Below are 144,179 nucleotides of genomic sequence, written 5' to 3'. Positions count from 1 at the left end.
CGCCCGCGGGCACGGGCCAATCGGGCGGCGGGGCGGGGCCGCGGGCGCAGGCGCGCGCCCGGCCGTTGGGGCGGCAGGCGGGGCGGGGCCGGGAGCGGCGGCGGCGGCGCCCGGGGCAGCGGCGCGATGCGGTGGTTCGGCGGCTCCATCCCGGCTGCCATCGCCGCCGCCAAGCAGCACAGCTCGGTCTTCGTCGTCTTCGTCTCAGGTACGGCCCGGCCGGGCCGGGGCGGGGCGGGGCGGGGGGAGCGGTGCTGGGCGCCAGGCATCGCCCGCCCTGGCACAGCGCAGGGGGCCGGAGGCAGCCGCCGCCGCTCCGACGGGCCGCTGGGCTGGCTGCGAGGCCGGCCGGGACGGCTCCGGGCTGCGGCGGCCCCCCCAGCCGAGGGCGGTTGCGGCTGTGCCGGGGAGTGCCGCTGCCTGCCCCGCCGGCCGGGCCCAGCCTGCCCGCGGCCTGTCAGCCGGCGCGGCCGCTGCCCCGCTCGGCCCCGGGCGGCGCTGGCCGGAGGCTCCGCAGCGCCGTCGCCAGCTGTTGCTTCCCCGCCTCCCCCTCCCGCCGGGTCGGGATTTCTGCTGTGTCAGGACGAGTCCCGGCGGTGCCGGGCACGCTGCGGCGGCGTCCCAGCCCCGGCTCGCCCTTGCTGCGGTGTAGCGTGGCGCTGCGGCCTGCTCTGAGCACGGAATGAGTTGCTAGGTTGTTTTGCTTTTCCCTTCGCTACATCCTCGCACGACCCTGCGTTTACTTCTTACTGCAGTTATTTGCTTAACTCCTTGTCTACAGTGTCCTTTTCCTTTCGAGTTCCCTATACTGTTGGTTCTGTAACTGAATGGTAATTGAAGAAACCTGTAGAAACTCACTTTGTCTTTTTTTTTTATATGTTTCCTTTCTGTCTGGAAAAACAGAACGGGTAAAGGGAGAGGAGGACATTAGACAGGCTCTTCAGCTTTCTTCTTGTGTTCTGATGGATGTGTATAAGGTGCTTCTTTTGTTTATACTGTTGCCTTAAGTGCTTGTGGCTTGAAGTATTTTAGACATCTCATGAAAAAAACAACCACACTGAATGTGTGGCCAGTGTTGTTCCCTTAAGACTTATTGAACCATGGGATTTGCTTAGCTCCAAGAAGTTCACTCCCAAAGGATGTGAACAGAGAAGTAAAGTGTGGTTAAGTTCCTTTGTCGACACAACTCTTCTTATACACGGAAAATAGCATTTTCTACTGGATAGTAGGCATACTGCTAGAAGTCAAGATCTCAGCCCACAGCATGTTGCTGCTGGAGGAAAGGATGGGGTAGAGTATGCAGACTTTAAGGCAGCATTTTAAAGCTCAGGAATCACGATGGCAGGTGGGTGCCACGATGTGAAAGCCTTTTACGATTGGATTTTTATCCTTTTTTTTCATAAACATGCTTTAGTGTGTTTACCTACAGTGCCTACCTGGTAGCTCTCTGCCCTCATAGTCAATAATCAGATGATCATAGCATGTTGTATAAAAGCAAATGGAAAGCCAGGTGGTAGACAGCAAGATACTTCTGACACAGGCAAGTGTTTAGCAACACTTCACATCTTCACCTGTGAAACCTAACATTGCTGTGACTTGGTTAAGGGCTGATCTTTCCCTCAAATCCTTACTCAGGGTTAAAAGTTGTCTACTAAATTTCTTGGGTGTTTCAGATTATTTGTATTGGGTTTGCGTGGCAAGGTTTTTGTAGCGAGGGGGTTGACAGGGGCAGCCTCTGTGAGATGCCAGAGGCCTCCCCTGTGTCCAACAGAGCCAATGCCAGCCAGCTCCAAGACAGATCTGCCACTGGCCAAAGCTGAGCACATCAGTGATGGTGGTAGCACCTCTGTGATAATACATTTAAGAGGGATGGAAAAAAACCTGCAGTGCAGCAGCAGCTGGGACAGAGGTGTGAGAATGTGTGAGAAAAACAGCCCTTGAAGAACAAGAGATGGCTACAGGTGCTGAAGGAGAGTGAAGACCATGGTGAAGCAGGCTGTCCCCCTGCAACCCACGGAGGTTAGTGGTGGAGCAAATATCCACCTGCAGCCCATGGAAGACCCCATGCTGGAGCAGGTGGATGCCTGTGCCCATGGAGAGCCCATGCTGGAACAGGCTTCTGTCAGGACCCTTGAAGAAGTTTTGCTGGTGGGACTTGTAACCCCACAGGTGACCCATATTGGAGCAGTCTCTTTCAGAAGGATTCACTGGAGGGGACCCACATTGAAGCAGTTTGTTACTAATCTCCAGTATTTTTTATTAAACTAAAATTGTATGCAAAGCTGGACATTTTTTTTAGATGTCAATATTGTCAAGTTGGATGTAGGAATGTGTAGATGTACAGAGTGGAGATAAACTTATGATTGCAGGGATGGAACTGAGTTTTGACATTGTAGCATACTGGAGGAGTGTTACTTAGGGTAGCCACATTGTAAAAATGAAAGTTTTGGAGAGTTCTGCCAATTTCTGGTCTACCCCAGTAGCAGTGGAATCAGGGCTGCTGACCTGTGATGGAGCTGGTTGCGAAGCAGTTCTGTTATGCCTGCTGGGAAGCCCAAGAAAACACTTTCTCATGATGTGTGGAAGCAGGTTGTGTTTGAACAATGCTGAGTGCTGAAATAATAGTCTGGTTTTATGGGGTTTGTATTTTGGGTAGATCCATGTTTAAAACTGCATAGCTGGTGGTGATGGTAGCTTTGAGTCTTAGCACTACATGCTTTGCCCATGGACACTAGAGACAAGCATTTGAAAGCAGCTTTCTGAGCAGGAAAACAATACTTTCAGAAGTGGTCAGTGTTTCTGGTTTGTTTTGTACACTTTGTCCAATAATGTATATGGGGCCAAAAAAATCAATAAAGGAAAAATTAGTGAAACTGAAAATATAAATTAACTGTAATTTTAAGATGGCCACTGTGGAGGACAGCTATTAGATGCAGCCTTGGCAAAAAATTAGTGAATTCTAGTAGGTCCATCTCTCTTTGGTTTCTGCTACCATCTGTCTGTCCCTCTCTCCCTCTTCATGCACTCCTCTAAACAGGCGATAGAAAATGAACAGGATTATTCTTTCTGATTCTAGAATATTTTCCAGTCAAGTAAGGAATAATGTGGCTATTTATCTTAACAGTGAGGTGGTGTTTATGACTGCAATTTCATGTTGTTCAACCAGTTTTTTTCTTTAACATTCTTGTTTGCAGCCATAATCCTAACATTTCTTAGCTCAGTTTCAAAACCTTCATGGCATGTTCTGGTGCTGCAGTTGTGTAAGCATATTAAAGATCCTGGTGAAATCACAGGAAGTTCCAATGAAGGGGATTGCTCCATAGTCTCCAGGGAGCATGAGAGATGAAGTGTGTGTGCCTTGCAAACTGATTTAAAATATTAAAGTGAGATGTTACATTACAGGCTTCTCTAGGCGTTGAGCAAGGAAGTTCTGTTTAGGAAGCAGACAAGTTACTTTGTGGCATCAAACGATGGCAAGTAGGTTCTGCTGCTGCCAAGGGAGAAGTTATTTGTGATACTGAAACAAGTCTGGTGAATATCTGTGGTATCTCGTTGGTATCTCTTCTGTCGGTAATTTTCTAGCCTGCAGAGTTAAAAAAACTCCTTTCATTAATCTAATGTTAATTGTTCATTTGATATGAAACCCTGTCAGATAACTCCGCTGTTCTGACTGAGGTATTTAAGATTATTCTTTCCAAAAGTTAAACATGTTCTGATCATGAAAATACCAGGCTACTCATAAAAAGTCCTTCTCCAAAGTGAAAAAATGGAGGGAACTTCCATCTGGTGTCTTTGTGTCTCTTTTCAGTAATATTTGTAGAAAGACTCCTTACTTTATTAATAACTTTGGTTTTAGATTATTTTTTTGCAAAGCACTGGTTTGCAGTCAACAAACTGTTTGTTAGTGTTTTGTAGCCAAGCTGTATCAAAACACTTTTGAAGCTGAATATGTGAAAGTATACAAAGGAGGAGGAGGTGAAGAAGCTAATGTCCTGGTTTTCTTTATTTCCAGAATGGACAATCCTTACTCTTACTGAGAAGTTACGAAATGTTGGACATTGAGAAGTCAGCTAGGCTTATCTTTCTTCTGAAGAAGAAGTGTGCTGACTGTGTGCTGAGGAATAGGGGAATTAGTCCTTTGGCAACCTGTGATGGTTTTGAGTAAGTTCCTCATACAGGAACTAAATTGTTGTGGAAGAAGAGTCTCTTTCTGTTACCTGAATCACTTGAGGAATTATGGTTAAGTTTTTCCTATATAGATATGTAAATTTACCTGACCAAATTTAAGAGACGAGCAAGTGTGACTTTGAATTATGTACAGGTCTTTCCAGTAAGTGAAATGAAGCTGTGCTTTTGTTTGAGGAACATAAGAAATCTGAGCGTCTTAGGAACTAGGATTCTGAGGCAGTTGTGATAGCTCAGTGTTTAGCAGAATGATGAATTATGTCGAGGTCTGTTCAGCTTGACCTCCTGCCTTTTCTGATGCTTTTCCTGTGACCTGGAAGGTTTGAGGATGTAATTACTACTACAGTATTATAATAAATGAACCTTAATCCCCAAGTGAGAAAGGGTCATCAAAACAAAAAAATGTAGGAGAATAAGCAACTATTCTGTGGGTAGTCACAATATTAAACTTGTGTTTCATGGCATCGATCTGTATAAAATGTGAGTGACCAGCATTTTCATTCATGGGTCACATGTCTCGGAGACTGTACTGTGGACACCTTCTGAGCTGTTTGTGTCTTTCAGCATTCTTTTTCTACAGCAGTTGTTTGTATGGAAAAGTTGGTGTTAGGCAAGTATTTAGATATTTTTAGTAGTATAATCGGATGAGCACATGTCCTTTTGAGAAAGTGTGTGTGAGGCAGCTGTCTGTCTCTGAGCATTTGGAAATGGGGGAGGAGGCCAAACCACTCTTGGCAGAACAGCTGCTTCCATTGGTCGCAGCTGGAAGCACTGCACTTCAAGGAAGAGGAGAGGTTCCCCCATAAAATATCCTAAATATTTATTAGCTTATGTAGAATAATAGTAATAGAGATTAATACTTTCATACTTGGCTCAGTACTTGCAGGGAGAGATCAATACATACGGTTGGAAAACGCTTTTACAAAATTGGTGTATTTTTGTTAGATGTGTCTCAGACAAACATTGTGGCCAGCGAGTTCTGGCCTTAAGGCAGCCAGTGCTTCCCCAGGGACTACATGTATAACTCCTGATCTTTATCAAGTGAAAAATAGTGCATGAAATGGCAACTGGGATGAAACAAACAAATGGTTTGTTGTTGTCATTGAATAATGGACTACTGTACTTCTATACTTGTGACTCAAATTCTTCAAGAGTACAGTTGATTCCAAGCTGCTAGGAATTAATGCAGATTGAAGATAAACAAATTGCAGGCCAATTTACTTGTTGAAGGATGGTTAGGATTCATTAGAAAGTTACTAACACACATCCTCACTAAACCGGTGCTTTGGAAGACAAAAGTGTTTCTTCTGATTAAAATAACACTTTTGAATCTGTGGCCCTAAAACAACTTTTCAGTTTCTCTTACTTAAGTAGCTCCTGTTCTGCTGTTACTCTGGTTCCTCTGTGCTCCTCACTCCTTTTCCTACTGTCTTGCTGTTACTGTTCATGTTAGGAACTGGAATACAAAACTAAGTTACAAACAATCCTGCAAATGAGTGTTTCTGGGTTTGTGGGGTTTTTTAACACCATCAGACTGTGAAATCTTGTCTGCTGAATTATGTATTTACAAGGGCTGAAAAATGTAGTTTTACCTGTTAGCAGCTGGTGTACCGATATGTAATTAAATTTATAATGAGGAGTAAGCAGTGGATAGTTTTAGCATGTTGGCAGGTCACACAAAGTCAGGGAGAAGCAGTGGTATCCTCTCTGGGATCTTCTTGTGTATTTTGAGAGTAGGAGCACAACACTGAAGTGTAAGCATGCTCCTTGTGACATGAAAATGAGGCCCTTCGGTGGTTGTGTAATTAGATGATGCAATCGAGCCAGGCTGCAGACTCACCATCACCTCCAGTTCCTCTATCACTGTTCCATCTGCGTGGTTCAGACCCTTCTGCTCCCACGGACCGGCTCACTGTGCAGTTCAGTGACTGTGAAAACTACAAGTTTGTTGCCTTGGGAGGGTGTTTTGGTATGTTAGGGAGCCTAATCAGCTGGAGTGAATTGTCTCCAGATTATTAAAAAAATAAATAATAAACTGACTTGAAAGTAATCACAAGAGTGTCTTCCAAAGGTGATTTCAAGCAACTGAAGCAAAGCTAAAATTCCACCAGAAACAGCAATTTGTGGTTGGTTTAGCTTCACACGTGTGCTGTATCTTGCAGGTGAGGATGAACAATCTGCTGAGATGGCTGCAAGGTGGGAAGATGAGAAAGTGACTGAAGCTGCCTCAGATGGTTTTGTTGCTATTAAAATCGACACAAAAAGGTTTGATCCTATTCTAATTCTGTCTCTTATACAATCTTCCATTGATGATGACGAGAGTAAGAGGCTTTTGAAGTCCTTGCAGCTAGTTTAAATTCAAGGTTCCAGAGCATAAGTGAATTCAGTACTCCTGAAGCCACTAGAGCCTGAGAAAATTCAGAATTTAAAAATTTACTGTTGTGTTCTTCAGAATATTCATTGTGTATTTCAGTGCTAGTAAAAGAATGCTGAAGGCTGTCCCCAGGGCAACAGGAAGAGACACAAAAGTTATGTAAAAAAGCTGGAAACAAAATGCAAACAATCTTGAGGCAGTTCTTAATTTGCCAAGTTACATCATGAATTGAAAAACTCTCGTGAATTCACAAAGATAAAAATCTGTAAAGCCCTAGAGAAAATATGTTTGTCTCTATTGTAACACATGGAATAGAGAAGCATTGAAGTTCCTGGGGAAATTACTCTGCTATTTTTGTTATGTTTAAGTGTTCTAATCCATGTGCAGAAAGTACATTGAGATTTCCCAAAATGGTGGTATTTTAAATCTTTTACAGATGTTTTATTTTACTTACTGTATTATTTGCACTCAATAGACTAGATGTCTTTTTCCTGATTTGCTTCTTAGCTCTGTTTCCTTAAATCCTATGTAGTCAACTGTGATAACCAGGGCTTATCACCATGTTGACACTTATGCAAAATGTTAATGAGAAGATGCAGTGCAAATTTGCTTGAAGTGTTCTTTCAGGTATTTAAATAGTTTTCTGTGTGGGACAGTTATTTATGATGAAAGAGAATCTGAAGTTGTTCCAAAGTGATTGCTCCTCCTAAAAGAATCTTTTCTTTCAAACAGTGAAGCATGCCTCCAGTTTTCTCAAATTTGTATCCTTTGAGATCAGTTCAGATGCTACATTATGAATACAGGTAATTGCTCTTTACAAGTTAACACTGTTCTTAAGACAAATATTTCCAAGCAATATTATTAGAAATACATCTGGCACAAAAATATGCAATAAACTGTGTAGTTAAGAAGATACTGTCTGTGTATTCAACTTACTGTCAGTTCTTAGAGAAAGTAAACAAGTTGGGTTATTTTTAATGTTAATTCTAGGTAATTCTCCAAATAGAAAATTATGCAAAGCTTTATGTAAGCAAAATAATCAGTATTAGAAAACAAAGAAGCAATGCTTTAAATTACTCACTGGAGTTCAGGGGAGAAAGAACAAGTAGCGGACTGGATTCTGTTATACACAGGTATGAAGTTAAGTAAATATCTGCCTACCTTAAGTAGGTCACTGCACATAGGTCAGGAATTCCGTGTGATGCTGTGAAATTCAGTACCTTAGAGGTACTGAAAGGGAATCCAGAACCTTAATTTGGATTTTTTTAACGCTGTAAAGACTTCATTATTGTCTACATAAGATGTTGTCTCACACTAAAACAAAAGCTTCCAAGTCAAAGCATAATCAGTTCTCAGATATGTGTGTAGGAGAAAAATATTTTGGCATAAACTATTTCAAAGAAAAGAAGAAATACTATCAGTTGTAGATAATGTTTTCCAGTATTATTGTGAATGTCTTTTTTTTCTTCCTCCCTTGACACTGACTATGGGCAACTAGGTGGAGATAGAATATTGCTCCATAAACTTCTGTAGGAAGGACTTCTGCTTTTCCTTTTAAAATTACTTCATAAACTTCTGTCATTTATTGCCCTTAACTGTTGCTGTGCAGATCCTGTAGTGTGCGTTCCATCCAGTTTTTTTATAGGAGACAATGGGATCCCTTTGGAAGTAGTTGCTGGCAGTGTTTCTGTTGAAGAGCTTGTTACCAGAATCCATAAAGTTAAACAGGTAACACTTTTGCCAAGAGACTGCATCGTTTCAATCATGTGCTCAGGACAGGAGATGTCCCTGGCCCTTAGCATGTGCCTTGGGGAAGGATGAATTACTGGTTCTCTGAGAGCACAGCCTGCTAACTGAAATTGAGGACACAAAACGAACATGATGGAAAGCACTATGTAGAAATACTATGTTATTTTTTGTTTCATAGATTGTTTTAGATCATCTGTATGACACCTACAGTATTAAAGAAATATGTCACAAACTCTAAACTGGAATGACATACCAATTACTCTTTCAGTTCATACGTGTTTTTTTAATATTGTTTGTTTAATGTGGATTTAGAAAATTATGCTATGGAACATAACATACATGTAGGTAGTTTTATCACTTTGATTTCAAGTGTAAGATTAAGATTAGGAAAAAATTGCATCATACTCAGCCATGTGTGATAATTAGTTTTGTCTTTTAAATAGTGCTGATTCTCCAAAAATATTTGTCTTGACCTTTGAACCTGTGGAAAATACCAGCAGTTTCATAGTCTTGGTTTTATTCCCCCATTTCCTAGATGCACACAGTAAAAGGGCAGCCTTTGGAAAATGGCAGTCAGTCATCTGCTCCCTGTCCCTCCTCTCAGTCTGATGGTGCTCCAGAAAATACACAATCCAGAGCAGAAGAGTTTTGTGACTCTCCAAGGGCTGTTACATCTGAGACAATAAGAGCTCCTGCTGGTAATGTTTGGTATTTTTACACAAACACTAGCTGATTAGCTTTTGAAATAGTTTTCATTTGCTGAAGTTGCTGTATGATGGTACATAAAAGGCAATATATTGAGTGGACTTGTTGAGGAAAAACTTGGGTACCCCAGAATGCTTCTTGCAAGTCTAGAGGGAAGGATAATTTGTCATTCTGCTTAGTTTTAATGAGTGAGAAACTGAAAGTTCACAATACAATAAACATTGTGTATAGTTTCTTGAAACAGGATTACATTTTAAGTTTCTTTGGGTTAGTAACCTGAAACCAAACTGGGGGGGCAGGAGGAAGTCTAAATAGCAGACCCTCATATCTCATATCTCCTTGGGACCTAGTAGGTGCAAATTATGGCTGTCAGTGAGCTTAGTAATTTTTTTAATTAGAAGAAACACACCTTTTATTTTTCTCCTATGCATTGCTTTCTTGTAAATTACTCAAAGATGGAGCAAATTCAGGTCAAGCAAGCCAGGAAGCTACTAATTCTTCAGATGAACAAGTGAGTGATGCTCAGCCTGTGAATGATCTTACACTCAAAGTAGAAAGGTAGGTCTTTTGCTAAGTTGCTAATGTATTGTAATTGTTTCTCAGGAGGCAGTTTTGTTGTTTGGGGAGGTTTTGAACAAACAGGCTTAATTAAAGGATTTTTGGTGCTGTTATCATTTGGCAAACATTTATGTGGTCTTCTTTTTCTTTAGATGTCTGTGACAATACTAGGGTTAATGTAAAAACTGCTTTTAAATTACTTTTAAATTTAAATTAGTCTGGAAAACTAAAGATGTTCTCCTTTGATATAACTTGAATACAATGTGCTTGCAAAAATTTTGAAGAACTTAAAACATTGAACTGAAAGCACTTGAAACTGGGGTGATAAAGTGCTAACCTAGATTTTTTACGTCCCTTTTCATGTCTTCCCTTCTTCTGTTTGCAAATGCTTCATTAACATTTTAAAATTTTAATAACAGATACTACCATTTTAAGACTTAATTTTATTCTTAAATCTAGAATAACAAAAAAACTTGAAGAAAGACGAGAAGAGAAAAGGAAAGAGGAAGAACAGGTAACACAAAAATGTAAAACCACTTGCAAAGTTTTATACTGTTATTTGGTTAAATGTTTAATTCCTTTTTAAGCAAGTGGACTTCAGTCTTGTCTTACTCTTATCCAAGGCAATTTCATGGTTCCAGTGTTTGTCTCTCTTGTTATTCAGAGAGAAATTAAGAAAGAAATTGAACGGAGAAAAACTGGTAAAGAAATGTTGGAGTACAAAAGGCGGCAGGAGGAAGAACTGACAAAACGCATGTTAGAGGAGAGGAACAGGGAAAAGGCAGAAGAGAAGGCTGCTAGAGAGCGGATCAGACAACAGATTGCAATGGTAAGGTAGCTTGCTGCCTCTCTCTCACAAGGGCCATTGTAAGAATTAATGTGTTTGGAGTTTATGTAGCCTTTTCTGTGTATAAAATGAAGCTTCTGCATTTGTATTAATGATGATCTTTTCTATCTGAATGAATATACCCACTTTTCTGTCGTGCTGCTTGAATCAAGTGGAGAATTACCATAGAAAGAATTGCAATTTAAGCATAGTTCTGGAACAGAAGCAAGGGGATGATTAATTGTGGAACATGCAGGAGAACACTGATCTCTAAGTGATGGCGAGGATTTTTTTCTAAGTTTGTATTTATCTGTGTACATATATATATACAATTTGTAACAACTGAAATGCCTCCTTACTAGATTTTGGCCTAGAACACTTAGAACTGTAATGGTGTAACTTGTCATAACAGTTTTCCCTTTCTCTTCATTGGAGTGTAAAACATGCATGGGAAGATCAGCTATGAACAACTATGAAAGTGACTCACTGAAAAGTGTCACCATGGCTAATGACACCAGATGGTGCAGTCTGGCACCACAGAATTCTTTGCAGCACTACTGTCTTTTCCCCCTTGCTGGGTACTGAGTGTAGGTCGCAACTCTGAATGAACTGAATATTAAGCTCCAATTAATGATAAAAACTAAGGTTTCTGCTTGGTCCTTTCACAGGATCGTGCTGAGAGAGCAGCTCGCTTTGCAAAATCAAAGGAAGAAGCAGAAGCTGCAAAAGCTGCAGCTCTCCAGGCTAAACAGGCTGAAATAGAGGCCAGAAAAGAAGCAGCTCAACGGGAGCGAAGGTGAGTTCCTGTAGAGAAAGAAGTGTATATTTTTGGGGACAGAGGTAAATAAAGCTTTGTCAATTTTGAAGAGATTTAATACACATCCTAATCTAGTAATTGATGCCTTTTTTAACTGCTTAAAGTGACATAAAAAAGTTGACTTTCTTTATTATTTATTTGTAGTTATTTACATTAATATTATGTTCTCTGATAACTTTCATCCTTTTGTCATTCCTGATTATGAAACACTAACAACCTTTCTTTGTGTGGTATTTTAGTTAGAGAAGAGCTTTTTCTGTCTTTAAATACCACATATAACGGGGCTAGGTGGGGAACTAGATAAGGTGAGAATGTGATAGATAATGACTAGACAAAATGATGAGATGAAGTCAGAACTGAGCTGGGAGCACAGTGCCAACCCAGTTGTTTGGCTGGGTGCACAGTTGGCTTGGATTCTGGAGTATTGTGTCCAGTTCTGGGCTCCTCAGTTCAAGAGGGACAGGGATTTATTTGAGAGTGTCCAATGGAGACTACAAGGATGATTAAGGGATGGGAACACCTGTCCTATGAGGAAAGGCTGAGTGACCTGGCACTGTTTAGCCTAGAGAAGAGAAGACCGAGAGGGGATCTTACTGATACATATATATACATATATACATATCTGAGAAGTGAAGGAAGAGCCAGTCTCTTTTCAGTTGTGTCCTGCTTGTAACTGTGCATACACTGACTGACCCTGCTCCATGTCCTGCAGTGCAATAGCCAGGATTCAATTCCGCCTCCCAGATGGATCTTCCTTTACTAACCAGTTCCCCTCTGAAGCACGGCTGGAAGAGGCGAGGCAGTTTGCTGCACAGGTAAACTGGTGCTTCGTTTTCTCAGTTACATGCTGATTACAACTTGGTGTATCATCAGCTAGTTGTTGATCATGGTGGAAATGTCATAAGCTGCTTTTTTTGTTTGTTTGAAGGGGGTGTTGGTAGCAGCCTTTTCCAGTGCCACCAACTGCCTTTGTCATTAGCTAGACATAGTAGGATATGAAAAACCCTTCCTTTCTTTATATGAAGATGATCGATTGTATTAGAACTCTCAGGTCACTATGGCAAGGTACACTCAGTTGGCAAACCTGCAGTTGTTTGAAAATGAACAGGTGCCAATGTTTTTCTTTTCACAGACAGTTGGTAATGCTTATGGCAATTTTTCACTGGCGACAATGTTTCCCAGAAGGGAGTTTACCAAAGAAGATTATGGAAAGAAATTACTGGAACTAGAGTTAGCACCAAGTGCTTCAGTCGTGTTGCTGCCGGTAGGTGTTGGGCTTTGAGTTGTCTGGGTTTTGCTTCCTTGCAAACAGCTGTACTGTAGCTGTATATCTGCTATTAGTCAGCCATGATAATTGGCTTGAATTTTGGTCTTTTCTGTGTCTAGGAGAGATTGAAAAATAAGTTTCACTTTTGTCAGGACTGATTTGGAGGACTTTTTCTGAAGCCGATAAATGGTGGTATAGATATTTTAATATGTAACCAAAGGAGTTCTCTTGTGTCTATTGAGCTGCTTCTAAATTATGTACAAAATACTCTGTCTACAGGAGCATGACTTCAATACCTGACAACTTTGCTTTGTGTTTCTCACCAGGCAGGAAGACCTGCTACTTCTGTTGTTCAGGCTTCAGGCGGTGATCTGTGGAAGTTCTTGGGCACCATACTGTATCCTCTCTTAGCCGTTTGGAGATTTATTAGCAACTTCCTGTTTTCAAGTCCACCCCCCTCACAGTCTGCTGTGAGATCAGCTCATCAGCAAGACCATTCACATCCTTCGACATCTGGCAGCATTGAGCAGAGCAGGTAACCACAACTGTTCATGGCAGCTGTTTCTCAGAGTAGTTGCAGGAGTTGTTTCCATCACGTAGTGGGGAACTGAACTGTATCTGTCTTTAACTGCTGCCCTCTCCTTGCAGTTTCTGGCCACCACCCTTCCCTCTGTGTAAAAGGGATAACCTGGTGGCTGGTAAACTAAGTGGCAGCTCTGACTGGATGCTTGTTTTTTATATGTGTGATTAGGTAACTCCTTATTGTTTGCTTCAGCTTCCTGTTACAGAGCAGAAAAAGCATTGCCTTGCAGTCCCATAGGAATAGAGAATTCAGCTGTAACTATAAATGTGGGTTTCCCCTGAGCTGATACCATTTGGAAGATGAAAATTTTAAAAATTAGATGTCAGATTGTTATGGTACTGTGGTACAAGAAACCCAAGCAACTGAGATCTGATTTTGACAAGGTTTAGTAATGGTTTGAGAATGAGAGAGCTCCCTTGTACCTGGAGAGCCACTGTAACCCTTTTCAAGGTCAGGTGTTTTCCAGGGCAAATGAGATTGTCAGTTTGTCCATTTGCTAAATGACATTTTCAGTTGGTTATTGCTTCCCAAGGAAACAAAGGGCTAAAGATTACTATTACTGGGGATAAGAGTTAAGGAAGGATGCATGATTTACACAAGAAGTGAATGCAGTAAGTAATTATTACCAGGGGAAACTTTCAAACCTCACTGTCTTTTGTACCCTAGGCAAGCAGTCAGGAAACGAGTAGTGGAAAAGCGGGGGGAAGACTTCAAAAAAGAAGGAAAAATATATAGACTGAGGACTCAAGATGATGGAGAAGATGAAAACAATACTTGGAATGGAAATTCTACACAACAAATGTAGTTTTGAGTAACTGCAATAATCACTGTCTCTGGCTTTTTCTTTCTTTTTTTTTTTTTCCTTATTTGATTTAAGTCAACTAAAGATTATGGACAAGTGGGGCTTATTCTACAGTGACTGACTTACTTAAAATTCTTATTTCTCCAGTGAAGTATGGAATAAAGTCTCTTTAAGTCAGAAAAAGCAAGTGGGGTGTAGCTGAGGCCTAGAAGCAAAGACTGAAAATTTCCATCAGCTTTCGTAATCATTACCCTACTGCCAGAGAAAGGCACTTTTTAATCTATAAATATTCTGCTACATAAATTTAAGGGCCAGATATTAATATAAAGGTCATGGTAGGAAATGACTGATTAAAATGAGGGTTTCAGAAGCACTATAAGTAGCAAATCAGGTAACTAATTTATGTTTAACTTTTTTCTTGCTTCTGCAACTGCAAGCAAAACCTTGTAGTTTTTAATTTCCCAAGCACTCAATAAACTATTTTCCAGAAAACATAACTGCCTTCTCTGTGAAGTTCCTCTGAAGTAGTTTAGTCACAAGGAAGCAAGCAGTTAGGATCACACACTGAAATAGAAAATATAGCAGACAAACTTTTTGTTTCAGTTTAAATTTCCTTACTGGGGAGTTGTTCATATTAAAATCTGGTAAAACACATCTGAAATAGCATTTTGGGACCAGCCTATGATATAGGAAGAAAAAAGAAGACTGTTCATGACATAAAAATGGAAGGTTTTCTTTTGGAGGAAAGTTATCAACACATCTCATTGTTAGAGACCTAAATATTATGGGTGTTCTGCACTGCTTCAGATTCCTATTTAAAGGAAATTTAATTAAGTATTATTGTACTCTGCTCAAATGTGAAGGCATAGTACTACTTCCATTATTTTTTAAATAATTTATAAGGAAAGGAGGGAAAAAAACATTGCAGTAGTTGCACTAGAATAGTACATCATCTGAGATGAGTTTAAACCAGTATGGACACTAACTTGCCGTAAAACACAAAGAAGCTTCTTAAGGATGCTCTCAGATCCTTTGAAGGGGCTGTATCAACCAAGGGGAGATGATGAAGCAATAACAAGGTCAGAATCCTTATGCAGATAGGAACAAGTAATTTTACCTTTTTCTTTGAGAAATGAACCCACTCATGCCTGGGCAGAAGAGAAGGCAGTTCACAGAGACAAAAATTTTCCTTTACTGGGGAGCTGTCTCTAAGGCAAGACATGGTTGCAGTAGTACCCATACTTGGTTTCCCATATCATAGAATGCCAGGTTGGAAGGAACCTCAGTGAGCATCTGGTCCAGCCTTTCTAGGTAGGAACACTGTTTAGATGAGAAACAGTTTCTTTTCCTAGTGCTTTTTTCTAGGCTTTTTTCTTTTTTCTTTTTTTTTAATTCTTATAAAAACAAAACCAAACACACACTTTATCAAATGGAATCTTTACATTTTACTAAGCTGCATGTGTGATAACTTACAGGATCTTTTGGATAATTCTCCATACCTATATGCAAAAAGAGCCAAGCCCAACGCTCCAACTCCAGAAAGAGCAAAGAGCACATACAGTGCTATTTCTGCACTTTGTGATGATAAATCTAATCCCAGAAAGTGAACACTGTCAGCCAGTCCTGGGGTGGCCTCTGTGGGTGTCACTGTCCCTGAGAAAACAATAAGAAAGTGTTAGTCCAGAGCCTGGGGTGAGCATTGCCCTGTGCTGGTGTGTGTGGCCCTTCCTGCCTTGCAAGGCTTTCACTGTTGCTGGGCAGTACTTCGGCAGGAGCTGTAATTCTGTAGATCAGCAATTCACACAATTCTAGCTCAGGGTAAAGGCACAACCAAGGCTAAAAGTGCTACTCTTGAGACTCCAGGAGTTGTCCGACAGCCATGGTCAATCCCCAAAGCCCCAGACTTAACAGTAGTTGCTGTTAAACCCACTCCTCCAGTTCAGCAAACATCTGTGACAAAAGAATATTTCCAAAGGCTTCACCAAAACACCAATTTGTATAAAGTATTAAAAACTGGTCAGAAAAAATGATGTGGGAATAGTGAATGTGTGTGGCTTGGAAAACATCTAAGGAAGCCCTGGTACTCAGAGAAAAGTAGAAGGGAATTGGGTTTCTTTTGGAGACAAGCATGCCCCAAGGTGCTATTGCACAAGCCTACTATTCTGGTTTTACATACAGAAGTGACATAATGCCACAGCAGTACCTTCAGTTATAAGGAAGCTTGATGATTAGTCAGTGCACTACTGGAGCCCTTAAAAAACTAGTGCAGAAAATGGGAGTCTTTAAAGATCATACGGAAACCTTTGGAGATTAGAATCGGGTGCAGATGAACATGATTTCTGCTGCATTGCTTACCTTCAGGCTCCAGTTCCAGACAGGGATGTGGGCCCGTTGCTGGGTCTGGAAACCCATTGCAGTTTATGATCTGAGAGTAATACCTGGCTGAGGCCTTGGGGCGCCGTGGCAAGTCGGGAGCTGTGAAATTCACATGATAGAACCCAAACCTTTCATCAAATCCCACTGCCCACTCAAAGTTGTCCATCAGTGTCCAGGCGGTGTAGCCTCGTAAGTCAACGCCATCAAGCACAACGGCTGTTACCAGGACGAGACAGAACAGGTCAGTTGTGCAGCTGGGTGACAAGAGGTGCTCAAAAAAACAAAATCAAAGCTTTTGTCCAGTAAACACAGGAACCATCAACTCACAACCCTGGTATAAACAAATGCTTGTGGGGCCTCACTGCTAAAAGGCAGTAAATGAGCATGGTCAGAACGTCTGGCCAGCAGCTAGCTCCCAGTAGGTCAGAGAAGCAAACTGAAAAAGCCCTTCCCTGATGTTGCTTGGTCACTGCTGTAACTGAAACCAGTTTCAGGTTTGTTTTCTGTTCTTTAAAAGACACATTTATTTTAAAGACAACTAGAAGTCAAAATAGGTATTTATCAAATAGTAGTTCCTGCTCCTGCCAGATGCAGCTGTACAAGGAAGATGTACTAAACCCAGAGTTGGATAATTTAGATCTGCCTTTATCTCTTCCTTTAGAAATCCTTTCCCTGCAAAGCTGTGGCTATCCTTGGGCAGCTCTGCCAAACCCAAAGGCTCTCAGAAATGAATACAGAGTGAATCTCGTGTGTGTAACTTGTACCGTGATGGCAGGGGTCTTTCAGCTCCTCACAACTTGCTTTATAGCCATCGGTCTTGTGTCAAAACATTGCGGCTCTCTGGAGATTGGGATGATCAGATGTAAATAATCACGCTTACCTTTCAGTGCCTCGTTAATGTAGCTCCGATAGTAATGCGTGCGCCAAGTGTCATTGAAGTCCACGGCTCCCCTTTCCGAGACCCCGTTTTCAGTCACATAAATGGGAGGGTTGTTGTACTCTTCCTTTATCCACCTCAGGATCTTTCGGAAACCAAAGGGCGTCACCTTTAGCCAGAAGGAACCAGAGTTCAGCCAGCTGCGGTCAGTTACTGACGCTACACCCCTGCGGAGGAGGACACACTGGTCAAGGGGTGCAGCAGCAAAGGGGAGTCGTAATAATTTCATATCTGATCTCTGGAAACGTTTCAGAAAACAGCCTGTGTTCACCCCCGTCTGTGGTCCCACCATTACCTTCATTCTCATCCAAAAAACTAGTAAGCTCCTATTGTTTACCTTTTGAAGCTGGGGAAAGAAACTGGTACCTACATAAAAATCTTGACTTAAACCATGAAGTGATGTAACTATTCAGGCTTTGAACTCTGACATCTAGTCAATGTGGTGAGGGAACTAACAACTGTTTAACAGCAAATGGAGCAGTATCCATAAACCAGGATTATCTGGCAGTTCAGACTGCAGGCTGTAGATGAGGAATTACAATAAATACTGTTTACAGCTGATCCTAAACCACTGGGAGTGCAGATTCCTTCCTTTAGTAGATCCTCTTAAGTTTTTTGTTCTGTTTTTACCATTCATATTTATTATCAGGCCTGTAAAAAAAGGGCTGCTTGGTACTGTTTGGGAGTATTTTCCCCAGTGTTGGTTATAACAGCTTAAAATACCTATGTCATGGCTTTGTTTGCTAGCAGTTTACACTGCTCACTCGGCCCAGGCTCCAGGTGTGCATATTTTACTTGGCCAATAATTTAGATTCATCTCTCACCTGTCAGAGTCATATGACAGAATGCCAGCAGGATAGTTTATGTTGTATGTTAAAACTGTAGTATAATGATTTAGACCAAAGTAGTCATATGTGCCTTTAATTCTTTGCTTTTCACTTTCAGTAAATTCTGGAAGCCTGCAACAGAAAACAGAAAAAAAGCATAAACTCCTCAAAACGTAAGTCTTCTCCATATTTTCTCTTCTTCTACCCCCCTACTACCCCTAGTCCTGTTGCATAAATTAAGCTTTTGCTAGAATATGCAATTCATGCTGCCTGCTCTAACGTTCTCCAAGAGATGAAAAGAACTGACCAGAAAAAAAGACGCCTGATGGCTAGAGGTCCTGCTCATGGTCAAACAAGAAGTTTGACTATCATCCTGCTTTGTAAGACAAGAAACAGTGTTTGCCCAGTCAGGAGTGCACTGGGAGGAACTGTCAACATTTTGGTTGCCACGTGCTCACCACACCCCTGTGGAAACCTAGAGCCGCAGTATTCATGAGTGACCTGTCTCAGCCCACCATCCTGCAAGAACATGATTAGCTCTGACAGAAGAGAGTATGAAACGGTGCCTCTCAGCAGCCAGTGACATCCAGGGGTTCCTGTCCCCACCCAGAGAAGCAGATTAAATGACTTTACCATTTAATCCCAAAGTGCTTGGTTCCCTTCCAAAGGGAAGAACATCCACCTTTGGGATCTGCAGCCGTACACTCTCTACACAGAGTAAGAAACAGAGTCAGGAACACCCAGGGTAAACTCTCCTGGGAGTTATGTCCCTAGGCAACCCCTGCTGAAAAGGCATTTTCAGCAAATTGCTCCCGGCAATTTGATGATGCTTGAGAGTTCGAAGTCTTACATTGAGAACAAGACTTCTCCCCAGCTTGAGATGCTTAGGCACGTTCTCTCGTAAAGCAATGCACGTGACTTTGCTCTTATTATTGGCAGCAACTGCCAGAGAAGAAATAATGTGTCAAATAAAGTGCCTAAGAATGCAGCTTTAGCCACATACAAAAGCAATAACACAAATCTTGAGGACACCTGCCTCTGCTGCAGAGCACACACTATCCCCTCGTTTCAAAACAAGGTCTTTTGCATTTTCAGAGAGGAACGATGAGGAATAGCCCCAGATCAAATATACCCCATTGAATTTGTATTAAGGTGAAGAGGGGAAAAAAGTGTTTTCCCTGTATGTGCCTAAAAAGCAAGAGAAAAGGAAAACCATTCAAAACTGTTACCACAATAATGCTAAGAATAATGGGAATGGAAAATAAGAAACATAATTCAGAGAGACCAATGAATTCTCAGTGCTTGAGTTCAGTACATAGTTTTAAGAAAAGTTAAAACACATTTACCATGGTCATGAGGTGTCTAAAGCAGAGCATTTACTGTATCACTCTGAGCTGCCAACTTAGTACCCCAAAGATAGGTTACATTAAGAAATTCAGTTTGTAAGAGAGGTAAAGACAGGGAACAGGCAAAATGCACACCAGAGTTCCCCTGTGAGGATTCAGTAAGATTTTTACAGTGGCTTTGCAACAGAATCACTGAAATTTAGCACTTCTAGCAGAAAAGCAGGTTTCAGCACAGCAAGTACAACAGGAGCAGGTGTGTGCCTGGGCTCTTACCGGGACTGGCTCAGACCCTGTGCCAGACTGCGTTCCCGAATCCTCTTTTTCATCACTTCATTATAATCACCATTTTTGAAGATGGGGTGAGCAAACCAACCTAGAAGAAACTAAGCCAGGAAATAATTAGGGAGAAGGATAAACTACGTATCAAAGCAACAGATTTACCCATTTCTCCTCTGCTTTATAGGTAGTACCTGAATGTGTAACGAACAGGCACATGAAGACACCCAGGGGTGCCCATACAATGGCAGTAATTTCATAAGCTTTTGTCACTGCAACCACATTTGTCTTGTTTCTGTTGCACACTTGATTAGCCACCAGAAAAGGGTGATATGTTCCCTTGCAGTGATGCCTCTGGCTCATCCTTTTCTTTTAGCAAGATGCCAGCCCGGGTTCTGTGCACCTCCAGCTCCCAGAGAGGGGGTGCCACGATGAACAAACTTAGGAGCAGCAGGGAGGGCTGTGACTGGTGTTTCTGTACCTGCAAGTATTGTCTGGCAGCGTTGATGTCCTCCTGGCTGTGTGGGTTCCTTGGTTCTGCCCAGTCAGAGTTGATGGTGATGGAGATAATTCCTCCCTGTTTTGCCCGGTAGGTCTCGTTGTAGAGGTGCCAGGCCTCGGCGTGGGCCTTTATCAAGTTGTGCCCCACCACGTAGGGGGCTCGCCCAGGCCGAACAGAGACACCTGCAGGGACAGGGACAGCACAGCCCATGGAGCAGCAGTTCCCAGCTTTCTTTCTCATCAGCTGCTTCCCAGCAGGAGGCTAGGAACACACATCCAAGGACACCCAGAACTGCTTGTTAGTAAATTAACAAACATGCAGCGCCTGGTGCCTGAAATTGTGCTTCAGCAGAGACAGATGGAGGTGCAGCTGTAGTGGGCAGGCTGTGCAGGACCCAGCATCCGTCCTTCCTCCCCCTTCAGTGGGACACACACTGGCTCAGGAGCTGCCTGTGTGGCACTGCCAGCCCTGGCAACAGGCTGCTGCTGCCAGGGTGCAAAGCAGAAAGCTGTGTGTTGAGGCCAGCTCCCATCACTCCTTTCCCTGAGCCAGCTGAGCTTGACTCTCCTCCAGCCCTAACCCTTCTCCATGGTCCCTGGAACTGGTCTGGGGTCTGCTCCAGACAGCAAGTGCAACTGGAGGTTGCAGGGGAGGGGATTAGAGGAGTGGAAGGAAGATGGGTCTTGGTGAGGACAGGGAGAGTGAGAGAAGGGCCATTCACCACACCACAGCAGTCCAAGCCCCATCCATCCCCACCACAACTTCTGTTTCCTTGCTCTACCTTTGCGTGCCCCTGGCATCCAGTCTGCAGCAGCTTAACACAGAGTTGTGCCTACACTGCCATGAAGTCTCTGAGGTCATGCCCAGGAGTCCTACCTGGAGCAGCTGTGCCAACACCATAGCCAAGATATGCAGTGTTGTAGGGTTCATTGAGGGTTATCCAAAATTTCACCTTATCTCCCAATCTCTGGAAAAGGAGCTCAGCATATTCCTTAAACCTCTGAACTATAGTATCATTCTCCCACCCACCAACATTCTGCAGTGCCTGTGGGAGGTCCCAATGGTAGAGAGTTACCTGTGGGGAAAGACAGCAAGAGAAAGGACTCAACCAGTGACTCTTACTTTAGGAAATAAGGATGGTAACCCAGCCTCATTTATGAACATAAATAAACCATGCTTGGATCTGCAGCTGCCTGTTCCTAATGGTGTTTGAGTTTGTAGTGATCACTCATGCACTCAAATGAAATACCAGTGTTTCAGTTTCTTTAGGATATGGGGAAATGACTCAAACTCTAGGGACTGCCTGATGGTGAAAATGAAGCTTTTACCAACCATCATCACCTTGTGGTATCAAGAACACATCAGAGAAGAACTGCTGTGCACTGACTCTCAGATGAAATACAGGACACCCATTTGGGCTGCTACATCTGTTGGACCAGTCTAGAGGAATGCCATGAAGGCACAAGTTTGCTCAAGCTACATGCCTATGGGAACAATTCAGATTAACTCAACAGTTCTGAAAGAGTGATTGATGCTGTGGTGAGGTCACTGTCCATCATTTCTGACAAACCATGCTGATCAGTGGAGTTTCTGGACTCCTGGGAAAAGAATATTACACCAATCTCCAAGAAAGGCAAGAAGGAGAATCCTGGGAACTGTAGGTTGGTCAGCCCCACCTCAGTCTCTGGAAAGAAGACTGTGTAGGTGCTTGTGGAATCCACTTCCAAGCACATAAAGGATGAGCAGGTAATTGGAAACAGCCAACAATAAGGTTACTGTGATCTTCCCAGGTAGTCATGTCTAACACAGCACTATATTCCCAGTTCATTTGCTTGTGCAAAAAACATATTTCCTTGCACAACACAATGAAGAACAATTTCTCTGTGAAGGAGTGGGTGGATGGCAACACACACTGAGCATCATACTTGGGTTCTGCTGTTTTTTAGTTACCTGAAAGCTACTGCTTTTAGTTACCTGAGGCTTTATGTTAGCTGCCAGAAGAGCATCGATAAGCCTTTCATAGTAGTTCAGTCCCATTTCATTGATGTATTTGGTGGTTCCATCTGGGAGAACACGGGACCAGGAGATTGAAAAGCGATAGTGAGACACCCTGAGGTTTTTCAGCATTTCCACATCCTCCTCAATCTTGTGGTAGCTGTCACAAGCTACATCTCCAGTGTCATCATTGCTGATTTTCAAGGGAGTGTGAGCATATTTGTCCCAAATGCTAAGTCCTTTCCCATCTGCTCTCCATCCTCCCTCAATCTGTAATTGAAGACGGGGGGAAACTTAGTAAAGCCCAAATTCATGTCTTGGCCTAGCAAAGAAGTCTTTGTGGCACCACACAATATTTTGACTTATCATCTTAAGACTAGAAATAGCAGTGGTTTTGCTGTTCCAATCTAGTAAGACCTCTTGGGTGCCTAGGCAAGATGTATTAGCAAAGCACAGTGTCACAGAACAGGCATTGTTTCAGTTCACCTGCTGCTCCATGTTGGCTGGCTCTTGTGAAGCCCATGCTGCTGTCTCAATTCCTGTGGCATAACCACCCCCTTAAATATTTCCAAGTTCCTCACTTTCACAGTGACTGTTACACTAACCCTCAATGACAGTAAAACCTAATGTTACAATATCTGTAGGTGTCTCATCCAAAATGAATTAATTGTCCCCAGATACTTTAAGAGTCCACCTTGGTTTCCTCACCTGATATGCTGCAGTTGCTACACTCCACCAGAAGTTCTCTGGAAACTCTCCATATAGAAATTCATCTTCCTTTGGCAATGGGATCCCATTATTGCGGATGACTCCTGCATAGTACACGGCAGAGCGCTTTGGGGTTCTTGGCCTGTTGGGATTGTCAAAATCAACCTGGTGCAATCCAAATCTTGGATCATAACCATTCAACCATTCAAAGTTATCCATAAGAGACCAAGCGTTGTATCCTCTCAGATTAACACCATCCAACTTGTAAGCTGAAAGACCAGAAACAAATGGAAGAGCATCAGTGGTATAATTCACACACTAAACGAACCACAGGGAATTCCCATGCAAGTATAAAGACACTTCTGGATCATAAAGCTGGCACTGGTTAATGAAGATCTTTAAGAGATTCTTCATAGTTGGAGGATACAAAGTACAAACAGCCAGGAAAGGAGATCATAAAAAGAAACACTATGTTTATATTGTATTCAGAATATTTAAAAGCCTGATAACAAGCACTTTAAAAAGTACTCTTCAGAGGAGTAAAGTAAACAGAAATCTAGGAAGGAGACCCACAACACCAACAGAACAAAAGAAAACACTGGTACCTTTTAAAGCTTCATCAATATATGTTTTATAATAAAATATCCTGGCATTGTCATCAACATCAGATTTGGTCTTTCTCCCCACCCCATTCTTCATTATGTATATTGGGGGATTTCCATATTCTTCTTTGATCCAGTTCAGTAGCCTTCTCAGCCCCCAGGCCACGGCGCGGTGCTCAGGAATAGCTGAGGAAGGCCAGGAGCTGTCAACCTTTGTTAAAACTTCTCGGTCATGCTCATAAGAGAAGGGCTTCAAGCGGGTTGTTGCATGGGTTACAATTTTGGAAGTGTAGGTGTTGAAGCAGAAAACATCTGCTGTGCCCCTGATGTATTCACGCTCTTCTGCTGTGAAAACCGGTAGGCGAGACGACGGCAGGTTCTGGAGCTCACTCCTGTTCCCAACTTTCCACTTCATGACCTCTGGGTAGTCCCCATTTTTGAAAATGGGGTGTGTAAACCACCCCACCAAAAACTGCAGGTATCTGTCTGCAGCTTCGATGTCCCTGGGGTCACTTGGTGTCTTTGGCTCAACCCAGTCGATGTTGGGACACAGGGCAATGACCCCTCCCTGACTCGCTCTGTATTTGTCATCATATGTGTGGTAGACCCTGGCATGAGCTTTCAATAAGATGTGGGCAACCCTGTAGGGAGCACTGCCAGGGTCTTTGACACTGGGTGGAAAAGCCCCAGAGCCATAGCCACCCCAGGCAATGACTTGGGGCTCGTTGAATGTAATCCAGAACTTCACTCTGTCCCCAAAGGTCTGGAAACAGAAGTCCGCAAAACTATCAAACAGGTCAATCAGTGTGTTGCTCTCCCAGCCACCAATGCCCTGGAGAGCTTGTGGCAGGTCCCAGTGGTAGAGAGTGACAATCGGAGTGATGTTGTTTGCAACCAGTCCATCAATGAGACGGTTGTAATAGTCAACTCCATGGCTGTTTATTGAGTTGTTCCTTCCACTGGGGAAAATTCGAGACCAGGAGAGGGAGAAATGATAGTTCTTCACCCCTAAGGCTCTCAGCAGGTAAATATCTTGCTCCACCTTGTTGTAGCTATCACAAGCTATATCTCCATTCTCATTATTCTTTATATTTCCTGGGACATGGGTGAAGTTATCCCAAATGCTGGGCCCTTTGCCATCAGCATCCCAACCTCCCTCTATCTGGTAGGCAGAGGAAGACACACCCCATGTAAAGTCCTCTGGGAATGTTCCATAAAAGTACATGTCCCTTTCAAAGGCTTTTTGAGATGAAAACTTCTGCCAGACAACCTTTGCCTTGGAGGGAACTTCTGATGCTGGCAAATCTGGCAACTTTGATGGTACAGGCAGGTCAAACACCACTGGTGGAGAAAATCCGTCCAAGACTTTGGATGGGAAACCATTTTTTTCAATAACACTAGAATAGAAATAAGCAGATGACTTGGGAGTCCTCGGTCGGTTGCTATCTTCAAAATTCACATGATGCAGCCCAAATTTTAGGCTGTACCCCATTGGGCCTTCAAAGCCATCAACCAGGGATCGGGCAATATACGACCGAACATCAACTGCGTCTAGTTTTACCGCTGTCACAGAAACAGTACAAGACACTGTTACTTGTGTGAGCATCTTCATAACAAAGCACAGCACAACTAAGCACCACAAGAGAAGGTAACATTGTGAGAAGCCAAACATCTACCAATGGTCTTTAGGCAAAAAAAAAACCCATGCAAAATTAAGAGTGTCTGGCAAGAAAAGCAGCCAGCGCTGTAATAGGAGCTGGTCAAATAAAATGCATGAGAAAAGAAATATTTAATCAAGACAAATCTGAGTGCAGGACACTTGTGCCACTGGTATCCTTTTCCTTGTGTTCTTGTTTTTCAAGCACAATTCATCCGTTTAGGCATACGGTGCATTTTCAAATTTAACACTATGCTTAAACTGAAATATTACATGTATTTAGTGCTTGCCTATATTCCCCGACCACAGCATATCCAATATGAGCAGAGTCAAGTCCAGCATCCTTCCCCACATTGCCTACAAAAAAGAACTACATCTCCCTCCTTCCAGAGAAGTTCACTTCCCAAATTCAGTCCATCTTCTCTACTTCTGCTGAGCCATAACAGCAATGCTAAACTGTGCTTTCTGTAGCTCTTTTAACACTCCAGTCAGTATGCTGAGAACTAGGTCAAGAAGATCAAATGCTGTACACTCATCACCAGCCCATTTAATACAGCATAAAATAAAATTTTCCTGACAATCCTGGCTTATGTATCTCAAGAGAGTATCAGTCAGCTCTTTATTTGAAATCTCAAATCTCTCTACCTGTCCAGAACTTCAGTCTCTAATATTATTTTTATGTCAGCTGATAACAGTTTGCAAAGATATAAGCATATCCTGAACCTTGCTCAAAACGACTGAGATATAAATATCTCCCTAAAAATTATCACCAGAAGGATGCTGCTAGTTAGAGCTGCTTAGCCAGTTCAGTCCTGATCTACAAGATCTCCACAGGCAAGAGTCTAGTTGCAGACAGATCTTCTGAGGAGCTCCAGTATATAAACACTGGTCTCACAGGGACTGACATTAGGGTCCAGGCTACAATAATTGTACAAGTAAAAAATCTAGTCCCATATGTAAGCAGAATGGAGAGTTCCACATCTGGACACCAGACAGGCTGAAGTATATGAGGTCACACTACATACAGAGCAAGCAGCTGACCTCGTATCACTATGCAAGTGGTGATGTTTTAAAGTTAACCACCATGGAAGAGATAGAATAACTAGCTGCCATTATCTAAAATAAATAAATAAATACATACATACATACATACATACATACATACAAATTTCTCCATACCTTTTAGAGCCTCATTGATGTACTGGTGGAAATAATCCACTCGCAGAGTGTCGTTAATTAGATCCCCTGTGTCTTCTGTGGGCACACCATTTCCTGCTATGTAAATTGGGATCTTTGTCCCTGTATATTCCTGGGACACAAACTTCAGCAGCCGTCTCAATCCCCAAGGAACCACATGGACCCAAGAAGAGGCAGTCTGTGGCCAAGAAGGGTCTACGTGCAAGGAGAAGTTCCCGATGCTCTCATAACCTGGTGTGCAGGTCCTGTTGGTCACAGCACTGACCAAGTGAGAAGTGTAATGGGAAAGACCAAAAAAATCTGCAGTCCCTTTCACCCAGGATTTCTCCTCCTCTGTAAACAGGGGCAGCTGTGCAACTGTTGTGGAGCACTGCTGGTTTACTTCCTGGATCCGAGCCTTCAAGATATCAGGGTAATCACCATTAACAAATATAGGGTGAGCAAACCAGCCAAGCATGAACTGCAGGTACCTCTCAGATGCCCTCACGTCCTCAGAGTTGGTTGGAGTCTTGGGTTCAGCCCAATCTGAGTTCAGCACCAGCCCCACCTTTCCCAGTTGCCGAGAACGGTATTTGTCATTGTACAGGTGCCAGACCTTGGCATGAGCCTTGAGAATTGTGTGAGCCACCTGGGGGCAGAAAGCAGAGGAATGTGTGTGCCACACTGCTTTGCACAAGAACTCTTAAGCATTGAGAATGTCATCTCCATCCAAAAGAAGAAACCTTGGCAGAACAAATAATGATACCCAGAGACTGCAAGTAGGTTTTGGAATAAGCAGAAGAACCTGGCTACCCATCAACACCAGCTTTCAGAACAGAAAAATAAAAGCATCTAGCACCCCTTAAGTAACCCTTTTTTTGCAAGTATCATAAATCCGAAAAGCAAATACTTGTCTCAGAGGCCACATCGGGCTTGAACATAGTTAAAGTACACAACCATCACAGGAAAACAGAACAATAGCAGCTGAAGAATTCTAGTTATACCTTGTAAGATGCTACTCCTGGGTCAGTGATTCCTGGAGGATGCTTTCCAGTGCCATACCCAGCGTAGCTGATAACCCAAGGCTCATGGAAAGTAATCCAGAACTTGACACGATCCCCAAAAGTGGAAAAGCAAAAGTCTGCATAGTTGACAAAAGCATCTATGATACTGTCATTCTGCCAGCCACCAAGAACCTGAAGAGCTTGCGGGAGGTCCCAGTGGAACAGAGTCACCATGGGCTCAATGTTAAGGTCTAGCAATTGGTTAATTAATTGTTTGTAATAAGCAACACCATTGAAGTTGATGGTCTTGTTGGTGCCAGTAGGAAAAATTCTAGGCCAGGATAATGAAAATTTGTACAGTTGGGGATTAAGACCCCTAAGTAGGTAAATGTCATAGCTGGTTTTATAGTAGCTGTCACATGCCACATCTGCTGTTTGGTTCATGTGGACATGACCTGCATGCCCAAAGTGATCCCAGATGCTCTCTCCTTTCCCATCCTCTGCCCAAGCTCCTTCAATGTTAAAGGCACCTGTGGATATGCCCCAGAGGAAACCACTTGGGAAAACATCTTGCAGGAAATAATCCCTCTCCAGTTCAGATTGTTTAGCAAACATTTCCCAAACTGTTTGATAGGAGGAGCGAGGGGCAGGAACAGCATCTGAGTTCTCCTGTAGAATATTTGTTTTGCTGGAAATAGAATAAAAAGTAGTTAAAATATCTGAGGTGGGTACCAGTGCCAAAGAACTTGCCAACCTGGGGAATAAAAGAACTGTTTGCTTCTCATTCCACTCACATAAGCCACTTAGGGTATAGTTCCTTTGTCACCTTAATGATCCAGCCTGCTGCCATCCACCTAGCAGATGAAGGTGGAGTGCACAGAGCTAACTGCACATGGAACTGAAAGTGGAATTTGGGCTACAAAGGATGTGAGACTGGAAGAGATTACATCGCCTGTAATAGTAGGACAGAAGACGGCCCATAACAGCAAGTGACTGGGCTCAGCAGAAGGGAACTCCTTTCCAGTCCTTTCAGTAACTAACAGCAGACTTCACCACTAAAACCACCTTGTGTCTGCCCCCACAGAGGTTTCGAGAGGACACAATTTTGTTATAGTAACTGATTTAAGGGGCAAAAGCTGTACCTTAAAACATGAGGTGCTGAGAAGTCCAAGAACTCATTAACATCATATCCAATCATACGTGTCTCTTCTTTATTAATAGCTGAAAACAAACAAATGGGAAGTGATGGACTTAGTCACAATTTAGATGATATGACACTACTTGTACATATAACTACACCTTTAGAAACAAGGTGCTTCTCATATTTTTCTCAGCTCACATATGTTGGTTTTCATTAGATATTTACAACTGCATGTTACGAAATTATACAGAATCATAGAATCATTTAGGTCAGAAAAGACCATTAAGATCATCAAGTCCAACAGTAAAACTCACACTGCCAAGTCAACCGCTAAACCATGTCCTTAAGTGCCACATCTACAGATCTCTGAAATTCCTCCAGGGATGATGACTCCAGCATCTCCCTACACAGCCTGTTCCAATGCCTGACATTCCTTTTTGGTAAATACATTTTTCCTAACATCCAATCTGAACCTCCCCTGGTGCAACTTGATGCTGACAAAAATGACTGAAAGTTTTGGGAAAGATTTCCTGCTTCCCCTCCCTCAACACTCACCATCTACCCTTAACTTTCCAAGGCAGCTATGAAAGAAACCATAAAGTTATTTCATCTAATAGTAGCAGCCTGGACTGGACTATTTTGAATTTCCTCTATAATTTGCCATGCAGAGCTTAGCTAAAAAAACCTCTCCTTTTTGAAACATGTGACTCACCAGTGACAATGGCAGCTACCGGTGTGACAAGATTCTCTTCCTTGGAACCACAATCAATTAACTTTAAACTGAAAATCAAGATCTCTGTGTTCTTCCAGACATTCTGCAAAAACAGAAGTCAGAGACTTGCATGAAAAGAAGCATCAGCTAGCTAGGAAAACCATGCTCTTGGCATCTGTTGCTTTTAACACAGAATAAGAAATGCTTAGAACATTGACAATTGGTGATAAAGTTATTCAAAGTTAAAGTAATAAATCAACAGAGTAAGCATTAAATACCACCCACTATTTTTCTCTGATCCAAAAAAAGCACAGTGCAAATTAAAGCATAAAACTTCAAAACCTTCAGTGTTCAACTCATCATTGAAAAGGCACAAGGAAAGCTTTTTCGAAAGCTTGTTTGGTAAGAATCTGTTGCCATAAATGGCCCATTCCAGATTCTTTGAGTAACTGCAGCATGTTGGGACCCTAAAGAGAATAAGCCACAAAGATAGCTCCTCACTCTGCTACCTAGTTGCTAGATAACTCTCATCTTCAGGATTTTAAGAAAGAAGTTCACTACCAGTTGCAGTCGCAGAACCCACCCTGGAATAAAATAGTATCTTAGTGTACAGATATTAACCTAACAGCTTATCAAGCACTTAAGATGCAAGAGATTTTTCAGTACTGGACAAAAGAAAGCATTATGCCATTCCAGTCGTTAATGAATCCATCAGTCATGAGCACTGACCAAGATGATCCTTTCCAGCACTTTCAAACACCTGTTTCAAAGTCAGAATAACAACAGAGAAATAAGTGAGCACTATGCAGCTGTTTCCTAGTGTAGGGGTTGTCCGAGCTCTCAAAGCAAATCAGAACTATTTAGACATGCATCAAGAAACGTGGAATTCCCCTTTTTACTTATGGTCTGTTGCCTGATACTGTAATTTCAACACTGTGCATCATGTTACCTGGAATTCATTCCATTTCTTGTAGAAATCTGTTTCATTTCCACAAGAGTACTGAAGGCTGAGAGACAGAAAGTCTACTGAATCCTGGAAGAAAAAGGGGAAAAGAATAATCCTAGAGTAAAATGTATTTTTTGCAGGTATTACATTAAAAATTATTAAAAATAATTAAATGCTTGATAAGGATACATTGCTGGAGTTAGAAGCCATATGACTACATGGATGCCCTGGACAATATCACAGAATGTTGAGATACATAAATATATATATCAAATTAGTACAAATTGGATACTGTATGGGAAGATGCAGTTTCAATCTCTCCTTCTAAACAAAGTAAAACTTAAACAGGTAAAATAAATTCTAGGTGCATTTTATGCATTTAATATTAATGATTTACAGTTGACTTTTTTATTAGTAAGAGTGTCTATGATTAATCAGACAGAGGAACCTTTGCAACCATATGGCTTAGGCAGGCATTATCAATAATCCTTTGGGGAAAGTCCACTTCAAAAATCTTTGATGAATCTGAACTACAAGTATTACCCCACCAGAAGTCAAGGGAATAGACCATATGCTTTTATTAAACCAGCTGATAAAGCTGGAAAAAAACTGATAAGCGTTCAGTTTATTTTTCAGTCCAAGGTTTTCTTCTAGTTTAGTCAGCTCATCTAATACCACATATTTCCTCTCCCTACAAACCACACCTTGCTTATATCATTGAAATGTCATGACTACAACACTGCTTACTCCATTATTAAAGTTTGAAGGATTTTGAATACAAGAAAAAACCTGCATTTGTTCACTGTATCCTACATCAACATCCTCTATGTGAAGACAGCTACCAACAGAGAGCTTGGTCTTTACAGAAAGGGTGTCATCATCTTTGTAGAAATTATGTTTTCTCAAGTTGTGCCATCCCTGTGCAACTAGATCACTTTAAGCACAGCTCAGTCTGTGTTTTAACATAATAAGCAGATTTTTAAAATACCAGTTACTTAAGGTATCTGTTTCTTTGGTGGTGCATTAAGTAGACTTGCAAAGGAAGTGACAATGGGTGCACTTTTTGCAGACACCTTATAATCTAAACATGTGTATTGCTAAAATTGCCAATTATGAGAGCAAATATATTGCCATATCTCTTGGCCAGTGCTTACTAGCCAAGGAAGGATGCTGAAGTAATTTTTTAAATCAGCAAGCTTCACATAATCAGACCAAACAAAAGAGTAAAATTTATCTAATTGGTCAGTTGGTTAACTTGCTAAAATGTTATTTAACTTGTAACAAGTCACTTGATCCCATACATAAAAATCAAAGTAAATTGAATAAAATTAATATGATTTTGGAAATAATTTCTATTAAGGTGTTACCTGAAGAAAAACTGAAAGCAATTCTGATGACTCACTTTCCAAGACCTGACCCATTCCTAAAGCAATGGACAGCTTTCCACCTTGAAAAGAGAAGAGGCAGCCTCTTGGTAGCACGTTAAGGACAAATTAGAAGTGATTTTATGTTAAAGGCAAATCAAAAAGTTCCATTATTTTAAAATCAGTTGGAAATTTTTGAAGATGAGGAACATTAGACAGTGTCCTGGGTAGCTGAATTCAGAATACCCACTATGATTTCATTGGAGAGATGAAGAAGGTAGAAACTCAAAGGAAGGATTCAAGGAGTCTTTGTCAATACATCTTGTCATCATGACTGCTCATACACAGCACCATTCCTAGCAGGAAGGTGGATCAGAATGTCCAGTGGCATAAATGTAAGTAATAGCTCTAATTTTCGTGCCTTTGTAGTGGTTCTACAGTGGTTAACTTTTAAATTCATTCTGTGCTGGATGCTGCTGAGATCCTGGGATGCTGAGAACTTTTGGGGATGGGCAAGGTGACAAGGAAGCCAGGCAACTTCTAGGGGCTATCACCAGATAGTGTGAACTGCACTGCTAAGTATTCCTGACAAAAGCAAGAGTTCAAAATAAGTAAGTTAATTTAAAATTTGAAATAAAAAAGTTACTCAGAAAGCTCTACTGGTTGTCTGCCTGGGACGGAAAAACTCCAAGCCCAAAGAAGACAGACCCAAGAGGGCAGCTGCTTAGAAAATCTCAGGTACCCATCATAGAAGTGAAACTCTCTTGCTCTGGGTAATACAGGTAGAGTTAAGATTTAATTACTTTAAAATCCCAGTGTCTGCAATGAGGAAAGTCAAACCAAGGACACTGCAGATAGAAAAAAACCAGAACATGACTGGATCAGAGTCATTTTAATTTGTACCCGATAGAGATAATTAAATTTCATTTTACACTAAGAAATAAATACCTTGTTTCATGTTGCTTTAACTATTTCAATTAACTTTTTTAAGTAAAATAATTTCCTTTTGATTAAATGGGAAATGTCATTTTAAACCATGATCAGCTTTGTTTAAGTAGATTTTTTCAATACATTTACGAAGATTTCCACCTTTTGGCTGGAGACCTGAGAGTTGAATTTGACCCGATTCTTCAGCTAGGTCTGGACCTCTAAAGCTGTATTTCTTGGGAACACAGGATGCCTTAATGAAAAAGCCCTCACCCATCACACGTAAGAGATCACAGCACAGCCCCTGACTGATGGCACAGTCTTCCTCTCCTCACTGAAGCAGTGGCAATTGCAATCCCAGTTTTCAGTGATGTTGAAATAAGTATTAAGGCTTTAAAAAAGAGATAACTGGGCAGGAATCAAAGAGTCTTCCTATGTCTCAGTCCCACTTCTATTATACAAATTTAAGGTTTGGTATATGAACAGTATGAAGCTACAGTTCATCGGGGGCACCTGCTGGTCTTTAGATTAAGAGTACGTGGAAAACACCCCTTTGAGAAAAAGCATATAAAACTATCATAATGCTGGAAGAACTGGTTTCTGCTGCTCAGATTAATTTATCTATTTAATACTTCCCTGAGAGCACTGAGAGCACATTCCCACAGGGACTGCATGTAGCAGTTGTCATTTAATTCCATCACAAAGTATCTGTGAAAATACCATATAAAAAAAATCCCTCTCCCCAGTCTCCTTACCTGCTGGTGAGTATTTCCCGCGGTAGAGGGTGTAAGCTCTTTCATGAGCAGCAGCCAGGGCCTGGGCTTGGTAGAGGGGGTGATGGTAAGGCAGGCTGTTAAGGACCTCTGGCAGGTGGCTGAAGGTGAGCCACACATCAACCAGGTCTCCAAACGCACAGAAGCTGAACTCTGCGTATTCCACAAACAGGTCCACGAAAGACCTGGATTTCCTACCCGCGATCTGCATGGCCACGGCGCCAGGGACACGCTGCTGATGCAGAACAACCACTGGCCTGATGTCTGCAGCAACCAAGGTCTTGAGCAACTCCTGGTAACACTGCACTTGAGCTTCATCCGGCTTCCTGGCATCCCCCGTTGGCAGAATGTGTCCCCAAGGCAGGAAGACTTTGTAGTGTGTCACCCCATTCTCACGGAGCTGGGAGAAGTAGTGGGGCAGCTCAAGAGCCACAAGATCCTGTTGGCACAGGTAGTCAGGGGCTTCAGCCACTGCAGGGCTCTGATCTTCCCTGGGTAGGACTTGGTTCTGCAGATGCAGTCTATTTACTGACTTGCTGGGTAGAGGTCCAGCAATGGCAATAAAATTCTGAGCAAATTCCCTGTCTATCCCAAGGCTGGGAGAGACAAACAGGAAGAAGACAACTGTCCTACAAATCAGCTCCATTTCTGCCCCCTCTTCAGAAAACAGTTATTCCCTGCTATTTATACTACAGTGGAAGTAATATTTAACTGAGACTATCTACTACACAGATAAACGTGCCCAGAACTAGCTGGCACTAGAATGATAACAAATCAGGCCTTTCAATCAATAGATGAGCAAACAAATGGACAAATACAAAAAACAGTCAAACAATTGGTTGGGGAAAGGCCATGTGGAAATGTTTTCCAAGGTGCTCTGGTTCTCCTTTATGCTTGGACATCAGTTGACATTTGCCAATACTGCCTCCATTTCCAAGGAAGGTAAAATCCATGGACAATGCTTTTCATCTCCTCTTGGCCTTTCTTGGCTTAAGAGGAACCCCAGCCCAGCTCTGGATGCAGAGAAGAACAAGAGCAGAGCTAGCTGGGTACCAGCACAGCTCAGGGTGTGCAGGAGAGAAAAAGGTACGATTGTGCTTTAATTCTGGGGTGCATGAAGGAAATCTGAGATGTAGTATCTTACCCACATTAATTCAGGCAGCAGCAGTAACGTACGTCCTCATCCCCAGTAACATCAAAGAATTTGAATAACATTTTTACTGCTTTCCAAAGTACTCCTTCCCTCAGCCCTGAAAACACCCTGAGCTCTCAGCAGGGTGGACCCAGAGATCACCTATCTGAACTGCCACAGGAAAGAGGTAATTCAACTTCTCTACATTTAAATACACCAAAAGCGAGGAGGTGAGAACATTTGCTGCCTAAATAGAGAATATGTTTGAATCAACTAAACAGAAATTCTATGTAACTATACTGAAAAGCCAGTTTCATCTCAGAGTTTATTCCCTTTAATAACCAGCTTTTTGTCTATATATTTGGAATAATCTGGGCAAAAGTTATTACTCTGTCAGGCAATATAATATTTAAATTAGAAAAGAAAACATCTCTTAACATTTGCTGTTACTCAAATAGCCAACCTTAGAGCTTACACAGTGGTTGTAATTTGTGTACTTTGACCTTTTCGATTCCCATGTCACTTTTTTTTAGGAAGCCTTGAAAAGCTTGCTGAAACATTGTGCTGAACAATGCACTCCTCTTGTTCTTTTCTTTTCCCCCTTAAGTTTGAATAACAATTTCGAATAGGAAGTGTACAGCACCACCTGCTGCTTTTTTTCAGTAGAGCAGTATTAAAACTCAGTTATCACCTTAGTATTAACACTCCTCCTAGACAACAAAGCACATACAACGGGGGAAGGAGAAGCAGAAAACATCTTTCTCCCATGTGAAGAATATACTGTCAAACAAAGACGAGGTGGAGGTGAGGGGGAAAGCATAAGACAAAGTACAAACATCTTCCTGTTCTCATTTTGAAAGCAGAGGAACAATATAGAGTAACACAAAACTGTTGCTGCAGATGGGACCCAATTTTTAATGAAATGTAGTATTTGCCAAGATGCAGTTTATGAAATAAATTAATGGAGAGAAGTTAGTGCCCAGTGCTAGTGGTGTTGGTGACAAATATTCCTTAAATATAACTGTTACCTACACTAATAAATGCTTAAGTTAGACCAAGGCACACCTCTCCAAAACTGGGAGACTAACAGGAAAAAGATGACTGTCTTACAAACCAGCTCCACTTCCAGACCTGCTTTGGAAATGTTATTTCACACTATTTACACCTAAAACATATGGCTTTGGTATCTTTCATGCTATTACAAATGTTTCTTAGGTGCTGGTATCAGGCTGACAATTAGTCAGATATTTTTAATTCTCAATAGATTATTTAATAATCTCATGGCATACAACAAATAATTGAGAACAACAGAAAACTAAGCAATTTTTTCTTACAGAAAAATCTACAAACAAGTTTACAAATATAGTCTTAAAAATCCCTCACGAATGATGGCAGTTTTCAATTCACTTACAAGTCAAGACATGTCATCAGGATGGGGGTTTCTGACCTCCTGACTTAAAGCCTTGCTTTGGGCTTGGCTATTTTCAATTTTCTATTTTACATATACAACAAGGGCATACACCTCCTTAGTCCATCTAAAAAGAAAGAGAAGCAGTCAGAGTTTCTCATTATTGATTACTAGAAGCTAGAAAAACTGGCATCTAGGAAATTTGATGTTTCTTAAGACGTTAAAATATTTAGATCACTGTTTTTTCAGCCCCAAAACACAAGCATAGAAAATAACAATCCCACATATAAGGGACAACAAATCCACCCCCAGACATCTCCAGACATGTAATGATCTTTTATTTATGTTAATAAGAAAAACAGTAAAAACTTATAGCATAAGAAGACTACTAAATGTAATAGAAGAACAATGCAAAATTCCTCTCATTTAAAACAGAAGCATCTACAGAGTTTGATACTGAAAAGAACTAGTGAATGATTCTCTTCTGCATCAGGATGATGGCATTGAAACCCAGAATTAGTAATGGAACTAATACAGGTATGTCATTTCTGTAAAAATGCTCCAGGTATGCCCAGTGTAAATGAGCAATCATGTATTACTAACCACACATTGGTGCATTCCACAGTAAAGCATTCATAGGAGTTTAAGACATTAGCTGTGCAGCAGCCCCTGCAAGAAAAGAATGCACTTTCCAACATGTAACTAGTCAGCTCTACTATCCATTTCTCAGCCCCTAGTCTTCCAGCAGATAGTTTGGGTTGACAACCAGGTATGGATCTTCATCAAAAGTCTCCTCTTCTCTGGATCCTTTCAGTCCTGACTGGGACAGCTCTATCAGAATGTGGTCCTGCAATACATAAAAATTTGTATTCAAACAAGAACAGAAAGGTTTACTTGTTCTTTTTGAAAGGCATCTCTTGTTTATGCTGGTTAACACATCTTATTGATGAATTATTTAACCCTTTTAATTGTTAACTCCCTCTTTACCAGCTTCCTAATCTTAACAGTTACTTTCAATGAAAATCTCTTACATGATGCATGCTTTCTAGGAACACTTCAATATAGTGGGTTTGTATCTTTAAAAGAAGTATGTTATATTTTCGTACTGCCCTAGTGCCCCCATGACTTAAAACTATCCATTGAACAGAGCATTTTTTGTATTTCTGTAACTTTATGTTTAACTACAGAAGTATAGAAAACAAATGTTTATAGGGGCACAATAGGGCACTCTGAACTTTTACTTGTACATATCTCTGTTTCGGTGTTTTCTCTACAGCAGGTTTTAAAACAAAGAAGGCTTTTATACTCCATCAGTCAATAACATGAAAGCACAAAACATATTTCTCAAAGTAGGAATGTATCTATTAAAAATTAATCAATGCACTATGTAAGTTAAAACCTTTTTCACTCTCCACACATCTCTATACATACATAATGTGTAAGTCGGTGAATGACTCGCTCGATGATCTTCTTTTTATTTATTAGCTCTTCTTCAGATTCTATTTCAGATTCAATTTCTTTTAGATACCAATTAATAAGTTCACTCTTTTTTAATGACGAATCATCCTCTTCTGCAAAGAAAATAAATTGCACAAAGATATCATTCAAACTGTAAAAGAATGTGTATGCTAACATTTACAATGCTGAGCAAACATGCTTTTTAAGATGTTTAAGACACATAATTCTATTTCTTAAATCATCATTTGTGCAGGATACATGGATGTATCACAGTCGAACTGGAGATACTTAGATGAAGAATGAAGCTTTCAGTTCTATATATACAAGTGGCTCACAAATTAAATGAGCAGCCTAGCAACCACATCAGCCTTCAGCTTCAAGAAAAAGCTTCAAGAAAAAGCATACAACTTTCCTCTAAGTAAGGGCAAAAAAACCCTACTGTCACACAAAGAAGTCATCTTTCTACATGTACTGGACACTTTGAACAGATATTGCCATCTTCACACCCTTCCAAAAACTCTGTAGCATTCATGTATGCTATGAGACAACTGCTGCATTTCATGACAGGAGTAGTCTCCTTGCAACTGAAATGTTTCATCTCCCCAAGAAATGATGCAACCATTTGGCAGATACTGGTTACGTATAATCTTTAGCCTGGGGTTGCTGGCATACAGTCAAGCTACACTGCTACAGCTTCATTGCTGCTGACTGCTCTAGCTAGGTCACACCAGCATATGCTACAAATCCTTTTCTGGAGCTCCTCTGTTGACATGTTCCTTGATTTACCAGGCTTCAACAAATGACTAAACTACAAGCACTAGAAAGTCCAACAAGTCACATTTGTATCATCAAATGTACTACAGCCACACGGGTACTGCTTCACACCTGACCTAACAAGCACAGAAAATCCCAAGTGCAACAGCATGACACGTAGTAACAGTTGCTTCCTGAACTGGGTCTGCTGCCTTTTTAAGAAAGAAATTCTTACCTTCCTCTGCTTTCCTGAGGTGCAGCACCAGGAGATTAGAAATTCGTCGATATTCAGAGAAGCCCAATCTAAGAGAAGCTCTGGGTGCAGCATCCTTGCTCATGTCCTCAGAATGGCCGTTGATCCCGTTCACAAGACCATTGACCCCAGCTGGAGCTTCTGCCTCACCTGTTTGGGCACATGCCCAGGTTTAAATCTGTAACACCTTTTAATACTCTGAGCCACTGAAAAGCATTGAATTGATGAAAGGGGTGAGTGAACCCACAAGGAGACTGAAGTAAGAGAGTTAGCAGGAGTCAAAATTCCTAGACCTTATTAAATGAGAAATAGGTGAGAAATTGAAGAGAAGCATATACTCAAACAAGGTAAGCTGGAAAGGTTGGAAGTATTTTCCCCTTTGAAAAAATCCACCACAAGTAATTTACCATTAACTCCATCTTGGTCCTCTTGATCCTCCATCTGCTGTTCATCATCTTGGTCTAAATTGATGTCAGGAGTCTCAACTCTAATGATGGACTTATTTAAAAGCCTGAAAGCTTCCTTCACATGTTTCGGATGAACCTGAGAAAGATTTGAAAAACTAAGTACTAAATAGGCCTGGTCATTTTTCTAGTGTTAAAAGCTTTTTTTCCTAATAGTTCCAGAAACTCACCTCTGACTCTAGGTCTTTCTACCCATCTCACCTGATTAGTCCTAAGCAGTTATGACTCTGCAAGTCAAATTATGTCTCACTACAAGTACTCTAAGTTCACACAAGGTTATGGAGGGAATAAGCAGCCTGAAGAATCTTTCAGGCTTTAGCAATTTTTTACTTAAGCCAAGAACATTTTGAAGATCAGCAGAGAAAGAACAGAAACAATATTAAAAAAAAAAAAAAAATCAGATTAATGAGACTGTCCTCTGGAATTGAAAAGCAAAAACTAGAAAAACCTTCTCTAGCTATCTAAAAGCTATTTCTTTTTAAGTTGAATTTGATTGAAAATAACCCAATGGGTGCCCTCACACAACCAGCAATTTTTCTGTCACTTCACGCGTCACATAGCCCCTAATCAACAATTTAAAAGGCCTGCAGAGTTTTAAAGCAGGGAGTAGATGGATAGTAGTCATACTATAGTTAATAGCAGTAACAAAGCATACATTTCAACCTTGGTTGATGTGAGGAGCTCAGATCACAAATGCAGGTACTCTTAGGGAGGCTCACATACTTTGATGACCTTTGGCTTTTTAGACTGCAGATGGAAGAGAGCTGTGAGAGATTATAAACTACTCAAGACTAAGAGAGACATCACCAACTGCCCTGGCTGATACTGATAGACGACTGTTCTACGTGGTTGTCATGATTTGACAGGAAATAGGCTGAGAGTGATACAACTGCAATGCAAAAACATGCACATCCTCAGTTTGGACCAGCTGAGCTCCATTCTACAAGACATACCTGAAAACCAGTATTTCTGGCACACAAATTCAGACCAAGTATGGCCACATCACAACTGCAAACATGACCCCAGCTCTCCTCCTCCTCCTCACCCACCGGATTTAAACACGTACAATACCATAGCCAAACAGCAAAGCCAGAACTCCCATAACCTTTACATAAGCACTTCTACAAGCTTCCAGCCAGAAGCTGATACCTCATCACAGCAGTGCATGCGGGCCATGGCTTCCGACAGCCGAATCATGCTTTCCAGCTGCCGCACCGTGATTCTCCAGGATGACTTTGCCACTCCAGAGCCATCCCGCTGCCGCAGTCGTTTGTACTGCTCCACGATGAAGTCCTCGGACTCCTTGGATATCTTTGTGACATAAGACAGTATGACAGTTTGCCACATTAAGAGTATTAAAGTTGATTCTTCTTGCAGAAGATTTGCAGTTCCCAGTTCTACGTACTAGCTGCTGCTTTTCTCTGAAATATTCTATGCTGTTCACAAACTGAATATCACAAACCTGTTATGTTAAAATTATATTGTGATAATGACTACAGTAACAACATTACAGTAAGTACATTGACCAACCCACCAACAATTCTACAGCAGACTTTTGATCATTGCTCTTTTTCTGTTCCACCAACTTGCTTCCTGGCGTAACTCATGTCAGTCTCTGCTAGATAGCTCCATGTTTATTTACCTTTCATTCTGCATGCAAACACACACACAAGCATACACTCCATGTACTAACACTGACTACACAGCTTTGTATATGCACTTTTTAGCCTGAGTCTATCTGTACATACACAAATCCAGCTGGAAAACAAACTCCCCACCACATGGAAATGAAATGGGAATTTTCAAGACTCTAAGGAAGGGCATCATCTCATTCTCTTTAGAAGAACTGCATTAGAAAAGCTTCTGAAAAACCACATACACAGCCAATCCAAGCTGCTATTTGGATGGACCACAAAAATTTGTACTTGGAGCAGTTTCCCATGTTCTGTATTTTACCACAAAGAGGGTAAAGAAATGTCGAGGAACAATACCCTTTTAAAAGAAAGGCAAACAAGCAGTTTGATTAAGCAGTGAGTCAATAAAATGCAAAAATCCCTGCAGCAGTCATGTTGAATAACCCATGCCCTTGAGGTATGAGAGTGCTATGAAACAACCCCTCAACTGTTCTTGACAGAGGTTAAGAACTGCCACCAAAGCAGTTAAAGACTATGGATTGTAACATTATCAACTGGGCTGGCTGGGATTCTGGAGCTAAAAAAAAAAAAAAGAAAAAGAACATAGCTCCAAAATGTGCTGTTTCTAGGTAGTAACTAAGTTTACAGCTCCCTTCTTGAGAGAACACCACACTAATTGTCCTTGATGGAAAAAAAGCCTGCTAAAGAGTGCCTGTTCCTATGGACCTCCTCATACAGAACAACTTATCCAGGAAAGCAGAATTACCTTTGGTTTAAACTGTCTTGCAAACAGCAGATACCTCCTGATGTCATCTAATGAATAAACACGATCAACAGATTCTTCTGCTCTGGAGTGCAGATCCACTATGCGTCGGGCGATGGCATAATCTGTAACCTGGGATATTGTTGCTCTGTCACATCACTTGCACAACAGCCAAATATATTAAAAAAAAAAAACAACCCCAACAAACAGCTATATTATTCTTCCCATTCCCCTCCCTCACTTGCACTCCTCATGGCAGAGCTGAACTATCCAGAAGCCAGACTCCCTGCCAGAAGATCCAGCAGAATGCCTTGGAAGTCTTTTAATGTAGCAAAACACCACAGAGAAGGCATAAAGGCAGGTTCAGGATTTATAATGTCTTGGAACTCTCCTGGGTTACAAGTTAGCCATAGAACAGGAAGAAAGCAACACTTTGCAGCATGGGAACTGCTTTCCTCCTTTTCAGCCTACTCTGTCTCTTTCATCAGTCCCTTCTCAATTGGATAATGACTCTGAGCAGAACAGTGGAGAGAACAGTACTGAGCCAACATTAATCTCTGTATCTCATGCGTTCCCAAGGCAAATGCCACACAGACAGGTGGTAGCAGTCTTAGCCTCAGTGACCAGCAATTTGTAAAAATGACTAATGGTGTCAAGTGTGCAGGTCAAATCCCTAACAAGATGAAAAGGCAGAATCCTTGTATTCAGCAGAGCATGTTCGAATTTGTACTACCAGCTTTTAACTCTGCAGACAGAGAAGAAAAGCAGAAGCAAGACACTCTCGTGAGATCTGCTTCACCTAAAATTGAAGGGAGCCACCAAGGTCAGAGGACCGACCCGAGCATATGATGTATGAGGAGAGGCTGCAATAGCTGGGTCTGTTCAGCTTGAAAAGAAAGTAAGTGCCTCATGGGCAAGTAGAGATGTGACGGAGCCAGATTGCTCTTAGAAGTGCAGATTGAGAGGAGGCAACCAACACAAACTGAACCATAAGAAATCCTGATCGGATATAAAAATTGTTGTTATTACTTTTTAAACACATGATTGTCAAACATCGCAGTAGGGACCTAGAGAGGTTGCAAAATCTTCATCCTTGGAGATACTGAAAACTCACCAGGTCAAGGCCTTAGCAACCTGTTCTCAGTGACCTCTTTTGATCATGGAGGTTAGACTAGAACCTCCAGAGGTCTTTTCTGACATAAATTACTCTACAGTTCCTTAAAATTACCTCATTGCATTCGTCCACAAGGATGAAGAAGAGATCAAAGCGAGACATGATGGGAGCTGACAGGTTTATATTCTGTTTCAGTGACTTGGATCTGTCGTAGCGTCCCCCAACTGGGTTTGCTGCAGCTAGAATGGAGGTCCTGGCATTCAGGGTAGCCTGACAATGGAGAAAAAAACAGAAATTAAGGAAAAAAGAAAATTTTATCTGTGACCACTTGCTAAACCAACTCATTGCTATTTGAATGGGCCAGTGTAACACCTTTTAGATGGAGTTTCAGTGGAGGTATTACAATTGCTTCTCAAAAGAACCCAGACTCTTCTAACCAGCCCTTTCTAACCAGGTCTCCACCCCACAACACAGCTTGATGAATCAATACTTTAACAGCCACACTTTTGCCAAAAATACTGAAACAAGCTCTTAAAAATGTTTTAACAGTGCAAATACACACTTTACTTCTATAAATACACACAAATCTATGCCCTCTTTTGAGGTTACGTCAAGGTTAGATTCCTGTTTCCTGTACATTACTCTCTCTTTTTCTATTTTCAGTAACATTTCTGATCTTTTTTGGGTATGTGGCACAGAAACTCTGCAGGCAAGTGATCTCTGTGCTGCCACAGTGGCAGACAGCTGCAGAGCTAACATGAAAATCTGACAGATGACACTAGCCTGGGACATGTAAGAAAGTCAGGCAGTCCTACAGACTACCCAACAAGGGGACTAGGAGAAGCTACCTTTACTCCTGCTTTAGTAATGGATATAGTCTGCTGCTCCATGGCCTCATGAATGGCTACTTGGTCCCGCACGTCCATTTTGTCAAATTCATCAATGCAACAAACCCCCTGCAGCAGAAGAATAAAAACCTATAAGTCACGCAAATTCAATCACCATTGGAAAAAAAATGCATCGTTTAGACAGTTTGGGGCTCCTTGTCACTAATCAAAACCATTCCAGGGGTGCAGAAACCTCTCTAGTTCCTGGACTCACATTATCTGCCAGCATCAGTGCTCCAGCTTCAATGACAAATTCATGAGACTCTTCATCTTTCACAACAGCCGCTGTCAGACCAGCAGCACTGGAGGCTTTTCCACTGGTGTACACAGCACGAGGACTGAACTCATCCACATGCCTGTGGAGACAAGTAACAGCGAAGGATGAACATAAGAAGTGAGATGAAAACCTGCAGAAACAAGATAACTGTGCTGCAGTGCTGCTTTCAGCCTCACAGGCTAGGACTTGCTCCTTCCCTCAGGAAGCAATTAATATTTAGGTAGGTCCTCTCACCTCTAACAATGTTTGAGCAAGCTTTGGAAATTAATCTTTACCTAACTGCAGTCTAGCACAGGTCTGTACACCAGCAGAAAAAGCAATCCAGACCTCCTCCCACAAGTTTTCTGCTGACTTCACAAGCTAAGACAGCTCCTTATGGGTCGGGTAAATGGCAGCACAAGGGAACAAATGGCTCCTTAGCAGGAGGCAGCCAAGGCAGCCCTTGTGGTGCCTCTGCATTTCTGAGCTGCAGTGTATGCTGCAAGGACCTCAGCTTCATGTAGAACAAGGTAAATGAACAGCATGACAAAATAAAACCATATTAAATAGAATTGGCAGTAAAAAAGCATTATCATAAAAGATGCACCACCAAAAAAAAATTATTTAATAATTATTTTTCAGGACTGATTGTTGTCTATCTGTCCAAAGTATCTAAGCTAAAAACAGGGGGAAGGAAATAATTATTTAATCTCTGATATTTTAAGATGTGCAATAAATGTTTTATTTTTAATATTCAATGCCTTTTGAAAATATTTGTAAATTCGTATTTTCATAACTACCTAAAGAACAAAAAAAATCATTCTTTGTCATTACCACAGGGGCTTGAGTTTGCTTCAGCCTAGTTCAAATACTTCAACCACATTTAAACAATTCCTGGAAAATATTGTTAAATATTTTACTTCCCTTTCCTCTGTTTAACATAGAAAAGGCACAGTACACATTTGTAACTCTACTCACCCTGGACAATATTTAAATACTGAGTTTTAATGAGATACTTACTTTAGAAATTGACTCTTAGCTGTACTTGGATCACCAACAACACAAACATTGATGTCCCCACGCAATGAAGTGCCTTCTGAAGTAGTCTTAGGAACTCCTCCAAAAAGCATCAGCAGGACCCCACGTTTCACTTCATCATTACCTGTCCCAGAAAAGACACTCAACTAAAAATTCAAAGAAAACATTTTTCCTTTTTAAAACAAAAACTTCAGCCCACTAGAATTTTAGAGCATTTGGGCACATCTGCTCAAAACGTACCTATTTGCTAAACACCCACTAAAACTGCATTTAGGTGCTTGATACAGTTTCACGGAAAAACAACTCAGAAAGTGGATTAACTCCTTTATGCTACAGTGGCTCAGAATATGAACCAAATTCAGCTGATCAAACTTCTCAGACATAACCAAATTAAGTCCTCAAACTATCTCTGAGCCAGAAACTACTGCAAAAAATACACCTGCATGCATAACAGCATTAAAATATTTTGAACTCTTAAATCTTTCAAAGGAAGCCCATATAAAATAGAGCTTATCTCCAACTGTCACATGTGGGCTTTAGTAGTAGACCACCCAGCAGCAAAACCAATCATTTTGACAAGTCTTGCAGGCCTTAATGATTAAACACTGCCAGTACTTAGGAATATTCTCCTTTTCTAGCATAACCAGTGCTGGAGGGGAGACTTTGTGGTAGTTGGCATAAGGTTTTCAAGCCTTTCCAAAATGGCACTACACAAACAGCAAAAAGAATCAATGTTTTCACAAGTGAAATCTTTCCTCTCTGAGACAACAACTGGACTCTTACCATGGATGGTGGGGAAGAGGCTGGTACACAGATTATGGTAAAGGTTCTTATCTTGGCTCATTTCAAAAACTTTTTCCCACTCTTTCACAGACATTTGATTTTTAATGCTTTCTGCAGTCTGCTCTTCATCTCGGAGCTCTTTTCCACCAAACTAAACAAAGGAAATAAAAGTAATAACCTGGTCACTACTGAATGTGAGTACTGCAGATAGGGAGCTACAAAACTACAAAAAAGGAAATGCTGGTGGAAAGCTGAGTGGAAATAAATGGACCAGCTAGCTCTTTAGAATAAATTGGTAACACTGGCAAATAATCACACTTGTGAAAACTGCTATGAACAATAAAGAGGAGAAAAAACTGGTCTATAAATCCAGTCAGAATATAAAGCCAGTGAAGTGCACAAGAAGGTGGTACACATGCTACTTCAAGCTTTAATCATTCCTGCTCCCTAATTCGAGGTAAAACCATAAAGAGCAGAACTCATCAACCCTTTTACACCTATTTATCTTCCCAGACTCACCCGTGGATTTGTTGGTGCAACGTAACAAGCTAGAAAGACTAGCTTATATGACAGCTCTCTGACTCCAAGGGCACGAAGTCCTCGGATGCCTTCGGTCTCGTAGCCCTCCGTCCCGCTCACCCGGGAGCCGGTTTCTGCGCGCACCCCTGCGGCGAGAGCGGGAGTCAGGACTGCAGTTCCCGGAACCAGCGGGAAGGACATCTCACGGAGGTCAGGAGCGGTAGCAACAAACCTGGCGTTGAGAGCTGGGACACATCAGGCACGACAATCAGCGACCCTGTGAAGTCACATTTGTCCCCTGCCTGAGCAGACTCCACCGCTTCCGCCCGCAGGATGACCTCCACGCTGCGGGGAATGCTGCCGCGCGGCAGCTCCGCCTGCGTCTCCTGAATCCGAACCTGGGCAGGGAGGGAACACTGAACACACCTAGTGGATGCCACCACACTTGCTACTGCTTCACAAGCTAAGCTGAAAACGAATATAGTAAGAAGCACTTGATTCCTGCCATCCACGTCAGTCGTGGAATTCCTCTCGCGCTAAGACAAATAACCAAAAATCCCTTCGCTGATCTGTATCTAAGGAGAAACTCCAGAGGATACACAGGGGGTCACAATGACGGTTCTGAGGGCTGGGAAAAGCAACCTGAAGAGCCCAGTTAGTCTGACTGACACAAAATACTCCTGCAGGATGTTGAAGTGCTGCAGATTTCGTGGAGTAAATCCATCTGGAAGAGCAGCACACTGCAGATACAAGACACTGTTTGTCACTCCTATAAAAGAGCTATACATGGTGGACCTGCAACATCAGACTAAAAATGGCTCAAAGATGTGTGTTTTCAGTGGCTTACTTAGACAATCAACATCACACAACAAAACTGCTTTTATACTTTTCATAATTTCCCACCCCTTAAGCATAGGTTTTCCACAGATAGAAACTACCTGCAGAAATCCCAGTGCCTTTTCTTGAGATCTCTTCTTGATGTTGACAGAACCAAAATAAACCATCTTCAACGTGTAGCTGTACAAACACCACCTTTCAGCTACCACAGGAACATCACTGCCATTGTCCACTAAGCTCACCACTGTACCTTTTGGAAATCAACAAATCTTGATTTGTTTGTGTCCAGCAGGAATCTCCTTCTATTGGCACAGACCGGGTTCCTGCAGATGTTTGGCTGTGTGTATTTAAACTGCTGCTCCACATCCTTAATCACTGTCTGGCAGTCGAGGCACAAGAAGGTTCCACTTACAAGCTCAGGATGGACTGGGTGGGTTCGTACCACCTGTCCACTGATACGCATCAGGGAGCCAATTTTTGCTGATGTCAGTTCTCTAATTCTGTTTAAAACAGAAATTCAAAAGGATTAAATTCTTCAGTTGACATCTTCAGGTCCTATCCAAATACTATGACGGAACATAGTTTCAATCAGCCCGTGACTACAGTTGTAACAGACAGAAGAAACAAAGTTACTAGAAAATATTATAATTTTACATCAACTTTTAGGTTAATACTAAATGTCAAACCAATGCAAAAGTCATTGTACTGGTGCTTCATACTCTTAGATACATTTTTTTTTAATTAGAGAAGTAATATTTGATTGTGGAATATGATGAACCTGAGTATGATTCACAAAGGAAAAGCTGTTATAAAAAACATCCTGCACAAGATCAGGACATTTCACAATCCAATATCCAATTGTAATATCCAAATCACAATTGTACTGGTCACTTGTACACATCACACTAGATATCCAAAACATGTTCTGTATGCTTTGATACTTTTTTCCCCAATAGTAATAAAGCACAAGTTTTGGGAATTAATAATCATCTTACTTGTGTCTGGTAGGTAGATCTTGGAATGCAACATAAAAGTCCTTGTTTGAAGGAACATTTCCATGGTCTCTGGCAAAGGTCTTTACTGCTCGGCAGAGGTAAGGGTAAACCCTGAAACAGGGAAAATAAGTTCAAAACTTTTAGGAGATATCAAAATGCCTTCTGTGCTTCAGACTACATCAAAGGCTTGTCTCACACATTTCCACGTTCTGGCTTTTACTGCCACATTATGTAAGAAAGGCAATCTAAAGATGCTAACTATGAGATTACGGCAAAATAATGTCATTTGCTTTATTGTCTGAAAACTGACATCTCATTTGATGACACTTCTACCCTTACATCTCATTTGATGACAGTTCTACCCTTATATTAGGGAGCAGTGCCTCAAAACAAGCCTCTGGCTAAATATAATATTTTCAGAGCAAGAAGTTCCAGGGTTTATTCTGTATTGCCATACCGACCTAGTTAACTAATTTAACTAAACTAATCTGCAACTGTCTAGTTAACTAATGGCTTCCAGAGAGGAAACCATTAAGAAATGTTTTGACCCAGTAAAAAAAAAAATAATCAAAACCTTAAACGTGTTTTCAGGACACGGAAATCAGATAAACCTCTCACTTTTTACATACTATGTAAGATCCTGTGGACCTGAGACTGCAGCATTGCTCATCTCTGAGGTAATCTCTACCCTTTACCTGTAAAATTCCTCCTGGATGGTGGTAGAGAGCTGCTGATTGAACTGCTCCAAATCTTCAAAGCTCACGGTCAAGGTGTTTCGCTCCGGCCGAATCAGCTCCTCGGCATCGCGCAGGTATCTGACCTCCCCATCGCTGTTCTGGAACCTGGAAGCGATTCAGGAAAACTCTTCACAGCTGTTACAGACCAAGGCAGCGACCGAATACTTCCAAATTCGGGAGAGAAAAGAAAGGCTCACACGCACATCCAGGAGCGTGCAAGGGAACGGCGGCACCCCACAGGCCCCTGCAAACACCTTTTCCAACAAAACTTCTCCTTTTGCCCCTCCTGCTACAACCTGTTCCACGAGCACCCCAGCACGGAGACAACGGATCTGCATTTCGCGCAGCCGGCTTGGCCCACGACCTTTTATTAACAGCTCAACCATGAGTCTGCACCAGCAAAATGGGGCTTGTTTCGTGTTCCTCAGGCTGACGGAAACAGTTCCCCGGCTTGCTGCTGAAGGGTCCCACAGGAGACAAAACGTGGGGGCTCGGACGTATTCAGGCGTAACCAGGAAGCCGCGAGAGGGGCTTTCAACCCGGCTGCCACGAAACTCTGTTAAAAGGGGCCAAACGCACCTCAGGAAACCCCGCCGAAAGCTTCTCGGGAAGCGTTTTGCCGACCCAGACAGACGCCCCGCAGCAGAGCGGGGCCTCAGCAGCGAGCCCAGGCGATGTGGGAGCTTTTCTGACTGAAACACGAGCGATCGGGGCCGAGAGGCGCTGACAGGATCCGACCCGCGCCAAATGGCGGCCCCGCCGCCTCCCGAGGGCCCCGCTCGCTCGCTCGCTCGCCCGCCGCCAGGCCCGGCCCGGCCCGGCCCCTCTCACACTCACTCCTCCAAGAAGTCCTGGAACAGCTTCTGGCACTTCTCGGCCACCTCATCGCGGAGCTGCTGGTGCTGCTGCTGCCCCGCTCCCGCACCCCCCGCCGCCGCCGCCAGGTCCATCCCCGCCGCCCCGGCCCCGCAGCCCTTCCCGCCACGGCGCACCCCGCGCGCGCCGCCGCCCCAGCCAATCAGCGGCCGCCGCCCCGCCCGGCCCCGCCCCCCGCCCGCTGTCCCTCACGGGCGTTTTCCCGCCACCGGGCGCGGGGCGGCGGGTTCCGGCTGCCGGGAGCTGTGCGGGGGTTTGCAGAGGGCGAGCTCCTCCCCTCCGGCAGCTGGGGAAGCCTGGGGGTACCCGGGCTGCGGGGCGGCCGCCAGCACCCCGCTCCCCAGCCCCCCGCTCGGGTTTCTCTAGCGCTGTGGGGCTGGTTGGTTGGTGTCAGGGCTGTGGAGGACTCCCAGCCTGTGGTGGAGGACCGTGCACGTCTGTCGCGGGTGGCTTCAGCATGGGCTTGGAGCCCTGCAAGGCCCCGCAGCGTGTGCAGGAGGCCTCCTGGGCAGCTCCCCGTCGGCGAGGCCCGCGGGGCAGGCTGCGGTCTGAAGGACCAGCCTCGGGTGGAAAAGGTGGGAATCAAGCCCGGCGAGGGGCCGGCCTCAAGTCGGGACGCTTGGCTCCTCGGTCGTGACGCGGTGTTAACGGGTGGGATGGCGGGGGGAAACATTTGCCAAGGATGCCGGGGCTGACAGCCGCTGCCGCCTGGCAGCTGGTGGCACCCGGTGCCTGCCAGCAGGAACCACTTCAACACCCATGAAAAACTGCTTAGATTTCGCTCTGCCACCTGCAAAGTCATTAATTTCTGCCTAAGCTGCAAATTTTTACTGTAATTAAGGCAAAGGGCTGACTTCCCACACACACACACACACACACCCCAGATCTGAAACCCTTTAAAAATCGCCCAGCAGCAGCACTTGTTCTTTTTACGTGACAGTGGACTTACCATATCACAAGAGCTCTAATTGTAAAATGGTAAAGGCTGCCTGGCAGTTTGGCTTGCCAAATAATAATAAGATTCAGCTTCACGTGGTTTGCTCACTTCTCATTGCAGAGGTCAGAGGTTCTGGCTGGGTTAGTCTTTTTTGAAAGTTGGTATTAGTTTAAGGCAGATTGTTGTGCTTTGGTACATAATTAAAGCCTTTTGAGGGGTATTTTTGTTGTTTTTTTTCTTTTTGAAGATGGCCAAGGGTTAAAGAGGTGGCAAAGTAAAAGAAAAACTGCCCAACTGTTTATAATTTATCATGTTTACATGCTCTTTTAAATCCTAAGAAAGCAGCAGAATTAACTTGGTAACTTTTTAAAAACTTGCAGTTAATATAACTCCCATCTTTTGTGAGATCACACTAGCAAAAATGTACACAAACACAAGTTGTTTGTGAGGCTTGTTTATTTTGAAAAAAATAATAATTCACCCTAGATAATTCCTGCTGGTTTTCCATAATTTGTTTCTACAAAAAAAAAACAACAAAAAAATTCTCCACCCTACATGCAGATATTGATAATACCCAAACAAGGAACAGTAAATCATTCAAATCTGTTTGGGCAAGTTGTGTACTCTAGGGATGGCTGTCAATAAAAAATGTGCTGGTTTTCCAGGCTCTCTCATTTTTCTAGGTTCTTTGTGGTACATGGGAAGATGCTCTAAGGGGGCTGACCCATTGTTGGCTGCAGGATGTATGGGAGGAGTTGTGTAGGTGAACAGTGGACTCTTGTGGCCCGAATGAAATCATGCCACTGTACAGGATATGCTGGAACCCCAGTATGATCTGGAGTCCAAGGCAGCCAAGCAGTGTGGCACAATGGATACTACACCAATGGGCTCCCCTCTCTGTCCCTTTGGCAGCAGAGAGCAGGCCACAGTTTGCTTTCACGTGGAGGTGAACAATACACCTCAAATTGACTGGCCAGAGGTGGAAGCCCAAAGTTTTCCAAGTTTTTCTGCTTTTTACTCCTTCTTTCCTCTTCCCCTGTCACACTGGGCAAGGAGCAGAGCTGTGTGGTGCTCAGCTGCCCACCGGGGCTAACCCCCCAACGTGTGTGTGCAGCCATGGGGAACCCGACTGCTCTGCTTCCAAAAAGAACAGCCTGAGTTGTCTTTCCTGCTGGGCAAATTCAGACAGCTCAGTGAACACAGAGGAGTTTTCACAGGAAAATGCTGTAGTTAAACTTCAGAAGCAAACTGTGGCTTTGTGTTTGTTTTGAGCAGATGGCTCCCTGGCTATTCCTTACCAATATCTTTTACAGTTCTCTAGTTTAAAAAACTGCATGATTGTAACTATCATTTGTAGTATCATGAGAGAAAAAAAACCCAAAATAATTTTAACTGGTGAAGAAGTGGACTCCATTTAAAATGCTAAACTTTCTGCAAGTTCCTGGAAATAAAGGACTATACAGGTTTGACTTCTCCAGAACTACTTATCAAAGCAACATGAAGTTCTGAAATTAGTATTTGCAAGGTTTTGAACAAAATTCTAACAATGCCCAGCTCCCACCAAGGTATCCTGTTAAGATTACGTTCAGGACAAATGCATTTTGCATTTTGATTTATGATCATAATTGTTCTCAGTTAGCTAAGAAAAACTGCATGAAAGGATATGGCATAAAAAAGGATCAGAGTCTCCATCTGAATTTTTCTTCTTGTGAATAAATCCAACTAGAACTTAAGCTCGAATAACTCTTAACAGAACTGGATAAGCAGAGTTGTTACAGGCATGTATGCACAAAACTTGCTGCCAAATCTAGGGCAAGAAACAGTTCTCAGATTTTTCTCTTTGTTGGCCTGAAATGTAAGTCAGTAATTTTGCTATGTATTAGAAGGATACGCTTCTGATGTGGAATACATTACCAGTTCCATTTGAACAAAAGTAATTAAATTTAATTAATTCCAGTTGGCTTAGCTGAACAACTGAAACTTGGATTCATCAGTACTAAGTCTGTGATGATAAGCTGTGTACATAATCCTCTGAGCTTTGTAAAGTACAGTTGGGTACACTGTTAAGATTTTAAAGTTAATAATTTTGGGAAGATCCCATGGTGAATTAATTACAACAGACTGATAAGCAAAGCTGCAAAGTCTGTTATGCCTTGAATCGTGTGACTTGTAAACAAAGTTTAACTTTTACATTTCCAGTACTTTACCTAACTGACCTTCAGTATGATTGTTTTCAAATGGAGAACTCTTGTCACAAAATATTAAAATTAAGTCTTGTTCAGTGGCAGCTGCAAAAGATGATTTGCCCTTTTGTGAAATTCTACACAATTTATACACAGCCTCACTGACCTTTCTGTAGCTTAACCAATATGTGACTTCTCTGACATTTAAAAATCAAGGTAGCAACAATAATGCAGACTATCTAACCCATACCTCCTACTCAATGCTTTACCAGGAAAAATGTTAAGCAAAAATTAAGTCAGGGAATTGCAAATATTTATAAATATTACAGTAACTCTAGTGCAGTGCCCAAGTAAGGAATTTAGTCCTTTGCTCTTTGGCATCCACACTTAAAAAATGTTTTACATTTGAAAAACAACTATCAGCTGCAGTCCAGAAAAGGAATTTTGTAATACACTAGTTCCTCTCCAAATGCAGGGCACATCCTTTGGGTTGGAAGAGGAAGAGAAGTAGATTTGTGCATCACTGCAGATTGAGGAGGTTCAAGTAGGTGATTCATTTGAGAAAAAGGATGTTTGGAAAGAATTTCAGAAGTCCTGTGACATACAGAAACACGCAATTTCTCTAAATGTACAGCAGTTGTGTTGTTCAAAGCATTTATAAAGGACAAAAAAACTGAAACAGATTGGCTTACATTGTTTGCTTTTCTTTCATTGGTCATGGATACATTAAATCCTTGCTGATTTGTTGTTATCCTAGAGGCTGGGTCAGGCAGGAAAACACAGGACCTGCTCTCAAACCCACCATCCAATTATTTTCTGAGAATACTATATATTCTTTGCATATTCCATGAGTGTGTGTAACCTTCTATCCATTTTCAAACAGTAACATAAAATAAAGAACAGGCCCATGGCATCTATGCAACTTTCAAAAAAAGGGAATATAGAAAGAAAATCAATTTAAACTTTATGTATCATTAAGAAAAAACAACCAACCAACCCAAATGGATTCATTATTATTTGTGAGGATACAAAGCAAAAGTCAGAAAAACAGATACTGTTTCTGATTTACTTTGAGAGATTTATTGCAATCTGTTTTCACAATTTCATATGAAGACTTTTTGTTAAGAATGTAGCTCTTCTCACCTGCTTCTCTACCTGTCACTCATGTAAATTAACAACTGGCTGTTTTCCTCCTGATTTTAAATTGCAAGCATCCAGTTATTTTAGCTTTGAGCCAATTCTGTACTTCAGAATATTCCATCTCACTGACATAAGTTAAAATTATGTAATTTATTAAAATGTTAAGAAACATGATACAATTTAATGTGATACTAGAATACTAACTCAAAGTATCACATCTTCATTAAAATGTGCACTGTTGCCAATACAAAGATTCTTGACCTGTTCAAAGATTTTCTTTTAAATAAAAAGCGAAGGATAAAAAAAATATTGTGGCACTTTAGAAAATGAGGTGGGTTTTTTTATTGCATATTATAATGCTCAAATCAATACAGGTTCATCCGTAGCAGGGGCTATGCTTGCCATCACATCATGTTTGCAGGACAAATCACCTCAAACTTTCAAAACCCACTCGTGTTAAGGTGTCAGGCGCTTGGGATCCCGTGGGAACATGGAGGTCTGACGAACGTTGTGCAGCCCGAGGTACAGCATGGTTACTCTTTCCAGCCCTACAATAAATTAAAAAAAAAAACAAAAAACATCAACACAGTCTTTTTCTCTTCTTTAGAAGCCAAAGGTACTTTATCCCTACAGCCAGCCTCACATGGCATTGTGAGCAAGGACTGAGATGAACGCATTATTACGGCTGACTGCAGAAAGGAGCGAGAACCAAAAATTCAGGATTGAGAGTGCCTCCTGCCAGGACACAGACTCCTGTGGAACATGAATCAATAAGCAATGGTACTAGACACTCAGTCCTGCTCTGACTCACTCGGGACTTTCAAGAAAGACGGTGTAGAAAAGTGAAACAGGAAGTGGGTAAACAGGAGAACTGTATCTTGAATACAAGACCAGAAGTATAGTCCAGAGCAGTCTTATCAGCTTCAGGGTCAGAGACATTTAGTGCCATAAGCAACAACAGTAAAAACTGACAGCTGGAGAATTTTATCCCAAACCCTTCTCAAAACATAGATTAACCGTGTAAATGGTCACTGTGTTCTTCCTGAAGTCTCAGAGGTTGTGTGTGTATTGTGGAAGACAGAAGAACTTCCTAATCCATGGGTCTCCATGTGCATCCCAGCCATGTTGAGATGAAGCCCAGATGCATATCCTGGTTTTCACACACTGCCCTTCTATGCTAAGGTTTCCATCTGAAGCAGCCAGAAACCAGTGTTCATTCTCACAGCATCTTCTGTTTGGCTGGTACTTGGCCTGACCTCTGGGATGTGCCAGGAAGAGCACTTACCCTGCAGAAGAGGTGTGGCTTCTGCTTCCTTGATGTCTGTTCTAACTGGCCTAAATGATGGGATCATCTACAAATGCTACATCTCTCCTCTGCTCACAAGTCACCCACGCTTACATCCTGTAGGCATTTCAAACCAGCTGTCTCAACAGCACATTGCATATCTGATGCATTTACTGAAGGCATACTCAGGAAGTTGTTCTGAGAACATGCCAAGAATGAACCAAATATACTTTTATACAAGTAAGGCAAATGAAGACTGACTCAAGGAAATAATTGTGTTTACTGATCATGACCTACAAAGTGTCCTTCTTCCATATGTATGAACAGGTTTCATCCTGCTAATGAAAGCCATTTGCATAACTGTAAATTGTTATCATTAAGATGCCTAAAACCTACCTTTTTTCATTTTAATATGTAAAATACTCACACCCAAGACACAAAGCTGCAATACCTTGGCAGAAACAATGTGCATCAGCCAAACTGATCAGTCAAATCCCTGAATAAGGCAGAAGCAATCACTCATTTCTCCTCCCTGCAGAACACCTTCAAGTGCACTAAGAGACTGGTGGCTTCTGGCATTAGTAGGTTATGATAAATCCATACATAACACAGAACTTCCTTGCTTCCTTAAATTTTTCTCATGGGTGAAATATTAAAGTGATGTGTCTGGCTAATAAATCAGCATTTTTTCTTGTGATCACCAACTTTTCAAACTTGTCAGACTATGCCATTAATATTGTCTATTTATTTTATTTTATGACGATCCTTACATTTTAGTTTCTTTCCTTAAATCCTCCAGGATAAGCAGCCCCACAAATTTACCTAAGAAGGTTACTATTCTGATTATTGAATTGAACTTTGCTTGAGATTGAGCAGTTTAAATTAAACTTAGGCTAATACAGAACAAAATAAAATACAGGTACTTACCTATTCCACCACCTGCATGGGGAGGTGCACCAAAACGAAATGAATCAATATAAGCCTTTATTTTCTCCAAATCTAGAGAGGAAACAGGTATGTTTGTCACCTGCTTAATGAACCCCTAGCCAAACATACAAGTAACTGGAGGACTGCAAGCACAATAAAAAAATTACCTATTTAACTTACAAACTAACAGTAGAGTTAAATATGAATATCCTTAATATGCATATCCTAAATATGAATATCATTAAATATGAATTATCCAGAACTATCTAGAAATTACAACTGTAACTTTTGTTTTGTAATTTTGTTAATAACTTAAGCAGGGAAGAAATTCTAGAACTGAGTAAAAGCCAGGCCCAACTGTTTATTGTAATTTATGGAAAATGGTGACTTCTTGAATGAACAGCAGTGAGAAAGCAAAGATTATACTATCTTTCCATCTTGCTACAGTGGGAGCTACTCCTTTTTTGCCATTCACCAAAAGCATAACTTTAATCTACACTTTACTCCCATGATCACCACCCTAATTTACTCTTTCACCCTTCTACTATTAGCTGGCCTTGTTCCTGCTGAGTCTTTTTTTTTTTTTCTTTAACTTTCACCAAGGGTCACTGCTTGCTTGTTTCCTCTCAGTTCAAGGTTTAAAAAGGCATCCAACCAAAACTCTGCTACAGTCCTCTGTAAAAAGTCTGTGAGAGTACAGAGAGGCATGCCTGAATGAGACTTGTTTGACCAGCCTCGTTTTGTTGAAGGCATTTCCTGCATTACATTTCTCTAAACTCCTTGGAAACAATTCCTTTTCATCAAGGTGTTGCTGGGAAACTAACTAGTTTCTCAATACCACCACTCTGGACTAAAGTGGTTGAACAGAATTACATGGATTAACAAACATTAAGCATGAAACAATACTCTGATTTTAACCATACTGCCATGTAACTAATTCTCCCCCAAATTCTTCCTCTAAAGGAAACAAATCCAGTCATGAACTATATTCCTTCAAATTCAGCTTAACGTTGTTTGACTTGTTACCGATGCAGTGATGCTTGGCCCTTTCTGTCAGCAGCTGAGGATCATGAATTCTCTGAGCTCCAGACAAGATCTCTTCCCCTCTCATGAACATATCATAAGAGTTGGAGTTTTTCTGGAAAAACAAAGATGGGTTTATTTCCTACCAACAGTTGCTCTATCTTTGGGTGAAAAACATGCCCCTCAGTAACTTCACTTTTGATATCCCAAGTTGTGCAGTGAGAGTGCAACGTATCTGGAGAGTCTGCCTGGGAATTACAGCCCTTTGGCTCCTCTCATTTGACTGAAGATGAAATAAAAATGTTCATCCACACGCCCTTTGAAAAACCATTAAACTTGCATGTAGTTATCCCAGCAAAAATGCTCTAAAGATATTTACCCTGGATTTAGAAATAAACTGAGAAATTTCTAATAATGAAAAACACCCACATTTTCTGTTAAATTGTCTGTTGTCCTGGGAGAATATTTTTGCCTCTTCAGTGATGGCAGTAGTGTTCTGACCATGGAGATGTCCTCATAAAGCCCTCACAATTTTTAGCTAATTTGTTTCTTTCTGGTATGTTTTCACCACTGAAGAGTAACTGTGAACATTTTACAAGTCATGCAACACTGACCTAATCTTGTTATCAGAATTACACATTGTTACAGTGGGATCATAAAAATACTTTATCTATTTTGTCAAGTTATCCCTACACAGAATAATTTAAACTACAAAAAAAATCCCAATGACAACAATAAAGAATTTTACTTACAGGGTTTAGTGGGTCTGGCATTGTATAAAAAGGCCTCACAGCAAGAGGATATTTGTCAAGAATATAGAAGTCCGTGTCATACTGAAATAAGGTAATTTAAAAGTTAGTACAACAGAAAATTATGTAAAGAACAAACTACAAGAGGAAGACATAACCAGTAAATCTTCGAAATAAAGTTTTAAAAGATATCCCAACAACTTTCCACAAATTTGACAGTATTATCTTAAAAATAACAGTTGTCAATAAAAGTGGTGCATTATTTTTCACTTTTCCAATACTACTACTGTAAACTTACAAACATGTAGCAGTAAAATGTCTTGCTGTAGTAACAGGGTTTTTTTGCCAAGGATCTCATCTTCTATCTATAGGAGACCTAATCTTGTTATCAGAATTACATATTGTTACAGCAGGATCATATAAATATTTACTTTGTCAAGTTATCCCTACACAGAATAATTTAAACTACAGTAAGTAAATAAGCAGCAGCAAAATGGGAATGCAGTCAGACAAGTAAAAACTGCCTATGCTAATCACAAATATCAGAACTTCTGCATGATCTGAGATCCTGCATTCTCAGTGTGTAAAAAGTTATTTGACATGAAGGAGGCCCTTCCAGCCCATACCAGCTGGTATGGCCCCATACCAGCCCAATGACTCCGTATCAGGTTTCAGATTAAATTTCTTTATTTTAAAATAACTGTTACCTTTTCCTTTACTAGGCGTCCCAGCAGCTTTTCATTAGGTGTGCTGAAAAAGATTATCACCATTAAAATTAAGTAATTTAAACCTGTATGCATTATATACCCCTTAAAGCTAAAAAGATTTCAAGCTACAGATCTGCTGCACCCCACCCTTCAGAAAATCTACTACTTGTTTCTGAATGTTTTCTATAGTACAGTCAAATTTCAGAAATAAAGTATATTTCTTTCTGCTTCTAAATATTTTCTGTTGGTCCTAAAGATCCTTTAAATTAACTAATACCTATTCTTGCTGTTACTATAATTATTTCTCAGCTCCCATATTCTGATAACTGAAGAATTGTGTGCTCTTACTCCTATCAGCATATACCTTATGCAGCCATTTCTTCTTAGGCACCATCAGTGAGAAAAACCATAAGAAGTTGCTGAGAAAATTGTTTTTCTCTATCAAATTCTTAAGAATGAAATTTCTTAATTTCTTAAACAATTATTTAACTGTAAAATCCCACATTATCCTAATGGTACTGGATATATTATGGGAAAGAAAGGGAACTGTCTTCAAAGAAGTTTAATTAAACCCATCTTTAAGTCAATCAATGAGAATGCAATCATGACTGCTTTATCATTTTCCTGAGGTGGAACGAAGAAAGGAGAAGCTGTAACTGAAAAGACCTTAAGACTGAAGAAACTTTTTGTTTAATCCTATTCAAAACCATGTGAAAATTCACTTGAAGGACTGCAATTGCTAGGAAAACAAACATTTCTTACAGGTAGAAGGTTCAAGTTACTTTCACTTTGTGTTTTAAGTTATTTTCTTTTAAATTTTAGACTTTGTACCTATAGTTTACATTAGAAGAAAGTTCTGTTTTCATATCCTTTCATGTATTTGTCAAGGCATCTGGATATGAGTTCTGTTTATTCCTCTAAAAGCTTGTGTTTCCTTCTTGAGGGCTGTCAGTTGCAGAGTACAAAACTGACACTTCCCCTCCCACAAGACTCTGACACATTTGTGTACTTCCAAAATACCTCAGATCTTCTTCATCACCCATCTCAACACCAGCTTCTCTAAGCATGGCCACACCTTCACGGTATTCCAGCCTCAGAGTTGGCTCCAAAAACTTAAATGGCTCACAAGGGAACTGCTTGTTTACTGTCTGAATTTCAGTTTGGAATCTGTGCATGAGGAAGCAAGAACAGATGCAAAATACAGAACAGTCAAGAAATGTACTCTTCTTGCATTTAGCAATGATTCTGCAATTGTAATTTTGCCACAAGGGGTCCCTCTCGCAACATAAAAAACTATTTTAAAGCCACTTCTGGAGAGAAATTCTGTACAATCTTGATTAAATGTTCCATGTAAGTTAATGAATCTACTTCAATTATACATGGTAGTATTTTACTTTTACTTCTGGTTTATTCCTTTAGTAAGAAATAATTGACTAGGCCAAGTTTTCACAGCAAAGACATGCAGGAATCATCCCCTTGATTTGTAATATTTACCTGAGTTCTCTGATTTAAGTAATATCTTATTTAAAATATGAAAGAGAAATTTCCTTCTAGACAGATGAAAAGATTTGCATTTCTGCTGGCATGGCTGTCTAATTTGTAAGTAAATAAAAACCACTTCCTAAACTTCTGCCCTGCCTTTTAAATGAATTGGATTGTGAATAATGGAAAATTCTGTTTGCTTTTGCCACGGCAGAGATGCAGGCTGTTACAATAAATTTGATACAGAAAAACTAAGTAAATATTAAGATTCATTTCAAAACAGAACTATCAGTCTACCTGTATTTGCAAAAAAGGACATATAAAATCAATGATGGATCTTTTCTGTTAGGAAGTCCATTCAACAGTAAACAACAAGGTTTCTCTGTGCAAACTAGCATACTCTAGAAGATGCAAATTGGGATAAAAGCAGACAGTTTACTGGCATATGGTTTGCATGAACTTCAAAAGTCAGGCACAAAGAAACAGGTAGAAGCAAAGCAAAAATGCCTGTTTTGAAGTTCTGTTGTAAATCAGATTATTAATTACTTGGCAAGCTGAGGATGAAATGCTCACCCATTTCATGCCGCAGTGTGAGAGATCTCAAACATATGAAGTTGCTCATGAAATGGAAAATGCTCTCGTTACCTTTCCTGAAGTCCCTTGAATATCTGCACCAAGGTATCTGCAATCTCATCTACCACTTCATGATAGTGATAGTTAAAAGCCATTTCAATATCCAGACCAACAAACTCTGTCAAGTGTCTGTGTGTATTGGAGTCCTCAGCTCTAAATACTGTAAAATTAAACAACAGAAATTCTAACTGATCTGAAATTATCACTCCATTTTGAAGAATAACACTGACAATCAATCACATCAGCCTTTGGACCAGGCACACAATGCTGTGTTTAGACATGACAATACTCACTGGAAAACAAAAAGAAAACTAGCTGCCTCAGAGCATCCCTTATAACAACAGTGACAGCATTATTTTAGCTGTGGTGCTCAAAGGATACAAGACAGACAAGACTTGTAGAGAGGCAGTATCTCTTGTTAGACCAACAGACAGAAGTGGGAGAAACAGACAAGCTTTCAGGCACACAGGAACTTTCAGATTTGAAAACCGCTTTTTTTCAGAGGAAATAGACTTCTGCACGTGTGTGTTCCGTTTTGTTGGGGTTTTTTTCAGATATAGGAGGCTAGTATAAACATGTCTTCTTACAACCCATGACTCATTTGTTAGTAATTAACAAGAAACTTAAGATATTCTGAATTATTTCCTTTTTTAAACTTTTACTTTCTAAGCTGTTATTGACTTCTTTTCCAGCATTTCCAGCTTACTTGTCTTTAAACCTGTCTTTGAGGTCTTAGAAAATAAATGCTGTATTACCACGTAAAGGGGCCATGTCCTATAAGCTTTTGAGAAAGCATGAGACTGGGAATTTATTAATTTTTATTATTTATTGATAGCCCAGTTAACAATATGTGTTTTCTGAATAAAGCTGTGTGGTACATATACAAAAGCAAGGGATAAATATATGGCAATATGCAATGTGAAGCGCATAAGCCTGCCTATTTTCACTGCTTATCACTGGGCAACTAAAGGCAACTACTTGGTATGGTTAATAGGAAACCACAGCTCCAGTAATCACAGTGTTGTGCCATGTTTTTCTAACTTCATTATCAATTTCCAATGCAACTCTATTCTTTCTCCTCACAGAACAGCAGGTACTGGAGAAGAGTACTGCACCCTTATCTCAGCATTTTAGTTTTGTTCCAGCAACTTCTCTGTCAACTTTATTCTCATTTGTTGCTCCAACTGAAATTTGTGTTCAGTAAGAGAAACTGTATTAAGTAAAACCCTTAAGAGCTTTCAGTCTGCATGTTATCTTATTTGTACCACACCTGCTAAAAGCTATTACTGCACACTTCACACTTAGGATAAACCGATGCTTATCTTACCTGGCCCAATGCAAAAAACCTTTTCAAAGTCAGCACATATACACATCTGCTTGTACAGCTGTGGGGACTGAGCCAGGTAGGCACTGCTTTTGAAGTATGATACTGTAAACACATTGGCTCCTCCTTCACTGGCAGCTGGAAAGCAAATGCTTGCAGTAATTATTAAATAAAAAGGTAAATACATCAGAGGTAGACAGGCTACTGGTCTTACACCTAGAGATCTGAGGGAGATTTTTTTTCAAAGCATATTAGAGGCAAAAGATACATTTGCATCCATTAATACTGAGGGAAGATTTGCAGCTCAGCGCTGTCACACATTGTCTGGCAAATCTGCAAATTTAGTTTAAAATGTTACTATTCCCAGCTGTCCTCCACCTTAGACTGAGAACAGCAGAAAAAGCATACTTGTAGCACCACATCCACTTGCAGCCCAACATGTCTCTGGAAACCCATGTTTATCAGGGACATAGGCTTCCAGGGGTTAACTGCAAAGACTGAGATGAAAGCGCATATCCTGTTTTGCCAGGACCATCCTCTCTTAACTGGAGGCATAAATGTGCCTCTCAGACACAACTAGATTTACCAGAGGACATCTGCAAAGGTATAAAGCTTTTTCTCAGCTTGAGGTGGTTTTCACAGGTTACCTTGAGAGAACAAGAACCAAGAACACACGCATTTAAATCTCATACTGCAAACTGCCTACCAAAACTACCAGCTGAGTCACTTTACCTTTCCATTTCCCAGTGTGTGATATGAGACTTAGATTTGCCTAACTTGCTAACAAAAGCATGCCAGAGTGAAAGACTAGTTAATGATCTTGGAAAGTTCTAAGGTTACAATAACTCTAGGTAAAGTACTAATTACTATTGTTACTAACCATTCTGCTGAGATTAATGTTTCTTTTCTGTCATTACCACTACTCCCACTGAAATGGTTTCAGTGAATATTTACAGTTGTTTTTGAATACAAGTTAACTTTCAAAATCTCAAATCTTAGAACAGCTATGATGTTTAAATTGGAAGTTTCATAAGGATGGCATCAACTTAACTCAAGTTATTTTTACAAAATACGATCTCATTCAAACAATAGGATGCTTGCTTGCTTGCTTTCAATGGTACACTGCACAGTAAGAATAGCACACTTCCTCAAAGGTCTTACAAAAATAAACTACTTGGGAGTCTTTAGTACTTCATACTGTTTCAACTGTGTCTGCAGGAAAAAAGTTATTTAATATTATAGTTCAACGATACTTTCCATGTTGAAAGTATGTTGCTTAAAAGTGTTTTGCTAGAACACTTTTTCTATCTCAATCAAGAGCTGTCTTCAAAAATATAAACACAGAAGTATAAAATTCAGTAGGCAAAATGTATGCATATAATGAATGACATACAATGTGTAATACAAATACTCTGCCCTACATTTTCCATGCCATGTCTTGGTGACATCAACAAAACCTCAGAGAACACCAATAAAATGGAATTAAAACATCCATCAGTAAATCAAGCCAGTTGACTTTTAGAAAAGAATACAGCAGATCAACAACAGGACTAGAAGCAAAATATACACTTCCAGACTTTTAGCCAGGCTGAAGCTGTTATGCCACACTTCCAGAAAAATGACCTACCACCTTCTAGTCAGCCATAAGCTAAAGAAGTGACATACTGTATATAATGGCATCATCTTTTACATCATGATATGTTTGTTGTAACTTCTTTATGATGAAAGCTGCTTTTAATCTAAATTACAGTGGTTGATGGTTTTTTTAGATACTAGGAATGAAACAGGCAGTGCTCAAGATTGAGAATGCTGATTTGAACAACAATGCATATGATCAGACATCTGTATTTAACCAAATAAAAACTTCAAATGCACTGCAGTGTAAATATATCAGGGTATATATAGTATTTGTCTTGTCATTCTTTTAACATCCAAAGTCAGGAGAAAAGCAAAGTACAACTTTGATACCTGCTAGAAGTTTGCTACATTGCATCTAAATTAGAAATAGAACTTTTAAAATAAAAACTTATTAAAATTTTGACAGACAGGATGCTGAGCAACTACAAAAGAAGCAGACCTGCAGCTGTTGGATTGCATATACAATACCTGAAATGATTTTGGGAGTCTGAATTTCCACAAATCCCTTGCGAATAAGAGTTTCTCGGAAAAGCTGACAAATACCAGACTGAAGGCAGAAGATTGCTTGACTAGTGGAGGTCTACAAGAAGATAAAATAATGAATCCTAAGTTATTATTTTTTTTTCCCCTGACTCTATTACTTTTTCTGGACACCTGGAAGTTCTCTAAGGAACACCTGATTATTGTATTTGCCTAAACACAGAAAAGTGCAAATGGGTAATTGTTTATTACACAAAAAGAAACAGCAAAGGAAACAAGAGAACCTCGTCATTTCAATTTATGGCATATTTAGTTATAAAAGAGGCACTATGGTCAAATCTGCATTTAAAGAATCACTGATATATGAGATGTGCTTCTGCAAATAAAGGTTTTATAGAAAGAAGTTTTATGAAAACACTAAACCTATTAAAAAGCTTTCAGCAAATGGAACTAGAACAGCTGCAGTAATATGCAGTGCATGATAAAAGCAAAGCCCTCAATAACATAAGGTAGAAATGTTTGTGTCTATTAAAGGCCCAAATGCAATGTTACTCTTACAAAAACACAGCCACATATTAACCATGTACAACACTGCCATAAAACCATCCCAAAACCAAGGTCTAAACTCCCAGCATTTAAAACAGTCCACATAAAACCTCATCATATGAACTGCAGTTCTTCTGTCTTTTCAAAATTTACTCCAAAAGTGTATCTAGTTGAAAACAAAAGTATATGTAGCTGAAATGATCATATTTTTGGTTATGTACATGACACAGTTAAGCTACTTATCTAGTTAGCAAATACCTACAGTAAAAGCCCCTGTAACACTCTTGGGCTTTAGTGTGAAGAAAAAAAAACCCTTAGAAAAAGCTGAAAACACTGTACCACGTCAGCACTGAACCCGTATCTGATTTTGTGCTTGCAGTCTGTAAGACCTGACAGTTAGCAGCCTAGAAGTATGCATAAAACCTAACGCCTTCTTCCAGACAACCAAAAGAACAGTTCTTTACAACTATCTGCGTCATAGCACTGTTTACTTCTCCTTTCTGAAAGGTACCCAACTTTTCAGTTAGGGTAAGAAGAGCCTTGTGGGCTTTTTCACATGACTCCTACCAAACCACAAAACAAAAAACCCCAACCAAAACAAATTATATAAGCGCCCAAATTTAAGCAGTAGATACACTGAAATAAAGCTACAACCATCATCTCTGCAAGACAAAGAGCTCACTTTCCTGAAAAAAAACCCGAAAAGTAAACAGTAGTAACACCCCACATGTCCAGTAATTTGTAGTTATTTCCGGTTTCAGCTGATCAATAATATATATCAGGACTGTTAGTGGCTGAGACTAGTAAGTAATAGCTAGCAGCTCTCACTGTCTGATAGCAGTAACCACAACCCCTACTCCCTCTACTTTCAAAATTAAGGAAATGAGGTTTTGAACAACAGTTACAAAAGTACCCTCAAACTTTTTCACTTTTTTATACAGGTCTCCCACAGTCAGACACATGCTAAGGCTTAGTGTGAGTTCTGGGCAGCATTTAACAGTGTTTCATCAAAGCAACAGGATGATTTAAAGGGGTTCATTTATTTATTTTCTTTACCAAGACATTTTCCAAGAGGTGTCAACTTAAACAGTCACATTTGAGTTCACCAATACTGTTTTTTGTAAACTAGACCTTTTTTTTAATTGCTAAAAGACAAATTGTGTAATGTTTATTTAAAGCAGGATAGTAACAATGCCTCCTCTCCCCTTCTGATGAACCAACAACAGTTTCATGCCAGAGCAGGTGTAGTCTTAAATTATAGATTCCTAGGAAAAAGAAAAATGGTTGCTAAACCCTATCTGAAAGCAATTACTTGAGACCTGAAAGTGTGCACAGACATACAGCCAGTTAATATCTAACACAGTTCTTCTCTAACAATAGTTTGTCAGGTAGTAACTTCTGGATTCAGTGAGGATGCAGAGCAAAGACTCTGTCTTCCTAATCTCATCCATAATCACAGAATCATTCTGGTTGGGAAAGACCTTCAAGATCATAGAGTTCAACCACAACCTAACAATATCAACCATCAACCTAACTCTACCAAGTCCAGTGCTTTAACTGTGTCCCTCAGCACCACAGCTATATGTCTTTTAAACACATCCAGGGGTGGTGATTCAACCACCTCCCTGGGCAGCCTGTTCCAGTGTTTAATCACCCTTTAGGTGAATAAGTTTCTTCTAATATCTAATCTCCCCTGGTGCAACTTGAGACCATTTCCTCTTGTCCTGTGTCTTGTTACTAGGGAAAAGAGACCAATCAATAATGATAAACTATGCTTTAAAAATAGTATTTATGAAAGCTGCCAAATTCATAGATCTGGATACTGAAGCTTTTATTCAACTACAGACCAAGGAAAGAACTAGCAGCAATTCTCCATACCTCAAATTGTATCTGACAACACCACTCTTCTTTCTACCAAACAGCTGAGTCTCAGTGCCCATTCATTCAGAGACTGCCAACAAGGATAACTGTTGAGAATTTTGTGACACTGAAGTCTCCTTGTAAGAATTAAACCGACCAACAAGACATTTGAGATAAGTTCCTAAACAACTGCAACTGTCAATGTGCAGTAGAGTCAAATGAATTACTGATAAAGTTTTGTGTGCCACCACAACTTTCCAAGATTTTAAAGATGATTCTGTATCTACAGATGGAGCAAAACTTGGCAGATTTTGCCATGGCATTCTTTTCCTGTACTATTTACTCTAATATTAACTATTCCACATACCTACTGACAAACTATCTTATCTGAGACTAGGGCAAAGACAGTTAATACTCCTCAGAAGTTAAGCAAACATGCCACTTAAATGCTGCTGCAGTTAACAGTGTTAATGCTTTAACTCAACCCGCAGAGTTGATTTCACAGGAAAATCCTCTATTTTCAATAATCTCCTTTGTTACAGACAGCAGAAAAAAATGTTTAGCTAACATTTAGTTTCAGTCAAGACCCCACTCAGACTTCACCTGTGTGTTTATTATTTAAATGTCACAAAGGACAATATTAATAAAAATAGAACAGAGCATATTTTAACACCAGAAGCAAAATTATAAAAAACAATTCTCACTTCTCATTCTGCACAAACAGTAGTGTTAAAGTAACAGCCATGTAAGTTGCCAGAGATCAACAAATGTGTTTCAGTAGAATTGAGGGCAGTTAAGACCTTAAGTGATCGTATCTCAAAGAAGTGTGACTGAGGTACAGACGTGCGAGGTTGTGAACTTTTCTTTTTACTCTCATGTCAGCAGTAGAATTTGTTCCACTCTCACCTTAGTTATGCTTTTGTTTGTCTCCTCTCAGCACCTATCTTGCACCATGAACAATCACTAAATACATAAAGTAGGCTAAATAAAAAAGGGGAAATCATGTAATCTATATTCATTTAAGTAACGTAACTTTTAAATAATGTAAATAATTTTGCAATTCCTCTACTGTGCATATGAGAAATAAAGGTTTTTACTAAGAAATAGGGTTTATGTTAAATAACAATTTTTAACCCAAGTCACTGAAGTAAACTTTTATTAAAAGAATAATAAGAAGACAAGAACATGCCATTTGTTGTCTAAATGGCTGAGATTGTGTTATGTCTTAATTACCAAGTCACAATCCGCAATAAAATAAACTGTACATCTGCTTGTTCATTACAGCTTGAATTTAGTCAGGAAAAACACAGCTTCTGCAATGAATAAACTGAATCAAACACAACGAAATTAAGCTTGAAGTAATAAAGTATTTGGAAAAAAACTGCATTAAGATCAGTGTTCAGCTAGATCATCATATAGTGAGACATCCATAAGCTACTAAAGGTACAGTTTAATGTTTATGCTCTACCCTGAGCAGTTTCAACAGGATAATATTGACCCTGTGCTTTGGTCTCAATGACCTGTGCATTAGCAGAGAAAATCATAGCATCAGGAGTGCAAAATGCATATAACTTAAGTAATATTTGGAAAAAAAACCTGAATGAACTTGAATTGCTTATTTTCTTCAGAGGAAGACAAACTAAGAAGCAAGTCTCAAAATAGTTTTACTTGCTTTCACTTAATTGTTTTCATCTGCTACAGATTTTAATGAAATACGGTTTCTGTAGGGTTTTTTACAGACATGAGACATCTACACACATCACTGAATACTTCAGTTAAGAACAGCAGACAAGAAAGATTTAAAACCACAAACAGCGCTCCAACTTGCCTTTTTGTAATTGTTCTGATAAAAGAATGGTAAACCAAACATCTCTAGAATCAAATGGTTTGACTTTCATTAAGATATTATGAAAAATAGATGCTTAGGTCAACTGCAGTTTCCTCATGGGTCATCTGTGGTTATGCGAATGAAAATTTGGTCTATACAAGGACTATTCTTCCTTCTTCACCTCTCTCATCTCCACATGTTTGTGCTCTGGATTTTATGAGTTAACCCATCAAGACTAGATGCATTTTTCTTCAGTCATCACTCCTTGGAAAGGATTTTTAAAACCCCTCCACCCTAAATAATCACAATTTTCCCTCCATAAATCTGAATAACAACTACAGCATCAGCTTGGGATCTTAGCATTTACATACTTACCCCACCCCTAACCTGAAAAAAATTACCAGACACCTCTGGAAGATATTTGACAGCAACCAAAATGTAAGACTGTTAATAGTACAGTGCACTACTCAGCATATTTTCACATGTACACAAGAATGGAAGTCTTGTAATCTTTGTAGAATACTTTGCATATTATACCTCCAGTAATATAATTTCCTTATTATTAATTGCAGTTCTTCTACTGAACCATAATCAAACTCTCCTTGGTACACTTCCGAGCTAGGTGGAGTGATGCCATTTTTGGAAATCCAGTCCTGTTCATTCATACAATAAGTGAGTTTCACAGCTGTACTTGATCACAACTTGGCCCTATCCAATGAACTCATTGGTTAATCACTACTTAAAATTAGTTCAACTACTTAACTACTTTAAACTTTAAGTACTTTAAACTTAACTACTGTATTTAAACGGACAAAAATAATTTTTATTCCATACGAGGGACTTTTTTTAGTCTGATTCTAAGCAAGATCTATGCATTTAGTTTGTTAAATCTTTTTTTTTTTTAAATAGTATTTCTCATGAAAAAGATGTTCAATGACCTCCTTCTTCCTTAAAAAACTGGGGCACTGAGGAAACCAGAACTAGGTGGTATATATACCTGTGGTTGGACTTCCTTCGATACTTGTGGAACAGATCATCACAGCATCTCTGTTAGAATTATACTGTTAACATTTCTTCCCTGCTGCCCATGTTTTGGTTTTCCTAGAAGGCCAGAACAGGGGCTAACAATGGTTTCAGGTATCTCTGAGCTTTTAATACATCATGTCTTCTAATCCTCCTTAGAACATGCCTACTTAGGCAGTGCATTTGAAACACATGGGGCTCTCTGAAGTCCCACTGGCACTACAGCTCCAATCTATGCAACCAAATCACTGAAAATCAGTTACTGCTTTTTGGGAATTATTTTTTTTTTTTAGTTATTTTGAAGGACAAACTGCTTTCATGTCCCTGCACTTGTGATTCCACTGCATTCAGCGCTTAGGATGTACACATACATGTAAGCTCCATGTATCCTCACTGGGATTTCCCCTTTCTCCATTAAATACCTTTTTTGCTTATTCAGCTCTGCCTTTAAAAGAACAGGTGACAGTAACACATAATTATTTAGAATCTTCTGCACAAACACAGCTCCTTCAGAACAAACAAAGCAAACTTATGAATCAACATGAGCCTACTGTTTACAAATTAGTCTGCTTTTGTTCTGAAGCAAATAATGAAATGTGCAACAGAAGAGACACACAGAAATGTGACACAGCAGAGACAAAAACTTTTCCCATACATGGGAGGAAGGCAAGACTGATACCTAAGCCTAATCAAGGGAAAGCTGTGGCCAGGTTACAGGCAGCCACAGCTGCATGCAGGGGCTGAGACATAAGGTGCTGAAATACTGAGATCTGGCATTTCATCCATTAATTTTGTAAAAAGTTAACCTGAATTCCAGTTCAGCATGAAGTAGCTGTTTAGCACCACACCATAGCAGCTGTTGGAGCTAAGGAGAAAAATAGCTTCTGTAGAAGGCAGCTAAGTTCAGACCTCAACACAAGGTGCTGAACATTGCTGAATAAATGGTGCATTGACAGTGTCAGGACATGTAAGTTAGGAAAGGTTATAGCAGCATCCATGTAGCTACCAGCTGTACTGGCCAGGCAGAACACCGACAACTAAAGCTCTATTACTATACTGGCAGAGATAGACAAGAAGTATTGGAAGAGTCCTGTTTGATGACACAATGTGTACAGGGACAGAAGAATTTCAGCCCACCCCTTTCTGTTCCATCTCTTGAGTTTATTCTGGCATTAAAGTCTTCCTTCTTTTTCCCATTATTATATACCTCCTTAGGTGTTACTCCAGATGCCCTCATCTGAACTACAGCCAAAGATACTTTCATGCCATTATCTTCAGCTAGTATTTTTAACTGTTATTTCCCTTTGTATTGTCTTTTCTCTTCAGGGTTCATGGCTCTTTCCAGCTTATTATACAGGCATTCCATTAATTTAACAGATTTTCTTAAGGTTCTATGGAGTGCTCTTGAGGATTTTTCTTCACCAGAAGTTCAAGTAAAAGCTGCACTTCAAGCACCTCTGAGTTCTCCCTTCAATTTAGTACACTGCCTTACCACTAACCATAAGCTGATGATCCTTCAACCAGTAGTATAGAATTCTTCTCATCAATGGCTTAATTTAAGACACATAAGACCAATATGATAAGATACCGAGTATCCTGAAAAGTAATCCCTCATTTAAGTTTTTTAGAATTATACATAACATCAAGTGAAAAGCAATTCACTTTGGTCCAAATAAAACAATGTGAACAAGTAGTTTTAGTTGCTGAAATAAGGAGATCAGATATTCAAACACTTCAAGCATATCAGTGCCAGAACTTTTCCAAATTTTCCAGTAAATATCTGACTTTTTAGTATTATTTCCCTACTTTCCATAGATTGATTCACTGAGAAACTGCCATTATTAGAACTTTAGAGGCAGTATAAAAATGAGGTAAGCACAATCTTCATGCAATGGAGAGCCAAATATGGGAAAAGACCAGAAAGACTCATTTCAATATGAGCAATTAGTTAGTTACACACTTAGTTGCCATTTCATTGAAAAAGAAGAAAAGTTCTGCAAGTTATTTAGTAGATAGCTTTTTGCTGCTGATTATAAAGAGTATTTGGGAAGCATAAGAATTCATGCAAGCTGTGTCTGTATGACCTGCACAAAGAAAGGTGTTTCAGGAAAAAAAAAAAAATAATGCTGTGGAAGAGACAAAGAAAATGAGACTTGGTATCTTGGTGTTCCACAATTTCACTTCTGAGACATGCATTACAGCATCTCAATTACACATTAAACTCGAAGCTTCCATCTTAATACTTAAAAATCAAGCTCTTACTACAGTTTTTGGGTATCATTTCAGAAGGAATGTTATCTTTAAATTGTCCCTACTGAGTCACCTGTGACTTTTGTAAATAAACAGCCCAGATGTACATGGCCACTTGCCAAATCCTAAATGTTCACCTTTAAACTACTAAGTATGTGATTGATGTAAGCAAAGGTGAACATTTAGGATTTTAAAACCCTGTTTTCACAGTGCCACTCAAAAACAGAAAAATATGTTGTTTATTTTTCCTCTGGTAAACAGCACACTTCTACCAAACCCATGACTTTTGTTGCTTCATGGATTAGAAATGTGAAGAAAAAACACTTGCAGGCAAGCATGCAACACAGCGTGTTCCTTACCCTCAGATCAATTACTCTGTTGTCCAGTCTTGTATCTTGGTTTACAGTAGCTCTTCCATCCTGAAGAGTTATGCAAAGATATAAAATTAATACATACACCTCTTAAAAATAATAAACAAACAACAAACAAAGGCAACAAAACAAAATCAATGGAGAAAAACATTGGCTAAAAGCCAAGGGCTAATTCTAAGTTCAGATGATTCTAGAAAGAACATACAGCATATTGGCAATGTAGCAAAGCTTAAGGTGCAACTTTTCCCAGAGGTCACAGGGAGAACCCAACTATGAGGATCCAGAAGACACACACACAAGACTGCAAACCCTCTGGGTTTTGACCTTCTACTGCACTTCAGCAGATACCAAAGCTGGTATTTCTAACACAGTTCTAGATGACACAAAGGAAGTAAAATTTAAGCCTCACAAGCTGCCAAAATCACTGCACTTAGTTGCCTTGCTTTCATTATTTTGTTGAATTACAGAGATAATAAAAAGTATTAGAGGATGCAAAGTTTTCACCTCCTCTCCCTCCACTTCTGGCCGAACAGCATCATCCAGCTGTAAGGGGAGTCGGGGTTCAGCTGAGCTGATCACGTAGATCTGAAATTGAAAAGGAACAGAAATAGCATGAGACTCAGCTCAAAAGGAGGTGTGATTTACAAAAGGGTATTTCTGGCATAACATGAAACAGTGTTTGCATAGGCTGTTAGCTGTAATACTGTGATTTTGTTCAAATACTTGAGATACATGGGTGTATTCTCATGACAATACTGCAAGTGCTTAGCTCCTATTTTCTTTTTGAAAGCTTAAAATATCTTGGTTTTTTTCTGGGAAAGAGGTTGAGCAAATACACACTGCCTGAGAGACAAGCCTACTGGCAGGAATGCCAGGTCTGAAACTACTAGATTTCAGAGAATTTTAGGTTTTAGCAAGATCAGCCTGTTCTTCTCATTGTTAATGCATTTTTTCACTTATCATCTGATTTCATCTGAATGAACCATTTCCTTTTGAAAATTTGAGATACCTAAAATACAATCAGAGAATGAAAAACACCTTGCCTTGCCTCACAATCTAGTCACAGATACAGTGAATTTTATATTTTTTTTCAGAAAAATCGACTGTCTGATAATTTGCACATCTATTAAAACATGTTTCTTCAGACCTTCCCTAGCACTGTTAGTTAAAATTTACCTTATGGCTATAATAGCCATTAAATTCAAGGTGCCTGTATTTCACTGTATTGTATGCATAGAGTTTGGTTGAAAAGCTTTAGAAGGAAAGGATATTACATAAAGGTTTAAATATGCATTCTATTTAAACAAATTACAAAGTTGCACTTCCTCCAACCCTGCAGCACAAGCTACAGGAATTCTCGATTTCAGGAGCTTCCATACTGTTAAACCAGTGCTTTACTTGCACTGAGAGTTATGAATTCCACCCCATTGTACTGAGGGGAAGATTGTAACTTACTGATAAAGAAGAAACTTCTGAGTTGCACTTAAAAAGAGGCAGACTTATGACAATATCTGCTGCAGTTAGGAATCAAAACTAGAATTACAAGTATTCCAAGAAAAATTATTCTAGTGAGATATGTTATTTTACTTGCTAATGTAATTCAAATGGCAGATAAACACAGGAAATTCTAAAAATCAAATCTCTTTAAAACCAGAAATGTTTCACATTGATGTATGATACACTGAAATCTGTAGTTTAAAGCAGTTTTTTCCACTGGTGTGGGACTGCTTACTGACAAAGTTTATGTATGTAGGTAGACAACTTAGACAGAGAATCTCTCAACAATTAACCAGTGCTCCATATGCTTGAAAATTTACCCTTTGAACGTGAAGCTCAACATCTTGCTGAGTACAACCTCCAATCTTCTGATGTGCTTTCCTCACAACACCTTCCACATCCACAATGCTCTCCTTGTTGATGCTGCCAATAAAGATAGGATAGGATGCTCACTACATTTCATTGCACACTGCACCAGACTCACTACTGAGCACCAGTTCCAGTGTATGAACTGCTGGAACAATAGAACAGAGATAAGGATTTAGGTGAAGTTACTTATTTTATACCTAATTGAGTAACGAAGGAGTTGGCTAAAATGTTCCCAACCACAATAAACTGAAACTGGGATGGAAGACTTGGGAGGGAAAGAAATACGATTAAGCTTAGTGCTGGCTTGCTCTTTGTGTGTGTATACAAAAACTGACAAGTTGCATAGTTCTTTTTCTAGGCCACATACACTCTTGCATGTGTCAGCTGATGCAATTATCTGCAAGATGTGTCTTAACAAGCAGAACAACAAATTCAAAGGAAGTCCTAGATCCGCAGGGCAAAATCAAAACTGATTGAGCTTGTTTAAACTACATGACTTGTTACTGAAAGATACAAGATGCCTGTGTGTCATTTCTCTATGACAGGGGACATCTTAATTGCTCTCCAGTAACAGTCACTAATAGTACATTAAAACACCATATAACATCTTGAAAGTCTTCCCAAAATATGATATAAATTATGTGTGCTATAAGCAAACAAGAACAAAAGCGTCTAGAGAAAAGAATTTGTATAAGCGATTTTTATTTAAAAAATTAGGGCACTGTTTTTTAAACCAGTAATTTTCTACAATCTCAGCCCTACTGGAAATATATTTTCACTCTGTCTCTTTGTTAACCTCTTTATAAAAGGCCTAATATCAGGAAAAATTTATTTTAATGAAAAATAAATGTTACCATTAACTTCAGCTTTCACTTCTAAGGCCTTCTTGAGAAGGCTGGAAAGCACTTTTATATACATCACTCAACCCCATAAGCTCTTAGAATGCAGGAAAATAACAGGCCCACAATTTAGCTGCAAATACTAAGAGGTGATCAAGGATGTCATTGGACAAGCTGGCCACTACTCATCTTGGTAAAGCAAAGAGCAAATAACAGTCTTCAAGTTTGGAAGGTTGGCTTTTTTTTTTTTTAAGACCCCTCTCCAAGCCCCAAAAAACCCAACCCACAAAACCCACACAGCTGAATTGAAGGGCAGTGAGATAAATATTTATATGCACAGAATATGCATACGATATATGAACAAAATCTAGGCATTCTAGCTCTGCAGTCTTTTTGTATAGCTACAGTAAAACCACACAAGAAATTTACTAGGATTGATAAATTTCTCTTTAGAAATATCTTTGTTTGGACATTCTCTCACAATTAAGCTTCTCTTTTTAGTTGATAAGGGAAGCTTAGCTTTCTTCTCTGATGAAGCCCTAGTGGTGTGGACTCAGCAGCAGCTGGAAACAAATCATCAAGTGTTGCTTGCTTGCCCTGCTTTCTACTATTAGTGAAGCATCCATATCAGCCCTAAAAAAAAAAGTGAGATGGATCTTTGGTCTAACCTGGGACAAACTTTCTAAAGCTGAGTTCAAATGTAAATTATCCAACAGAATTTTTAATAGAAATTACCACATTTAGATAAACAGAATTATATTAAAGTAACAGTGGAAAATTCAAGCATCAACATTCTCAAAACCCAGCAGCATCACTATCAGTAAATTACAAGTTACTTTAAAAAGCCAAATGTAAGCATTTTAGTTAATTACACTATTTATTCGATGGAAATAGTTTCAGGTAACAGAACTCACTGGCAGCTGCTCTAAAAGTTATACAGATCACAGTGCTTCATATGCTTGACTTGCTTAACCATTAGATAACTCCAAAAACGGCAAAACATTCAGGAATAATATGTTGTTCTGGTACATTTGCACTTTAAAAGAGCTACAGTTGCTCAAGTTAGCATAATGAACAAATGACTAAATTTGTACAAAGCAGAGGTCAATAGAAGACTTTAAATCAGAATTAATTAATTTACTTAAGGGTGAGCCTCCATTCATCTCTACTATTAAGAGGAGACAACGAACTTCAGAAAGACAAGGAGAAATGACACTTAAGTGCTTTGAAATACAAACTCTTACAAATGGTTCTGTTTAAAACTCCTTAAAAAGACTGAGTTGGCAATACAACCCTTTGCATGCAAGAGAATGTGATGATCAAAAACACACAGATGATGTATCATGCTAAAACGATGTTAGGCATAACTATATATTCTCTTTGTTTTTCAAAGAAGTGAATGTTCAAAAAAATAAAAGTTTTACTCTTATATTAACTTTTTTTCCCATTAGGCAGTTCTCCTCTATTTTTCCTGTCAACATTTTGGCACATGCCCAGAAAACACTCTAATGACACCAACAGCAGTGTCTTCATTGAAAATATGTTTCTAATCTGCTGAATAAAAGCTCTCTCACTAATAATTGCAAATAAAAAAAAACATCTTAAACTTAATGAAGCAAATTCTCTGCACTGTGTAGAAGAAAATAACAGTTACATGTAAATGCATTGTGTGATGGATTCACAATCAGATCACTGACCCATGGCTGAGAACTGGTGTTAGTGAAGTCATTACAGAGCTTTGATGAGAACACGCACGGAATTCAAGACATGCAAAATGGTGTCAGCTTAAAAATACAGAAAGAAACTGACTTTTACATCATTGTAGCTGTACTATTGCTTTGCAAACTTACATAATGGAACTTTAAAACTTTGCAGTTGCAATTAAACGTGCTTCTTCTCTCTCTAAACTGGAGCTGCAACTAAAACGGTATGTTTCTTGGTGTGGAACACACTTTAAAACAGTAACATCCCTTATTCATTAAATTTGCCATAATTTTAAGACACATTTCAACTCACTTCCTACTTATGTAGATCCCTGTATCCAAATAGGCATGTAATTGCCTGGGCACACAAAAGCACTACCAAGTTCTCTGCTGCATATGACCATCTTTGTATTTACAAAGTTCATTGTCTACTCTAAACTTTCACTTAATAGTTAAAAAACATGCTTTGCTCATTCAGACTATGTTTCTAATCTGGTGTGGAAGTAAAAGCTCATGCTTTGAGCTCTGCTTGAACTATGCTCAGCAAGGTCTAGTGCTGGAAAAGTCTCAAGTCCCTAACATAGTGGATCAAACGTAAACTACAGAAACCTAGAAGGTGCTCCTTTGATCTCAACAGGTAATTCCAAGAATGTTACTAAAATGGTAATTTCAGTTCAAGTTACAGTAAGAAACAAGATGTCTTCATTAAATGCTGGTAACTACAGCAAAGTGCTCTCTGCAGCAACAGCACTAAGTCATCTGGGTGATTTTTTAATAAAATTCTCCTATGTAACAAAAAAAGCCCCGAACAAAAAAAAAGTGAACTAGTAGCAGAAAAGCACACCAAAGCTATCCCCATTTCCATTAAAGACAACATTTCCATCTCCAATTAATATTACAAAGGACTAGAAACTAAATTAGGATGCATGATGCATTGAGAAAAGACAGATAACATATTTATATTGGTTAATCCTTGAAGAATCATAGAACGGTTTGAATTGGAAGGGACCTTAAAGACCATCTAGTTCCAACTCCCCTGCAAGGGCAGGGACACTTCCCATTAGGTCAAGTTGTTCAGGGCCCCATCCAACCTACTCCTGAACATGTCCAGGGATGGGGCTTCCACAACTTCTCTGGGCAACCTGTTCCAGTGTCTCACCACGCTCACACTAAGGAATTTCCTCCTAATGTCTAAATAACCCCTCCTCCAATTTTGATCCATTACCACTTGTCCTCTCACTACAAGCCCTTGTCAAAAGCCCCTCCCCAGCTTTCCTGTAGCCCCTTCAGGCACTGGAAGGTGCTCCTAAGGTCTCCCCGGAGCCTTCTCTTCTCCAGGCTGAAGATATTTTAGTAATAGATTCATTAAGTCCAATGCTAAAAAAGAGCCTCTGTATAGCGAACTGCTTCTTTATATGTAATGTTCCTTCCAAAAAATCCAGACTACGATTACTAAAATGTCCACTAGATGCCTTATGTCCCTTTTAATTATCTGCATGTCTATTAGCCAAGACTTTCTCTTTCAACCACAGAATTGCATTATTGCCATCTGTATGACAACATCTTTAATCAACAGCCTTATGTTGCAAGCTATACCCCATGTGGGCCTCCTTAAGTGAATCACAATCAACATTTTATTCACCCAAAGTCTGAAGAATTGGTTATTTATAGTCTTTAAATAGAAAATGTTTTACTTAATGAAAACATCTATATGTTTACAGACCTCTTCTTTTTTCCCCTAACACTGTTTCCCATAAGCAGATTGAAGAAATTATTATATTAATACATTATTAAATCTAAACATATTAAGTAATTGTCATAAAATATAATAATCAATGATCCCTTATTTGAATGTCAGTAAAAACTGAAGGCAACAGAGTTTACTTTGAAAAAATTCTTATTCTCCATTTCCAAATGTACCTAGTGTTACCATCTGTTCGTTGCCTCTTCTAATACCTTTGTGTCTGCAAAGTTCTGTCTCTTGGCAGAAAATCTTCTTGAGCAGGTACTATCAGACGAGGATTTAAATTACTTACTAAATCTCTTGGATAGAATAGTCTTCTTTAGTCTCACAGGAAGGTAGATTTGCCTGACTGCCTATCATTTCATCTTGCAGCTTCACCATCAACCTTTTCCAATTTGATATTCAGACACAAAAACAAGTGGACAAAATATTCCAGAAATAGTCTAATGACTGGCATGTATTACATTAATGGCATTTTATTCCTCCTTTTCAAAACTCAAGATCAAGAGATCTCCTAGCATAGTAGGCAAGAGAAAAGAATGGACTCCTGTTAAATCAGTTATCTATCATGATCCCACATTTCTCATTATTTAGTTTCCTACATATTAATCCTGAACACACACACACAAAATCTGAACTAGTGTTCACACAGGTTCAAGTTCACACTGAAGAACATGAAGTGATTACATGAACTCTGGTTACTATATACTCCTAATCCCCAGTTTACCATTGCCATTTCTTTGTCACCAGTAAACTTACCAGCTGCTATTTGACATTTTCTTTCAGATCACTAACTATTTCTGCAACATCCAGCAGTTTTCCTGGTATTACCAATTTATCTAGCTGTTAAATGTATGTATATTTTTCTACACTGAATTATTTTCACACAGGTTTACCCATCGATTTTTTTTTTTTTTTCCCAAATTTTAAATCTTTCCGGGTTTTTATTCTCTAGCCTACTACAAAGAGACATCAAGTTACTTCCTGAGCAAGGACACATTGCTTGGGCAGCTAAATTAGAAGCTGTTAACCACCTCTCCCAACTGATGTATCACATGGCTATGGTAGCAGGGCGTGAAAAGGCTCAGAAACCCAAAACCAACCACACCCAATACTACTTTTTTAAAAAAGCAGATCGATAAATTACTAATTGCACTGCTTGGCACCTCCACTGTCTGAAAGAGACAATTAACTCCTCTTTTACAGCATCTCTTGCAGAACTTAGATGAATTCTTTTTTATGATGAGAGATACAAGAAAAACTTCACAGCTGTCAATCCAGTATTTCAACTGGCTCTATGTTGTTGGTTATGTAGGTTTTAAAGTCCAACTAGAAACTTTTCATAGTTAAACTCACAGATATTTTTTGTATAACTGAGTTAAAGCAGTATTAAGTATCTTTCACTAAAAAGAACTCACATTCTTACAATAATGGAGATACTTATTACATGAATGTTGCTAGACCACAGAAGGTTATGAAAGTTCTTGGTTTCCATGTGCCAATATCTAAGAGAGGAACTGGTTTGTTTATTATTTATGAAAAAATGTGCAAAAATTGCTCATTATTTAATCAGTTCTCATTAAAAATTCAAGATCCAGAACGTCACAAACTATTATAACGAAAGTTTTGGACCCATTATCAAAATATGAGGAAGTAGCACATTAAAAATAAAGTTTATGTGCAAACAGTGAAAAAGTTTATTTTAAAAATTTAATAATTTAATGTAAATGTTTTCTTCAATAAATTTGAATTTCCTCATTTAATGTGTAAGAAACAAGAGGAGATGATGAAAACTGACACTGAGAAACACAGAAACAGTGTCGTTATTTTTAGACACCTAAGACCAGCCTCATCTGCTAGTAATAATGGCATTATTACACAGCAGATGAAAACTAGCAGGGAAGTGTCTGGAAACAAGGCAGGTACCGTTTCTGTGCTTCAGTCACAGGAACTGACACAGTGACCACAAGTGCACTTAGGAGTCTGGGAACAGCAGCAGCCTCTGAAAGACAAGAGGCGGCTGCAATGATGATATCAGACAAAACTTTAGAAGAAGATAATACATTGGAAAAAGTGATATTAAGAAAATAGGTTTGTTGGTGGGAGGGAATCATAAGAAGATTGCACTAATGGTGTTAAAAAAAATCCAAAAGAAAACCCTCAAAGGAAGCTCAGAAGGCTGTAGCAGACAAAGTTCTATCATTCAAAGACCATGATGAAGATAAGAATGTAAGCTTTTCAGAAGCACAAATGAGTATAACAAGCAGGCTATAAATTAGAGAGGTTGAAGTATCAGGATTTTGCTAGCAAATGTAATCACAAAAAGGAAGAGAATGACAAGTCAAAACACAGTACAAACATCATGAGTCTGGCTAATCTGAGCAAATCAGGTCTGTCACATCAAAAAAGTGGAGAGATACTAGGGAGTTGGAAATAACCCCAGGATAAGGTTCCATCCAATCTAACAGCTCACTGCTGCCAGAAGAGAAGGGAGCTTTGCCCTTATATTGGATTTGTGTGGCAAGGTTTTGGTAGCAGGGGGTAAGTAGAGAAATCAGGAGCAAAGTAATTTGAGCTCAGGAAGAAGGCAGGGGTAGGGGTAAGGTGTTTTAGGACTTTATTTTAGTTCTCATGACCCAACTCTGATAAAATTAATTGCCCCCAGTGGAGCCTGTTTTGCCCATGATGGTAACTGGTGAGTGATTTCACTGTCCTTATCTCAACCCACAATTCTGTCATTATATTTTTTCTCCCTTGTCCAGCTGAAGAGGGGGCAGCTTTGGTGGGAACCTGGCATCCAGCCAGGGTCAATGCACCACAGCCTCTTCTACTCTTGCTAGATACTCTTTTCCACCATTCACCAGTCCTTGTTAGCTCTGGACCTCCATGACCTAGTTTAAATCACTACCCTAACAAACAACTAACCAGGGGAAAAAAGATTAGTGAATTAAAACAAGTGGCAGAACCAGCACATGGAAAGAAAGAGTAAAGACCAACTTCCCTCTTATAAGCTTCTAAACACTGGGCTCTGTTGCTCATGAAACGTAAGAAATTCAGTTGTGGAGGAAAGAATCATGAAGAAAACTGAAAAAGAGAGAACTTTGAAGAGAACAGTGTAGAGAACTGGAGAAAAGGAGAGTGAGCATCACAACTTTCAAGAGCTGTTTCACCATTCTGTAGTGCAAGTTCGTCAAGAGTACAGGCAGACTGTTGGTAGGTTAGAGATATGAACTGGGGAGCAAGCAGATTATACACTTAATTCTTTTCAAAGATCCTAAGCTCTGGAGAGAACAAACTATTTAATGAAGAAACAGAACACTTCACTTTGGCTCCTAAACACCTGTAAAACACCATGCTTCACACTGGCACTGCCAACACTAAGCACCGCCAACCAACAAACACTGCTGGTTCTGTTTTCCAGTGGCCTTGAACCTCATCAGCAGAAGCATTATCCTAACCTTCTTAACTTGGCTTCTGGAAGTCTATACTATAATGAATCCCTCCTCTCCCTAACATATTGAAGGTTGAAGGCTGCAGCGCTTTTGCAGCTAATTAGTGGGGGCTCCCTTCCCAGCCATGAGAGTAGTGCCAAGAACTACACAGAAGCAACTCGAGTGCCACGTTAAACATATTATTGCACTGAATTGATCCCCATTTATATGTGTGAACAAGCAAATCTACATGATTAAAAGTTTTACTACAAGAACACTTTTGTCATGCAAGCACATTTAGGACTGAACAATCTGAAAGCACACTCCTGAGGAAAGTAGCAAGGGAAGGTAACTTTTTTGTCTTTAAGAAAAAAAAAAAACAAGTAACTGAATTTAAACTGCTGCAAACACTTGTTTAATTGTAAGTCGTACTACTATGCCTGCCCCCAATATTTTAAAAAGTAACTTAAATCCCTCATTAAACATTCTAGTGACAAAAATAAGTTGCAAGAAAGATTAGTTTGGTACACAGAAGACACTAAATTTCTTCAACTCAGTAAGCCACTTGCAATGTGGGACTTCTTCACACTACTTCTAGCTATAAAATGTAGTAATACATGGCACACCTTGTAGAAGAAAAACCCTGAACATGTGCAGACACACACAAACACCACACACAAAATGAAGTGTCCCACTAAGCTCAGCTTGCCAGACTTTTTGTTAGCCAGCTTGAAAGCAAATGTTGGTTGTCTATGGCGAGAGAATGCTGCTTCAGCAGTTCAGAATGAATTTCAAGCCTGTTCTCTATTTTATCTTTTGTCAGTGTCATGTATTCAAGGCAATAGTGAGCTGACAATTTAAATAACTACATTTTAAAACAAATGAAGCATTGATGTTAATGTGTGAAAATTGTCCCAACCCCTGGGAGTCCTGGTTCCCACCATTGTTTACTCTGACAACAGGATATAATTGCTTACTTACTTGGCAGCAAACTTTACCATCTGCTTGCTTGCATGCTGTCCCACAGCCACTAGAGCCTGGATATTAAACTGCTGCTGACGCAGGACTAAGAAACACTGCTTCCCTGAATACAAAGAAAAACAACACAGGTGTATTAAGGACAAGTTACTTAAGGTCTTTGTGAATGAGAAAAAATGCTTCACTACTTTAATATCAAGCTGAGATTTTTAAGGGGAAAGAGGAGGCGTGTCTATCTCATTCTCAGGCCTCCCTGCCCTTCCAAATAGCTACATCAAACTAGTCAGCTCTGCAAGTGCATACATATCACACCAAACATTGAGGTAAATCAAATAATTCTGCCTTACATCTATAAACATGTGAGTGGACATTTTCTTAAAATAACAATAAGCCTTCCAAGATAAATCATATCTTGGAAAAAACTAGAAATCATCGCATTTTAAATACTTGGTTTTCAACTGCAAGAAGTAAATAATACTTTTCCTCATTGCTTTGCTCACTGCTTCACTCTTAAAAAAGAAGTTTTTTCTCATCCTCTCAAATTAAAGCTGTAGACTGCACTTCACAAAGCTACTCAGAGAGAAATACGCTTGATTTTGCACCACAGGGACTAAATCAACAATATTCATTCTATAATACACACATTCAGAATGAAGGGGAACAAAAGGAGTATTGATTCTGGTGAATGACAAGAACCTAGAAGATCCAAGTAAAAATTCCTGTACAAGCAATTTATTCATGAACAGCTTAGGGAAAATGAAATTAATAGGAATTAATAATAACATACAAAAAAACATAATGCACTTTGCTGACTTTTAAAATTAGTATTTCCAAGTCAACAGAGCTTTTTCTAATCTGTTTAGGTGAGTTATAATAATTTCATATTTCTCTTCACATCTGTAATAATAATTTATTCCTTCACTTAGATTTAAGGAAATATAATTTTAAATACTTACTCCTCAGAGTAAGAAATTAAAAACAAACTCATCATTTTTGTACCAGTATCTGATAAAATGCATCAATATAATTTTAATTCTGGGTTCTGACTCATAACATTGTAAAATTTCCATACAAATGCTGAGAATAGGAAACCAGAAGCTTTGTTATAACTATTTCACAGCTACTGTTGATTTAGACTATAAAACATTAAAATCAACATATACCCAACTCGAACACTGATACTGAAAAGTCAGTTGCAGTTTTCATTTGTAATTATGTAATTACCATTCCTGACACACAGCTGCAGATAATTTAAACAGTGTATTTGACACACAATCTGACAGGGAAAAAAACAAACACATAAAACTAGTACAAAATATTATTAAAAATTAACATTTTAATTATTGGATATAACTAACATAATCCTATGATTGTGATTTCAGAAAGGCAACAAAATTAATTCCATATTTTCAGAAAACAGAGTACAGCTATTTCCGATTTCCAGAGGCTGCAACATCTAGGTAAAGAAGCTATTATGGTATGGATGTATGTATTTCTTACAGGCAAACATTAAGCCACAGATATAAATTAGAAAAGCACAGGCTTTAGAAATTGAATAGAGCCTTCAGTAGTATATATGCCTGTGTTTCAGATCCAGCAAGGCAATAAATTAAGTAAAATTTTTCCATAGGACACAAAATGCTGAGTTTCTTTGGATAAACTAAGCATATCTCACACCTTTGACATCTCAATATTTCTTACTTACAATCTAGTTTGATACAGTATTTCTAGAAAAGTCCTTTTCAGTCACAATTCTAGCAAAATACGATCAGAGTTTCAGCAATGATGTGTTGTTCAAACAAAAAATACACAGCTGAAGACAGATACAATGTCATTCAACTAGTAAATATTTAAGAAGGTAGTGAAATAAATTGAGAGATCTGCTATCATACTAATCAGAAGCTAAAGTTTGGCAGTTACATTTAATCCCTAACACTAGAGGTCTGATCAATATCTGCACTATAAAAGGACTCAAATCTTTTTGTCATGAGTAACAGTAGTTGTTCTCATGAGGAAAGAAGATGTTTTGTAGAATATAATTATTTTTAATCACACAGAAGATAAGTGATCAAATCAAACTTTTCCCAAAAGAGCCGTAGGCATGCAAAATAAAGTATCAAAAAGACAAGCCATAATCAAATCTAGTTCTTTATTAGATGCTTTCCAGATCAAGAGATGCAAAAATTAAAGCATCAGAATGAGAAAAAAATTGGGATTAGAGGATGTTCTCTGTGTGTTTCAAAATAGCATTAAAATAGTACTTAAGTGAAAACTGTAGTACCAACTTTATTCACATTGAACCACTCCAAGTTTCCATAAAATACACCTAAACGGTGCCACACATGCCTAAAAGGATGAAAAGTTTAAAAACAAATATGGTTTAAAAGGTCTGACCAAGTCTAACGCAAAGAACTTCCAGTCATTGAACAAATAAGAGAAGTCACCACACAGAGAACCCCATCAAAGTAAGCACATCAAATAAAACAGGAATCCACTTCCTTTTGTGGATGTAAGTACCTTATGAGAGGAAAGGATGTTAAGGAAGGAATTTGCATAAAGAGTAAAAAATGTCTGGTCATACAGACTAATACATTGCTAGTTACAGACATCTGTCAGCAAAGAGAAAACTTTATATGGTTTATTATAAAATTTGGCTCAGTATTTAAGCTGCTCTTGCTGGTACTCTTATTTTCAGATCTACTATTTTGATGTTTTATAAATCTTTGCATTCATAAATCAAAACCCAGTTCAGGTCTAACATACTGTGCAATTCCCAGCTGCCTGGCAGAACCCAGACTGATTTCCCAACTGCTTCTCAACGATAAACGTGATCAGTGGCTTAGGCTGGCTTTAAAATAAGGCCAGAAATAACATTTAGTCAACCTATGATAAAAACCACAGGGCCCCAAGCACTTTAATTTTAGTACAACCCACAGAAATTTCCAACACCCCATTCTTCATACATCCTTCAGTTAATTTCCATCAAGCCTCATGAGTGGCTTACTACTCAAAACAGCTGGATTCAGCAGTTGTTCGCATTGATTATTTTTTTTTGGTTTATTGGTCAGAATCAGACAGGGTTAAACCAAGGATATGCTGGCTGTTTAGGAGTCAAATTTAAGTTTCTGGGAAAAACTAAAGCTATTTTTGTGCAAGATTTTCCTGTTTCCTGCAAGACTTTCCTTTCCCTAATGGCAGGAATAGCACCACAATGTGTGTGGGAAAGGCTAATACTACTTCTTACTCTTAAACATTTGCTTTTCTTGTAAGATGCTGTCCCACAAAGCTTAAGTAAACAAGCATACGCCATCCCTAGCAGCATTCCCTGATGTCGGAATTGTTCTGTATTGTCAGACCAAGAGGGAGAAAGAAGCACAATCAATAAATTGAGAACACATCATGCTCATCATCAACTCCTTTTGCTTTCATTCTTTCCTGAGGTCAAAGATGAAGGATGACAAACAGCTTCTTGCAAGTGAATATTGCCAGGTTACAAACACATTACTCTGACTGAAGGAAATACATGTGTTACGCAAGACATGGTATATAAAACAACCACTGAACTTTATTTTAAGTGTCTGCATACACACCTGTCTGTAATATACTAAATTCTGTTAACAGTCTGAACTCTTCCTACAGCTGCAAAAGAAAAAGCCATAAGGATGCTCTGATTTGCATAGTGATAGTAACATTTGAATTAGATAAGAGCGTCTCTTGTTTGAATAACTTTAAGTTGTAAAGACCAAGGCTTTCACAGCTTTTGGGGCTGATGATTTCTACACACAGCAAAGAGAGACTTCCATGTAAGATCACAGTACAGAACAATTGAGGAAATCACAGAGGACTCCCTAAATTTAAATATTCTAATACGAGATAATACGTATATTATAGGCATGTATTTACAAGTAGTTCCCTATTTTAACTGCTGGCAGTACAGACATTCATTAAGAGGGGCATTTTTTAAGAAAACAAAGCTTCAAAGAGAGACATGAATATGTGACAATATTATCTACTGGATCCTTGCCCCAGATTTGCATTATTCCCAAATCTAATACTACTGTTAGGTTTAATTTGTGAAGATAATTTCTTTATGCTCTTTTCTTTCAATTCTTGTGAAGCCAAGGTATTTATATCTCACTACAGAGCTGCCAAACATAACTGAAACCAGTACAACAGTTGTCAGCATCTGATGTCAACTGGAAAGGCCAAAGTCTATTTAAGCTTGCATATGGCAAACTGATCTCCAGAGAGGACTAATGCCAGGGAAGAAATATGGCTGCCAGAAAGCCAAGTACAACAGCCCCTACTGCTGAGAACCTATAAAAGGTTCTTATTAAAGAAAGATGATGTTTCTTATTTTAAGTTCAAATGGGTATAATCAGATACTGGTAACTGAAAGTAAAAATTCTGAGATTTTTAGCACAGATTTTTGTTTCCTGTCAAAGAAAAGGTATAGTGAAATTACTCATATGCAGAATAAACATGGCCTAACTGATACATTTATAATAAAAGTACATTTACAGTAGGAGCTTGTGAATGTTTTATCTACAACTGTTAAAACTCCTAAAGCAGAATGATTATAGTACTTTTAAATTATTATTATTTACAATTGCCCACAAGTTATTTAGTAATATGATAAAACCAAAACAGACTTTTACTATAGTGTAATAGTAATAACCCATTTCCAACCAGCTGAAAACAAGACTTCCTTTTTCCCTCTTAGGAAAAGAGGTTGAAAAAAAAAAAAGAAAATAACCAAAGGGAACACTCAGTAACCAGGTGGCAAAGTTTTCTTGTAAGCAAGACATAACCATGAAAACACAATAAACATGCAGGCTATACTAACAATATCAGGAAATAAAAATAAAAACCCAGGAGGCATCTCACCTTTAGCTCTGCTTGTATGAATTCTGCCACGAACCCAAACCACTTCATCAGCTTTCTCCACTGTCAAGTCTTTTACTCGAATCAAAACTCTATCTGAAGTACAGAAAAAACCCACATTTTAAAATGGTTTTGTTTTTTTGAAGCAAAACATTTTTCACTTTAAATTCCAAATACATTTTCTATCATTGACAAAATTTAGTAATAAATCTAAAACATTCTTTTTTTTATCTACAGCGTAATAGCTGTACTGAAAACACACAGGATCCCATTTCCTTTCTCAGTGATTTGTACTTGAGCAAGTAGTTTTAAATTGGTTCAAGCTTATTGTTTTACTTTTATAGAAGGGTCAAATTTCACTACAACAAAAGCAAGACTTATTGTAGTTCACGGATGGCAGGACCCAGCATGACTACGCTATTTTTTATAGGATTTCATTGTGTTGCACTGCACTGCCTGCACTTATTACTCTGGATTTCTGCTAGCTAAGGGATGTCTGCTCTGCTCCACTGTGTGATGTGAAAGTTTGTACTTCGAACACAGCAAAATACTCAAAGGTGACATGACTATTCTCTGTACCTCCCTAAGTAAGGTATCACAGTAAAATAATTATTGTTTAAAGCAAAGACAAGAAAGAAATCACAGAAAATGAGTGTTAGAAATTAAAAGATTTATTTTTATAAAAACAACAGCATTTTGGAGCAACAAGAGTTATTACTGTGTAAAATCAGTAAAATCTCTTTGAAGAGAGAACTTGATTCAACACTGCTGTCACTGCAGGAGCCAGAATTCATCAGAAAGAACACTTCAAATTCTATGTACCCAAGAAAGCTAAATAAAAATAGAAATGCATGGCTTTGACAGGACAGATTCTGTATAATAAAGGAAAAAAACAAACATTATCAATGAGAATATCTATAAACAAATCAGGACTTTGAAAATTGTATACAATCACCATAAACTGCCAATATGCTGACTGCATGTCACTAGTCCTTCAAATGCACTTGGTTTTTTCATAGATTTTTGGTCAATGTATTTTTGCATGGTCTCAAACACTGATTTTCTATAGTAGCTACAAATCAGTTAGAGGATATACGTAGCATTGCAGAGAACCTCAACAGTTCCAACAGATACACTTACCCATTTACAGTTTCTATGTGGTTAAAAACCCTGCTTATTTGATAAAAACACTCTTCCAGGGAGATACAGATGCTTAAAGGTCTCTTCTAAGTCTAGATAATCTATGATTCTATTAAATGATTCTATGATTTGTAACATAAGCAAATTTCCTCTGCCTTTCATCAGTTTCAAATACTAAGACACGTCCACTCTAGACTTTTCCTGCCAGAATTCCAAAGTCTGCCTATCCCAGGTTACCATCTGCCATTCTGGACTCCTTCCCTCCATCTCCAAGTACTAGTCAGTTTGCCTCGCAAGCCTATTATTCTGCACAGGAAATTTCAGGGGGCTGAAAATGTTTCTCAGCTGATTCTCAGGGCAATGTAGCTTTTTCTTCAGAGAAACAAGTCAAAACCAGAACAGAATGAAGGTGCACAGAGAAATGTGATAGGAAATTGACTCAAAGATATTAATAATTGTGTGTGTGTGTACACTTGTGTACTAGGGAAGGGAGAAAGGGGAATGAAGATGTTAGCACTTGCCAATAACTCTAGTGTTCAAAGTTGATCAGTACTACAGGAAACACAACCAGCACAACCCATAAGCTTCAGAATTTCTAAGAGTTTGATATTCAGTTAAAATTACCTCAGTCAACTTAAAACTGTATTATTAGAAACTTAAGACATTTTCCAGGCACAAACGTAAAGACAGAATGAGGTGATACACTTTTTATGGATCCTCAGTGTTTCAGGAACCATCTGCATGAGATCAATATTTTTTAAAGTATTTGGATACACAATGGTTCATGTTTCATCAAGACTAAACAAGACACCTTTAACAATTTTTTTATATGGTACAAATTATTAAAAACTTCTTCATCTTTCATTAGAAAGGTAATAAAAGAATATCCAAAGAGACATCATAAACTCAGTTTTTCCAACAGCAGAACACAGAACCACAGCATGGGTGAGTTTGGAAGGGACATCTGGAGGTCATCTGGTCCAACCCCCTGCTCAAGCAAGGCCACCTAGAGCCAGTTCTCCAAGAATACTTTTTGACAGTTTCCCTCCTTCAACAATTCCCAAACTTAGTCTTCTTTTCCTCTCATTTCTAAAGTGCCAGTAGGTCTACCTTTGCTAGTGTAATCAATCATTAGTCTTTGTCACTCATGTTTGCTTGTCCAACCAGCTTATGGTAATTCAAATCTTTCCTCTATATTCCCATTTCACCTGGAATTCATTTCAGTTCATTTCTCTCTCTTCCATAATAAACATTAAGCTTCTTGCTTTCACCTTTAAGGTCCCTTACACAATACTCTTCAGACTACCACCTACTTTTTCTTTCAGAAATGCAACCTATATTATATTTTCTATCTTCTTGCCACATAAACCCTTACAGATAATTAAATTAAATAATGCACAAATAAAAAATGTTTTAAACTGTGCTACAGTTGCAGTTAAGATAAGGGAACAAAGATTTTAAACCTAGTTCAAACAAAACATTCTGTATGTCTGAAATTACACTTCCAGCCCCAATTAAGTATCCATGCTATCTCACTTTCATTGACATTTTGTTTAAGGGGAAACTATTTTTTTCATTCCCTTCATGTGTAGCACAATCTTTTCTTTCCAACATACTAAATAACCTTATCTTTCAGAACTCTGGTATCTTCTAAATAAGGGAGGAGAAGATAAAAACTCAAAAGGCTGTGTGAGTTATGCAAGACCAAATCACTTTTGTACCCCCAGACCTTCATTCCCTGCCTGTCACAACAGCCTGCTTGCCAAGTTCATTTATCTTGCATCATGGAGTTCTCAACAGTATGATCAATATTTCTGCCATCTCTGTGAAGTGCCAGCATCTTTACAATGTTGGATAAATTTGAAGAAAAGAAGATAAATTAATAAAAAACCCAGAAAGCCAAAAGCAGTATAAGATGAAAGCAGCTTCCAGGGAGCGGACATGAAAGTAACAGGACTGAAGGGAGAAAGAGAAAGGCAGATGGAGTTTTACTGGCAATCACAGCCTTAAGCAGCCAGGAAAGACATGAAGGCACAGGTGTGTGTGAGACCAGCAGGGCAGGGTAGCGCATCTATGCAACAACTTTCTGAACATGTGAAAAGACTTTTAGTTGGCCTGCAGAGGAACACAAATCTATGGGCAAGGTAAAAGGACCTTGCCTGTCCCTCTGAAAGGGAGAGTAATTTGCTCTGATCACTCTAAGCTTTTAACTTCCCATGTCCAGCTGCTATCTTCAGGACAGTGCAGCTACTACAGCAAGCCTTAAAGTAACTGTGCTGCAGATGTCCAACGGAGCTCCTACCCAGGTCTGTGCTGTCTGTATTGTCTGCTGGCTCCAGTGACCAGACGGTATGTGGATCTGCACATGTCACACCACAATTCATTATTCTGACTTAGAAATGGCATGTATCCACACAGACTTCAGAAAAAAACCACAATTAATAGAGTACAGACAGATGGGAATGCGCACATTTGTGCTTCCCTGCCACCCCCTGCCCCAAGCAGCAGCTCCTCCAAGACACTCAATGCAAGAATACTTTGGGGAAAGCAGATACACAGTACTGATGTTGAGTGATCATTTCACCCTCCAGTGAGTCCTTTCATGAGAGCTCTCCCTGGCAGGAACTACTGAATCCTTAAAAAAGAGGGCATTAGTTTCAAGTAAGTGACTAGGCTGATCTTGAACTTTTTTATTATAGGCATTTTGGATTTTAATGTTAACCTGATTTGGGTGTTCTGGATAACCATCTTCTATAAAACAGAACAGCAGCAGTCTTGTAGGTTGCATTTTAGGCCAAATGGAAAACCTACTCAAGCTTGTCCATACGTTGGCTGACACCTTTTTTTTAAAGAAAGAGTAAAGAGGACAATGGACCTAAGTACAGTACTCAATGCTTTTCAGGTTTCCTTTAGCTTTTGCCATTTTCCTTCTCAAGATATATTTTTTTTTTCTCCATAGTATTTTTGAGTGCTTCTTTTGAATACGAGAGAGTTGGCAGGGTAGACCTTCTCCAGGAGAGTAGCACTTGATCCACCATCTCAGTCTGCCAGGCTGGGTCTCCTACACAGTTGTTTGCTACGGGGTGTGAATGCAGCTGGCAGAGCAAACACAGCTTGCAGAAACTCTAGTGAGCCAAACACCACTGCAGAAGAGTGTAGGGAGAAGAGATCCACCAGTGAAATCTTTCACCCTACAGTCAGCAGTGCAGGTTAAGCAGCCAGAAGCTAATTTGGAGAAGTTCCTTTTTCTTATTATTATACCTTTTAGATTGAGACTGCACATCGATTTATGGGTTGTTATGTGGTTACATTAACTGTGGTCAGCTGTGTTCCTGCCCCTTCCAGCAGCCATCAGTGCCCTAAGACAACTTCTTTCACTTTGCTAAGCTGGCTAAACAAGTTGTTATTACTAGCACATTGAAATGGATCAGCACAAGACCCAGCATCACAAAGAGTGAGACCCACAGTAGCCAGCAGTTGAGTTGGCTTACAGTGTGATTTCAACTTCAGTTCCCTTTCTTCGACAGCTAGTATATATTTCATTTAATGACTGTTAATACAGTCTCTAGTGATTTTCTTGTCCTGTTACATCCTTGACATAATGTTCCTCTTAAGCTGGTTTCAACCTGTAATTGTTTTGTGGCTCCTCCTCTTCCCTACATTCTGCATTTCCCTTCCTAAGGGAGGTCACACAAACCAACTATTCAGAGGAGAAAAAAAAATCACCTATCACAGATTATGTTCCTTTTTTACATTTCACTATGAAGAAGTTACAAGAAGCCAGCCTATTATCTTTCCTCATTCCTGTTTCATGCACTGAATAATATGAAGATTAATATTTCTTGGGAAGTCGGCCTAGGGCATTGTTCTCTAGCTGACAAATCTTTCTGAATCCCAATTCCCCATCAGTATAAAATGAGGATTACCTGAATTCACAGTGGTGTAACTAATGATAAAAGCCATAAATGTTAATATATATTAATGGACTTGGTGGTCATATGCAGAAGTAATGAAGGCTGCAAAAGCAGACAGATATCCTTCTCATGAGAGAGAGCACTGCTGCAGCAAGCCATAGCAGAACTTACTCCAAAAAAAGAAAAAAACCTGAAATCAGTACTCAGTAATTATAAATAATAGTAATTTAATTTTTTAAAAACCAAGCTTGCAGTGATGAATAGAAACAAAAACTAACCAGCTGTGAAGGGTGTGGTCCAGGCAAGGGCAAAGACTGATACTCTGTAACCTCTCTGGACGCAGATCCAATATTCAACCACACTCATAACTTTTTTTTTCTTCTAATAATTTCCTGTGTTCCAACTTGTGTCCATGACCTCCTGTACATTTACCACACACCTTCAAGAGTCCAGCTTTACCTTCCTGACACCCTCCCTACACCCTCTCATTATGTAGCTTTAAACAGTAATGAGATCACTCCCCAGCTTTGTCTTCTCCAGACCGAACAAGCCCAGCTCCCTCAGCCTCTCCTCAGAGATCCTGTGCTTCAGTCCCTTGAGCTATTCAGTAGCTCTCCACTGAACTGGCTCCAAAATGTTAGTATCTTCTTTGCACTGGAAAGCTCAAAACTGGACACAGCACTCCCAATGCAGCCTCACAAGTGACAAATGTATTCAAATAAAGGGAAAGAATGACAGAAAGATCTGAATATGGAAGTTTGGTAAATGATTTCTCAAACAAGTACTCAAGATATCAATTATATAACTTGCCTTCCCCCCTGCCCTCTTTTTAAAAAACTTTTTTCAGTTTTTAACTGACCTGGTTTCTCTTGGGATTGTATCATGGATGACACTCCATATCTTTCCTTAGCATAATCCTAAAGTGGAGGTGAGAAACACATATCAAAGAAGCATACACAAAAAGATGAACAAAATCATTACAGAGTCACCTGAGGAAATACAATTAGCTATAATATTAAAGAAATTGTGTTGTAGACTCTTAAGAAACACATAAGTGAGAGAATTGTGCTCTGTAAGAAAAATCAACAGCAAACACACATTAGGATCAGAAGTTAGTGTGAACATCTCTGTAAAAAGCCTACTCCTGAGAAGAAATTTGAGTGCAACAGAAGTAGATCCATGGCTAAGAATTTCCTTCCTATACTTAGGCACACTCAAAAGTCCAGCAGATCACATGTCATTATGACAGCCAAAGCAAGCTTGCCTGGCTACAAGCAAAACCTGTTGGGTATGACCCAGCAGGATTTGTTTTCCAAGAGACCACAATTCTAGTTTCCCAAATAAGCCCACTCACTTCCACTCATTTTTAATTTTTATTCTAGTCATCATACGGACATTTACTGGGGACAGGGGGTGTCTTCCTTTCTCTGCTTTTGATGAATCAAGGCTGATGTATAACTTTACAGCAGCCACCTGTACTCAGAATTCCTTACTCCCAATGCATTTTTGGCCTTTCAACAAGTAAAACTGATTTTATAACAAAATTATCTGATGATCGTTAATTTTTTTCTTCTTCTTCTTAAAGGAATACCAGCCTACAATGTTTCAGCCCTGATCTGTGACCTTCAGGTATGCGACACGAACACCTGCCAGGCCAGTGGTGACCCTGCAGAAGCGGCCTCCCACGGAGCAGAAGCCCAGGTGTTCCTGTAGGAGGCTGCAAAAGGGCTCTGGGTCAGGGCTGGGCTGTTTCCCTGGCTCTAGCCGGGCCCCCTCCACCCGCACAGGCGGAGATCAGTCTCCGGGGGGGGGCTGGGGACACGAGGAGTGACCGGACACGGGCACAGCTCTTCAGTGAAGCACGGACGGACCAAACGGCACCTCTGCCCTCGGGCCCGGCCTCCCCACGCCCCCAGGGGCCGCCGCCAGCCGCCCGCTCAGCACCGGCCCCACGGGCGGCTCCCGCGCCGCGCTAGGCCGGACCGGGCCCGTCCCCCCCGCCTCGGCACGGGCCGCCTCCGCGCCGCGCCCAACCCCTCCCTGCGGAGACCCACATCGGCCGACGACGACTCTTCGCTTTCCGGGCAGCGGTCCTGGCCCTGGCCCTGGCCCTGGCCCTGCCCCCGGCCGCGGCCGGCGGCGCTCGGCATCCTGCTGCAGCCCCGCACCGCCCGGCCCGGCCCGGCCCCGCACGCCAGGCCGCTTCCGCGCGCCCGCCTCTCGCGAGAGCGCCGCGCCCGCCCCTTGCCGGCCTCTCCTATCGCGAGAGCTGCCAGGGGCCAACGGCCGGCGCCGGGCCCCTCCGCCCCGCTCCCGCTCCTCCTCCTCCTCCTCCTCTTGTTCCTCCTCCTCCTCCCGCTCCTCCTCCTCCCGCTCCTTCTCCCCGCAGCGGCCGTTCGCCTGGAAGCCGGCCCCGCCCTGGGCCGCGCCCCTGAGGCGGGGCAGCGGGGGCCGCCGGGCGCCTGGCGGCCTGAGGTAACTGAGGTGTTTGTTGGGCCGTGAGGGGGCTGGTTGGTGTCCGGCTCAGCTTGGCAGCCGAGCCAACCTGCCATTTCGTTCCGTTTTCGCCGGCAAACTTGCCTTGGCGGCCCTTCCCCTGGTAGCGGTTCATTCTCCTATCCCCCTTCTAATCCCACTGTTTATTATTAGCTGGCTGAAAAGGTCCGGTAGCTGGGGGAGAGCTAACACCGGTGGAAATCCAGGTGTTTCCTTCCAGCTGGGTGCTAAAATCAGTGCCCCGGTACTGAGGCTGGGCCTTGCTGCAGGTGCCGGTTTGCAAATGACAGAAATCAAAGTTGCAAGCAGGTTTTGAATCCTGTGGCCGCAGCTTGTTTATTGTGTGCAGGATGAGAAGAAGCAGTTAGCTGTCCTGATTTAAATTGCACTTCTAAATGTTCACATTTGACTACATAATGCCCCTTGCGGTATCGATTAGAGTTCTTCATTTCCTGTCCTACAGTTGTTTATTTAACAGCATTTCGCGCTGCATTGGTTCAGCATCTCTTCTCGTGGGAATCCCCTTGCAAAGTTCCCCTTCTGCCACTGTCTCAGAGAATTATGCACTTCACTGGAAGACCACAAAGCTTTCACAAAGTTCTTGCTTCCCATGCAAAACGTTGTTGTAAAGAATTAAGATCCAGTAACAGAGAAGGCAAATCACAGTCAAGTTTTCATACCTCCTCACCACAAGAAACAAAAAGTTCTGGTAGCAGAGTATAAGGAGGTGTACTTAAAAGCTAATACACAAGTAACAAAACACGTGGTTTTCATACAGTGTGTCAGTTGCGTCTTTACTGTTACCTGTCAGAACACAAGGCTGAGCAGAACCACTGCTGAACCTTAACTGACGCACAGATGCAAATCTGTGCCTCACCACGGAGCAGACAGTACCATCTCTACCACAGAGTGCTCTGTAGTTCTCAGCATTTCACTGACTTTGCTGTGAAATTCAATCAAAACAAACCAACCCTCTTAAGCCTTTATTTTTTTTAAGCTGAGCACCTTCCAACAGTGAATAGCACAAGCATTTCCTCTGTGGCAAATAGCCTGAAGGTAGTTCTGATGGAAAAACCCTTTTTATATCAAGAAGGTCTAGCTGAAAACAAAATATGGCCATTTAAAAGGTACTCTAGCTAATTGTTCTATTGCCAAACTTTCAGAAGAAACATTTTCAAGAGTTTATGCTCTCAGATAATTTGTCCAGAATCCATTTATCTTGCGGTTCAAAAATAGGTTTTTGGAACAAATTCCTACAATACACTGAAAATAGGTACATTAATTTTAGGCATAGTTACCAATTCTTTCATACTTGATTCAATAAACCTCTCAAAATTCTCAGTTTAATTTGAATCTGGTGCAAAAATGTATTTTGTCGTATCCATCTTACTGAATTTATAAGAAATCCTCTGCTGAGAGCACAAAACGCCACGTGCGGATGATGTAGCTCATCTGCTGCACCTTCTGTTTCATTGCACTATTATTGAAAATTGTGTAATGGGGGCAGTACCTGCAGTGAACCTTACAGTGATAAGTAGGAGCAAAGCTGGTGCGAGGCCAGGGTGGGAGGCAGAGGGGCTGGGGGACCTGCTGGGCGGCCAGCACTGTCCCCTGGGCCTTCTCTGAGGATTACCAAATGGAAATGACATCACCCGCAGCCAATGGGGGGGTCCCGGGGGTACAGCTGGATGGAAGCCATGTTCCACTTAAGTAACAAGACATGACATACCATGTGCTAATGCTAAATAATTTATCCCTCAGGCATATAGCGAATTGCAAAGCCAAGCTGAGGCCTGGTCAACAGTTTGTAGTTTAAATTAAAACGGGCTTTTCTGTCTTAAAGGGAGGGAGGGGGTTGTCAGCTGTAGTGATTAAAAGTGGAATACAGAAATCTGGGTCTTCTCTTCTCTTCTCTTCTCTTCTCTTCTCTTCTCTTCTCTTCTCTTCTCTTCTCTTCTCTTCTCTTCTCTTCTCTGCTCTGCTCTGCTCTCCTCTCCTCTCCTCTCCTCTCCTCTCCTTCTCCTCTCATACCCTCTCCTCCTCTCTTCCCTCTTCCCTCCTTCTCCTTCCTTCTCCTTCTCCCTCTCCTTCTCTGTCTCCTTCTCCATCTCCTCATTCTCCTGTTATAATTTGATCTAATCAAAACACTTGTTAGTGATTTTAGGGATGTACTCTATTAACATGCAGGAAAATCTTAAAGAAAATTTTAAGTCACTGAGAATAATGATATCAAATATATCCTTGAAAATTAGTCATTAACACCTAGAATATCTTAAACTGAAGCTATTTCCAAAATTTGGTCATTTATGTATTTGTATTACAAATGTTATATGGGTGTTTCCATAGCAGAGTCATAAATATGTCTCATTAGGAATCCAAAGGCATTTGGTTCTGCTGGGGCTAAACACCCCCAGTCAGCCTCTCTTCTGGATGGGCTGAGCTAGCAGTTCAGAGCCTGGATTTGGTGTTAACCACAGCATTTTGTTGCCCACTGTTGGCTACTGGAACTCACAGTGTAGCCTTTCTGACTCAGTGGTCCAGCCAAGCTTGGCCAAACCTTGGACATACTTCTGTTGGAATACAGTGCTGACTCTACTTAAGGGCTGTGTGCCACAATATGCTAAACACTTCCACTGAAACCATGAGAAGTTGAAAGTTGTCAGCACCTTCCATAATCTGTCCTTATGTAGCACTTCACAAAAATGGTGGCTCAAATACTCTTTAATCTTCCAGTGTAGTATTGATCAAGAAATGACCAGTTAAAATATACACCATGTTGGTGGGAAGGAGGTAAGAAATTAAAAGGACCTCTGGCCTGTAGAATATGTGCTAATATATTTACATAGTTTCTACATGTTTGGCTAGTTAAAACCTGGAGATCATGAAGTGGTACAAAGGAGCATGTGGAAAAAATACAAAACAAATTGGTAGGGTCTCTGAAAGGTCTTCAGGGAATTCAGCTTTATTGCCACAATAGTTCACTTTCCAGTGTGCAATTACTCGTTGTCATGGAAAGGGATTTTGAAGATCTCTCTTACTCTGGATGCTGCAAAGCAAGCTTAATTTAAGAGGTTGCATTTGATTTTTCCTTTCCATATTTGTTTGCTTATCTAGGTTCTTTTATGATTGTCAGGCCAGTATCCATTTCCTTTTAGATAACAAAAAAGAGAAAAAGCCACGCCACAGAAAAAAATGCAGCAGCAGCTAAAAAATTAATATTTTATTTTTTTATTTATTTAAGCTATGTAAGTTCATAGTGTGCATTCTGTGATAGGGAAAGCTCTTCTATTAATAATTTTCAATCTTGGCAAAAATGCATTTTTGTAATTAATCATTCTTTTTTTACTCAAGCATTTGTACAATGAGTAACAAAGCTTTTGCATCTAAATCCAACTAGGAACAGAATTTGGCCAATCTAATTCCTTCCTGGATTTTCGCAGCTTTACTTCCTTTGGGAAGTTTTTAGTCAATGGGAAACAAAGACTTATTGAAAGGATTAAAGTTACAACTATTCCCTTTGTTTTAGAGCTTCAATCACGGTTTTCCTCTAGTAAACAACATTTGCAATTAATAAAACTTCTAAAAAAACAGGAACTTTGGGGAAGTACGTGCTTATGATAAGCAGCAGGATTTCTTTTAACAGAACTCTATACAAAGGTGTAGTCTTTTCAAGTTGAGACCATGATAACAATTGAGTTTCTCAGCGCATTTTAAAAGGGTCCCTTCTGATAAACACAAGACAACATGCTCTACAGTCAGGGATGGGCAATACATTTACGTAGGATATATCTTGTCAACAGTTACTGTGTCCCAAAATGATTTTAAATAGCTGCAAACAACTCGCATTTCATATCATGCATAAACCTAGTAATCATGTCTTACACAATGAAATATCTGTGCCCATTGGACATACAGTACTGCATGTATTTATAAGCTATTACCCATAAATTGTTTATTGTTTCCTTTATATGATGCTTGAAAAAGGCATTTGGATGGCAGTTATCTGCACATGAATAAGAACACACGAAATATTTAATCTTTGTAATTTATATTTTACTGGTTTTATGTCATGAAATATCTTGTGAATATTTTCAAGTTTATGTCAGCTATATTTTTCTTACTTGCTTTATGTGTTTACTCCCAAGGAATTATCTCCTGTCGGAGGGAAACTGAGGGAAACGTCGTAACTTTTTTGAAGGCCCTCCTTGGAGGGCAGTGTGGAGCTGCGGGATGATTGGGACTGGCTGTTGCAGGAGACATTTCACTAACAGCTCAGCTATTGTTCTCACCCAAGTGTCCTGTTCTTTTTCTGGGGTGGCTTATGGCCAAAGGGTGCTGATAACAGCAATCCGGAGAATAAAGGGACTGCAGTTCTGTCTGGCACCTTAAGCGCAAGTGCATTGTCGTTTCTCACGTGCCATTTCTCATTTACAAAAAGCATCTTAAGCCGTTGTCCTTCTGATGATAATTTTTACACTTTTGTTTCATATGTAGGCAGATTGTTTCTTTCAGAATCTTTTGAGTAAATGTTCCTCTGAGCTGAGAGTAGCTTTCTTATCCTCTAGCTCACAGTCAACTTCTGGTGAAGTTCTAAACCTTTAGAAACAAAAGGTTTTAATGGGAATCCTGACTCAAGACTATTTCAGCAGCAGGAACAGCACACTGTTACCAGTAGAATGTGACTCAGCCACCGACAGTAAATCTGATCTTTGAGATCATCCAGTAAGAGTAAATGTTCTTTGTTGCTGCCTGAAACAAACAAGAAACAGAGACGAGTCATCTAGCTGACAAAATGTGACACAGAGAATGTTACATACTATTTTGCAGAGATTTTTTCCTCCGGCAGTCATGAGCCATTTTGTAAACAGAGTGTGCTATCGATTAAGGGTGCTACACCAGACATTCTGCATGTATACATCCAATCAGACTGTGAAGATAGTCACAAAGAAATGGGTAGGTTAGTGTAAGTGGACAGAGTGATTCCTAGAGGAAATAAGCGTTAGCATGAGAACAACAGCTGAACTAAAATCCCATAAGCCAGGAAAAACAGCTACACAATTACACTAACAGGTGGTTGGTTTCAAAACAGATTTCAAGGTCTGACAGCTCTGTGCACCTGCTTTGGACTGATTTCTTTTAAGGACTTGGATTTGGCATGAGCCATTGATAAAAACCACAGTTCTTTGTGTCTGAGAAAAGTCATCATTACCATACAGTGATGATAAACTACTAAAGCTTGTGAAAAGTAGTACTTAGCCAAAAGGTAATATGGGTCATCTGCACACTCTGTCATTAAGCTCAAGTTTTTCTGTACCAGAGAGGTTCAGGCAGACACTGTTAGGATCAAATCTCTTCTGTAAACTGAGATAATTCCATCTCAGTAGGGTGGTGCCATTTGAATTAGGTCTGACTTCAGCCTTTGTCTTCACCATCAAAAAAAAAAAAAAAAAGGTATATTAATTTGATAGGGGATTTTGTCAGATATTCAGCAATTTGTTTATTCTGTTATGAAGGTTGTACTCTTTCTTCTAGATTTATTTTAATTTTTAACCTTTCATTTGGGAAGGTTTTTTCTTTGCTTATATTTGTTCTCAGTTTAGAGGCATTTTTCCTGAATTCTGGACAAAAGGAGGATGGTCGTTTTCATTTAGGGGCAAAACTAAAAACATGCTTTCATCATTTAAATGTTTGTACAGGTGGTACTTTATGGATGGCTCCCACATGTCAGTATGAAATAGTATCAATCTTATATTTGATCAGAACAGATTGATAAATGGAGCATTTTGTATTGAAGTTAGTTTCTATAGAACTGAGATTTTCAGGAAGGCCTACTTAGAAATTCCAGTTCCTCTAATTTTCAGGTAGTGGGATTACATACAGTCCCAAGTCTATCACATCTCTGTATGATTTGGACTTTCATTTTGAACACTTCACTTGGCAAATCTAACAAATTGTGGTTTTATGTGATGCAAACCTGAGTTCTAGAAATGTGTTTTGTTACTTTCTTCTAGAGGGAGGAGGAAGAATATGATGTCCATTTTCAATTCTCAGCAATGAAGTGGTCCCTGTACCTGCAGCCTGGTACATTTTGGGAGCACCAGTAAGACCTGCACACCGTTCAAACCGCAGCTGTTTTTCACTGCTGTACTTCCTCTCTCCTGTAGTCTGCAGAGCTAAACTTGTGGGTATTTATAAGCATTATGGAGTTCAGGATTGATGGGAGTGCATACAGAACTGCTCATTTAGTTCTTTATCCTGCTGTGGGGATTTCCCCTCTACATTTTGCTGCTTTTTATATGACATTAAATGATCAGTATATAGTTCATGGCCAGAAACAGATAAAGAGGATGGCATATCCCGTTTCCTTTTTGCAAATGAAAATCCAATTCTACATGATAACAGGTTTTTGTTTTAACTGCCCTTCATTCAGAATGACTACATTTATTGCCTGACAGCAGGGTGGGTTTTTTTAATAAAGATTCTATTTCTCACACCTTGATACATTACTCCTTTTTTTGGATTGTTGAGGACATTCCTGTTAATTTTGCTTGGCTGCCATGTATGATTTAACTAGGTGATTGTTGAGGTCTGTCTGTTCGTTTTTCATATTTTTGTAGTGGCATTCCAGATTCCGCAATCTGTAGGCTTCAACCTGTCTAACTGGAAAATAAGATATAAAAGATAGTAAGTTACACCTTATGCAATACACTTAAAATGTACATCTTTGAAATTTGCTGGATTAGTTATCTAGGCTTGCAGTGATTTTGCCTTTGTTGTAGTTATTCTGCTAATAAAGACTGGGGTGCCCTTTTTTCAGTTGTCAAATTCAGACAGACACTAGCACAAAGTCAAAACCTCAGCTGCCTTCCTTGAGGAGGAAGAGTTAGCAGAGCTGAGCATTCAAGAACTAGGTTCAAGATTTTATCACTGGAAGGGTCAAGCTACAGAAAAAAAAATTAGAGAAGATCATGTGGGTGAAGAATCTGAGGATCCGCAAGTTTTCCTTAATGAATATCTAACAGCAAGCCAGGGTCAGCAGTCTTTTCTACCAGTGAGTAGGGACTGGCTGTCCTCAGTAGCATCTCTGATAACCTGAGTTTACACCAAATCCTTTGTCACTTTCTTAGAATGTGGCTCTAAGCTTTTCAGAAGGTCAGGACATCTCAGGACCTAGCTTTGAAGGCTTTTCTTAGAGACCTGACTGTTGAAGATCTCTCAGATTTTAAATTGAAAGATTTGACCCACTTTGGAGAGGAGGAAGAACAAATAGAACTGGAACTGGGAAGGTCACCTTTAATAGTGCATGAACTACTTCTTAACAAGCCTTACAATTGCTTTGTTTCTTCCTCTTCTAGTGCTGTAAACATGACCAGCCAAAGGAAGAGCTTAGAAAACAACTCAAGGAAGCTACAAAGACTGATGAGAAAGCAAAGCAGCCAGCTGGACTGGTTAGTGTTAAACAGAACATTTTCTAATAGTTGTAGTGGATTGATTTCTATACATTTCTCAGTAGCTACACATGATATATTTTGAACTGGGACAGTGAAGCAAGTGAGGATATTCCCATACAGAAAGCTCACTTTTTAATGCATAATAATAGGCTGGGTTATATTTGTAGTCTTCCTAAATCCCTGGTAAATAGACAGCTGCTTAATCCAAGGTTGAACAGAAGAGGAAGTTTTTAAAACATCCTTTTTTCACTTACAGTTTAGCTGCTGGGCTACCTACTAAAACAGACCCTCTCATTTTTCTTGGTTTGGGCACAATTACTAGAGCAAGTGCATTTGTCAATTAATTGAGAAGTAAGTGTCTTCTTTATGTAATGTCAAAATTCTGAACCTCATGCTTAGGAGGCTGTATTATTTAAAGGGAATGTTGAATTACTAGTGGTTGTGATAGTTTATATTTGAAGAATCAAGGAGATGGGGTAATATTGACAAGTCATAGGTTAAACCTCTTAGTAAGAAAGTTTGTAGATATCAAATCTAACTCTTCATAGTTTGTGCTGTCTAAAAAAGGTGTTAGAACTAGGAGTTACAGTTGATTAATATAGGTGGTGTATCTGTCTGTAATTTGAAGCAACCATCATGTATTTTCAGGGTACCTATTACCAAAAGTTATGTGGCATACATGATCCCTGTCCCTCCATTCCTACTTGTGCACAAGTAGAAGGATGAGTTGCTCAAGCAACATACAGTGCCTTTGTTGTCCAGGGTAGATTGCAGAAGCATTTGCACTATGTGCAGTGCATAGTGGGAGGACTTGACATTTCCGGGCTCTCTGCTCGCTTTCCTTTCCCTTTCGTTCCTCACTGGGCAGCCTGTGTCAGTCTCCACAGTGTCTGTCTGCTTGCAGACAGACATGGTCATTTGGTACCTGTCAAAAAATGGCAGTAAGGGTAAGTCTTCCTCTGTCACTATGTTCTACCTGTTGCCACAGTATTTAATCTCTCTCCCTCAGTATTGCACTGCCTCCCATTTGAAGCCTAGGAGACATCTCTGATATAAATCAAAGGATGTTTTTGTTTCCTGTTATGTCTTCAAGAACCCAATTCTTCTTACATACCCTAGCCCCCATTTGCAAATAATAACTCTATCTCCATGGTTGGGTGGGTTATGGGTTATGGTAATGAGAACTACATTTCTCATTCTGCACTTCATTTTTATTTTCAGAAAAGCAATGTATGGCTCTTTACATTAGAAAACAAGAGAAGGTTTTGCTGGAATATATTTTACAAGCTGAAGTGTTTCTTACAGTAAAAACAAAATTCTTATATTTGTTAATGGCTTGTATGTATGTAGAATATAGTTTTATTCAGAATAATTTATCTCAAATTTGAGGGATTTGAATTCTGAGGTGACATCAAGTGAAGTTCAAGTCATGTGCAGGTACATCTTGAACAAAAAGAAATGGATCTTTATGAGAGACAGCAAAACTGAGCAGGTGGGGAAAGGAGAATGTAGATTTTGTAAAGGGAATACAAAAGAGAAATCTTTTGTGTAATCAGTGTAGCAAACAATAATAATAACAGAAACCTAAATGCAGCAAACCAGAAAAGATTAAAAAAAAATAGTTAGTTATACTTGCTGAGCTGATTGAGCTAGAGTTGCCTTTGTATTACCTACTATCTTGTACTTTGAAGCTGAAGCATATTAAACAACAAAAGTGAGAAAAAAGCCTAATGAACTAGTTTTGACTTTGAATGTTTGAGCTGTGAAATGCTTTTGTTTCATGAATTTATTTGTTTGTGATGTTATCTACAAGTGGTGACTGATTTCTTCCTGTACAATATCCATTCACAATATCTATTCAGTACAGCTAAAGAGGGATGGGACATTCAGCCTTTGTTTTTGGAGTGAGAAAATAAGTTGTACATGCAAAGAGAACAGATTATCTGTATTTACTGCTCTTCCTATCCTAGTGCTTCTATATGAGGCTTTCAGCCTTCCTAAATTATAAATTGTCATATAACTTTTTCAAGAGAAGGTTGAATAACATTTTAAATTATGAGGTAGTGATAGAAGTTAAATCTGTAAACTGAGTTTGGCATAGGAAAGGAAATAGCAAAGGAAAATAATCTCGTTTTAACTAACTCTGTAGGTGGTACAGTGTTCTACAGAATCATTGAGCCATTACTTGCTCTCTAATTGTCCTTCATTTTCCTGTTCTGAAAAGCTGTTAGTGCAGGACATAAATTGTGTCTGCATGATATTTCTGCACCTAGCTGGTAAGGAATAAAATTTTAAAATTGTCACATAGAGCTCCTCAGACACCCCTACAACTTTAGGCAAGAAAACCTTCTAAAACTTAAGGTTTTTGGAATAACTCATCTCTTCTCAGACACAGTGTTGGTATTTTAAAGGCTTTTTGGTTGATTCTGTGTTTCCTGTGCAAGATACTGCTCAGAGCTCATGGATTTGTAATTAATTGGAAAGCAAAATTCATAAGGATGTTCACCATTTACATTATCACTGTTCAAGCTTAAGAGACAGTTCATTACAGCAATAATACTTCTTTGTCTTCATGACAGTTACAAAAGTGATTTTTACATATTGTGCTGATTTAATTCAGCAAAGCCATGGTGCTATCATGAACCCTGTGGCTTTCTTCTGTCTGCTTTGTTTGTCACCAACCACTTTCTGCTTAGGTGGTCAATTGTAGGTTTGCTTTGGGAGATTTATGGTTCTGGCTTACTATTGTCTCAAAAGCAATGGTTTTAACCTGAACAGGATATAGCCTGGAATAATTTGAAATCCTATTGCTTCCAGTAACCCTGAGAATACTGATAAAATGATGACATGAGCTCTGAAGAGAGAAATAGAGATATCTGATTTCGAATGAGAAGAAAAATGTTCTGTCAGAGCAAGTGATTAAGCTTCATGTCTACATTTCCAAAACCACCTCCAAACAAGATCAAAATTATCCCTAGGATTTGCTTTAGTTTTTACAATCAGTGTTTTAGTTGGCTCTCATTTTCCATTAAATGGCAAAAAGTGTATATGATATATTTATAAAATTATTCTGCTTTTTTCCTTCCTATTGTGATATTTTCCTATTGGGCTATTTTCCTAGTTTCAGTTTAATCTATTCCGTGTCCCCCCTCTCCCGCCCTTCCTTTTCTTCTGTATCTTTATCTAGAAGTTCCTATCATGATTTTCTGAGTTTGTTTCTCAGCAATGCTCTCAGGCAAAAGTTCTTGATGATACAAAGTCAAATAGATTGTCTTTTCATAAAAAAAAGGTATTGCATTTAAATAGATGCATCATTAGTGAAGATCTGTGCATGTACAACTGAGAGCGGAATTGGCTTAAATTCTGCTTCAAAAGGAAATTGAGTGGGATCCTGCAATCCTGACCTGTTTCCCTTTCCAACAGCAATGAGCTGAATCAGAAGGGAACTAATGAATTCTGGTCGATTTCCTTCAGCGCACCAAAGCTCTTTAAACACATACTGAAGAAGGGAAATGAAGTAGGATTAGTCCATTTCCCTTTGAAGCCAGCTGTGTGTTCACAGTGCAAGTACTGGAACATTATTTCACTTGCCACTTTCTGGCTGTGGGCCAAACTGTAGTGTCATCTTGAATTGATGTAAGATCTGAAAATACATAGAAAAACACATAGGCTGCCTCTGGACAGTGAGAAATAGGTATCTGTACTGTGAATTGTGCTGTTTACCAGTTCTTTGCCTGTTTGGCAAGGAATGACCTAATTATTATTTTTTCATTAGCTTTGCCGTGGCCATAAGTAGTTCTGGGGCCTTATTTTCCCTTTTAGATTGATTTCAAATAGGAGTGTAATGTTTTAATGTAATGCTCAAACATTTTGTTGTTTCTTTAGTGCTATTAAGTTGTGGGTTTGAGGAAGAGAAGTCCCACATGTTTCATCTTATACAGAGTGTATTTGGGGAGGAGGGATGTTTTAGGAGTTGTATAACACTGAAAGTCATATATGTGTGACTCATTCAAGTACTAACTATTGTTCTGCCCATTTATAGCACCTTTCTTTCCAGAAGGTCTCAAAATATTTTGTAAATAATGTGGTGATTGCCTAGCACGTGAAACTCTCAGGGAATAAAATCTCGTTTTGCTCCAAAAGTATGAGATTTTGCCACTCCATTTTCATTTAGTGTTGCAGAGCTGTGGTTACCACACAGTTCAACAGTTCTGATCCTTTGTGTAGGAAATAAGCAAAAGAAAAAGACAGAATCTTACCCACAGTACTACACACCTGAAGTATACTGGAACAAAAAGTGGCTGCAATTTCTGAAGTACAGTGACACTGGGAAGAATGGAAACATCTGGTCTAGGACCTTTATTCTACAGAGCTATTGGATCTTTGTGTTCCAGACTCTTTCTTGTAATGTGTTCATATACACTGGCTCTGATCTTACCTGTTACAGGGCATCTGCCATTTCCATGTTTTTCCATGTTGCTGTGGTTTTTACCTGCTTGATTTCAACACATTTCTGAAGGCACAAACTGAGCTGACAGATGTGCTGCCCCAATGGCATAAATGAGGCCAAACCAGGTGTTGACTGGTACAGCAGTGTCAGCTGGAGGTTGCATGTTTTTCACAGTTTGTGTTGACGTAGCTATGCTGGCAGAAATTTGTAGTGAAGTGCTGACTCTAGGCATCAGTGGATGAAGATTCTTGGCTGCCCTTAAAGTAGATGCACACTAACCAAATTAGGGATTTGTAGATTAGGGCTGGGACTTCAGACTTGGTCCAGAAGAGAGAGGAGGATCGGAGGAATACCCAGAGCACCAGAGCAATATTAGACTGTCAGACTGAATACAGTGCATCTTGTCTCTGAGGTTCATATTTACTTGCAGGTTGAGTGAGCTGCTGAGTTGGTACCAGAACTGACAAAAGGCAACTAATATAAACAACCTTCATATTAAAAGCATGTTAACAAATTTAAGGAAGCTAGTAATAAATCTAAGGAAACTTACTTCTATCTCTGTCTGCTGTTTTTTACCCAATGATCATACTGTCTGTAATAGACAGTGAAGGATTGTGATTGCAGAGCTGAGTTCAAACCAAAAAAATCTGAATTCCTATGGGCTTGCCTTTTGAGAAGTTTAGGCAGTCCAAAACTAAATCCCTGGATAAGGCAGTGATCTTTCTTCAGACTGTGGAAAAACCAAAGGAGTTTCTTAGTTTGCTGCTCTTTGTTCTCAGGAAAGCACAGTGAAAGGAGGAAAAATAAGAAAGGCTGTGCTTGCATTCCAAAAGAAGCCTTTAAAAAAACCCAAACACCCAGGCAATAGAGAGTCAGGTAGAAAAAGATGAGGTCTTGAGAATTTACATGTAAACCTGCCCTTAAGGGAGAGCTACAGGAAAGCTCAAGGGATCTCCGTAAATACTGTTAACTCAGCCAAAAGCTAACAGAAAATTGTCAATATTCTACAAAGCCCAGTGAACAGTCCCGAACGCAGGCATGCAGATTAGACATGCATGACTTCTGGAGGCCCTGAGATGGAAGGGGATGCACCCAATCAGGAGAGCAGGGAAAAACAAACAACAAAAAAGTGCAGATAATTCAGTACTCCCTAACCCTCTACTCTGGAGATGTTCCCTTTTGTATCTAACACAACAGAAGTAGAAATTAGGCCACAGCAGCACTGGAGCAGACGGGCAGGCTCTGTCTGTGCAGCAGCAGCATGTGCTTCTTCTCAGGGAGTTGCCTGGCAACGGAATGCTGTCCGCCTGAGTAACTGCAGGAGCCCATTGAAACCCACCGACGGGCGGAGGGAAGGAGAGAAAGGAAGAAAGAGAGGAGGAGGGGGGAGAGTGATCTTACCAGTTTAGAAATATCTGGCAGCAGAGCGAGGACGCTTGGAATGAAAGAGCGAGAACAGAGTAGGAAAGGAGAGAAAAACTCTTAGCTATTCAAGAGTGAATCTCTCCAGAGATGTGTAATTTTATTTCATACATGTCAGAGAGGGACGTAATTTCACTGATTTAATCAAACATGTGAAGATGGTCACACCCAAAGAATAAAATACTTCTAATGTGTAGAATATGCATGCTTCTGGAAAAGGTGCGGGAGGAAAGCTGAATGCATAAACATAACTGTACTGCAGGTAATGAGGGGCATCCTCCAGTGCAAGAGCTTCGCTTGTGTGGAGCTCTGGGCAATGGCTTTCAGGCCACTAAACTCTGCTGCCATTAGCCCAGCGGGGCAGGACCCATGAGCTCCTCTAATGACGTCATTAAGTGCTGTGCTGGGGACTGAATCTATTCTATTGACCAGCAATTAGATTGCATGGGTGTGCCAAATGACTAATTTCTATTAGTGTGGGAATTAGTTAAATAACACTTCATCTGGGGTTTTAAAGAACCTAAGGGAGTCAAGTGTTTAACTCTCACTGAACTTCAATTGCATATCTCCCAGGGAAAATTAATGAGCTGAGTCCTAAGAAGCCTTGCTGTTTCCAAAAGAGCTTAAATTTATTGTGTGTTGTCCAAGTCTCTTTTCTCCCTCACTGACAGATATGGAGTATTCATTTTTACATGCAGAGATATTGATCAGAATTTTCAGTTATTAACCATTTGGAAATTTGGAGTCTTTGCTCTTACGAAATAAGCTTTCAAATGACTCCAACTAAATTGTATTGCCAGAGTTGTGAAGTAAATAGTTGTGAAGATGGACATCTTGACCACTTTAAGGGTTAGCAGCTCACTGAACTAAATGGTTAATTCTCTCAGAAGTCAAGAGCAGATTCAGGAAACGAGCAGTGGAACAGCCTTCACTGGAGACCATTGCAATATGCTTTCTTAGTGAAAACTCAAACCCTAAAGAAAATACTGGAATTAGTTAAATGTCCAAACAGGAAATTATGTATTAAATCAGACCAATATTCTGTCTGATATGAAGCCAATTTTTGACAGTTACCAAAAGCATTGGATAGTATATTATGAATAATTTTGAAAAGGATTGCCTGTAAAACAGAACCTGTTTCAAACCATAATTTATTAATGATAGGGTCTCGTTTTTTTAAATGATGAGATTAAAGAAGATATATGTCAATCTGACTGGTCATTGTAAGAACTCCAAAAGAGCTGTAGGTGCCTACAGACTTTTGCATCCATTAGAAGTTTGAATTATTTTTCTACAGTGAAAAATTTGTGTTGTGCATGCTGCTGGGATCTCTGCTCACATCAAGTTTTTCAGTCTTCTTTGGTATGTGTAGGAATCTAGCGAGTAGTATCAATGGGCTTAATGTATTCATAGTAATTGTGCAGTCATTATTGTACATGAGACTGATGGGATGTTAGGGATTTAATACACCCTCCAAGAATATTCTTATCCTGTTGTGTTAAGGCCACTGTTCTGCAGCAGCCGACTGCTTTTGAATTTCAGGAATGATACTAACAGTCTCAGGTAGAAGCAGCACAAATCTTTTATCAGTCACATAATTGGATGATATTTTATGGGGAGAGCAAAGATTAGGAAAATCTCTTTGCAAAAAGTACCCAAAGAGCTGGGAGTAATATTTTATTATGTCTGAAAAATGCCTATGAGTTAACAGACCAAGACAATTACACTTTTTTGCATCATGAGGCATGAAAAGAAGCTGTAATGAAATGTAGATAAAGAAAATAATTTTGTTTCAGTTTGAAACCAGAATGTAAATTACGGGTTTTTGTTGTCTTTTAGTAACTACTGTGATCTTTTAGAAGCAAGTTAGAATGTCTGTTGTGACAGTTACAGCTGTAGCTTGTGGGGCACTGAAAGAAGCAAATCATTTAGGATCAAACATCCTGTGTGTGGTCCCTATGACATTCATACTTTAATTCAAAAGTACAGTCTTCTGGGCTATTTTTTATATTCTATGCTGCTGCTGTCATCAAGCATATCATTCCTATTATTCTCAGTTCACTGGGTTGTGCAAGAAACAGTTTTTCTCCCAAAGCCCAGGAAATGAGCCATGTTTATTGTTCAGCAGAGAATAAAACTGAAGTTTAGCTTTGTGTTTGACTGCAAGAGAATTTTATATAATCAAAAACTATGTATCCATTCTATGTCTGAAAGTAGGATCAGAAATTCCCAGGTTTTCCAGGATATGTGATTATTTCAGCCATTCTGATACTATAAGACTGAGCTCAGTCTTTGCTTTCTCTTATCAGATTTGCCATACTCTACAATACAATAAACGCCCACACAAAAAACAATGTTAAAATAAGGTTAAGGTGAGGACACATGCTCACAAAGGAAGTAAGTTCTGAAATACTGTTTTCATTAAAATCTTCACTCAACAAGTAGAATGTTATCAAAAGATGTGGCTCTCTGGCTGAGGACTGAAAGTATCCTCAGTTTTTTAACTATTGTGGTATGATCTTTATTGTACAAAATTGTTCATCAGTGATCTGCTTCAGCTTGAGAATTCCATCCCATATCAAAATGAATGGTTACTGCAGTAGATTAGCTGCAGTACTGCTGTATATTTTTATGCATCAGTAGTTTTTCCTTGATGTCAGGAGACAACATTCAAAGCTGAGAGCCCGTGTTCAATTCTGAAATTCTGTGCCTTTTACTAACCTTCTCTGGTCTCCTGGTTGTGTGTTTGAAACTCCAAAATGCCACCTTCAGTACCTGATTTGAAGATTGAGTTGTCAATTGTTAACCTAACTTTTACAGACCAACACTGAGCTATTTAATTTTGTCTGGATTTCCAAGCACATTTAATTCTTTTCACTTGGACATCACAAAAAATGCCTTTGAAACAAATCTTGTTCATTTTGGTGAGGTTTCCTTAAATTCCATAAATATTATTTAATGCCTCAATTTTTTTTTCTTTATTGACTCCCTCTTATGTTTGCCTTCAGTTTGGCATGGTATAATTCCTACATATAATTTGAAAATCCCCTAGATTAATTTGAGGAATTTTGTGCTGTCTTGTTTGAGCTTACTTTGTTTGGCAGCCACAGTGTATTTTAACTACTATACCATATTCCAGTGGCAAAATTTGATCAGAAATGTAAATAGTAATTTTCATTTGCTATCACAAAACTGAATTTTTAAATTAATTTAATATAATTGGCCAGTCAGTATATTGTGGTGATAAAGTAGAGTCAGCTGGCAATAAACATACGTGAGGCAAAAGCTAGAGTTTGCTCATTCCAGTAATGAGGTTTTATGGAAGTACCAGGAGGAAACTGACCAGACCAGCACCAAGAAGTCATAGCCTTTGCAAATGTTCTGTGCCTTCATCTGAACAAAGAACAAAAATATGTCATGTTCACTGAGCTGTCTGAACAATGTAGGAGGAGCTGTGCTAATTTTTTCAGAAGGTTCACACATACAGGAGGAAACCATTAACTATATTTAAATTATTTCTGAGGATTCTCTTGCAATTGCCACACTGGGTTGGTTTTATTCAGGAATAGGAATGTCCAGGTGTAGAGGGTTTGGTTTTTTGGAATTTTTAAAGTAATTCTACTTCAAATATGTATTGTATCTTATTTGTATGAGAAGGTTTAGGCAAGGCCTTAGCTTTAATCAGGATGCCATTCCTGTGTATGCAGATTTTTATTGCAAGGTTGCTATGGAAAGCTATGATGCAAGGTAGAATTTGTTCAGTTTAAAAATTCTGTAGAAAAGTCTGAGGTTGCATGTATGTTTGTAATCCTGTACTCAAGATGCTGCCATGAGGAGCTCAGTACTATTTCTCATTTTACTGTTGATCGTTTTCTTCTGTTTGTTTCTTTCTCCTCCCCCCTCTAATTTTCTTCCTCATGTTAGACAAAAAAAAAAACCACCAAACCCATATAAGATTACAGATGAACAGATTTTCAGTCATAGCAAGCATTTTATCTATCATGAATTGGGATGCATTTCTTTACATAAACATATTTAACTGTCAAAATACAATGGCTATCAGATTAAGAGCAAATCTGATTTCATTTACTCTGTACAAGGTACAGATCCTTTGCTGTCTAAGTTGTCATAGCTGATGACTTGTTGAACTGTGATATATTGCTCCAGCTGGGGAGTGGCCAGTTTAAGAATATTGATAGATCAGTGGCTCGTTTTTCTTTAATTTTGTCATTTTCCCCCCTAGATTTTCCTCGATTTTCCTCTCCTGTGTTTTCCTCTGTCTTTTTCTCAGCTGTGTTGTTACTTAGGGAACAACCATAGTGTTTATAGGATTGTTTAGTATAATAACATGTTTTCACATTTAGTTTGGTATAAAATTTACATATGTTTGTCAGTGCAGTGTCAAACGGGAGTAAATCCTATGGAGGTGCCCCTTACTTAACCCAGTGTCTTGTGTTATCCAAAGAAAAACTTCAAAGCTGGTTATTTTACCAAGAGGCACCACACAGGGCAACCCTTTGATTTTCTTTTTTTACTGCTCACAAGCTCTTATACAACAAATTAAAATAAAATTTCTCAAAGACTTCTTTATATTTTTAGTTGCCCCAATAAAAGAGATCACCTCCACATTTTTGGGTGTGCTGTAAAGTGCTTTTCTGTTGAGCCAGAGTGATTGCCATTTGCACATTCCTTAGTTTAAAGGAAAAAAAGAAAGCTTTATAACATGGAGCCTGTATTACACAGCCCTGCCATTGTGTTTAACGTGATTCAGTACTGCAGCTGTTTATTCCCTTTTTTCTTTTCTCTGACAAAATTAAAGATTATTTTGGTTAAGGTGAAATCATATTCCTGTTTTTCACCTATGTTATAGAAATCCTGCCGTGTTTGAAAGTGTCATTCATTCTGCAAATGTTTGAAATTGTATTGAAAATTTAATAGATATGAGCAGATGGGTCCCCAGTTTCCCTCTAGTGAAAGATGTGTACTGCTGAGAACCTGCCTTTAAGTAATGACTATACCATATGCTGTTTTAAAGAAACACATTAAGGTTTGGCTAACTGTTTTAAAAAATTCTTTGTATCATTCAACCTCTTCCTTTAAGATCACCAAAGTTGTCTCAAAACACAGAAAATGCAATTTAAATCAAACACTTTGGTAGTGCTGTTTAGCATTTAATGTGGTATGTCCTGAACAGCTATGTTGATGATTGGGAAAGACTTAGAAAATGGCTAGTGCTAGATCAAATTGTATTTTGGCATGTAATTTAACTGGGCTGTCTTGAAGTTTTGTTTGATATGTGAGAACACAGCCATCTCACACTGTTTTTATTATGAATGCAGGAATTAATGGTTATTAGGGCCTGGGAATCCTGGTAAAAGATACACTTGAATTAACCTGTTACCACTGACAGTAGGCTTACTTTCTTAGCAAAGGAAAGAGCTTGTAGTATTAGAGGTGCACACACAAAAAAGTATTTAAAAGTGAAATAAAAGATGAAGTCAACAACCTATCCTTTAGTGCATTAAAAGTAACCACACACTTAATGTGTGAACTCTGTTAATTTACAGCCGTTGGAAATAGCAAATATAAGAACATAAACTGAGTAAAGGCTTGTGTGAAGAAGTAATTTCTTTTACTAGACACAGAACTTAAGTGGAATAACAGCTGGGTTTTCTGGGGTGTGAGTTCTTATTTAGGCCTGAACTAAAGCAACTGTCAAATATATTGTTTTGTTTAATAAAAATATAAACTGTCTCTAGAAAGCTTAAAAAATATCTGTACACAGACTATCATAGTTGTAGCATCATTGCTGCTAGAAACACAATATATTTGTGAAAAGAATATATTTTTTTTCCCTAGGTAGCCTCCATGCTGCTTCACAAAGTGATTCCTTTGTTTTTTGGGAGGAACTCAGACACACAAGGAGTGCAGAGTCAATACTGGTGCCACATACCATGCAATCCCAGCTAGAGGTGGTATGCTTTGAGACAGAGATACTTAGGTGCAGCTAGCATGGAATGACCATCAGATTCCACTGGATGTGTTCCAAATTTGTGGCCAATGTTTGCTAGATTCTGTTCCCGAAGACTCTGCTTCTCAAGTCTATAGCTGAACATTTATCCTCCAAGGCTGAGCCCTTGATAACTAGATACAGTTTTAAGTCACATTTTGTTGTCTTCACACCAAGAAAACACTGATTGTAATTAATATTTGGTATTTTGAACCCTGTTCTGAAGTCCTTATTAAGTTCTTAAATTTTATTTCTGTACATGTCTAAGCTACATGGAAGATTAATGGTGTAACCTGGCCATCTCTACAGATAGAGAATTGACCCCCACATTTGGAATGAGTGAGAGGTTGTGTTGAATCATGAAATCTAGTAGGAACCTGCTATCTGTGCAGTTTTTGCATTCTGGCTAACTATCTAGGAGTGCTTTAGATTTTATCATTGCTTACTAAGATATTTAAAGCAATGTGCCTCTGTAGTATAACTACAGTTTTTCTTTTATAATACAAGATATGGATGGCTTTTAATTGGAAATGAAAGTTTTTCTAAGACATAGGTAATAGTTAGATGGCGAAGGAATGCACACTTATGGATGCAATAACATGGTGCAACATATGGGTGGCACCAGCACATCCATAAGGCTGTGGCTATGGGGGTCTGAGTAGAGAAGTACAAGCAAGGCAGGGCTTCTGTGAAGGGGGAAGATCTCATTGTATCAGTTGACAAGCGTTTGAGAATGCAAGATGGAAGAAGACATGAAGTAGAAGCAGCAAATGTCAAACTGCATTCCATTTGGAAATAATTGCTTTGAAAATTGAAATTACTTAATTATGTTAAACAGTTTGAAGGAGAAAAGGTAGCAAGCACTTCTGTGGCACAGGGAGAGATGGAAAAGTCATTAGCCACTGGGTGGCTGAAGGTTGGTGATGGAAAACGACAATAAAGGGAAAGTTTAGAAGCAACTTCTAAGAAGAAAAAACCTAATTATTGAGATAGAGAATTTAGTATAAACAAAGCCACAACTATGCTCTTCCAAAGTAATCCTGTGAGTTTTACTAAATCCTTGTGGATTTGTGTCAGAACAGAATTTCTTTACCAGCATTCTTGCCAGGCTGTGATTTACTATCTTTAATTTAATTGTCTTCACATTTGTATTTAAAGTAACTGGATTCTTTCTTTGTTCTTTCATTTCCTTAAATTGAATGTTTTCTCTAAGTGCGACGCACTTGATCTTTTATTTGGTGAGACAATCAAAGCAACTCAGATTGCATAGCATTGTCTCTAATCAAATGAAAGTAGATAACTCTGTAGTTTGAAAGTGAAACCCTGCAGCAGTTCCAATGAAAACAAATCTCATTAAGTGTAACTATTTTTCCTATTTATATTGCCTTGTTTTCCATCTCCTTGCAAATTGCTGTTTATTCCTTCTTCCTTTGTAGTTCTAACAAACCAAAATAAAGCTAAACGTGCTTTGATTGCTTTCACAACATAATCCAAAAAATTCAGTGACTCTCCTATCATATGGAAGGTACAAGCTCTGTATTTTTAAAGACTCAGTTATGTGAACTTTGTAGAAAGTTTGTTGTTTGGCATTATCAATCCTTCTTCCTCCATAACTAATTTGTCTGAAATACTTTCAAAGGCAGATATCTTCTAAAATTTCAAAAGAAACATGGTTGAAGTCCTGCTGAAATGTTCCCTGTAACAAAGTGATTCTCAAACAAGTGTTGATTATTAAATGCCTTTGTTAGTGAATACATTTTAGTTTTAGTAATGATGAATGTAGATGTTTACAAAGCTCCACTTTTTGACTGTGAAGTGTCCTACCAAAATGGAATACAGTTGTGCTGTGAAGTAGAGAACAAGACTTATGATTAGCACTGGTCACTCGTTATTGCAAAAGTCCAACTGAAAATCTACTGCTGAGAAATAATATCTTACATTACTCATACTCTACATTTTTATTATGGAAGTGGTAGAATGACATATATTGGTCTGGTTTGCCAATATATATCATAACAAAGAACCAAATATCTAAATTGGTTTTCAAAGTAGGAATTGTAATTGTTTGTGAATGCTAGCATTTGCACACAGCATAATTGTATATGCAGCACCAGAAATCTCTATTCTAATCATATCTGTACCTGCAAAATATGTTTAATATGTAAGTAGATATTTTGAAAGGACAATTCCTCTGTAGCTCAGTACTCCTAATATCAGCAGGAGGTGAGGAGAGTAAGTATTGTGTAGTGTTAATGCATTAAGCATTTCTGTGCTGAGTGTTCCTGTGTAAATAAAAAGGTTGTAGATTTAATTGATTCATAACACTGCACATTGAATGTACTTGATTTACAGTAGACATACAAGGATGGAGGAGCTAAGATTTTTCTGTGCATGTTAAAAGAATGATTTATTCTGAACAAACTGAATTGTTCTGGATCAGGTGATGCATGATGTTCCTTAACAATAGCAGTTTTATAAAAGGTATAAAACACACTGAACTCTGATTGCTGTAAAATAATTTTTATGAGATGAAAGCTACTGACCAACATAGAGAGTTTCACTTTTAAAATTCTTACTATTCTCACCTCTGTAAGTATTGCTAGGGTGTGTATGGCTAAGGGTAACCAGTGCCTTAAGATCTGTATCCCCTCTCAATTAATTTTATTTTGAGTAATTACTTTCCCTGGACATCTGGCATGATTACTTCAGTCATATTGGTTTTGTCTCTATTTCCACCAGACATCTGCCCTACAGACGTTGTTTTCATTGCCAAAAAGTCTAGAAAGCCTGAGTTAGTCTCAGCTAGTGAACAGACTATAGACAAAATTTTAGTGAACATAAAGCAGTTTGTGGTTTTCCATAATGTTTTTAGCTTGTTACAGCTGACCTGCTAATTTAGCTAAAGCAATAGTGTCGTATTCACTAAGATTTCTCTCAAGCTAAGAAGCTGTCCTTTTTCTTAATTCTCTATCAGTTGTATATTTTGCCAAGTGCAACTCATCACTAGATCTTAGTGTCCTTATGATACTGTGAAACAAGAACTGTTTCTCTAATATTGGCAAAAAGCCATTGTCACAAAGATATTGCAAGAAGACTTCAATTCTGAATACTGATAATGAAGAACATTCCTTCATTGGCTGGATGCTGACCAGGTGATGATTACTTGTATAATAATTTTGTATTTCTGTTCTGTAGAATGCTAGTACCCTGATAAATTTGAAAGCTGTGTAAAATAAATTATCAGCTTATTGGTTCTGCTTTTATTTAAAATTATTCCTTTTACTATCTGCTGTAAACAAATTGCATAACGTGTCATGAATTAGGTGGCATTAAAAGTTAGAGAAATGTAAGCCTCTTCATAGCTCTAAGTTAGTGACTGAAAAAGACAGACCTGAAATCTGTGCATATTAGCAATAGGCAGTGTTCCTTCCTCAATGTGAGTATTCAGTTGTCTGCAAGAAGTTGCTGAAAGAGGAAGAAAATATCATTGTATTTTCACATATCAAATTTACTTGACTATGTCTAATTATATTTTGCTTGACTGTCAGCTGAAAAAGTGCTTGGGTAATTTTTCCAAGAGCATAATAAAAAAGTAAAGAAAAAAGCAATACTGGGGTTTTTTTGGTCCCTATTCCGTTTGCTGTGATAGTGATGTTTCCCTTTTAGACAATTCTGGTTGCTTCAAATCTATTTAATTGTAGAACTGTGCTGAAATACTTAATTTTCTACCTTCCCCATTTTGCTCTACCCTCTTAGTGTTTCCTATGCCTAACTGCTGTTACTAGAACAATTCTATGTCAGTTCAAATTCTAAAAAATAGTAAGTTATTTTCTATCCTTCTTTTGGTAGCTGGCAGGTGAAATGTTTTACAAACTCCACAGTCTGTTCTGTGACTCCAAACTCTTTAATGCTCATGGTCAATATGTAACAGTCTCCTCTGAAGTGCAGAGCGTGGTGTATATACAACAACACATCTTGATTTTATTTCTGTCAGATCTTATGTGCTTGGAAACAATTCCAAATGTTAGGATCTATCCTTCAAAAGGTGGAGGTTTGTTTTGTCATACCACAGAAGACCTGCTTAGTTTTGGGAACCATTCCCTTCACTGGAAAGTTTTGGTTCAAGGCATGTAAATATGACTTTGAATTGTGCACCTCCAGTGGACGTGATGAACACAAAGTCTCTAGGAGTCAAATTTTTCATTAGTTAGTGGAAAAGCTCACACATTGTTAGCAGGCAATGTTCTGTTGTCTTTGGCCACTGTCTAGGTCATGATTTATCTGCACTCCCCTGGGCTTTGGTGTTGGGACAAGATATGACATAAGGTCTCTCCTGGAGATAGCAATCTATGTACAGGCTTACGAAATTTGTAAAGCTTTTCTCCTTTTTATGAGAGGTTATAATAGTAACAACAGGTAACACTGCTGATGCATTTTGTATCAACATACAAGACTAGCTCTCTTTTCTGCCAGTACATGTTCTGATATTGAAACTGGCTTGTTTAATATGAAGTTGCCTTGACTATTATCTACCTTTCAAGAATCCTAGGCACATCACTGTACAATCTGTGCTGCTGAAGACTGGTAAATTAGAAGGGAGAACTGTGGAGCAATTCCCAGAGTCCTCTTCCAGGATTTGTTGGTACGCTGAAAGTGATCTCTTTCCCTTTAGGGCCTAAAAGAAAAGTCACTCTTTTCTGTGACAGACTGTCTTCCAGCTGCTGAGGTGGTTAAGTTTCTTATATGTTCAATTCTGCCTGATAGTCATCTGGAAGATAAAGCACAATGCAAACAAGGTGATTACAAAAAGCCAGGGATGGCCAAAGGTATTCTTTTCCTGATTTAGTTTCAGATCTTAGAAGAGGCATACAAAACCTTGTCTTAGTTTCCAGGATTTCTTTCACATCATTTCCACCTGCACCTGCAGGCTATACGCCAATTTTTCTTATGTTGAGTGCATTCTGGTTCTTCTCATAGGACTTAGACTCCTTTCAGCTGTGTTCTCATTATGGAGTTCAGCCAGGTCCCAGTCTCAGCCAAGAAGTCTTGTACACATAATTATGGAGGATTTTCTGAAGTTGAAAAACAGGGGATATGCCCATTAGTTGTTTAGCTAGCCAGCTTTTTCTGCCATGTGTCTTCCTAAAGGTGAATAGTCTATGTACTTCCTTCCTGCATTCCCAGAGTTCCTGATATTCTGGTTGTGGATTCCTGATATGATAATCAATGGATTTACACCCTTCATTGAGAGACCTGTTTGAGCTGTGAGCTTGTTGACTTCTTCTTTCTTTTATGAACAATAATATTAATTATGCCTTTTACTTCTTCCAAAAGTAATGGTAGAAGCTTAAGTTGTGTTGCTTCCCACTTTATCTTTTATCCTGGCCAAAGACCTCTAAATTAGCTCTTTGTTCAAGGTAAATCATTATTGCTTGTTAAATAAAAATATTATTTTGCCTGAATTTCTTCCAAAATATACCCTTGAAAAGCTGAGGGGCTGCTTCCTGCTGTAGACTTTGAATGCCACTTTTTGTTTAAAGAGACAATGAGTTGTCATCTCTTGAAGCCCCTTTAAAATCATTAAGCTGAAAGGGACAGAAGGATGGAGAGAATAGTTTATGCTTTTGTGCCTGTGTGTGTGCAGAAAGCTGTCATTAGGTCAAGCATGTTCTCCTGGTATTATGATGACAAAAAAGGCTTCCACTGTTTTGAACACCTGGTGTTTACACAATTTGAAGAAGTAGTTGGGCAATAGATGTCGAAGGAAACAAATTCCACTTACTAAGGTCAGAGGTGCAGGAGGTCAAATTCATAACCAAGCTGGCTTGGCTACTTACGTATAGGCAAGCTTGTTTTTCTTTTGCCTTCTCTCACTTCTATAAAATCTTGCTGTATCTAAAATAATAGTAAATGGAAGATTGTGATAATTACCTTAGCACTTCTAAATGCGTTGTCTTTGTATGCTATCTCTAATCTTACTTGTGCTAATGTTACAGTTTTGACTTCTATATACAAAATAGCTTTCCTTTTTCCATTTGTGTCCTAACATTTTCAGTTTTTACACTTGCAAGTGTACCTGATTGTTCCTAACACTTTGATCACAAATAGCACATAATATCCTTAAATTTGTAGGAAGAACTATAAGAATAATTAGAAATTGTCATGCTGCTGAAGTAGAATATTTTTGTAAGTACAATGTGCTTGTCATGACTGAAGTCTACAGTGCTTTTTTACCTGGGGTAAAATGTCTCCTATCTCTACATCTCTGGTCTTGCCAGTACTCTTAATGTTATTCTTTGTTTTCACCTTCAGGACCAAAGTATTGGAGTCTATCTTCTCATACCAGCCTTTCATACTGGGTTCCCCTTATACTGAATATTGTATCTGTCTTCTTCCCTGTGCTGTTGGCTATAGACACTGTGCTCCCACAGTCTGTAGCTATGTATTAGTCTCACCTGTGATAACTGTTGTAATTGAGGCTTTTTCATGTTCCTAAATAGCTGAGAATGCATTTTTAGAAATGGCTTGTGATTGAAGGTGCACATCTGGACATTTCTTTTAGAGGTGCTGAATTTATTGGTGCTGAAACTGAGACATAGTTGCTGAATCTGGGCAGTTCAAATAAGTCCAAATAAATAAACTCCCTGATGGCAATTGTCCATAACTGGAGCACAGCAATCATGCCACAGTCCCACTGCAGGAGGGGGGTTCTGGCATCAGTCTCAGCTTCATTAGCTTTCCATCTAGTGCCAAATCTGAAGCTGAACTGTCTTCCTGCTTTCTGTGCTTTCTCATGAAATTGTTTCATCCTCTCTCACTGAATTCACAAACCCAGTTTTTACATTATTAACTTTTTAAGCCTCTCTGGTTTCATGAAGTGCTCTGTTTCTGGAGTTACAATATTGTACAATACACTTTCAATTCCTTTCTCTCTTCAAGTAAGTTACTTTTCCTCTTGATTGTTCCTACAAAATGCTAGCTGTTCAGACCTGTAATGCAGAAGACCTTAAATATCCCGCTGATTTCAGCAGGACTTTTCAAATTCCAAAAGCTGAACATTAGAACAACTTCACTGGGTCAGATCAGAAGTTTGTCTGAATCAGTGACTCGACGTCTTGGCACTGACCAGCATCAGAATACAGGAAAGAAAATAAGGCAGTAAGCCTGTAGCAATAGTTCTCCAAAATGCTCTCCCAGCCTTCAGTAATTTTCAGAGCAGGACCTTCTTAAGCCAAATACAGCCATTTAATTGCCCATGCTGGATTTTCTTCCATTAATTTTGTTATATCACTTTTTGTACCACTATAAACTTTCAGCATAATTTAGTTCTTCAGGTTAACTATATAGGATGAAGAAATACCTCCCTGTGGTGGTCTTTAATCTGATGTCTCCTAGTTTTTATGTCAGCCTGATTGTATGCTCTCCCATCTATGTATCCTAATACTGGCCTGATTGGTCTATCTATCTGTCTAGTTGCTGTAGACTCTTGTATTTGTTTTTATTCCTCATATAGAACCCATTCCATACCTGTGATGCCCATAAACATATGTTAGTGATGACTAGGAATCATGGTGTTGACACATTGCTAGACTGAACAGCAAAATAAATATAATAGATTAATTGATTAAATGTCTGAATCCTGGTAAACATTTTATGTTTCTGGATTTCAAGCTTTTTTAAGCTTTTAAGCTTAAGATTTTTTAATTTGAATCTTTAAACTTTTGGTCATATTTCTTCAATTTGTATAATGTGAGTGACATGCAGTTTATCAATTCAGTGTTCAACATCCAACAAACATATTGAGACAGAAATCAGGTGGGCTCTCAAGATAATACAAATGCTGCTAAGTATTAATATTTTCTTTTCTCTGAACTTCCCAGACTGTCTGTCTACCTGACTGGGGTTACTCATCACTTCCCATTCCTTTATGTCATTAACGGGTCAGCCATTATCCTCCCTTCTCTTAGCCTGCAAGTTAGCTATTCTAACCTCACACTGGTTAGTTTCTTGATTAAAGCAGTTTGTTAATGTGCAACTCTTTTGTCTTCATAAGCTGTCCTGGCAACTATATGTGTATCAGTGTAAAGTGACTTGTAAAATTTACTTATGTAAGGTAGAAGCTGTCTCAAAATTATGTTTATTAGTGCAGGGGGAGTGGAATGCGCTTTCTTTAAGGGATCTATGGACAGGAAAATTAATTTGTCACGTAGACTGCAGCAGAGTAAGCACACAGGTGCTATCCGGTGCTGTGGGAGGATGCAAGCTGCTTGACTCATTCAGAACTCCAAATCAGTCATTGTATGTGAGTAAGCTACAGCAAAGCCCCTCAGAGACAAATAACTTGTCTATGTGATGGAGAACCAAATACTGCAGGAAAAAGTTCCCAGGAGGAAAACATGAAGCTAGGAGAGAGAAAAAGAGAAAATTGCAGAAGTCTTAATTGGAAAGTTTTTTCCCTTGGTTCTTCTTTAAAGAACTTCACTTTTGAGAGACATGATGGCAGAATGTTTTTAGACAGTTCTAACATATTTTATTCTCCCCTCATCTCTTTGCTTTTCATTCCTTTTTAATTTTTTTTTTTTCACCTTTTCCTTTCTACCTTACTCTTTACTCTTGACATTCAGCTTTATAGTCACCTTTTCTTCATTTTGATCAGTTATTTAAAGTAAGCAACTACTTTTGATGTCTCATTAGCACTTTTGGAAGCTTTCTTCTTGCCTCCCAGTTTCTGGTTTGAGAAGCATGACAGTTGTCATAAAACCAATATAATAAATACTGGAATCTTTCTGTTTGTGTATTTGATAAATATATAATGTTGAGTTCCTATAGTTAAGGAAACTGAAAAGGTTTTGACATATAAATAAAAAATACTGTCTGCAGTTTAAAATTAAAAAGCTGCACACAGGCAGCTTCAGAACAGCCACCAGCGGAGATGCCAACAACAGAATCTGATATCATTGCTGGGGAAAAAATACGTTCCTGAGTTTGACATCTGGGTCCTGCAGCTGGAGTGACTAGAAGAAAGGGAAACAGTACAGACTGTCATCAAAAGGAGGTAGTGGTGCCAAGTGAGCATAGAAATTACATACAGATGCCATTTTATTTTTTTTTCCCACTTAGGACAAATAGCTCAACTCTATAAAAAACCAACAGCAACAACATCCAAAGATGTGCTTAAAAGTGCCTGATGGGTAAACAAGCATTGCTCTTTGTAATATAACTGGCTTGTAACTGGAGATGTGAGATTTTGAAGTCGAGTATACAGTTGGATACATCTTGGAATTTGAACAAATAAGCTCAGAAACATTTTTATATATAAAAAGGCAAAGAAAATGGTGTATTCCAACATGGTGTTTTCTGAGTAACTCATTGTTTTAGCTTTCCTGCCTGATACTTCACTTTTCAATATATCACTCTTGCTCGGCACATCAGTTAACCACACAGGGTCCACTGTAATGACTCTTCTGAAAAGCCCCAGCTATCTGACACAAAAAAATAATTCAAATTACTTAGGTAGCTGTGATGAAAGTAGAAAAAAATTGAGACAGTCAGTGTGCAAGAGAACCTGCAGCAGTATCCTGATCCAAAGTGTATCAATCCAGTGAGTCTCCACTGATTTTAGCAGGTGTTTGAATAAAGGTCCAGTCTAATGTTCTTTTTTTCTGTTTAAGAAGATGAGTGAGGGTCTGGAACTGGGATGACTGCGTATTATAAGATTTACTAGAGGAAACATTGTACCTTAGTTCTGCCTTTTCTAAGACTGCAGGAAGGTGGTACTTCCATTGAACCATTCTGTTCTGTAGCAAAAGCTTGATTCTTAATTATTTTAATGACAATTATTATAATAGGATCCATTTTATGCATATAATCTTCACTATATCTTACATTTACTTATAAATTATACATCTGTATTGATAACTGTTTGCCTGTAAACCCCAGTTATTGGATAGACTGCTATTTTTCATTTCTTGTGGCTACAGTTAGTGTCATAAATCTTTTCCTATTTTTGTAGAAAATGTATTTTACTTTGTCTCTTTTGTGTACATACTAGGCATGCTTTGCTTCCTGTCTTACATGAGTAAAAATACAGCTTTCCTAGAAGCACGGGATTTAAGCTTCTCAACAGAGAAAGAATGTGTTTTCAAAAATAAACTAGAAAAAAATAATCTAGACTTCAAGGTGTTTTAGGAGTCGCTTGGCTGATCAAGATAATCAGGTATATCCACCAACACGTGTAGTGCTGTGTGATGCATAACCTGCTATGAGTACAAAAATATTATGTACCCTCCTTGTTGTGGAAACTCTGCACTAAGGGCAGCAAGAGAACAAGAAATGCAGTAGCATAAAAACTCATTAGGGATGCTCTGACTAGAAAAGTACTAGCAACAGCTTTAACCACACTGTGACTGGAGAAGACACTAGGTAATGCTATAGAAATAAAGAAGAAAGAGGAAGATTAGCTCAGAAATCTTCTAGTGGGATAAAGAGCTATTTCTCCTTGAAATCCAGAAGTAATCTGTCTTGGAAATAGTTGAAAGCTGTCCATCACGTGTTAGCTGTCTTGAAATAAAGTAATGGTCTAAGTGTTCTGTACAATAGGAAGATGTCCATATACTGGAATCACTTTCAGTCTGTTGACAGCCTCAGCAGGAAAGCTGGGTAATCTTGGGGTCCTAAGGATTTTCCCTTGTTTACAAAGGTACTCCCAGGAAAGTTGTAACATCCTCAGTGCTGCAGTTTTTCTGTAAATGTGTACAGATTGTGCAGACTCAGGAGCATCAAATCAGGCACCTTCTATAGCAATAAATAAACTTTAATAAAACTCTGTCGTTGCCATGGTGTCTGGTTTTAGAAATAGAGTATTTAGGGCTTCTCTTTCCATTACTAGACCTTCAACATCTTCAAGGAGATTCCAGGCTTCTTTACTCTGAGTAAATGAAAATTCTGATTTGGGGAGTAAGCAATTCCATACGTGGTTTTGAAATTCTCTCAACTGACATACTTTAGGAGGTAACGTATTTTGGCAGCTAAAGATCTTCTTCATTGAAGGACACTTTACATAATGTATTACAAGTTGAAAGAAAAAATCTTGAACCCAAATCAATCCTATACAAACAAGCTTGTTTATCTTGTATTATAACTTGCTGTCTTGGTGCTATCTGAAGCAGCATCAATGGGTCTTGCTACCATTTGGGAAACCTGTGTGTATTTCAGGCACACATTGTTCTTGCAGGATTTCCTTAGGCTAAGCTACAGAAGTGAAAGAGCTCCATTTAAGAGAGTCTGTGAATAACTAGGAAATGAGCATCAAACTAGGCATTATCTGAAGATGTTTGTTAACATGCAGGATGTTCCTTAAGGCTTCTATCTTGAATAAGAAGAGTTTTTATTCAGGATTGCTTTTTGAAAAAGCAAGAGTTCTTTTGCATGCATGTCACTATGGACCCTACTCAGGCAAAGAATGCTATTTGATGCTGTTGGCACATGCCTGCTTCTCTGGTTTCCTTGGATATACTGCTATATGCAGCCTTATTTGGAAGATTATACCTTTCAGTGGTGAGAATAGCAAGATTTATCACCTTGAATGCTTACCTACAAACTACTCTTTCTGTTACAAAGTCATAGCTTAAATCATAAATCAAAAGTGTGGATCTCTACTGAGAGATCTCTAGAGGGGGAAAAAATATATATTGTGGAGAGAATGCTCTGTGCTTTCACTAGAAGATCAACTGTGACCCTTCCCTTATCTTGATAAAAGACTACATTTGGTATCTAGCTGAGAAAAAGAAATAACTTTTATATAGGCAGTGGGCTCTGCTTTCTAGGTAGTGTTAGGAAAAAATATTTTTTATTATATAGTGGGATGGCAAGCAGCAGGAGAAGCAAGTTTGAGAGGAATTCCAACTCAAAAGTGCAGATAAGGAGAGAAATGAAATGGAAATTTTCCTATCAAAATGTAAGAGTACAACCCAAAGTATAATCAGCTGGATTTGTGTGTGTATGCCTGTATGCTTGCATGTATGAATGAAGAAGACAAACAATAAATCTTTCAGTAAGAATCTTCTTACTTGAGGTCTTGCCTTCAAAATTTATACCAATGAACCAAAATCTATGTAGTTACACTGGTGTAATTCTCTGTAATATTGACGGTCTCAGAAACAGTCTCTAAAGAGAAGAGAGAAGAATTAACCTTTAGACAGTGAATCCTTAAAACTGTGAAAGGCATCTGCTAAAAAGTTACACAGGCATGAAGTGTAACCTTCTTAATTCAAAGACAAAGATTCATACATTCAGTCTTTTGTTTTTGCGGGGGTTTTATTTTGTATTATCATAGTCATCAACTCTAGGGATGCAAAGAAGAATATACATGCTATATTCATGTTTATCTAATTAATTTATAGAGATTCCTAACTCAGCAGACAGTTTTTGTATATCAAAGTCAAAGGTCCTCACATATGTCAGCCTTCCTACACAGATGTTATACATTTGATATCTAATAAATAATTAAACATTGGATTAAGCAAAGCTCTACAGAATATAGATTTGGCCTATTTAATATTTGGAAAGGTACTTAGCTTTGAAAAACAAAAATAACTTGGGTACAACAATTATTTTAATAAGGCAAAATGAGTTTACTGACAAAAATCACTTGAGAGGCAATGTCAGTTTATGTTAATTCAGTGCAAAATCACACTGGGATATTGAATGCTTTAACCATTTTCCACTTTGTGCCCTCTGTCTTGTAAATCTCAAATTAGTTGCTTTTTCATGGCAGTTTGTTTTATCAAATGCCTATTTTGGATGGAATAAGATATTTTTTTAATGTTACAACAGCATAAGCTATTCAGTTAGCTGGTCTTTTCAGCTACTTTAAATTACTTGTGCAACCACTAACTGTATATTAAAGATATCTGCAGTTCAGGAACAAAAGGAGTGTGGCTGAAGTGTGGCTTCACCAGCATATGTGAATTAATTTCTCATCTTTTCCAAGTCATAAACAATTAACTGTTTCTATTCCATGAACCCTGACTGCCTATTGTAATGTAATGGAACAAATAGAAAGCATGTGGAAAGAAAATAATTATAATTAACTTAGCCTTTCCAATTAGAAAAAATTATGGGCCTTTCCCTTGATTTAGAGTTACAATAATACTGTATAATCTAGTTTAGAAGGGGCTTATGGTTGCATTCATAAAACTGGGAGACATTGGGATTGACATAACCTCTTAGGTAGCTAAAGAAATCATGGGCCTACAGAGGTAAGAATATATCATTAAGTCCTGAGCTGACAGCATTTTTTTATTTCTACTGACCTTTTGCTGGATTAAGTCCAGTGATCAGAAAATAATTCCATTTCAAGCAGCTGAGAGTTATTATCAGGTTTTGCTGCTTCAGGATTAAGTGTACCTCAGTGGTTGAAGAGCTCATTAGGATGAACTGTCCATTCATTTATGGAGTTTGTGACAAGAACAAGGAGGAAAACATACTGTAGCTGTATTATTTCTGGTGTACAGCTTGAATTACTGGTGTATGAATATCACCTACAGCTCAGTTTTGCTAATAAGGGACAGAATTCAGTAGTGTTCTAGACTCCACTTACTGACAGCTAGATTTACAAGACAAATTTACATTTCTACAAACGGTGTAGGCACTTAAATCAAAACATAAATCTTAGAGAGCTTTTGTCAATTTCCAGCAGATCTAAGTACCTAAACCTCTACTGCTGCTAATGCACAGAACCCTTTCAGACTTGATAGTGCTAAACGACAAAGTATGATCTGCCTAACCCTCAGGAGAAGTCATAAACAAAGCACTTCTCAGCTTTTTTCAAAGGACAATGCTATAGGTGCTTTTTTCAGACGCACACTTAATCCTATACATGACATGAGGAGCAGGAGGAGGAGCCCTCTTGCAAAAACAATGTCCCTTGTCAAGAGACATCGGTCCAAAAGCTCGGGTTTCCTTGCAGTCTTAGAGAGTGCACTCTCTCTTGGGAGGGTGCTTAATCGCCATCCTATTGTATTTGGTGGAGTGATTTTGTCTTGTGAGTCCTTTTGAAAATGTTTAACTTTACATAAATAAATATTCAGTGAGTCAGAGAGAGTAATTCCATAGACCAGTGGCCAGGACAGTCAGGATGAATAAAGGGACAGGTAATCACAGCTGCTTCTCTGGCTGCATTCATTTCTGAACTCGGCTGATACCACCAAACGGTACCACTGGCAGGTCAGTCAGTGTAACCTCAGCATTTCAATACCATGTCCCAGTTCAGGCAAATGTACCTTCATTTTCCTTGCAGGGCATGACTTACAGAGGATATAATGAGCCCCAGTTTGACTGGCAACTGAAAGAGTCCATATAAAGAAAAGTGTGTGGCACTAAGAACAGAGGATTTTAAAATGGATTACCTTTAGAAACTGAAAGTATTCTAAATATACTAAAATCTTTGTTCTGATATTTAATTGTTACTGAAACCGGTGAATGAACGAAAAGGATCTTGTTCAAACACCTGGGTAGCAGAATGGCTCTTAAATATCACAGACAAAGGATCTTGCATCCTTCACCTGTCACAGTTTTTATTACAGAGTCCCCACAAAGTGCCTCATGAGGGGGCAGAGTTTCTTAATAATCCCTCTGTATTTGCTGGTAGGAAGAAGCAAGAGTGAGCAGATTCAAGGATTCATTACTCCGTTGACTGTTTATTCTGTAGGCTGAAGTTTGGTTAGGTTTTTGGATTAGCATATACTGCACTGAATATTCATGCAGTTGCCAGGCTCTCCTCTTCATCGCAGAGTATTAGAATTCTGAGCCGTATAGCTCCACACGTCCAGACTGTGCAATCTGAACATACTTAGTTTGGCTTCAACATGACTGGGCTGACTTCATTTCTTTACCGGAACTAAGTTTACACCTGAAGCAGAGATCTAATGGTTTTTCCTAAGCAGATTTCATACCAATAGGCAATTTCTTCTTTCCTTAATTCATAGGTTAATTATAAGGAGACAGTCACAACGTAATACTTAAACTAAACACTTTGGCATTTTTTACTGATTATTAAAGAGGGGAAAACTCACTCTGTACTTTTTAAGGATTCTGCTTTTAAAAGTCACACAAGCATCCATCACATTCAAAAAGTCCTGTGGACAGTATGTATGAATGGTAATTTACAGTGTGTCTTAACAAATAGCTACATTAAATCTGATGAGCAATATAGGTTATAATTAAGAACATGATAAATCATGCAATTGCAGATAATTTTTGTTTTAAATACTCCTATTAAAGACCTCATTCTTGAGCCTTGTTTTTGGGAAAAGTCCTCTGCGGGACTATGCTCATGTAGTCAACAGCTAAGGAGGGCTCACTTCCCTTAAAAAGGAGCATCTATTCACTCCATACTTTTTCAAACTCTTACCCTCTACCTGACAACTGGTTTATGTTTGTTTAACAGTTTGCCTGTCTACTTAAAGAAATTTGTACAAGATAGCTAAACTGGTCTAACAGCTTGCTGCTCCCAAAAGACAGAGTCCCATTTCCTTGCTTTCCTGGCAGATCCTGGGTGCATGATCCTACCCTTGCTCTTGCAATTACTCTGGCTTTTAATTTCTAATTGAGCCAATTCAGTTTACTATGCTGGCTGAAATCTGTTCACTTTGTTGTTTCATTTTCTGTGGCTGGTGGGCTTAACAAATACAGGGAGTCAAATTAGGAGCTCATTGCTGCTGAAAGAAAATGTACAAAACAGTCTCTATTACTTTTATTCTTTGCTGAGCCATGTGCCTGACTGTTTACTTTATCTTGGATGTAGTTAGCCCTCTTTCTGAGCTGACTAACTTAATTAAAATGGTATAAAATAAATTTACAAAAAAATAGATACGGTCTATCTATTTGGCCAATTAAGTCTGTCAAAAGAAAGTGTGACTGATTCAATAGATAGTGCACAGCAGGAGACAGGTCCACAGGAATAAGAATTGCAGAATATTAGGGATATCAAATGAAAGGATTAGAAGAGGAAGGGAGGGAGGGAAGCTGAAGACCTTCCCAGCAGAGGAAGTTAGATTGCTTGAAATTCCTGTGAAACTCTGTCTCGGAGAGCTGAACTGACTGGCCAAGTAGTCACAGCAGCAGCAGAAGTTGATTTGTGTGCATAGTTAAGAGTAAAGGAGAAAAGGAAGGGGACAGTGAGGTGTGAGACTATCCTTTTTGGTCCTGCTGATTACTAGATCAGCTCAGTCACCTTGTGTCAGTGCATTATTAGTGCCCAGTTCCCTGCAGGATAGTGCTGGTAAATATTCACCACAATGGGGTTGGAGAGAAAGGCAACAAGGGGGCTGCAGGGCATGGCCTGAAAGGCCATGGAAAGGAAGATAGCAATTACTAAGGGGTAAGGGAGGGCAAGAACTCATGCAGTCTACTTTGCTGTCAAATTAAATCTAACAGGCAGCCATGCCCTTGTTTCCCTTCTTTCCTTTTATTTATCCCTTCTTTCCTTTTATTCATGTTAGAGTCTAGCTTCTTTTACCAATGCATTCCTGTACTGAGTTCCAACAGTGCACTTATTTGTATAGAAGGTGTAATTCCTCCCTCAAAGAGCAGAGACAATAGATTTCAGGCTTGCAATGAACCTAATATTGACAAGACGCATCTAGTGCTGTCACATTAAAACATGTCTATAAAAAAACAGAAGTATTATCTTACCTTCCACAGATTTTAGAGACAGAGTTGATGTGTGGAAACTTGAGGTTCCAGTTTCGTCTTCTACTGCCAAGTATACCAACATTTCTCTCCTTGATGAAGTCATGTAGACAGGATTGGCAGGATGAATGCTTTAAAAATTGTTTTAAATATTAGATCTTTTCCCCAAGGAAAAGATAGTAAATATTAGCCTAAAAGGGGGCAGTATTGAAAGGCCATAAGAAAGGTGTAAGAGGAATGTCCAATAAGAAGTTAAGTAGTTGTGAAAGCAGAGTTAAGGAAAGATGTTCTGTTGGAACTCTTCAGGATTATTTTGTGTTATGTCTGTAGAGGAGTGTTATGTTCACCTTTGGCAAGGTGATACATTAGGAGTATTACCAGTGACAATTGTTGCTGTCTGGTCTGGCAGAGTGTATCAGTAGGGAGAGCAAATTTATGGACAGCCCATGTTCTTGTAGCCATGTAGGCATCAGTGATGACACTGACAAGCAGGTAAGGGGCCCCCTCAGCCTTTCTTGTCCAGACCTCTCTTTAGGAAAGCTGCCCGATTAGTGTGATGAATAGGAAAGAACCAAGAAAGTAAACAAATGTGTGCTGTGTTTGCACATTAAGAAACTTGAGAACAAAATCAACCTTTGAGTCTAAACTTTTCATACAATATAGAAGTCATTTATCTTTCGGCTAAAGAAAAGCAGATGTTGGAAGGGAAATGCACAGAAGAAGACATAGAAACTGTTGTGAAGGCTGCATTTTTTCTTTGAACAGTCTCTCTTTACTTTTTTTTTACTTGTCTAGGATGTTGTGCATAGTCTTAACAGGGCAGCACCATTAAAAATTCTGTAAAGGTATATTTGTAAAGGAAAAGTCAAGTAGAATAGAAGCTGTGAGAAAAGGGTGGTAGAAACAAAAGGCAGCATCAACAGTAAAAAAACCCCAAACCCAAAGCAAACCAAAACAGAAGGCAAAGAACTCGTCACAGTGTAACCCTTCAAAAAATCCCTTATAATTTCTACTTGGTTTGATGGGTTTGTGTGGTGAGAATCTATTCCTGGTGTGAATTCCAGAAGAGAAGGATATTTTAAATGTTGACTTTTATTTCTTTCACACACTGTGCCACTGAAGACAAATTACCGTCAGACTCTTGATAGCTGAGTATGCAAATTTTGCATGCCTTCAGTAAGAGAAAACCATTTTGCTGAAGATTTATTTCTGTTGCATCCAGCAGAACAATTCCACCTGCTCCATACTGAAAGGTTTAATTTCCTTTGGATCTCTGGCTGCAGCTGAAATCAGAGGAACTCATCATCTTCATTTGTAATTGATGTGGGCTACAAGGTTTTACACTTTAGGAAGCATAATTCTTTAGGTACCCTGCTCTCTCTGAATTCTGTGGGAGTTTGTCACTGAAGCTGCCCATCCTTTTAAGAAAACAGTAATTTTAATCAATGCCTACTATATCTGTAATGACTCTTCTGAAGTCACTAGTAGCTGTGCTGTAGTCTGGATCACATGTATCAACTGAAAATTATGCTTATAATCTATAGAGTTAAATATATTTATGTTAAAAAAAAACATAAATGCGAAGTATGCTTAGAATCAACTGCTATCAAAATGTGTTTTCAAAAACAGTAAGTATAACATTGTTTTATTCTATGTCCTGTTAGCACTATAATGGTGAGAAGACAGTACAGTAACAGAGTTTATGATAAAACAAATGATCTTTAAACTTCATCCTGTTACAGGTTAATCAGTGACAGAAAATTTGTTGCAAAAAGAGAAAGGATTTTAAGAAACTGGTGCCTTCTTTATAAGAAAAAATCCTAGTGCTCGAGTAATTTCAATTGACAGATGATTTATGGCTGTGAAAAAGAGTCTGTATAGGTCTTTCAAAACATAAAGTGAGGGAGTGGCATCCTTTGAGCAAAAACTCTGGTGCCCTATCTGCTTAAGTGTTTCCTAAGTTTCAGCACTATGAGAATATGAGAATACTCCATTGTTAGGGGATTTTGGAGGCATGCCTGGATCAAGGAAGTACTTCCTCGTCATGCTGTTTCCTTTCCCAAACAATATAAAAAATGGCCTTTTCAGCCAAACATTTAGAGGTGGTCACTTTGTACATTGTCCAACTAGAGCTCAACCATCACAAGATAAACCATTCATTTGTATGAATGGCTCCATGTTATTACTGCTACTTCCGTTTTATTTTCAGGGTGATTTTGTTTTGATTTATGTATATGCATAGAAGTTGAACCCCCCCTATAATGATTGTGTCATGAGAGTAGCCGAGAAAAAAGCAAGAAACTGCACCTTACTGACTGCCTTCTGTAGCCTACAAACCTTAGCTCTGACACCCTCACTGCCACCACTCATCTTTTCACATACTCCTCTAATGTGAACTCTGTGCAACCTGCATAGACAGAGTGAAAATAATGGATTATAATGTAATTTTATCCCACTCTTTTAAGTGTTCTAACTTTACCTCCAAACATCATTTCAGAGGAAGCAAAAGTAAGTTCATGTCCATGTTCTGTTATTGGTTTGGCCTTGCATGATCCAAGGATTTCTAACTAATCTTAAGCACTCAGAATGTGTGCTTTATAGTATTAGGTGAATATCCATGTTTTAGTCCAGCATTGGTGTTAACACATTGTAACAACCATGGAAAAAATACTTAGTGCCTGAATTCTGTGAAAAGAGTCTTTGTAAATACATTGTACTGTATTTAATGTCTTTGTAAATACGTGTAAAACTTTTAAATTACCATGTAACATTTTTACCTGGTTTGTAACCAATACTCTCAGGTACTCACATTTGTTTTCTGTTCCAGATCTTGAGTTGCATATTTAAAATTACTTGGGCACAACTATTATTTTATGACATCAAGAAAATGCTGAGACTATGCATTGTGTAGATCTTGAAGAATGTCGTTATCATTTTTCTGTACACTAGAGAGGAATAATTTGGAAAAATGCTTGGAAAGTCTATTTGAAGAATTTGGAAAGTTCTTGATGTATGTGGACTTGTGCAATGCATAAATTACAAAATCAGGCCTATTCACCTTTATCACTAAATTTACACTTTGAGAAACGCATTTACTGGGACTACTTTTGATTCACAAAGACATAAAAAAGTCTCAGCCTCAACAAAAATCATCATAAAGATGATATTTTGTGTTAAAGAGGAATAAATTAATCATTTTTACCAACTTGGTATATTTGGAATAGCTGCATGGCTTTGAGAAATTTGCCTGATTTGGTCTGACTTATCAGAGGTAAAAGGACAGAACTGGCTTAATTTCTTATTATGTTTCATCATGACAGCTTAACTCAGTTGGCTAATATTTGCTCTGTAAGTGGTACAAATGTATGTTATATGAATATTTATTTAAAAGAAATACATGTGGCTTTCGACTAATTTTCCTTGCTGGAGCAAAACCCCAGTGATCTTGCAACTCCTTTTCAAGATGTCCTGTCCATAGTTTCACTAATTCTTCTGAAAACAACAACAGCAGTTTTATAAAATTAATTTATAAAATTATTAAAAGGTCACATCCCTCTGGGGTGTAGGTTATGTTTTACTTTTTGTCATTTATTTTCTACAGAAATGCTTTGTTGTGTGGGTTTGGTGGGTTTGGGTTTTGTTTGTTTGTTGTTTTTTTCCTTTGTTTGTTTGGTTTTGGTTTGGTTTGTTGTGTTTATTTTTAATTGTCCTTCTAGTGGTCTTTGGTAGTAACATGGACTGCTGAGTTTATTCTGTCTTGCACCCTCTTCCCTGCTAACTCTGCTTGAGGTAACAGTTGGCTGACTGTGAAGTATAATGGGAATAATCTAAGTTAATGCTAGAGTGCTCTAAACATATCCTCAACGAATAAGCAGCAGTGTGTTGATAGCCAGTAAGTATTTTATAAGTGCAATTAAATCACAGTGATTGATTGGGCTGGGGTGGAAATCAGAATGGTTTAGAACAACAAACTCTTCACGGGAAAACCCTCACTAAATTAAGAAAACACACAAATGAGCAACAAAAATAAACCATTTAACAAGTTCTGCTCCTATACTACACTTCCCTCATTTCTCAACTGGGCTAACAAGGAAAAGCTTGATGGAAGTGAGACCTTTAGTTTCTTGGGGATGCATCTATTCCTATTGTTAATTTATGTTATCTTGAGTGAAGACATACATTAAGAGTTTAACTCATCTTAAAGTTTAGTTGCTAAAAGTAGGGACTGGCTTCCTCACTTTTTTCTCCTTTTGCCTGGCTCCAGGTGACAGCGTCTTGCACTTTTGTAATGTTTGTTGGATTCCTCATTGAGCTCATTCAAGTAACTAAATTGCTCGAAATTAAAAAAAAAAATAAAAATCTGGCACATTAGTTTTGTGCTTGTTCAGCAAACTGCATCTGCTCAACACAGCATCAGGTGGCTACTACTGCCATTGCAAGGAAAAAAGTGTGCAGGATGTAGCCCAGGTTGAAACCTGCAGACTAGAGAGAGGGAGGGAAGTTGCAAACAGAAAGGTCTTGTGTTTATGAAAATATCTAAAAGATACAGTTCAATGTGTAGGCTAACAGAGTGGTACATGCTCCACAAAATCACTGGGGTGATTCTTTCTGGGTAATATAATGAAATAGCCACATTGCTTGTTTCAGTTCTGTATGACTAACAGGTATTGCTTATTTTTTTGCTTTTTTGACTTCCAAACAGTTGTGTGTTTGTTTGTTTGTTTGTTTGTTTGAAGAAAAAAACGTACAAAGATTCTCAATAACTTTGTCCTCTCATTACTTTTGTCCTATTCATTACTTTTGAATGCACTGAACTGACATGAAGACATGACTAGCTTGGATAAATCAGATTTCAACATCACTTATTGGAAATTCTAGTCTGGATGGTTCCCACCAAAAGTATATTGTAAAAGAACTAGTACACATTCTGTATTTTTAAAAAGAATGTTAAGAAGATTATATACTATTAAGAAAACCTGAATGTAGTCAGGATAGGTAAAGCTCCATAGAGAAAAAAACACCTTCCACAAGGGACATAAACCAATAGCTGTTTCTAGTCCAAATGCACTATTAAATAGCAAAATGGCTTTGATTCAACTACTTTTGATTGTTATTAACATGTGAAACTCAATTTAGAAGAACAGCAAAAGGCAGAAGAAATTTAGAATTAGTTAGTCACAAGCAATAAGAGGCTGTAAGCTTTAGCAATTGCTGAAATAGATTTCTAGATATTTTGCCCTCAAAAAGATCTTTTTTTAAAGTGGTGGTTGATCATTCTAAATATGTTAACTGGAGTAAATATATCCTGGTGAAAAAAAGCAAATGACTTAGAACTCACAGGTGTCAAATGAATAATCAGTATGTATGGAAACTTATTTTTCATACAAGAGCGCTGCAATTTTCCATGGAATTCTTGTGCATTGAGAAAGACATTTAACCAGAAATAAAAATACCACTCAAAATAACTTTGCCATATACTTTTATTTAGCTTGAACAGAAAATTTTGCAAACCATTATTACTGAGAATGGGGGAAAAAAACCCTAGCATGTAACAGAGGAGGCTTTGGTTGTAAGTGCCATTTCTACAGCAGAGTTAAGCTATTGTAAACCAAACATCTTGTAGTACAGTAAAAATCTCCAGCCAAAACCTTAAAGAATTTAACAGCAACACTGAAAACATGTACATATAAACAACAGAGAAATATTTCCTAAACTTGTAACAGTCACTTGCTACAATCCAGAAGTGTTTAGTTCACATATCTATACATACAGACAAGCACTCTAACTTGTGTGAACTAACCACTTGTCCACAGGACCTGCCTAGACACTTTGTCATCAATATGAAAGTTTTTTTTCATATAAATAAGTCAATTAAACTTCACAGAGACTAAGAGAAACAATATAAAATTCCAACTGTAAATAAATCTGTACATTATGGTCAGTCTTGTTTTTCTGAAGCCTTGCACAACTTTAAAGTGTCAGTTTATAAAATGATGGCAAGGAGCAGCGTTAGCTGGAATGGAAACTTGAAGACTCGGACTCTGTAGAAACAGAAGAATGTCCCCCACGTTTGCTTTTTGAAAGGATCTTGAGGCTTGATCCTCTGCTAACTGATGTCAAGGCGTTTTGTGCTGATGTTTTGAACTTGGCACCAAGGAAAGCATATAGAATTGGGTTCAGGCAACAGTGGAAGAAAGCCAGGGCTTCAGTGATGGAGATCCATTTATGCACTATTGTCTCCAAGCTGCAGCTGGGTCTGATGACTCCCAGCAAGATGAATGTGTCGATGCTGATGCCAATATAATATGGCAGCCAGCAGGCAAAGAAGGCGAGGATGAGGATAACTGTTGTCTTCAAGGCTTTGCGCTTCTGGTGGCCTTTGGAATGTGACAGCTTAGATATAATAATACAGTAGCACGTCAGAATTATTAGACCAGGCAAGACAAGTCCGACCAAGATGTGCTGAAATCTGAAAGAAATCAGCCAGTTTTCATGAGGGTACATGCGATCACAGAGATACTTTCCTTCTACTTCACTAGTACTGGCAAAGATTATATCAGGCACTGTCAAAAGCACAGCTGGTAGCCACACACCCACATACACCACCTTCTCAGCCAACAGCTTTCGCGGTCGCTGGCTGTTGGTAGCGTGGACTATTGCCAGGTAACGATCTAAGCTTATAAAGGCCAAAATCAAGACACTGCTATAGAGGTTGACTGTGTAAATGACATGAACTGCCTTACACAGAACATTCCCAAAGTACCAGCTTATGGCTGCATCCACAGACCAGAACGGCAAGGTGATGACAAAAAGGAGATCAGCCACAGAGAGGTGCAGCCTGTATTTGTCAGTCATGCTTCTTTGTTTCTTCTGGTAGCCCATAACAACAATAACCAATCCATTGCCGATTATTCCTGTTAGGAAGATGATGGAGTAGATTGTTGGCAAGAAGATCCGGTTGAAATCGGCATTCTCATGCTGGAAGCATGGCTCTCCGTAGTCTCCATAGTCAGCTGAACCAATCTCATCCGTGCTATTATCAGAAAATTCAATGATTAACCCGGAGGACAGCTGAAAAAAAGATAAAATAAAAAGTTAGATGTTAGCTCCTCTGCAGAAGCTCACTTCATATGACATTGTGTGAAGAGTTTCCTAAACAGTCTCTGTCATCATGAATAGGCAAACTTTTTGAAAACCAGATGGAAAAATACCGGGTTTAAATAAATAAATAAATATATATATATAGCAAATGAGAACAAGCTAAAAAACTTATTTTGGACACTTCAGTGCTCCGATTAGATGCATCACACTGGAAGAGGTTGGTCTGCAATTATTATTATTATTATTATTATTATTATTATTATTATTATTATTATTATTATTATTATTACAACAGAGGTAAACAAAAAATTACACTTAGACAGTAACTCTGCTGCTCCAAAGTACCCTTCTCTTTAAGGATAGGGGGTCAAGGAGAAATAGAGATGGTCCCCTTCGCTGATGTAATAAAGGATAAATAATAGCAAGAATTCCCTGCTGAGAAGCAATTGACAGCTCCACACACGGAGACAAGAAAAAAAGCAACCCAAAGCCCATAAAGAAAAGAAAGACAGAGGTGACCTTATGCAGGGGAACTCAAAGCCCATAGAGGGTCATCACGACCAGCCACGCTCCCCTCCTTTTGTTCCCTGCCCTCTGCTGTGGAGGGGCAGGGGGTGACGGTCTGGGCTGGAGCGAGTCTGCTGAACCAAGTACAGCAGTGGAAAAAGGAAGCGAAATTCTGGTGAGGGCATGAAAGCATATCAGGAAACCACCAACGGTTTTGGCCACCACGCTGAAGAGCAGAGCAGGCGGGCGAGTGCCACCTGGCTATGTTCTGATTCCTCAGGTTTTGAGCGGTTTCCGTGCCTGCCGTACCCCTACCCCCGACCACCGGCGCAGGACGCGCCCCGGGGGTCCCGCTGCACTTTACACAGGGACGCACCAGCTCCACGCGGGCATTAACTGTGGATAAGAGTTGGAACTCGCCAGAGATCTCGCTTTTGGTCCTAACTGCCCTCAAAACCCTGTGGCAGCAGGGCGGCCTGGGGAAGATGGGGCGGCCGCCCCGGTTCGGGCGGAGGGCAGCGCCGGGAGCTGCAGCCGCTCCGGCACGCCGTCGGCCTGAGGTCAGGGCGGGCACCGGGGCAGAGGGATGCCATTCCTTGGAGCCAGATCACTCCAGGCTTCCTCGCTTGTTTCCCTCCTCATCGTTCCCGCGGCTCTAACTGCTCTGCCAGCCTTTTTCAGCCCACAAAGGCGCCACATGTCACTGCAACTGACGGCCAAGCAGCAAAGCCCGAGGAAAGGAGCGGGTGTCCAGCAAGTGGCTGCAGATGTAGCCAGGTCCCAAACTCAGGAGCGGCAAGAGGTCAGGACCGAGCCCTGACTATTTGCGCCCCAAGGGCCCTGGCAGTTAGGCGGGCTGGGAAGCAGGAGGCAGCCAGGCGCCCGGCCCCTGGTCCCCCCCGTCTTGCCCCCGGCCCTGGAGCTCCCTGCCCGCCCTGTCTGCCGAGGGCACCTTTGTTTGCAAACAGCGGGTACTTGGGCGAGCGCGGCGGGGAGCAGGGACTGTCCCCACGTCGAGCAGCGGGCAGGGGCAGCAGCGGCCACGCCGGCCGGCTCCGCTCCCAGCACTTACATCCAGGCTGTCGAGGCTGTTGTCCATGCTCTGAGCCATCTAACGGTCCTGGGCTCTCGAGTTGTTGTTGCCGCCGCCGCGCCTCTCCCAGCGCCGTCACTCGAGCTGCACCAAACACACGCCCCGGTTCCTCTGGCGGGACGCGGCTCTTATAAGTTCCCCGTCTGCCCCCCCGCCCCCGGGGGCAGCCCCCGCCTGGCTCCTCCCCGGCGGTGTCACCGCGCACCCCCGCGGGCTCCGGGCGGCTCCTCGGACCGCTCTTTGTCTGCAGCGCCGGGGCATGGGCACTGCACTTGCCCCACGGTGCCCGCGGGGGCGGTGCTCCTCACAGGGGCATTTGTTACCCTCTGACTGATGTATTCATGCAGGCGCGTTTTTGAATTTCCCCTCAAGAAAGTTCTTTGAAGTGTGTTGTGGGGCCCCGTGTTGCCATGGGTACCCCAGGCGAGCTCCGAGTGAAGCCCAGGAATCGTGATGGAGGAGGAGAGGTCCTGCATACCCTTCAAAATACAGTCAACTCAGTCCTCAGAGCTGTCTCACCCTTGCTGAGGAGAAGGGTGTACTGGGAGTAGCAGGAAGCATGGGGATGGTCCTTACTGAGGGCTGAGAGATTCTGCAGACCTTTCCGGGGCTGCAAGGTGAGTGGGCTGCCCCAGGTTGCCTGCTGAGCTCCTCTGGCGTCCGTGGTTTTGGGTGAGAAATCTGCTGAGGACCTGCAGGTGCTTCATCAGCATGTCTGAGATATGATGATGGCTCATTGTTCCAGAAAGCTTTGGAAAACTGCAAGAAATGTGTTAAGGAAACAATAGAAATCAGGAAGAAAATAAAACATTGTCGAAATAATGGTGCTGCCAACTTCATTAAAAACCATGGATCTGCACACTCTGTGTCTTGGCATCTAAAAACAGAAAACAATGAGCTCTTTATTTGCCCACTAATATTAGGAATTTGTATTTCTCCTTATTCTCCAGCTTGGTAATCAGGTGGGGTTTGTTTGTTTGTTTGTTTTAATGGGAGAGGTGAATATCTTTAGTAGTTATCTGTTTCAAGTAGTTAGATAATTAAAAAAAAGAGAAGATAAAAACCTGAAATTGTGTATGTAGGATAAAAATAGCAATCATAAAGTAGCTTTGCAAGGGAAACCCCAAATATAAAGAAAAATAAAACAGAATTGTGGATTTCCTTTACAATTGCCTCTGGAGCCTCAGTACTGTTGATATTCATGCAGATGAGAGCTACCAAGCTGGTGAAAGGGCTGGAGAATAAGCCCTATGAGGAGAGGCTGAGGGAACTGGGATTGTTTATTTTGAAGTAGAGGCGGCTGAAGGGAGACCTCATTGCTGTCTACAACTACCTGAAAGGAGGTTGTAGGGAGGTGGGAGCTGGCCTCTTCTCTCAAGTGAGTAGTGACAGGATGAGAAGAAATGGCCTGAAACTGCGCCAGGATAGGTTTAGACTGGATATTAAAATAATTTCTTTACCAAAAGAGTTATTGGACAGTGGAACAGACTGCCCAGGGAGGTGGTGGAGTCACCATCCCTGGAAGTTTTTAAAAGAAATGTAGATATAGTGCTCAGTGACATGTTTTAAGCACTGGATGGGTAAATTAGGTTATGTTAGGGGACTTAGGTTATGGTTGGGCTTGATGATCTTCAAGGTCCCTCCCAACCAGGATGATTCTGTGATTCTGTGATTCAGGTAAACTACTTGCAGAAAAGATTTTGATAGTGTGTAGTCACCCCCCGCCCCCAGTTTCACAACTCACACCATAGTAACTATATTGGGAGTAACTGATTGGGTGATACAGGCTTACTTGTTAGTGATGGAATTTGGAGTGGAAAGAAGAAGGAAGGACATTCTTTATGTAATAAAGATATGCTCAAATTAGCCTTAAGAGATGAATAAAATGAAAGTTTGACAAAAGTTTTATTCTTAAATGGCCCTATTACCAGTTTACGTACTCTGAGTTAGTTACCAGTTTTAGATGTAAATATTATTTCCAGGTATTTGAAAAGAGTCATTCTCACCCTTCCCCTAAAAGCTCCAGAACTCCTCATGCACTACAGTGAGTAGGAGTTTGGTTGTGATTAATAACACTGAGAAAAAGTCTTCTACTCTATCCCTATTTTTAGATACTAATGCATATGTTACAATAATTTTACCTTGCTGAACTTCTTTAATAATAAGTTTGACAAAATTGTAGTTAATTCCTTATTTTCCACAGAACCTGTGATGTGTTCACTACTTTATAGACATAAAATAGGAAAATACATGCCCCAAGTAACCTGCAGCCTAGTATTAGATGACCAGATGGATAAATGAGAATACGAGGGATTTTTCTATACGGATGAGTAGGATTATGTCAGTGTAAACATCTTTCATGTTTTCACTTACAGAGGATGCCCAGCTCATGGCACCAGCAGTTTTGTGCAGTTTTCAGCAAGGGTTGTGCTGCCGGAGAGGCTCTCCAGTCTGCTGAACTACAAACATATGAACCAGATTTTCAGAAACGTGCATATTGGACAGGTGCTAAAAACCTGATTGGGACACAGCAGCATATAAAGGAAATTAATTTTTAGAAAAAAATTGATCCTACGTTACCAAAAATTCATATGGTTGACATGTACTTTTATGGAGAACATATTCTCATCTCAGAGGGGCACAGAAGATTTAACGCTGCTCCTTATCTATGTGTGCAACGCAGGGCATTAAAATATGCTTATAGTGCAGGTGGTTTGTGGCAATGGTTGCAAATGAGCAAGAAAAATATGTATGTGTACTTGAACTGGACAAGTTTGAGAATTGGTTAGTTATTTATTGGAGTGGGTGTCATGGGGTGCATTGACATGTGGGTATCGATGCACAGAACTGCAAGTGTAATTACAGCCCAAGTAAGCAAGTGTTATCACACCTCCATTTTACTGTGCAGATAGACCTGTAACAAGAAAGTGTACTGTATGAAAATTGATTTCTTTAATTGATGGGATAGGGGACAGTGACTCAGTGTTTTGTGTTCATAGATAACATAAGAAATTTGGAACTGAGGAATGATCCAGCTCCATGGATGAGCCCTGAAGCATGGTAGTGCTGAGTGGTGGGAAATCTGGAGATTGATATCCTATCTGATGAGGTGTCCCTGAAACTCATTTGGATGACACTTCTCTAAAACTGTCATTCACACTGCTATTTTGTTATCTACAATCTCTTTTGTTTCTCCTATCAGAAAAAAACACTTGAAAACTTCCTTTGTTGCATGGAGGACCATCCAGGGCAAGTTAATGATTTCCAAAGTGATAAAAGAAGGAAACTGTTTCTGCAGAGCGTGTAAATCAGAGTTAGCTACAAATCTTCTTAAGACAAAGCTAGCAAATAGCAATTTCCAAGCTTATGTTTTGCATTACAACTTTTTCTGGTTACAGAATTACTGTGAGAATCAGACCCTTCCTAACCCATGTAATACATATGTTTGTTACTGAAAACATGCCCTCTGAGACTCGAAATCCTACATGTTCTTATACTCTTATGCTAACAATACAATTCCTCAGGTTGTGAATCATTAACATTTATTTTTTTTTCTAAAAAGACACATAAGTGCTGGTCATGCAAGAGCAACATTGTTTCTAATAAACCTTTCTAATAGGAAAAAAAAATACCCTTCTGATTCAGTATCCATTAAAGTAGAAAAATAAAATGCATTTTATTTAGCTATGTTAAATTACTTAATCTGAAGGTTTCACAAGTGTCATTAACAAAGTAAACTTCAAGCTAATAAAAGTTTGATGACAACATTGTCTGTGTATGACAACAAACACAAAGGAGATATGATCCCAAGTATAGGTAATAAATTAATACCACCATAGTGTAATAATTACAGTGGTGTGTTAATATACTGTTCCTTATTTTTTAACATTAATGGAGCTAACCTCTCAGGACACATAAATGATTGTGTCTTTAAAAAACAACCAGCAATATGGCTGAAATTACTGCACTATACCGTAGTGAGTAAATAATTTTAATATATTCACTGATTTTCTCTGTACATGTCAATTCTTGCACTAGAAAGCTTCTGAAATGGGGGAAAATGTCTTCTGAAAAAAATAACAGAAAACGGACTCAAGGTTTGTAAGACCTTAGCTTTGAATAGTAGATTTTCCTATTCTAAGAAATACTCCAGGGAACTGATGTTGTGGACTTGCTTGCCTGCAGATGAAAAGTGGTTTCCTTATAAAACTCATGTGTTTATTGCAATATATTGGATTGACTTCATGATGAATGGGTCTTGAAGTGGCCTGAAGTTGTATACATAGAGAGGAAAAGGGTATACTCTGCCTTTTCTATCTGATCTTTCTGTTGAAGTGGGAAAGGTATCAATCTTACTCCTGTTAGAATGGTTGCAAGCGGTTTGCTGGAGTTGGGTTTCAGTTAATGGCTTTCTTTGCTCTTGGTTCTCAAAGCTCCCTGTCTCCATTTCTTTCTGCCTGCAATGGAACAAGCACACCAACTGTTACACTCATCCTGGTAGGACAGTGTCTGTCACCTTATGGGCAGGGTGTCACCTAAATTTACTGATTTGGAGGCAGAAAGACAAAGTCTGTAAAGGAGCAGGACATATCTTTCAGTCGGTAGTATGCTACATTACCTCAGGAGTAGGTCCCTGTATGAAAGAAATGACACTTTAATATCAAAACAAAATTAAAGGAAAAGCCTTACATCAGTAAAAGGCAACAAACATGTTATAAAGAGTGGCATAAAAGACAGATTTCTTCATGGTTCCTTGCTTTTAACAAGGAGAATTTATTTTGTTTCCTATAAGTTTTGCCACAAGGCCAGGATGTCTAAAGTCAGAACAGAAAAGTCAGCAGGAAAAAAAAAGTGCTGGCCTCTAAAAGGAATCATAGTCACTCTTGTGTTTTAATCCCACCTCCATCTGTGGCCTGCAGCAAATCACTTAACCCTCTGACTGTGTTCACCCAACTGTAAAATGGGGATAACAATACCTACTTACCTACCTCAGAGGAGAGTTGTAGGGATTAATTGGTTGATGTTTGCAA

General features: G+C 39.4%; 5 protein-coding genes across 5 annotated transcripts; 1 reads left to right on the top strand and 4 right to left on the bottom strand.

Moving 5' to 3' along the window:
• The first annotated feature begins 69 nt into the window (after positions 1 to 69).
• On the top strand, positions 70 to 14,363 carry UBXN4 (UBX domain protein 4). Its single transcript, XM_051623439.1, has 13 exons — positions 70 to 208; positions 6,348 to 6,450; positions 7,292 to 7,320; positions 8,169 to 8,287; positions 8,844 to 9,006; positions 9,469 to 9,571; positions 10,031 to 10,085; positions 10,236 to 10,400; positions 11,066 to 11,193; positions 11,927 to 12,029; positions 12,347 to 12,478; positions 12,808 to 13,016; positions 13,731 to 14,363. The coding sequence occupies exons 1-13, from the start codon at positions 127 to 129 to the stop codon at positions 13,867 to 13,869; spliced, it is 1,530 nt and encodes a 509-aa protein (XP_051479399.1). The 5' UTR covers positions 70 to 126; the 3' UTR covers positions 13,870 to 14,363.
• Positions 14,364 to 15,304: 941 nt separating this feature from the next.
• On the bottom strand, positions 15,305 to 33,781 carry LCT (lactase). Its single transcript, XM_051623175.1, has 17 exons — positions 33,118 to 33,781; positions 31,439 to 31,518; positions 30,075 to 30,158; positions 29,126 to 29,228; positions 28,415 to 28,493; positions 27,273 to 27,960; positions 26,272 to 26,917; positions 23,439 to 24,998; positions 22,834 to 23,102; positions 22,105 to 22,395; positions 21,007 to 21,205; positions 20,110 to 20,312; positions 19,626 to 19,735; positions 18,004 to 18,138; positions 17,123 to 17,346; positions 16,222 to 16,458; positions 15,305 to 15,513 (listed from the first exon to the last, which is right to left on the bottom strand). The coding sequence occupies exons 1-17, from the start codon at positions 33,779 to 33,781 to the stop codon at positions 15,305 to 15,307; spliced, it is 5,781 nt and encodes a 1,926-aa protein (XP_051479135.1).
• A 2,211-nt stretch (positions 33,782 to 35,992) lies between these two features.
• MCM6 (minichromosome maintenance complex component 6) lies at positions 35,993 to 49,155 on the bottom strand. Its single transcript, XM_051623936.1, has 17 exons — positions 49,004 to 49,155; positions 48,125 to 48,271; positions 47,430 to 47,540; positions 46,685 to 46,934; positions 45,830 to 45,995; positions 45,598 to 45,743; positions 45,079 to 45,229; positions 44,278 to 44,419; positions 43,216 to 43,357; positions 42,963 to 43,070; positions 42,229 to 42,384; positions 41,004 to 41,132; positions 39,753 to 39,914; positions 38,547 to 38,682; positions 38,122 to 38,289; positions 37,107 to 37,246; positions 35,993 to 36,522 (listed from the first exon to the last, which is right to left on the bottom strand). Exons 1-17 carry the CDS (start codon positions 49,114 to 49,116, stop codon positions 36,409 to 36,411), a joined length of 2,481 nt encoding a protein of 826 aa, XP_051479896.1. The 5' UTR covers positions 49,117 to 49,155; the 3' UTR covers positions 35,993 to 36,408.
• A 4,064-nt stretch (positions 49,156 to 53,219) lies between these two features.
• Positions 53,220 to 94,134, bottom strand: DARS1 (aspartyl-tRNA synthetase 1). Its single transcript, XM_051622904.1, has 16 exons — positions 93,982 to 94,134; positions 92,787 to 92,844; positions 86,877 to 86,969; positions 81,993 to 82,095; positions 73,246 to 73,348; positions 71,933 to 72,013; positions 71,417 to 71,476; positions 63,539 to 63,650; positions 61,436 to 61,570; positions 60,121 to 60,268; positions 59,014 to 59,160; positions 57,994 to 58,036; positions 57,290 to 57,370; positions 56,541 to 56,652; positions 55,515 to 55,586; positions 53,220 to 53,850 (listed from the first exon to the last, which is right to left on the bottom strand). Exons 1-16 carry the CDS (start codon positions 94,075 to 94,077, stop codon positions 53,759 to 53,761), a joined length of 1,536 nt encoding a protein of 511 aa, XP_051478864.1. The 5' UTR covers positions 94,078 to 94,134; the 3' UTR covers positions 53,220 to 53,758.
• Positions 94,135 to 135,914: 41,780 nt separating this feature from the next.
• On the bottom strand, positions 135,915 to 139,242 carry CXCR4 (C-X-C motif chemokine receptor 4). The gene is made up of 2 exons (XM_051623112.1): positions 139,129 to 139,242; positions 135,915 to 137,519 (listed from the first exon to the last, which is right to left on the bottom strand). The coding sequence occupies exons 1-2, from the start codon at positions 139,165 to 139,167 to the stop codon at positions 136,458 to 136,460; spliced, it is 1,101 nt and encodes a 366-aa protein (XP_051479072.1). The 5' UTR covers positions 139,168 to 139,242; the 3' UTR covers positions 135,915 to 136,457.
• Between the last annotated feature and the right edge of the window lie 4,937 nt (positions 139,243 to 144,179).

This window comes from Apus apus, chromosome 6, assembly GCF_020740795.1.
Source record: "Apus apus isolate bApuApu2 chromosome 6, bApuApu2.pri.cur, whole genome shotgun sequence".
NCBI lineage: Eukaryota > Metazoa > Chordata > Aves > Apodiformes > Apodidae > Apus > Apus apus.
Note: the sequence above shows the minus strand (reverse complement) of the source record. Positions and strands in the feature narration are given on the sequence as shown.

Excerpts from the sequence above, each read along its gene's own strand:
- UBXN4 (XM_051623439.1), top strand. The coding sequence starts at position 127 with ATGCGGTGGTTCGGCGGCTCCATCCCGGCTGCCATCGCCGCCGCCAAG. Across the intron at positions 209-6,347 it reads CTTCGTCGTCTTCGTCTCAG|GTGAGGATGAACAATCTGCT; the intron begins GTACGGCCCGGC and ends TGTATCTTGCAG. Across the intron at positions 10,401-11,065 it reads TCAGACAACAGATTGCAATG|GATCGTGCTGAGAGAGCAGC; the intron begins GTAAGGTAGCTT and ends GTCCTTTCACAG.
- LCT (XM_051623175.1), bottom strand. The coding sequence starts at position 33,781 with ATGGAGCTGATTTGTAGGACAGTTGTCTTCTTCCTGTTTGTCTCTCCC. Across the intron at positions 28,494-29,125 it reads GGTAGCTGCCATTGTCACTG|CTATTAATAAAGAAGAGACA; the intron begins GTGAGTCACATG and ends GTTTGTTTTCAG. Across the intron at positions 15,514-16,221 it reads TCTGGAACTGGAGCCTGAAG|TGACACCCACAGAGGCCACC; the intron begins GTAAGCAATGCA and ends TCTCAGGGACAG.
- MCM6 (XM_051623936.1), bottom strand. The coding sequence starts at position 49,116 with ATGGACCTGGCGGCGGCGGCGGGGGGTGCGGGAGCGGGGCAGCAGCAG. Across the intron at positions 45,230-45,597 it reads TTGCACCAACAAATCCACGG|TTTGGTGGAAAAGAGCTCCG; the intron begins GTGAGTCTGGGA and ends TCCTTTGTTTAG. Across the intron at positions 43,071-43,215 it reads CACTGATGCTGGCAGATAAT|GGGGTTTGTTGCATTGATGA; the intron begins GTGAGTCCAGGA and ends CTTCTGCTGCAG.
- DARS1 (XM_051622904.1), bottom strand. The coding sequence starts at position 94,077 with ATGCCGAGCGCCGCCGGCCGCGGCCGGGGGCAGGGCCAGGGCCAGGGC. Across the intron at positions 63,651-71,416 it reads ACAGAGTAATTGATCTGAGG|ACCTCCACTAGTCAAGCAAT; the intron begins GTAAGGAACACG and ends ATCTTCTTGTAG. Across the intron at positions 55,587-56,540 it reads GGCCAAGCATCACTGCATCG|ATTTGGAGAAAATAAAGGCT; the intron begins GTAACAAGTCAA and ends TTTCCTCTCTAG.
- CXCR4 (XM_051623112.1), bottom strand. The coding sequence starts at position 139,167 with ATGGCTCAGAGCATGGACAACAGCCTCGACAGCCTGGAT. Across the intron at positions 137,520-139,128 it reads ACAGCCTCGACAGCCTGGAT|CTGTCCTCCGGGTTAATCAT; the intron begins GTAAGTGCTGGG and ends TCTTTTTTTCAG.